Source organism: Phyllostomus discolor, chromosome 1 (genome assembly GCF_004126475.2).
Source record: "Phyllostomus discolor isolate MPI-MPIP mPhyDis1 chromosome 1, mPhyDis1.pri.v3, whole genome shotgun sequence".
NCBI lineage: Eukaryota > Metazoa > Chordata > Mammalia > Chiroptera > Phyllostomidae > Phyllostomus > Phyllostomus discolor.
Window position 1 is genome coordinate 26,920,846 of NC_040903.2, and position 144,179 is coordinate 27,065,024.

Here is a 144,179-nt window from a genome sequence, read left to right on the forward strand (position 1 = left end):
AAATTCTTTTCATCATTAGCCTTTCAAATTCAGATCCTCTTTATTCCAACCATATTAATGATTTATCTCAGACTCATGTTTTCCATAATAATTTTATTTTTATATTTTATATAGCTTACAGTAATTTTGACTGTTTTTCCTACTAGAATGCAACACATAAGAAGGCAAAAACTATCTGTTTACATGTATATCTCTTAAGTTAGCTTAGTGTATAGAAAGAAAGAAGCAGTTAATTTGTATTTGTATTTTATGGATAAAAATTTTTTCTCAAAAATTCTTGCTAATATAAAATTTTTGAGAATTTATGCTTGCTAGGTGTTAAACCATTAATAACAAAATAGAGTCTACTATATTTGACTAATTATTTATATTAACACCTGGATAGTTACATATCTTAGAACATTAAGGAGACCACAAAATAATGTGCTAAGAGTGACTCACATTTTCGGATAATAAAAAGTTGTGTAGATTTGATTCTCTATATATGAGGTGTGTCTGGAAAAACTACAGCCATTGTTATATAACAAGAATGGTTTGCCTAATATTGATAAAAACTGGCAGCCATGGAGAGTGTGCTGTAGTGCACATGTGTGAACAATGATGACTTCACTGTACTCATCAGTGGGGGTGGTAGATGCTGTTGAGTGAACACGTGTATTGTCTGGTCATCACATTCAAAATGACTGAGTGAGTAAAGCAATGAATCTACATCGAATTTTGAGTTAAGCTTGAACATTCCTCTGTGGAAACTATTCAGATGATTCAGAAGGCCACAGGTATGGGTAACCAGTGATTGGCAGCTTCAGCATGACCATGCGTCTGCTCATATTACTTCTTATGCAGAGATTTTTGGTGCAAGATCAAATCACTCAGCTGGCTCAGCCCTCCTATAGCCCAGACTGGGTGCCCTGCGACTTCTTGCTTTTCCCAAAACTAAAATCACCTTTGAAAAGGAAGAGATTTCAGACCATTGATGAGATTCAGAAAATATAGTGGGGCAGCTGATGGAGACTGGGAGGACTGTGTGATGTCCCAAGATGCCTACTTTGAAGGGGACTGGGGTGTCATTTTCCTATGTACAATGCTTCTTGTCTCTTGTATCTTCTTTAAATGTCTGTATTTTTCATATTATATGACCGGATACCTTCTGGACAGCCATCATAATATATAACAAATGGAAGATTGTACAAAGTTTTCTGTTCTAAAATAGTAGAGCCATGCTTTTGCTATGTCACTGGTGAGGACCCCTAAACAACAGTAGATCTCTTAGGTAGGGAGCCAGGATTCTCTTCTATATCATTTGCCATTATTTCATCCCAAGATGTCTATAGAGAGAGATACTGAGGAACTCATTAGTAACCATAGCAGGTCCATTATCATTGCCCTAGTCTTGTTAGTACTTAGTTTTTATACATTGATTGCTATGAAAGCCCTTTTTCTTTTTAATATCTGCTGCTTAAAACTAGCTGCTTGCTTTACATTTGAAAGGAAGTAGCTGTGTGATACTGAAGTTATTGTTTTCTCTACCTGAGAGGGGTGTGTGTGTATGGTCCCTACTGTAATCAGCAGCCTCCATCTTGGGGTGATAGGAGAGGCATTTTCAGTCTTTTTGATGAAATAAGCCATTTTCTGCTTGGTCTAAAGCTTAAAATGGGCTGCCCACTGTGCAGCAGCAAAAGCACCATTATGCACCTCACACTGTTACATTTCCCTCTAAGAAATGCAGGGGAAATGTTAGAGCGTTGTGTTTAATCACTACATGGCAAATAGTGCACTGCTCTCCCAGTATTTACTTACTTTAAGAAATACATTTTAAGTGAAAAAATATTCATACTCCAAGAGCAATTTAAGTGTTTCACAGTGCTAAGCTAAACATTTTTATTTGTAATTTTGCCTCTAATACCTGTGGTTTTAGGTATAAATGCTATTAAATAACTTCATAAACACATGACCAATTATCATATTTGGCTCACCAACATATAGTGAAGAAATGTGCAAAGCAAGAGAATGAAAAAACTCTACATAACCGTCCAAGTTAATTTTCTAAGATGAGAAGCAATTAGGTATTTAGTCAATAAAGAACAAGATACTGAAACCCTAGGGAAACGTGAAAAACAAGGACAGCTTTTGTCATAGCAACAATGTGGTTAAGGATGTGAACTTGATCAAATTTCAGAATTTGTTCCCGGTATTAAATAGGCTGCAGGATATTTCCTAGATTATTTCTGAAAGAACGAATGTTAATTAAGCAACTTCATTAATACTTATACGGTGACTGCTTCCTGGACAAACAGCAGGAACCACGTGTTCACAAAAACCAAGAAGGATGGGAATTAGGTAGCCAGGCTGGATGTGGATAGAGAAGGAGAGGAAATGGCAGGTTCTAGTCTAGTTCACATTCCAGATTTTATCAGAGTCCCCAGAAAAGATCTTTTCTTCCACCTGTGGGCTTCATCTGCAGAGTTTCTGATTTAGCGGGTCTGCGACAGGACACATGCCTTTGCCTCTCTAACAAATTCCCAGGTGATGGGTGCTGTTGTATCATTGGACGTTATTTCTTATATATGAAGACAGACTGACTGTAAACAAGCAAGTAGAATATACAGTACATGAGAGGTTAGGGAGGAAGCAGGGGGACCTGTTAGTACAGATTGAGAATCTGTATTAAGCTCAATACCCCCTTGTAATGACAATTATATGCAGCTAGTTTCATTAAATGATAATCAAATTAATATATAATACATCCATACCCATAAATATTTTTTAAAATTCAATAACGTCCAATTTTAATATATAGGAGATTAAGATGGAATTAATTTACAATAAAATAATATGAATTTTGGTATTTGATATTCAATTGCTTGGATATCATTGTGAATGAAGATATAATGCTGGTGCTAAATGCTTGGATCTATAAATAGAATCACCATGGATCATCATGAGGTGCTAAATAGCATATTATATGACCGTTGCATGTGTAATTTTATATTGCAAATACTGTTAACGAGAAATGATGTGGTTTTCAAAATAAGGAATTTCTTTTTTAAAAGATTTTATTTATTTTTACAGAGAGGGGAAGGGAGAGAAACATCAATGTGTGGTTGCCTCTTGTGTGCCCCCTACTGAGGACCTGGCAGGCAACCCAGGCATATGCCCTGACTGGGAATCAAACCAGTGACCCTTTGGTTCTCAGGCTGACACTTAATCCACTGAGCCATACCAGCCAGGGCAGAATTTATTTCTTTAAAAAATTTGAACAAAACAAGACTATAATCTTTTGTTAATTAATATGGTGGCTTTATTCTTATAATAGAAGAATAAAGTCACACAAAATTCTTTGTGACCACATGTAAAATGGACTCTGGTTTTAGATTATTATAAACAGAAGATTCAAGTTATACAGATAAAGGGAAATACTTTGTTGCACAAGATGATTTCATGGATTTCAGGATAACAAATATCGCTGCTTCCTTCTCAAAATTGCCCATCAAATCCCTGGGAAATAGAAAAATAACCTTAGACATTTGTTATAGTACTGTCTAGGGTATGGCTCTTTTCCATTTGAAGCCACTAATGTGAGGTGTTGCCGGAAATCACAAGGATATTGTCTTTTATTCTGAAGCAGGGAGCTGTTAGAGGATTTTGAGCAAAGGAGTCTTGCAAGCTGACATGTACTTGAAAATAATTACTCAATACCGAGATGAAAATAGACATTTGGTATCAAGGGTCAAAATAGAAGGACTGAGGATGATTCTGGTTTAAACCAGGGAATTAAGTGTAAATATTTTGAAGGAATAACTAATAGGATTTGGTGAACTTTGGACTGGGAGAAGAAGGATAAAGCTATCACTTATGGAGATAATGAAGATTATAGAAAAGCAAGTTTTTTAAAAATTAATTTATTTATTTTTAGAGAGGGAAGGAAGGGAGATAGAGAGAGAGAAACATCAATGTGCGGTTGCTGGGGGTCATGGCCTGCAACCCAGGCATGTGCCCTGACTGAGAATTGAACCTGCGACACTTTGGTTCGAAGCCTGCGCTCAATCCACTGTGCTATGCCAGCCAGGGCTTAGAAAAGCAAGTTTTATGTGGTGTGATAAGTCACTGAGCGTTTATTGAGCACTGTCTACTTTAAGATTGTGGTGTATAATACACCAAGCAAAAGTGTCTAGTACACAGTTTAGATATAGAAATCTAGGGTTTGTGGGAAGAAGTCTTGGTAGAATATTGCCAACAAGTCAATAGGAGAAACCGAACCTATCTAGCTGCTAAAGTGAGACCACAAGTGGGGATTTCATGGAGAGTTATGTGGAAATAGTGGCCTCTGTGTTACACTGTGTCTGTGGATCCACAGCCAAGTTCATGGTGGTGAGCCTAGGGGCACTGTTGATCAACATTTATGGGAAAGAGTTGGGCATGAAGAAAACACAACGATGATAAATGGAATTCATCACACACCTCGAATCTGTTAGTCATGATATTTGATACATGAACTTGACATGTATCTTCTAAGGACTATGGCTACTGCTACCATTATGAATTCAAATCTCCAATGAGTTTACCTTTCAGACATTTTTAAGTCAGAAACATCAGGAAGGGGTGTTCTTGAAGATTTAGTTCCCAGCATGACTAGGTCACAGAGAAGAGTCCACCACAATCTATACCTTGTCTGTTTGGTATCCATACACATCATTTTAGCTATACTTATTATGAATAAATATGATAGGTTTCACTGTAAAAGATGCACCATTCCTCATAAAATCGAAAACACACTAGCCCGCTCCCCCATAAAGGACACACAAAGTCTAACAGTCTAACTTTATTCATTTTGAGCTTATGTTCACTCTTCTGAGTCACACTTCCCTTGTGATATTCCCTAACTTTGATATCCTCTTCCTTAAATACTGAATTATAAGCTTGACCATTATTAACACATTAAAACATCTTCTGAGTGATAAAGGAATAGGAATGAAAATATAAAAAGAATAACAATTTGCATATATGCAGATATGTAAATGTTTTATCTATATAAATGTTTATTATTTACACACATACACATATACATACACAGAAACAAATAAGAAAGAAATAACCATACCTGCTAGTCCTGCCCACTGCAACTAGCCAATGTGTTTGCAGCTGGTACTGGTAATTTCCATTTTCCACTACCAATTTCATATGTCCTTTGGCCTCAGAAAGTACCTTGGATGATGATGGTTTCCTGACTTATATGGTGACCCCAAACTTCATTCCTTAAGGGTCTGTACCATTAAGAATGTCTGAGTTTTAGTTTCCATTAATTGTCATCACGATGCACAGGAATACAAAAACATGCCTCGGAAAGACTCCTGCATTTCAGTCAATCCTTCCTACTTGCATTGTGTATCAACAGCCCTTTCCACCTTAATAGTTGGAGAAGATATTGAAAAAGGAGATGATGAATGAAGAACAGATAATAAAATAAACAAACAAAGAGGCTTATAGTGACCAGTGATAATTAGGTACCATGAACTGAGAGGCATGCGACTATCTCCATTTTTTAATATTTGAAGCTAAAAAAGCTTGTAGGACAAACTTTAAGATAGAATAAATGCTCAATTAGGATAAATTTTCTAAAGTGGAGTCTCCATCAAGGGAAGGACTCTTGGCATGTTAAACAAGACAACAATAACAGATTGTAAGGTAGAACCTGACTTGATGTTACAACCTGCTTTATGGTAGTGCTGCTATATGTCTTGGTGTAGTCAGAATTAGCTCAGGAACTGGGTCAGTACCAGGCATTGAAGGGGTTGTACAAAAGAACAAATGTAAAAAGTTAAAACCAGAAGGGACAGAAGTAATAAAATACATAGGGACTGAGCAATTATCTTGTTTCTTCTTGATTTGAGTATTTGACTCTCACAGATCCTGGTGAAAATTAAAATGAGACATTCTTAAATGTAAAATATAGCTTGATTCTTCTGAAAGTCAAGTATAAGCTAAATAACTAATTTACAATCCATTTTTATAGTGTCAAGGCATTCTTAGCTTGAGGTACTGGCTATTTAATTTTTACACATTTTAATAATAAATGAAGTCCTACAATGTTTATGACACCTTTTTTTGGCTTGCAGAACTTACATCTTTGTCTTTTTTAATTAATGATACCTGTGCTGATGTCATCGGCCTACTTAAATTATGAACACCTGGAACATTCAGGTTGCCTTTTTCTCTTTGTAACACGGTACCTTCAGCACATATGATTATATATTAACCCCACATTTTGTATCTTCCAAATGCTTTACACACCATGTTTTATTAGTTGCTGCTAAAAACAAACCAGTAAATCATCTTAGGAATATTATCTTTTCATACTTGTAAATGAAATAAAGCAACATGAAAACAAAGCAGTCTGCAATTATGACAGTTATGTTAGGGGCAGAAATCTGTATTTCTCTGCAACAGGAAGGTACTCGATGACCCATCCTCATCTGACCTCAAAATTTGAGCTATTTTTAGGGGAGTGGAAAGTTGAACCCACTGTAAAAAATCAACTCAATATTATAGATAGAATTATTATTCTACATAGTTCAGTCACTCCCTTTGCTCCTTGTTTCCTGGAAAATTGTGGTTTCATTCTGTATTTTAATCATTTTCCAACTCTTTGGTTCTCTTTAACATTTTAAATACAGTTCTTGGTTGGAGAAAAACATAATCTGAGGTGTTACTTTTTTTTTCTCCAGCATATAAACCTGACAAAACTTGTGACTATTTTTAGGTGAATGTTTCTTTCAAAATCATGTTGACTGATTTATTTTATTCTCAGCCTGATCTCAACTTTTCTACATTCTTACTGCACAGGTCTACCAAATATACTTCTAATATTTTACTTTAGTATATTATTCTATTTTTCAGTGCTTAGCCATGCAACAAATTGTCCTATGTTTTAGCAGGATCTTTACCCGAACAGTAAACTACAAACAAGGTGGAAAAGCATAGATTTACAAAACTTCAAAACCAACTATAATTCAAATATTAACTCTTTTGCTGAACCACAGACTGCAATGTTGTTTTTTTCTTATAAAATAACCATTTAGAATGTCAGTTTTAAGTAGAAGTAAACCAATATATTTTTTACTCTGTTGAACTAGAGGACAAGAAAATTACTTTTTCTTGTCATTGAAATATTTCTTAAGCAAGTCTTTTCATTTCTGTCCTGTGCCCAATATCTTAATACAGACCCTAAAATCTCCATTTAATTGCTATTAGTGTTCTTTAGGCAAAATGGTGTTTAAATAAATGTACTAACCCTTCAATTCATGTCATTCCTTGGAACCAACACTTTGGAGGCCATTGTAACAGATTCTTTCGAGTACACATTCATTCTTACCTCCATTTGATCCCATTGTCAGTCCTGCCTGTGCTAATGCTTTATAAATAGGGTCTTTCTATTTTTCAAAGAGTCAACTCAGACTCAGGGAAAAGTTAAGTGCCTTGAAAATATCATTTATGCAGAAAATGGTGGAGCCACAATTTGATGCACTGTGTGTTTAGGTTTTATTTGTGTTTTTTTTCATTACCTTCCTCACATGCTGTTATCTGTAGTCATCAGTATGCTTTCAGTTATAATGGAAAATCCTGATCAAAGTGGATTAAAAGCAAATAAATGTATTATTTGTAGCAAACGTATAGTCTATATGCTGGACTTGTATAGAAACATAGTATGCCTGGAACATTGTCTCTTATTCTTCATTTCAAAGCTCTGCTTCTTCACTGTTGACTCCATCCTTGGCAGGACACTCTACATACAACCCCATGATGGCTTTTAGACTCATTGATTTGCATATATGATGTCTGTCCAGAAAAAGTCCGGACATAGTTAATATAACAAGAATGGTTTGCACAGTATCTATGTAACCTGGCAACCAAGGAGAGTGGACTGGAATGGGCATGCGTAAAAATAATAACTTCACTATACCAGTCAGTGGGGGTGGTAGACACTGCCGAGTGTGCATGTGTACTGTGAGGCCATTGCATTCAGAATGACTGAGTAGAGCAATAAATCTCCATCAAATTTTGCATTAAGCTTGATCATTCCTTCACAGAAACTACTTAGATGATTCAGAAACCCTCAGCAATTGGCAATTGATGATTGGTGGCTTCATCACAACAAGGTGACTGCTCATGTATCACATCTTATAAAGGGTGTTTGGTGAAACATGAAATCACCCAGGTGACTCAGTGCCCCTACCACCCACATTTGGCACCCTGGGACTTCTGGCTTTTCCCCAGCCTAAAATCACTTTGAAAGGGAAGAGATTTCAGACCATTGATGACATTCAGGAAAACACAACAAAGCAGCTGATTGCAATGAAGAGCAGTAAGAGAGATCCCAAGGTGCCTACTTTGAAGGGAACTGAGGTATTATTGTCCAATGTACAATGTTTCTTGAATCTTGTATCTTTTTCAGTAAATGTCTCTTTTTTTAATAGTACATGGCTGGATACCTTCTGGACAGAACTCGTATATATGAATGACAAAGTTTGAGAGAATTGTGATAGAACCAAAAGAGCTCAGATGACTGTAATTTAATAATGCAAGGTGGGCAATACTGATTTAGACTTGAACCATATTCCTTATACCTAATTCCCGCTGTGAAATCAAATTATGAAATATATGAGCTGAGCAAGGAGGTGTGGGCACCTGGGTGAACCGTGAGGTGACTGACCTGTAGCACCCAACACGTGTGTTCTCTGTGACTGTACATGAAATCTGCCTTTCCGGGTCAGTCTTCATCTGACTGCAAAAGCCTTGTATCATCATCCCATTTCTGTCACTTGGTTCATGTACCTTTGTACTACAAATCTTCATATTTTCTCATAATTTTCAATATCGACTTATATTTCCAGGCCTGAATTAAAAGAGCTTATGAGAACTCTCCTAATCACCACAGTCCTACTGACCCTGTGCCCACTGCACTGCTATGGAATTTATTATTTTCCTAGGTCTTTAAAACATAGTCTTTCAGGAAATATTTCATATTCATGACTTGTGTGGCCCTACTTAGACTATAAGAGCCTATTGAATTCAGCCTTTTTTGCTGTGTTATTTCAGGCAATTTACTTGACTTTGTCAGTGTTAATTTACTCATGTAAGATAAGCATAATAATAATAATAATAATCCCATAGTGGTGTTGTTGAGAAGAATAATTTTGATAATATCTGCAAAATTCTGAGAGCTATTTCAGCATAAATTAAATGCACAGAAAACATTGGCTATTTTATCTGTTTATTTCTTTATTACCATCGTGGTCCTTAGGAAGTGCTAGTTATATACACAGTGGAAGCTCAATGAATGTATCTTGTTTTCCCTAAGGTTAAACTAATGCTCAGTATGCTATAGGGGATATTATAAAGCACTAAAGAAAAAGCCAAAATTTCTATGTAGATTTTTAAATTTTTAATCTTTAAAAATGCAAGATTTTTGTCAAAAATTTTTTCAAAAATCATGTTGCATCAAGTGCTAAGTGTTGCTGTAAGATCACTTAACAATATTGACATGGTCCCTGTTCTCATAGAGCCAGCAGTTGAGAGCAGTAGTATCTCTGATATGTGAAAGTACATAGGAAATCACAGAATGTCACTTTATTGCTATAAAGAGAAACTAGGGTTCAGAAATCTGTGGTTTTACTAGTCATCTAGATAGTTTTCATGGATGTTAAACTTTGAGAACCACTGTACTTTTCTAAGATATAATTTCTGTGTCTTAAGGACAAATATGTATCACTATAGAAACATAGAATAGTACTTCAGGCCTACCTACCTATCTATTCATGAGCACTAATGAATTTTTATTTGTATGCTTGGTCTTCTGCATAGTAAGTGTTCCATAATTGTGTTTTGAATACACAGCTTGTTATTAACAAGGAGGATAATTAATCTTAGAAACAACATAAAACCTTTTAATTTCTTCAATGTAATTTAGTCTAATTTAGATGTTGGTTCTAGAATTGAAATGCTTTAAAAGTTATTTTATATTTTGGATATTAGTTTTCATCAGATGTGTCATTTACAAAGATTTTCTCCAAGTCTGTGGCTTGTCTTTTTATTTTCTTAGCATTGTATTTTGCAGAGCAGAAGACATTAATTTTTTTTTTAAGATTTTATTTATTTATTTTTAGAGAGGGAAGGGAGGGAGGGAGGGAGGGAGAGGGAGGGAGAGAGAGAGAGAGAGAAAGAGAAAGAGAGAGAGAGAGAGAGGGAGGGAGAAACATCAATGTGCGGTTGCTGGGGGTTATGGCCTGCAACCCAGGAATGTACCCTGGCTGGGAATCGAACCTGGGACACTTTGGTTCCCAGCCCGCGCTCAATCCACTGAGCTATGCCAGCCAGGGCTAGAAGACATTAATTTTAAGAAAGTCCAGATGATCAAATATTTCTCTCATAGATTGTGTCTTTGGTGTTATACCAGAAAAGTCATCATCATATCAAAGGTCATCTAAGTCTCTTTAATATCATCTTTTAGGAACTTTATAGTTCTGATTTTTTTTTACATTTAGGCCTGTGATCCATTTTAAGTTAATTTTTGTTAAAAGGGTAAGGTCTGTGTCCAGGTTTAATTTTTTTTTTTTTTGGATGTGGATGACGAGTTTTTCCATCATCATTGTTGAAAAGACTATCCTTGCTCCATTGTATTGCCTTTGCTCTTTGTCAAAGATTAGTTAACTCTATTTAGGTGGGCCTGCTTTTGGGTTCTCTTCTGTTTCATTGATTAATTTGTCTATTTTTTCTCCAATACTTTACTGTCTTGATTATAGTAACTTTATAATTGTCTTGAAGTCAGGTTAGGTTTGTTTGTTTGTTTATTTATTTATTTATCCTCACCTGAAGAAATACTTACTAACTTTAGAGAGAGAGGAAGGGAAGAAGAGAGAGAGGGAGAGAAACATTGATATGAGAGAGAAATATTGATCTGTTGTCTCTCACATGTGCCCTGCCCAGGGATCGAACCCACAAACTAAGCATGTGCCCTGAGTGGAAATTGAACCTGGTAGCTATGAAAAGTTTAATGGTATGGGAAGACCACCAAAATATGTAATGGCTATTTTATTGCATGATACCAGGTGATAATCATTCATATTATTTAAGTAGAGAAAAAAAGGTAGCCCAACCCATTATATGTGATAAAATCAAATTCATACAAATATTTTTGTACATTTAAATATAAAATGACAATTCTCATTTTTTAGACTAGCAAGCTCCTACATAGTAGCACTTCAGTGATTACCATAACTTTGAAGGTAAGAAGTTTATTTTGTTGTTAATTTGATATTTTTACATTTTCAGAAGCAGGGATGATAGTTGCCAACCAGAGACAATTTCAGCCAACTGTAGATACAGGTAGGTCAACACTAGATACTAACAAAAGGAATGAAATCAAGGCCTTTCTATTTTACCTGTAAGTAGATTTCACTCTAGGTCTTAATATATTTTGTCCATAGAGAGCTCTAATGTATTTTGGCTTACCAGCAGAGTGCATCGGAAATGTGCCCAACTTTTTTTTTCAGTAAGTAAACACTATTTGCCATTGTCAATTAAAATGATCTCGGGAGAAACTTGCAATGCATCAAGAGCAGAGAGATTCTTGTCTAGAAAAAAATTAGACTAATATAAATTCTTCATGCTATTTAAAATATTTGGATGAAGAAAATATGAGGAGACAGCTGTTAACAGTGACCATAGGAAACGATAAACACAATATTTAGAAAGTATTGTGGGTAAGGATGTTTTAATATATTTGTTTATGTGCTTCTTTGTTGCCAACTTTAGAAACATCAATGTGTGTTGGGAACCGCCCTGCCTGGTATCAGAAGCTGTAACCCCCACCAAGGCTAAGGCTGAGGGAGTGGCCTTGGATCAAAAGCCAGCAAGGAGACAAAAGCTTATCTCCCTGGCAGGAGCACTGCTTCTGCTGCTTCATTCATAACTGAACCCCAATGCTTGGTCGGTTAGCCAATGACAGATAAGATCCCCCAAGGGGGGAACAATCTGAGACAGGCACGATCATGTGGGAGGCCCCCAAGAAAGGACTTTGGGGGCTACAGCAAAAGGGGGTGGGGGACCCTCACTCCTCGGCTTTGACATAGCCTGAGTCCTCATTTGTGAGAAAATCTCCTTATCTCTACCTAAGCCTGAAACAATGACAGGGTGGTGCAGATCAGGCCTAAGAAAGAATATGTAAAATCTTGTGAAACCTGCTTTGTTTAGAAGGCTCTCAGTTGAATGATAAGGGTCCAAGGAGGAAGTTAGTTTGTTCCTCAAAGTTTTACAGCTCTTTGACCCTGACTCAAAATAGGCCCTCAGACTTCCTTGCTACCTATTGATCCTTACTTTCTAGCAACAAGTAATGAGCTTTACCTGAATTCTTATGCAAACAAAACCAATAAAAAGCCTCTCTGTAGGGGGAATGGGGCGCTCTCCCCATCAGAGAGAGTGGCCATTTTGTTACTACTTCCCCACAGGACCTGGTTGTCTGTGTGTGTGTTTTTCTCGTGTGTTGATTAGCCATCCGCAGCATTCCACAGTCACTGCCGCCCGGTGATCGCGTCAAATGTGTTTTTGGTTTTGACTTTAAGCTCTAGTTGAAGTGAGACAGAATATCCTCCCAAATGTCATTCACAGGTGCTATTAAATAACTCAAAAACAGAGTATGAACAAAGACTAAAACCTTGAGTTGGGAGAAAACATAATGACTAAATAATCATATGGCTCCTGACTTATGATGGCTTACAATTCGTTGACTTTATAGTGTTGTGACAGCAATGTGCATTCAGGAGAAAGCATACTTTGAATTTTGGATAGTGTTCTTTTGCTGGGTTAGTGATATGCCTTACACTATTTTCCCATGATGCCAGGCAGTCAGCAAGCCCAAGGTCCCAGTCAGGCATGCAGTCACCAGGATAAACAACACATAACTCTACAGTGCAGTACGTTACCATTGTTTTTTGGATATTGTGTTCTCAGCATGGTTGGGGTAAGCTAGGCTAAGCTATGGTGCTAGGTAGGTTAGGCATATTAAATGCATTTTTGGTTTATGATATTTTCAACTCACAATAGGTTAATGGGACATAACCCCACTGCAAGTTGAGAAGCATGTATATGTATATATTTGTGAAATGATTACCACAATAACTTTAGTGAACATCCATTATCTCACGTAATCACTGTTTATTTTCTTAGGATGAGAACTTCTAAGATATTCTCTCTTAAAAACTTTCAGATACATAATACAGGATTGTTAACTGTAGTCACCATGCTGGACAGCACATCCCCAGGCCGTATTTACCTTATAACTGGGAGTTTGCACCTGTTGAACACCTTTACTCATTTAGCCCACCCCTCACTGCCTGCCTGATAACCACCAATTTCTTTCTCGATTCTATGAGCTTGGTTTTTTTAGATTCCACATATAAATAAGAGCATATAGTATTTGACATTTTCTGTTTGACTTTTTAAACTTAATTCCCTCAAGATCTATTCATGTTGTCACAAATGGCAGGGTTTCCTTCTTTATTATTGCTAAATAATATTCCATTGCATATATATGCCATGTGTTTCTTTATCCATTCACTGGTTGGTGGACACTTAGGTTGCTTCCCTGTATTGCCTGTAATGCTGCAGTGAGCACGGGCATGCAGACATTGTTTGGATATTGATAATAATAACACTTCTAGAAGATAGATGTTGTACATACATTATTTTATTGAACGTCTTTTAAATATTATTTTAAAATATATATTTAAAATTAATTTTATTTGGAGAATAATTTCTTAAAGTTCTCCAGCAGTTTTCATGTTGACATTAAAAAGCATCAGGTTTATTTTTAAAAAAATCAAATATAATTACTATTTATTGTTATTATTGTATATAATTTGCTAAATGAAGTAAACTATAGCTAAGTCATCCATTAAATGTCAAGATAGCTAATTGATATAGTGAAGTTGCCATTAACTAAACTTTTCTTATTAACCTTTCTATTTTCCCGTGACCATAACACTGTCTTAATTCATACCTGTGCATCTGGTGACTTTTTCCAATTATTGTAGTGTTATTGCTCATGTACTAACCACTGACTTGTCTTTAATGTTCTTAAATGCCAGCTGGTGCCTTTTTCTAATTGTGTATCAAAGCACAGCATAGATGTATACTTTTGTGCATCTCTGAACATTTATCCCCTTGATTCAGATGGTTTTAAGACTTCATTTATTATGCATTATACATATTATTATCATATTTTAAAATTATAAAATTACTTCATTTTCAGAATAACTGATTTTGAGTAACTATTTGTTAGGAATTCATGACCTTTTTTGGTAAATTCTTATGCAATATTTGTGATTTTTATTTTAAAGATTTCATAGCTCTAGGCGTATTTCATTTTTAAAACTAAAAGAAACCACGTACTAGTATTATAAGGTGACAAGTATAATTCCGTGAAATACTGTGTCACTGCAGAGAGCAGCTGTGATAAAAATTGCTGTGCCGAATAGGTACAGATTAGGATATTAATATAACATCAGCTTTTAAAGTTAATAGTTTCACTTCATCTGTCCCAGGTTTTCTTTTACTTATCAATTTTGGAATGTTTACAAATCTGAGTACAAATACGACCGACATGTCATGAAATGCCCTGAACACAGTCAGATGACTCTCATTTTCATGGAAGAGAAGTTGATATAATCTATAGTGCTTAAGGAAATACATGTGTGGGATAGTGCTGAACTCTGTAGATACTATGTTATTTCCCATACATACATACCTATGACACAGTTTAATTTATAAATTAGGCACAGTGAAAGATTAACAAGAAAAACTAATAATAAGATTGAACAATTACGGCTATCTTCTGTAGTAAAAGTTATGTGAATGTGTTCTCTCTCCCTCAAAATATCTAATTACATGGCACTCACCTTTTCACTTAAAAAAAAAAAAAAAAACACTTTATGGCTTCTCTTTGTTAACATATCAGAATTGCCAGCATAACCACTCTTGAAATGTCTACTTTTGCACTTTGAGGCTATGATCAGTTATAATAAAGGTGACTTGAATACAAGCACTGTAATGCCGCGACAATCCATCTGATCACCAAGCAAAGACTAGAAGACTAATGGTCTGGCAATGCAGACAGCCTTGGAGTTTTATGCTCAGGAATGAGAAGTTAAATGCCACAGAGAAAAAATAGTACACCAAACAGGGCTTCTAATATTTAACAAATGCATTTTCCACTAAGTGAAAGGCACTTTGAAAAGTAGAGTCCAGAATCTACAGACATATTTTTAAAATTGGAAAATATGACAGTGTAGGAGGACTTTGTGACAATTCAAGGTGTTATAAAATCATACCATTAGGTCTTACACTATGTATCCAAGGAACTCAGAGTACCATTTTTAAAAAGATTTTATTTATTTATTTTTACAGAGGGGATAAGGGAAAGAGAAAGAGAGGGAGAGAATCATCAATATGTGGTTGCTTCTTGCACGCCTCATGCTGGGGACCTGGCCCAAAACCCAGACATGTGCCCTGCCTGGGAATTGAACCCACAACCCTTTGGTTCACAGTCTGGTGCTCAATCCACTAAGCCACACTAGCCAGGGTACAGAGTATGATTTTCACAAAATTCAAATCCTTCCAAATTTTCCCAATTCAACAGCACAAAAAAATGAAAACAAATATTAATAAAATTTCTCAATGTTACATTTCATTGCTCAGTATTTTTTAGTGTTTGACATCTAGAAAAAGCAAAAAATAACTAAAAACAAAATGCTAAATAATGTTAATGGGCATGTCATAAATATTATTACAGGTAAATCTTATGTACATTACTTTTCAGTTGTAGGAACGTATATTTACCCTTGTATTTTGTTAGTAAGGTTGCTGCTATTTAACAGGAAGGATCAATTCTCCTTGAATTCTTTAAACAGCACCTTGACTTCCAGACTTATGGCTTACCACCTAAGGAGTGTAAATTACAGCTGCAAAGATACAGTGAAGAAAGCAGGTCTGGACTGAAACGAATAAAGAAACAAAAATAAAACAGAGAAAGGCAGGGGAAGGCCTATACAAAAGGGAAATAACTTTATTTCTCACTTTCCCATTCTGTTCCAGTTTCTGTGTTAGGATTAATTCTTTATTATTGTATCTATTATCTTCAACTCCACTACAAGATGGCATAAACAATTTCAGTTATCAGTCTCATAGCAAACAAGTATCTGAGGTAATTGAGTCGGGTTTCAAAGTCTGGTTTGCTCTCCAGAAGCTAATGCTGTCTTGAAGACATAAGATTAGGAATGGTTAATCAGCTAAATTTAATAGTATATTAAATAGATTTCAGTTGATTTAAAAGCTTGAAAAACACGACTGATATTTTTATTCCTGGATCAGTGCTACTATTTTCACCACCTCATAGTTCAGACTCAGCTGGAGGAACTTATTTTGCTCAAAAATAAAGAAAAGAAATATTTAAAAATGTACCCTTTCAGTTGGAATGAAGTAAAAACATGATAGATTTCCAGAAAATCAAGAATAATTCAAATAAGATAAACCCAGATCTGGTGTCCTCATTTCAGTATGCTAGAATTAGAAATGCTCCTTGGATTTAGAATGCTCCTTGAGTGGTCATGCATTAAGTCAATTTAGGTCATTCATTAAAATCAGGACATTCTGATATATTTAGGTATAAAAGCAGTATTCTCAAGTTGGAGCTGAAAATGTGAGTCAGCTCATGAGAGAAAGAAAAGAAAAGAAAGAAAGAAAGAAAGAAAGAAAGAGAGAGAGAGAGAGAAAGGCCTTTGATTAAGTGACAGAATTACCTAGAATTAATTCTGAAAATTATGCCAGATATTTGCCTAACTGTGTATTATTTTTCTCTCCAGTTCTGATCTCAGCTTGTAACAGATTCTCAGAGTACTCTCTGTGATTGGATATTTAGCTCACTCTAGAAGTTGGAGGCCTAGTTTCTTTCCTTGCTGCCCATCTATCCAGATGCACTCAGTAGGACTGATAACACACTTCTGCCTTCTTTACAGTAACTCTGACCCCCCAAAACAAACAAACAAAAAACATGTTTCTATGTTGAACTCCAGTTGCTGTGGTGCACAGACATTGTGGCCAAAACATCTCAAATGTAACTTTCCAACATACGAGATGAAACTAGAAACAAACCTAAGATATTTAAATAAATCCATGAATGATAATCCTATGATTAATTTTAAGGGGCATTATGACAGTTTGACCAGGGCTATATTTATTTATATTCATATATTTTTACATATCCTTTTATACATATATATATTCATACAGACTTTTGCATATCACATAGTATCTATATAGAATGAATGATGAATAATCAGATGATTAGTTGAAAAGATACATAGATATCAGTTAAGGTTTTTAGAACTGTTTCTGGGTGCTTCAAGCAGCAAAGGATTAGGTTGAAAGATTTGCTGAAGAGGTGGAGACACAAGACTTGTGAAATGGTCAGGAACAAAGGAGGCTAGGTGGCAGTGAGGATCCCATGATTGCTCCAGAGGAGGAGTTTGCTGAAGACACCACAGCCATTTTGGTCCACAGAGACCACAGCTTGCCATGTCATCAGGACCCATGATGGACCCCTGACGCTGCCTCCAGCATTGCTGTCACTGTTGAGCCTAGAAGCTGGATGTGACTCCCATCATTTGGCCGCCTCCAGTATCAGGTGCTTTCCTGACCATGCCTCTGCTGTTCTGTTTACTTGGAATATGGTGTTCTGTTAGAGACCAACGTGGTTAAAAGAGGGCCGATTGAAATATCCAGCTTAAAAACATGGATGAAAGTGGTTTTAAGAATTTAAAGGACTTACAGTTGTACAAGTTTTCAGTTTTTCAAAGGATAGAACAAAGACTAATGAGTAAAAATTATGAGAAGGCAAGATTTCTCTTTCATGTACAATGACCCCGAGTTGGAAGATCCCTGCTAGAAGTAATTATGTAGGAAAAAGATGGTCACTTCCTATGGATATCATGGAACAGTTTATTCTTTGTGACACTGAGTTATACCACTGACAATATTGGAGTGACTCTCTCTGTCTCTGCTGTCTTTTAGCATGCCACTTTGAATTTTATGTAAAATATCTTAAATAGTATACATTGCTAGTTGGTCTTCAAATTGAAATAAATTTGACGTTTCTGCATAAGAACAAAATGTGCCTCCAGCTTCTTGAGCATAATTACTTATGTGTAATTTGGTACCATAATTATTTCTCAGTGTTTTTTGTTTTGTTTTGTTTTGTTTTGTTTTGTTTTGTTTTTACCAGTTGATGGTATTAACAGACATATCTCAATTTGGTGTGGCTATTGGATTATGTTAAATATGGCTATTGAAAACATGTATCATGAGTATGCTTTGGAATTGAGTATTTGGGTTTTGATTCAAAAATGTTGTTAGATATTTATTTATTTATTTATTTATTTATAGAGAAGGAGGGGAAGGGCGTGAGAAAGGAAGGAAGAGAAACATCAGTGTGTGGTTGCCTCTCGTGCGGCCCCTACTGGGGGCCTGGCCCACAACTCAGGCAGGTGCCCTGACTGGGAAACAAATCAGCGACCCTTAGGTTCACAGGCCAGCACTCAGTCCACTGAGGCACACCAGCCGGGGCCTAGATATTATAAAACATTTCATGTAAATGTTACATGATTGCTCAACTCTTCATTTTGAAAGAAACCAGGAGTACAGAGAGATTGCAATATAATACAAAGAATTCCCCTTTGCTCTTCAGTTAGATTCTCCCAAAGTTAATGTTACTATTTACTTAATCATTTTCTTCTCTGTGTGTCCATTCAAAGAAAAATTGCACCAACAGAGTTAAACACGCAAAGAAGCTCTCTATAAAACTACAGCAATAGAAGGAGACTGAACTCAATTCCTCTGAAACAAAAACTGGTGAAATTTTTAACCCCCGGAGTGGTACTGAAGAACATCACAGAGAAGACTAGTTAATGTGAATAGGCCATTCAGGTTTGCTAGCTGGTGCTGCTGGAAGTTAGTCTCCTACCATAACAGAGATGGGCAGATAATGACACTGTCTTTCTTTATGGTTGCCACCAGAAGGGATGACTCCCAGGACCTTGAGGAAGATATGTCTGGGTTATAAACCTGGCAAGATTTTGTGAGATTTGTATCTCTAAGGGGCAAGAAAGAATTTTACATTGCAATTTTTCTAAAATAAATGCTCCAAAAAAACTGAAATGGGGGGCCTAAAGTCAGGAAGAAATTGGTCTAAAGGTGAGGTGAGGGGAACAAGGGTAAGGCCGTGTTGGTTAGTGTGTGTGTGTGTGTGTGTGTGTGTAGGGGCACAAACTGTTGCATCAGTGGTTTAAAATAGTGGATGAGCACACACACACATACACATAAATACATATACACATGTGTATGTTTATGTGAATGTATGTATACTTATATTTTTCCTGAAATCTTTAGAGTAAGCTTCAGAAATGATACTACTTTATCTTTAAACATTTCAACAAGTACTCTTAAAACAATATCATTTCTTACATTCTTGTGCATAGGTGTAATTTCATTACATGAAATTAATACTATAATTATACCATACTATACTTATGTATAACTATAAACAGTATTTACCTATATAATATACATAGTATAAATCATGATGTTAATCTCATATTTTTTTCCCACAAAACTAGACAGTTATTGTTAAGCTACTTTTTACAAATGAGGGAACCATATGCGTTGGCCTTTTACCTCAATATTCAGGACCAGAGATAACCTACAGCTTTTATCAACTTTGGTAAAGATCAATTATTAATTTCAATGAGGGGATAATGAGGCGGGAAGGGAAAGGGTTTTCAGGAATGTGTATAAGGGACACATGGATAAAACCAAAGGGGGTTAGGATCAACGGTGGGAAGTGGGGATGGGTGGGGTGCGGGGAGTGGCTTGGGGAAAATGGAGACAACTGTACTCAAACAACAATAAAAAAGTTTAAAAAAATAAAACAGTTGCACTTTTGAAAGAAAGATGAATTTTTAAAGATTTACTCACTATCTTTTACTTCATTGATTAGGATGCTCAACACTAATTGGTAGTGCCTGGACATTTTTGTAATTAATGTGAGGATTTGTGTTTTAGTCGTCTCAGGAGAACATATTTCCCATCCAAGTTTCTAGAGCTGTGGAATTCCCTACTACTTCTGGCTGTGTCAGAAAACTGAGTAGGTCGAAGTTAAATACCTACGGTGAGACCCATATGTTTCTTATGCTCTTGCCAGGTTGATGTAGGAAGTTCAACAAAAGCAAGGGAGACCTTTGCATTATTAATGATTCTTAGGCCCTTAGCCACATTCTGTGAACCACAGAAATAAATAAATGAAATATTCATTAAAACATCTAAGCTATCAATATTGTATAAACGAAGGTGAAAGGAATGGCATGGTATGAATAGGCTCTCATTGGACTGAGTTACCATGTTAAATTTTCCCAAGAAAAATGGAGATTTTTAAAAGCCTCAGTAACTCAGAGGATATACTCCTATTATTATTTTCAAGTGCCCATGAGTCTTCTGATTAGCTAGATACAAAAATGTATAGAAGTCAGAGTGAGCATTCATACATGTTAAAAATGCCAGTAAGGAAGACATTCTCCATTTTACTATTTGTAATAAATTCACATTTATAAACTTCTAGATACAAACTATGTTTTCTAATTAAGGATTTTAATGGTATCCTATTAGCACTTAGATACATAAGATACCTGAATTATTGAGTAAGAATCTTAATTCAAAGTCTTCATTTGGAGTGGGCATGCTTTTTCTTTACAAACAATTTTTTAAATATTTTATTTATTTATTTTTAGAGAGGGAAGGGAGGGAGAGAGAGAGAGAGAGAGAGAGAGAGAGAGAGAGAGAGAGAGAGAGAAACATCAATGTGCGGTTGCTGGGGGTTCTGGCCTGCAACCCAGGAATGTACCCTGGCTGGGAATCAAACCTGGGACACTTTGCTTCCCAGCCTGCGCTCAATCCACTGAGCTACGCCAGCCAAGGCTGGCATGCTTTTTCTTTAAAGGGGCAGCTAGTAAATATTTAGGTTTTGTCAGCCATTTTTGTTCTCAGTCATATTAGAGTATCTTTCTTTAATTTTTTTACAACCTGATAGACACAGTAAAATGATTTGTTTGTGCAAAGGCCATTCCAAAGCATGCCAGGGATAACATTTGGCCCATAGGTTTAACCTGTTTGCATATAGTCTGGCTCGAAAAAGTCCAGCCATTGTTAGTATAATGAGAACAGTTTGTGCAATATCGATGTAACCTGGCAGCCAAGGAGAGTGGACTGGAATGTGCATGTGTGGACAAAGAAGACTTCACTGTACTAGTCAGTGGGGGAGGTGGATGACACTGAGTGAGCATATGTACTGAGTGGCCGTCACATTCAAAATGACTGAGTGAGTAGAGCAACAAATCTGCATCAAATTTTGCATTACACTTGAACTATTAAGCTCTGTGGAAACTATTCAGATGATTCAGAAGGCCACAGCTATGGGCAACTAGTGACTGGCAACTTCATCACAACAGTGCACCCCCCTATGCATCATGTTTCATGCAGAGTTTTGGGAGAAACATCAAATCACCCAGGTGACTCAGCCCCATTACAGCCCAGATTTGGAGCCCTGAGACTTCTGGCTTTTCCCAAAACTTAAATCACATTTGAAATAGAAGAGGTTTCAGATCTTCAATGAGATTCAGGAAAAGAGACAGAGTAGCTGATGTCACTGGGAGACCTGTGTGAGGGCCCATGGTGCCTACTTTGAAGGGGACTGAGGTGGCATTGTCTTAATGTATGATGTTTCTTGTATCTTGTGTCTTGTGTCTTTTTCAAAAAATGTCTCTATTTTTTATATTACACAGCTGGATACTTTATGGACAGTGTCTGTCTCTCTACACACATACTCATAGATAGAAATCTTCAGAATTCCCAGTTGGATTTAAGCATTTGGTACATTTTGTAGAAATTTAGGCTGGGATTATAGCCAAGTCTGAGTAGCCTCTTTGCCTCCTTTACTTCATATGGAAAGCAACAAGTCTAGAAGAGTGACTGGCATTTAACAAGAGGAAAACCCTGAAAGAAAATAAAGTCAGGATTCATTTCAAGATTAATTTATAATTGTTTCCCTGTTAACCCTTGGGCTCGTGTGAATATGACAAGGAATGAAGAAATAAAACAAATTAAAATTCCATTTACAAAATCCAGAAATACAGATATTTATATGACCATATCCATATGGGTATATTTGCATATATTCATGATAAAGATACCGGAGGTATTTTCCATCAAATACTGACAGTAGTTGTCTCTGGGTTCTGTTATGTTTGATAATTTTATCATCTTCCTTTTAATTTTAAATTTTATCATTTACAGTTCTTACCATTAGCATGCATCATTTTATTTTTTAGACAAAAACAAATGAAAAATAAGTAGAAATTCTAGAGACTCAGACATTTAAGTTTACAATTTCTTTAACATTGACAGGAAGAAGTTAGGCAGTTGTTAATTTCTTGAAAAAATATAGATTTAAAGCAACAAGCCATGTTTGTTCTCTTTTAAATGCAATAACATCTTTTGGCTTAAAAAACTAAGTAGGAAGCCATTCTATACAATAAATATATATAGTGATATTGTTAAAAAGTTAAAAGCATGAACTTTGAGTGCTGACAGATGTGGCTTCAAATCTCCACTACACGTCAACAATGGGATTTTGAGGCAGCTTCTTTAACCTTTCTCCTCCTTGTTTTTCTCAACCATAACAGTGAGATAATAAAATCTACCTTGTAGGAATTTCATGAAGATTAAATATAAAAATACGTCGAGCATGTAATTAGCAATCAATGAATAACAGCTTGAAATATCCCTAGAAGAGGAAACGTTATTTCGGAAATAATGTTGAAGCAGACTTAAATGGAACTCAGATATGCAGTGTTTTTGTTATTGATTACATTTTTTCAGATAGTCAATCTTGAAATTTTGTTCTAATGTCAGAGCAAATTATTTTCACATTAGAAAATTATAAATGTTCAGACCTTCAATATTCAGAATGACAGCCATGATACAAGTGTTAATTATAAACACAAGTAAATTATGCTGCCGGGATATTTGTATAATCTTTGGTGCCCTCATTTCTGTTTCTGTATTTTTTTCTATCCTCTGAACTGGTAGGGAGCGAAGTTGCACATGTTGTTCCAGCTGCTGTTGCTGCAGGCTTTGTACACTGGCATTAACTTGTGAATCTCTTGATATATGGCGCCAAGAATCTGTTTGATTTTTTTTACAAAAGGATTAAATGGCAAACTTCTGTTTACAATATATGAGTCTGGGTGTTGCTTAGAATTGTTTTAACTTGATGTTTTCTTCAAAGTGGCTAAAGTCCAATTCAATGTAATACATAAAGTCATCAAATATTTATTGAGACACTACTATGTGTTAGGTTTTATTCCTGGAACTAGGAATCAATGAACAAGGCAAATTTGCATATTTTATGAAGTTTATTATTTAGTTATGGAGGAGATAGTTATTATAAATAAGTAATTTTATGTGTATGTGTGTGTGTTAAGAGGTGAGAAAGACTTAGAAAAATAGTGCATGAGAAATTGTGCAAGTTGCAATCTGCATTTACTTCAAGTCCTTGCACAAATATCACCTCAACACGTACACTGACCACACTATATAAAATCGTACCTTTTTCTGCCCTGGCCAGTGTGGCTTGGTTGGAGCATCATCTTATGTATGGGAAGGTTGTGGATTTGATTCCTGGTCAGGGCACATGCCTACTTTGTGGGTTTGATCTCCAGCTGGGAAGCCAAGAGGCAACCAATTGATGCTTCTGTTACACTGATGTTTCTCTCTCTCTGTCTCTCTGTCTCTGTCTCTCTCTCTCTCTCTCTCAAAACAATGAAAAAAATATCCTTGGTAAGGATAAAAGAAATGTACCCTTTTCCGCAACCCAACTCTAATTACCCTAAACTTGCTCTATGTTCTCCACAGCAATTATTGCTATTATTAATGTTTTTATCTTTCATCTTCCATTTGAATGTAAACTACATGAGTGTAGGAATTTTTGTTTTATTCTCACTTTAGGCAAAATCCCCAGTAATTGGTTCCATGATGTGGTGGGAAATCTTGAAAATGGATCAAGAAGCAAATGACAAAAAAAAAAAAAATCAAGGAATGTCACATTTACCTTTGGGACATAGTGAGCTACAGAGCACATAACATAATCTCTTTTGCATTTTGCAATGATCATTTTGCTCCATGAACGTGTGAGGGATAGGTGGAAGAGGCGAGAGACAGGAACTTCTGGGAAATGATGGTTGCCTTCTCTGGGTAGTGGCAAGGGGGCTATACAAGAGGAGATGGAAATAAGAGATGGATAAGACTTGCCAATAGGAAATAGAGAGAAAAAGAGAAGTTAGGAGGACCTTAAAGCTTTGAGTTTTGATAACTAGATGAGTAATGATGTCTTTTAAGTGACAGTGAGATAAGAAAACAAGAGGAGGCACATATTTGAGGATATATGTTCAAATGAGACATTATGAGTTTGAGTGATTACCTGGGATAATCAGGTAGAGGAAGTAAACACTCTTCTAATCAGGACTGGAGCCTCAGAGGTGTCAAGGCTAAAGTCATAACTTTGGGAATCATTAAGCATATTGGTAATAATTGAAGTTAAATGTATAGCTGAAAAATAACAGTGTTTTATAAGTTAGAGAAAAAGCAAAGAAAAAAGAGGATTTTTTTAAAAAAAAGACAGGGTGAAATCCCATTGGTACAACAATTCAGAGCACAGATGAAATAACTACCTCTGAAGGATACTAGCAGGATGTAATGACGCTTACTTCTATTCCTGCTAAAGTAGCTATAGGAAACTTCCACTTGGTATAGGCACATGTCTTCTTAATAATTGTTCTTACAAACAAGCTAACTTTCCTTCTTTCATTCCCTTTTAATGTCTATTGAACTTACAAATTTAGATGGTGCTGCATTCTGCTGCAATTCAACTAAAGACCCAAAGGCACAGGTGATCTCAAAAGCAGGGAGTTCTGCCTTTCATCAACTGCCTAATACTTGAAACTCTGACTGAGTAGAGCTCAGATCACTGCTACTCTTTTCCAAAGACTCCTAATCTGGTGCCTTCTCAGTGGAAATTACTCCATAGCAGGTTGTAAATCAATGATTTGGATTCTCTCTTCTAAATTATAAATCCTTTTGGAATACAAAGCATGTATGACAAGAATCCCCCTTTTCCATTGTTTTTTTTAATCTATATTTTTTATTCATCTAGAAAATTCACTTGTGTAACCCATCCTGTTAGTTATTATACCTGAGCCACTGAGCACATGTAGAGATGTCACATGGATATGCTTGTAAAGAGTATCATATTTGTAGTGGTAAATTTTTTTACTGGAGCTTTACCACTGATGGGCAAGAATTTTATGTTATCCATCTGGTGTTTTTTTCACATTTTTACAATTGCTAGCTAACTTTAGTGATTTCTGGAAGTCTAAACTACAACACTACTTACTCCTTCTAATTCAACACAACTCAATCTTTTTACTTCACAGAGGAAATAGAAGCCATAAATTCCCTCAATTTTTTGCTCACCACTGACAAATATCTTTCATCCTGATCTAGACATAGATTTACAGTGGAAAAATATATCTTATTCCTGTATTAAGCATTTTTTGTACATGTGATCAGTAATTATAATGCTTTAATATTATTTCACAAAATTTCTACCTTATTCTCTTTTCTAATTAGTTGCCTTCACCATTATGCTCATCTTTTAAATACTGGAATTCATGGCACACAAGAATTGTTTCCTTGATTCCTTTCACCTTTTTTATTTTTTTCTCATTGTATGTGTCTGCACAACCAAGTTTCTTATAAAGATTGTCTTTCTTTGACTTTACTCCTAAACACCAAGTACTCCTCAACACACTGCATTGTGGTTTTTAATATTTAATAGAATTGTCTTTCATTGATAGACTCAATGGAAAAATGTCTATTATCTTATTTTATATTTCTTCTGTAGCATTTGATACCTTAATGTATGATATACACTCCCTTTTGTTTGTTTCTCCTCTGTCTATACTTAGTTTTTCTCAATATTCTTCTATTATGTGCTGAATATTTTTAAAGGTTCCATTTTAGGTCTCTTTTCATTTTTTGTGAATAATTATTTTTTGTCCTCTAAGCTTCAAATGACTGTCACCTATATATCCAATGATTGAAATGTAGAACTTTAGCCCAGATTATTGCCTTGAACTCTGTATTTGAATATTGAGCTTCTTATTTCTCCCATGAAATCTTCACTTGATTTTTCTAAGACATTTAAAGCAAATTATATTCTAAGCAAGGCTCTTCCTCTCTCTCAACCACACATAAGATACTTATGTCTTCTTTTTTATTCCTCACCTTAGAGAAAGACACCACAACTCCAAACTACAACATTGGAGGTTATTCTAAATCCTTCCAAGTTCTTGCCATTTTGTTACCACAACATCTTTTAGTCTTTGCTCAATCTAAATGTCTAAGGCTTTATCCTAGATGATCCTAAACAATTCTCCCCATTATGGCACTAGCCTTCTGATCTGTTCCCCGTTTTTCATTTTAGTTTTAAAGTTCTACTTGATTCTTCTAGAGCAAGTCTTTACAAATAATAATCATATCATGTCAGCTTGCTGTAGAATATGTTTTAATGTTTGTCTGTTTTCCTCCACACGTAAACTCTATTTCTTAATATACTATCGAAGTTTTACCAATTCATTCATGATCTGTCTTCAGATCCCCTATTTGGCTTAATCTTATCTTCCTATTTTGTTTCCAGTTTACAGATACACCATAACTCTTAATTTCATTCAACTTTTTCTTGTTTTTGTTTGTTTAAACATATTTCTTCATTGCTTTGGAAAATTCCTTTCTTCTTTACACATTTGAAAAATTATGTTTGTTCTTCTTAACATAGTTCATGTCTTTCTACTTCATGAAAAATCTCAAAATCTTAATAAGTATCCTCATGATACTATACTGTGTGGGTGATTTGATTGTTGCATGTATAAAATTTTACAGTGATAGCTTTAGTCTTTTATGTGTATCCTAAGTGACCTCTTTGAGTGAGGGATCTTCATCTTCTTTCTCTTTTCCTCAGTTCCTTTCATGGTGCCTGAAAGCTACTGGAAGTTTAAGAGCTGTTGATTCAACTGAATTAAATTATAAAGCTAATATTAAGAACTAAAGAATGATCATATCATATTTAAATATAATTCTTTATAATTTTACTCTTTAGAAAATTGAGAATAAATTATTTTCTTCATCTGATGAGAAGTACATTATCTACTAAAAAGTACAAAATGAGAAGTCTGCCTTCTTGGTATTTTTAATCATTTTAAAAATAATGTTTCCAATCTTTGTGTCCTTGCTTATTAAATTTGTGATGAATTTTTGTTAATTCTCTTCTTAGTTTGTATCTTCTGAAATTTTTTATCTCACTGACAGGGGGATTTAATATAGTAAATTAGTAGCTGGATATGTATTTCACTTTTATCTCATTTTCAAAAAAACACTTTTCCTATTGCTTCAGAATACAAAGAAAAGCACATTAGCACTGTGATCAAACTCTTTTGTTATTTGTTTTAACTAGTCACATTTATTCAATAACTGGCTTATTTTACTTTGGTACTAGCATGCTAGCTTATTTGTTCGAATTTACTAGTGTGTTACACCTTTGCTCACCAGTCTACCTCCTTTAAGAAATTATCAAATGACTTTTGCTTCTGTTTTACTTTTATCATTAATTATTCTTTATTCCCGTATTTTCTGTTTTACCTTTATAATTTAAATTTGCTATAGACTGAGAGAAAGAAGCAAGAAAATTATTCAAAGAAATAGTGTCTGAAGTTTTCCAAGTTTGATGAAAATCATTATTTTATACATCTTAAGAATTCAGAGAACTGTAAGTAAGGCAAAAGCAAAGAAATCCACACATAGACATATAATAGTCAAAATGTTAACCACTGCCATATTGTTCCAAAAAATTATTTGTTGTGCATTGTAGAAGTTTTTCAACATTGGTAAATTCATGTTAGTAGAAAATATCTGAAGTCATGACAAGCAAAAATGCCCTCAGATATTGTAAAATGTGCCCTGGATGGCAGAATCCCCTTAGTTAAGAATCACAGGTATAATCACACAGGGAAAATGTTCTTGAAGGATATACATTAAACATTTAACTATGGTCTCTCTAGAGAGAGAAAAGAGAGGGCAAGGTAAGAGGAGGAACTTTTTCATTTTGTTTATATACTCTGTATGGCTCCAGTGGCTTAAAAATTATAATGGGCTCATTTATTATCTGTTTCTAAGACAATAAAAATCAGTGAATTTTATGCTCCCTCCAAACAAACACACAAACTAAAACTAGTTTATTTTGACTGATATAAAATACCACTGTGGTAAGCCATTTAAAAGGTGATTATGGCTTATGAATATGGGGATGGTGACAAGTAACTTGAATTCTAATATATTTTTAATATATTGCCTACAAGACTTATTGAGAGGTTGGGAGAGAAGTTGTAAGGGACAGAAAAACTATTTTGTTTGGTTGGTTTAAGCAACTGACTGAACAATAGCACCATTATTGAGAATTGGGAATAAGCACATTGCAGGCTTTTGTGAAAAGTGGAATCAATAATTTAATTTTTGGTAGTTAATTTTGAGATCTATATTAGACTGCCACATGGTGATTTCTGTAGACAGTCTATAACTCAGTAACAAAGTCTGAAGCAGAATAACAGTTCCTACAATGGTCTATGACAAACAATGGTAAAGTCACATTTAATGCTTAAATGTGGAAAAGGAATAAATACATTTTACAACATAGATTATTATTTACATGTTTTATTGTTTTATGAGAAAAATTAATATCTAAACTGAGATACAACTGAATGGAAGAATGAATTTTACATGCATTTTCTACTTTTCCAATTCAAAAGATGAAAATGTCCACTGGAGAATATTAAAAAAAATATGCATATACTACAAAAAACTTTAAAAATTAAAAATACCACCAAACCATAAACAAAAAAATCAGTGCATTATAAAATATCAATAAAAGCATTGATTTTATACTTTGCTCAATAAAATTAGCTTTGTAGGAATAATTGGGGTACATCAGTTTTAAAACATCAACATTGAAAATAAGATTTTATTAGTTTCGTTTTCTTAACCCAAAACAAAGAGATTAATTCAAAAAAGAAGAAAGTTCTTTCTTGAACATGAGGAGTAATTACTATAATTCAGAGAAAAGATGTCTCATTGTTTCTGCAAATCTGTTTACATTTGATCCTTTACAATGAGATAGGCACTGTACTACACACTTGAAATAAAACATTTGACTTTCACAACATTATTATAGCATAATAACCTCACTTTGTAGACAAAGGAACTGAGACTCAGGACATGTTAAAAGAAGACTTGCTCATGGTCACACATAAAATGGTGGTCTCGCTTTAAATTTTGGCAGTTTGACTCTAAAACCTGTGTTTTCATCAAATGCAAAAAGATTACTGATTTTGTTTGAAGAGAGATAACTAAAAGAACAAAACTTATTACAACCATAGTCTGGACACAGAGATCGGGTACGAAGGTGTGAAGAAGCAGCAGCAGAAGAAGATGTGGTTGCTTCCACTCTCACCCACGTCCACTGCTGCCTCCAAGCAAGAGCTGTAGAGTGTGGGGACACAGGTCTCACATCCCTTATAAAGATTTCAAATGCTTGCTCTTTTCTAGAAAGAATAAAAATTGGTAAAAGGTTTAAATTCAACCTCAGAAACACAGTAAGTATATTTTCTTTTCAAATATATTTACATATTAGACTTACTGTCACTGTAGGTAGTTAACTAATTATCAATCAATAAAAAAGAGAACAAAGGGAATTAGACAGTGAGATTAATAAACTGGGGAGCATCAGCCTGTTTGCTTTACCAGGAATCTACAGCTTCAACAGGGGAGTACAGCATTTCTCCATCAAGAAGATTAGCACTCTCTCTGAAGTATTCCAAGTCATGAGAAGCAAGAACCTGCATCTGAGATTGCTCTATCCAGCAAAGCTCTCATTCAGAATGGAAGGGAAGATAAAGCGCTTCTCAGATAAGGTCAGGTTAAAGGAGTTCATCATCACCAAGCCCTTATTTTATGAAATGTTAAAGGGACTTATCTAAGAAAAAGAAGATAAAAAATATGAACAGTAAAATGACAGCAAAATCACAATGATGAAAAACCACACCTAAAACAAAAACAAAACAAAACTAAGCAAACAAGTAGAACAGAAATGGAGATCACATGGACGGTTATCAACAGGGGAGTGGGAACAAGGGAGAGAGAGAAAAGGTACAGAGAATAAGTAGCATAAATGGTAGGTAGAAACTAGACAGGGGGAGAGTAAGAATAGTATGGGAAATGTAGAAGCCAAAGAACTTATATAAGTATGACCCATGGACATAAACTAAAGAGGGGAATGTGGGTGGGAAGGGGTGTGCAGGGTGGAGGGGAATAAAGGGGGAAAAATGGGACAGCCGTAATAGCATAATCAATAAAATATATTTAAAAATTCTTAGAAATCAAAATTTATAAATGTAAATCACTAAAAATTAAAGTCATTAAAGCTTCTTGATAAAATCTAAAAAAATAATAAGAAGATTAGCACTCTTTCCTTACCACTTTGATACTGGATTGTTGGCCTGTACAGAGGTAGGTACTGGACCATAAAGGTCTGTCAGTCTAACTAGGGGGTATGGGCCTATCAAAAGCCTGTGAAAGCTTGGGAAGTTGATTGGTGTTTGTGTGTGTTGTTTTTTTTTTTTTTTTTTTTTTTTTTAGAAAAATCACCTGGTCTATCTGGAACCCAAGCTAATATAATCCCAGGGAAGCAAAAACCTCTTCCCCCAATCTCTCTCTCCCCGCTGGTAATGCATTTTCCCTGTGTATCTGAGTATTCTCTCTCACCTGGGAGCACATGATCATGTGAGTTTACTTGCTACCAGGGCCTGCAGCTGATGGCACGGGCTCCAAAAGGACTAAGCTTTAATATGAAGCAGAAACTGTAAACACTGGATTTTGTTTTGGCCTTGCTGAAGACACAGTTGGAGTTTTTCCATGGTGGGATGGAGGGAGATGGGAACTTGCAAACCCAGGGGCGGATTTCCACCCAAATAAACCATCTTGCCACGCCACAACCTCCTGTATGTGGGTCCTTCCTTTTGCAAACATAGGCATCCTAAAATTTTCTGTTCTATCTATACAAAATTTCCGTCTGACCATCAGGTTGTGAAGACCTTCGACTTTGGCTAGTTTTTAAAGCAAAGCTAGCTTCGAAATGCAAATCTTCTTCCCTTAACTGAAGGGATTTAAATTACATTGTGGGAAAGATATTGCAAGCTGACCAGCTAAAGCAGTGTTTTCTTTCTGAGGTAAATGGACTGAAACGGAAGGAACCGGGGAAGAGACAGCTTTCCTGGAGGCACCGTGTCTGCGTGTCACCAGCTGTTGCTGAGAGATAATGTGCAATGGCAAGGGATGTGTAGGAGAAAATCCAAATGACTCTGGTCCCGTACTTTAGTCTGTTAGGCGGGAAGGGCCTCTCCTTGAGTTCTATTAATTGAAGGTAGAGCCTGAAATTTGCAATGCCCACATAAAATGACACACCTCATTTCACTGAAACATAAAACGGGACCCCCAAAATTGCCTATTTTATGCCACAGTGGGATTTAGCTAAAGCTGAAATCATGGAAGCAGCCATGGGAGGAGGAGCTGGAAGGGAAAAGGTAAACATAAAAGCAGAATATAGTCTTAATTATGGTATAGATGTTTACTGGTAAACATTTTTGTTAATTCGAGTTTAAATTAAAATGTATTTTAAATGTTGCTATGGTATTTAAGTACACAGAAAAAATGTCATTTTAAGCCACAATTGCTTGAATTTTTTTAAGAGAAAGTCTAATTTCTACATTAACTGATTCTTTTAGTGTTAAGGGCAAAGCCTGAGGCGGGGTGTGGATGGCTGTGAACACAACAAATATGGCTGTCTTTACCTGGGAGTTATGTTTTTTCACAGAGGCTATTCAAAAAGGGGTCCATGAATAAGGAACAGTAAGGGAAGATATAATTAGGACATGAAGAAAGGGTTTCAGGTGACTAAAGAAAGCCAAAATAAATGAAGGAAGCTTGGGGAGAAAGTTAAAGACAGCAACTGGTTATATGTATATTTATGTGGCAGTGTCTACAGGCAGTGACTTAAGGTAACTTTTGAAGATGGGCAGATAAGCATGATGGAAACAGGTTGTGGAATAGTATGCAGCAATTAGAAACATTTATACATAACCACATGGATAGGTATTAACAAGTGAAAAAAAGTACGTTATGCATAATGAGATGTATAAACTATACCAGTTCTGTGAATTATAAGTATATGCCTGCAAAATTATAAGTTTACAATGATATAAAAGATACATTTAACACATAAACATAATTGCTCAGTAGGTGAGGGGATGGGGAATGGTTTAGGGAGACAAGGGCATGAGAAATGAATAACTGAACTTGAAATAAGTCCAAAATGTAAGATAGAGGCTGTGCTAGTTTGCTTGGCCTGCCCTAAGAAAATACCACAGACTGGGTGGCTTGACCACCGAACATTCATTTCCTCACAGTTCTGGAGGCTGAACGTCCATGACCAAGATGCCAGCAAATTCAGTTCCTGGTGAGAACTATCTTCTTGGCTTATACACAGCCACTTTCTCCTTATGTCCTCACATGGTCTTTCCTCTTCCCTCTTTTCATTCTTATTTGGCATGGCACCAATATGCTCAGATTAGGGATCTACCATTGTGACCTCATGTACCCTTACTGACTTTCCTAAAGGCTCCATCTTCAACCATAGTGACCTGGGGGGTTAAGTTTCAGCATATAGATTTCAGGGGGACACAATTTGGTCATTAGCAGGTGTCTTGCATAAACCAATGATGGCAGAATACAATTTGAATCAAAAAGTATGCTTAACTCAACCCTCTGCACTGGAGGAATGTTTTAGGAACAGGGACATGGTGTAATTCCAGTCTCCCACCAGGCCTTGATTGTCCCAAACCTTCAGTAAAATCTGCCGCAGGGAATAGTATGGAGTGCTGTAGGACAGACCAGGGTGAGACCCCTAGGGATCCTTAAATTCAGCAGCTCAGGTGCCTCACTCGAGTTTTGACCTTTGGATGCTGTGTCCTGACCAAGACAGTCTTAAAAATTCCCTCAACCTGACTACCCTTCAGACAGGTTTCTTCCTGACTGTAGGTGCCTCACCTCTCTTTTCTTAGACCACTTACTTTAGAACACTTGCACGTGAGAATTCTTCCTCTGTCCCCTTTGAGATATAAATGCTCTTCTTCATCGTGCCAGTTTACAACCCAAGAATGTCTTTCTCAAGGACCTGGAAGTTATCGCTTTGAAATGTAATCATTAAAAAAAAATACAGCCCCTATCTCCCAGTCTATGTGGAAGACTAAGTGCTTTTTTAGATGGAATATGAAGGAAATGATAGATCTGCAAAGACATTGTATCCATTCACCAAGACAGGATCACATCCTGATATTGATTGTGCAGCTAAACGGTACTCTGGATACATAATGAATTGAATTTTTATTATGTGTGACGAATATATGTATGAAAACTCATTGATTTTTCAGGGTGGAGTTTCAAATATGCATTGCTTCTTTTAACTACTATTCATCATTATCATATTCTGGCCTCAAAGAAAAAAACAGTAACATATGTCACCTAACCATTACTACATTATGGTTGTACATAGGCAAGAAGATGGAACGTTCCTTTCATGTTGTTACCTCTTGTTTCCTCTTGTACATCATTATATTGTAATGATACAATCTCAGAAAAAATCCAATAAAATTATTCAAAGTCTTGTTTTATATATTTATGATAATGAGGCACAATTTCCATTAAGTTAAATTACTAAGTCAATAAGTTTACTTTAATATCCTGTAAATACTGATTCAGAAAGACACAAGGAGCATGTTAATTTCCAGAAAATTCATACTTGATGTTGAGGTACAAAGAAAATTGAAGTTGAAATTATTATTATTATTACTGCCTATTTTCTTCGGTAACAGCTGTTTATTTTGAAAACCATTGTTGTGTAAACAGCTCATGTCCATAAATGAGCATTCTCTGGTGAGGACATGTGGATGTTTGCATTCTATTTTGTACACTACAGCTAATACATAGAAATTAGATGTTCTGTGGAAATGAGTTATGTATCTTATTGTCACATTTAGATGATGTTACTAAGAGTATCACTTCCTCAGAAGTATATATGATCATTTTTTGTCTGCTGATTTGATCTTTTTAATAAGAAAAGAATGCTATAATGAAAAGAAGATTGTTAAGAATTATGTAACAAAACACTTCATTCCGTGAATTTACAAGAATTTTTTTACAAGAAATCTTTATACAGTGGGTTTCATCAGACGGGCAAAAGTAACCAATGTACCTTGATACCTCTTTAGATATGTCAACTCTTTAAAATGAATGCTTGAATTTTGTTACAATTATAGATGTATATTATTATAATGTACCTTATCTGTTGGAACATTGTAGGATAATAAAATGGTACACCAAATTTTGAAAGAGCAATATTACACAAAATAACTACTATTCTTAAACTGATAAGAATAAAACTCTGAGACACAGGGTAAATTTAAGGCAATATGCTCCATTCCATCTCCTAAATGTTCATTGGGCTGTAGAAAACCTTTTCTTCATGACCACATAAATGAGCCCAGTCAGAAAAATGAACCGTTCTACTCAGTGCCGCCATCTCAAATGAAATAGAATCGAATATAATTTATCCAGCTGAGCTGCACAAATAATTTATTTTTCAAGTGTATGCCTCCAAATAGAAAGCCCAATAACCTCCTTAGCTGACTATTTTTAGTGCATGCTATCTGTAGCTTTCCTCATTTTATGTCTAGCCTCCCAAACTGGATTTAGAATCTCTCGGGCAGGTTGTACTTCTTTTGTTTATCCGGGGCACCTATGCAATGGAGTAGGTCTTCTATACATATATGCTGATCATGTGGGCAGTAATGAAAATATATTCCTGACTTTATCTGAATTGAATATTATACGATGATAAAAACAAGTATACAGTATTTGAAAAAAAATAAACAGTAAATTGTACATAAACATTAAGTGAGCCATTTTTTTCAAGATTCAAGTGTATTCTCTATGCCCTGTTTCATTCTCAAAGTTCATTATAAGATTCGACTAAGAAGTAACTACCCTGTTGTCCATATTTTGTTCCTATAGTGCTGTTTGACTCAAAGTCTATTTTCTTTAATTAGATGTTCAGCACGTACTACAATCCTGCAAATGATGAGTAGATTTTTTTGGCAAGCTTTCCTAGGTAGTTTCAAAAATGAATCCAGCCATCGACTGGTGTGTTTTAATTGCCATAATTTGAATAATTAATTCTATGTTTAGAAAATGAGCTCAAGGTGCTGTGTGATTAACCATGTTTAATGAAGTCATTACCTGATTAAAAAGCGTTTCATGCCCGTGACTGATTATATCCAAATGCTAATCAATTTGATTTAAATTGTCTAATACATTTAAAATTGGTTACAGGTTTGTGTTATACCTTCTATGATGAAAGCTGCATTGCTATTCTACTATGGATTATTATTTGTACTTTTGGACTTATTTTTTTCAAGAAGCACCATACAGGAAATCGTGTTTCAACTCCACTAAAACATTGGCAGGGACTGTTCTTGGCTTGGAAAATGATTTCATTTTGCAAAGTAGAGCTTTAAATAAAAGGGGTAGTTTGATTAATAAGCTAGCTCTTCAGTGAGAAATCAGATGGCTGAATTTCTGAGGGGCCTTGTACATATAAATTCTAGCTCTAATCTTCACAGACAGAGTATGTCAAACTTCCTACATGGCCTGAAGAAAGTCAGTGATTCTAAAGGAAAAGGAGTTTGAAGTCCCTTCATTGACTCATGACTCCTCCCTCACATCACTTCAACCTTGTTGACATTGTGACATCTTCTAACCTCTGTTTTTGATCCTTTTTACCTCGCTTTTTAAGGATCCTTGGGTTACATTTAGGGTTCACCCAGATAATCCAGGACAATCTTCCCATTGCAGTATCATTGATTTAGTCACATTTGCAAATTCCCTTTTGCCATAAGAGGTGTCATTCCTAGGTCCCAAGGATCAAGAAGGTAATATCTGTGGGGGACCCTTATTCAGACTGCCCCTCATGGTGTTGGCTAGAACTGTAACTAGGGCTGGAGGACCCCGACTGGCTTCACTCGTGTTTCCAGAGCCCAGCTGGACTGGCTAGTACGGCTGGGGACTGGCTAGGCTTCTCTGCTTCAGTGAATTCCATCATCATTCAAGAGTCTGAAGAGTGAAAGAAAAAACTAAGGGGCCCTCTTAAGTCCAACCCTATATATAAGGCACAGTATCCGTTTAAGTTCATTCCATTGGTGAAATCTCGTCACAAGACCAGCCCAGATTTAAGGAGAAAAGAAAAATTCCACCTTTTTTTTTGAGTGAAGTGGCATGAGAATGCAAAGGTGACAGGAATTGTTGGTATCCATCTTTGCGATCTGCTGCGCTTTGAACTAGGAGTTTAGGGGTTTGATCTTAACATTGTTTTTCCATTTATTGGGTTTAAAGTTCCGTTACAGAGAGTCCTGACCCCTCCAGCCTTAAATTCATCATACCCTTTGTTATGTCTAAGAGAACTGATGACTTACCAGACCTAAGCCTTTCCTTCAAATGGCTGCTTGATTCCAGGTGATTACAGATGAGACTTTAATTAGCTAAATCATCACTTGATGCCACGTGGTGTCAAATTTCCATCTGAGAGTTTCACTGTCTTCAGGCTCATCTAGGCATCATGCTAATCATATATTTATCCAATTTCCCTAATGATTTGTTATCTGGTATCTATTTCTAACACTAATTTCAATATTAGGTGAAGCCCTTGGTTATAAACAGCAGGACCTAACTCTGATTCACATAATCAGCAAAGGAATCTATTGGACATGTGTCAAACATTTTGAAGATTTAGCAAGAATCCTGGGAAAAAAGAAACTAATGGTGTCTTGGTGGCAGAGAGTGTAACTAGTGACTTTCAGGAACCCATTTGTTGAGGTTGATACCCTTCATCACAGGATGCAGGATGCATTCCCGCATCCGTAGCCAATGGACACTGAATTCTGCTACCATTTGCCATGAAAAGCTCTTACCCATACCTGTATCTTTGCATCTCTCCCTTTAGATGTAAGGAAATATTTGAATAGGCCCAGGTTATATTCCCATATGCTGGTTTCCAAGGGGGGAGAGAGGCAATGTCTCATCTACATTTGTGTGTGTAGTGGGAGGTGTGTATTGCCTTGCTCTATGGATTACACCACAAAGTGGATATGAAAAGGACCAAATCTTAGAAATATATATTGTATATTTCTACATGAAATTGAAAAAAAAAGAAATCCAACAACAGGATATAAAGAAAAAGACTTCAGAAGAAAGATGAGGAAAAATTGTCAAATTAAGGAAAGTAGTTCAAAAACTAAGAGAAAAGATATTAAGATACTCTAAGAATAAGTTGATTGACATTTGCACAATGAAGATAATAGTAACTAGCATTTATCTAGTAGCTACTATACACAGGCATATTTACATGTATACTTTAGTATGCATGTAAATGCATACTTTTATTTAGTATATTTTTATTTCTCATTTTAAGTCATCACATATCCCAAGTGTCCATTGTCACTACAAGTCTCAACTGTTAATTGTATTCTAAAGATGAGGGCACTGAGGAACAGGTAGACTGAGGCACAGATCGAGGCCCATTTCCACACAGCTAAACGGGATGGAGTTGGGATTCACATTCAGACAAGGTGTCTCAAAGTGTCTTCCTACTGGACCACCTGTTTTATACTACGCTGCCTTAAGAAAGGTTAAAGGGAAGCAAACAGTGGAGGTAAATTCACTATAAAAAATTGACTACCGTTCTGCAAGATGCATAGTAAGCTACAGTCAAGTGTTTTAACTCATTATAATGGTCACCGCCTCCCTCCTCTACACTCATTCTCACCCTCATCTTCTCTAAAGCGCACACACATACACCGTGCATGCACACTTTACTCAGCGTTTCCTCTCTGAGGTTTTTAAGATGTATTGCTTCTTGGTGGAATGCTGTCTTTTGTTTATGAGTCCCAGATAACAAAGACTCTCTTATAAAATTCAAAACATGGGTTTGTTTTAAAACATAAGGAAAAAAGGCATCTGTCTCATTATTCTTTATGATTCCAAAGACAACAAAAAGTTATAAGCTTTTTTCTCTATTTAATTGTAAGCTGCCAGTACACTATAAATAACCTTACAGTTCTAAAGATAGGTTCCTTGGGAAATATCAGTGATTTGTCTATTTCTGTGAATTAAAAAGAAAGATTATTTACTAAATACAAGCCACAATCAAACAAATATCACATCTGATGCATTATTATTGTAAACATTTTAAATTTACAAAAACATTTTATGGTTCACTTGGTAGAAAGTCTGATATTATGGTAATTGAGAGATGAGTTGTTTCTTGTTTTTTAAAAATTGTGTTTATTTATTTTTAGAGAGGGGAAAGGATGGAGACAGTGGGGGAAACATCAGTGTGTGGTTGCCTCTTGAGTGCCCCCTACTGGGGACCTGGCATGCAACCCAGCCATGTGCCCTGACTAGGAATCGAACTTTGACACTTTGGTTTGCAGTTTGGTGCTCAATCCACTGAGCCATACCAGCCAGGGCTAATTTAGTTTTTCTAATTCCCTTTGGATATACTTTTGGTTTTGTCCCAAGGAAATCAGTACTTTTATGAGTCCTTGGAATATATTCAAGTGAAGTTCTATTATCATATAAATGCTTTTAGAATACAAACCTTTATAATACTGCACATTACAGGTCTTTAAATAAATACTCATAATTTACTTCTGAAAAAAACAGCATCATAATATGGAGTTCTGTAAATGACAAAAAGTCATCACAGACCCTTAAGAAAAAATTAGAAGAGCAATATATGAAATATATACTTCAAGAAATTTAGTAAATTTATCTAAATCTGCACTAATATATTCAGATTTTCTTAAAGGTATTAAATTGCATTTGCATATAGATACAATTTAAGACTATACCTCAATACTTAATTTGATTTCTTTTTATCTTTAGTGAATTATAAAATAACAGAAATTGCTGAAAGATGTTTTACCTTTCTCTAATGTAGATTTGATTATGGAAGTCCACTTCATTGAACTGATTTTTATGGCATGTTATTCTGTAGAATGTGTGCATATGTTTTTAAATTTAGATAAAAGGTTCAGCTGACACAAATGCACTTAACTGTAAAAGATATTACAGAAACAGAGAAACTTTATTTACAAACTGTTGATCTAACAGTCATAATATCATTTACTCTTAAAGTTGAAAAAGACTTTGAAATCTATTTATTCCAGTCCATACTAAGTCATTCAATAATTGAAAAGCTCAATACTTGCATTTTTACTCATGGTTTGACAAGTATTTAATGACAATAGTGTCTAATTCCCTTGTTTTGTTTTTCAGGCTACTCATTTTCAGTTCCTTCAACTATTATATGGTATTTTATAATTAATTAATAGTATAGGTATAATTAATATCACATCTTTCTCAGCTGTTACGGCTGCCTGCATTCCTTGGCTAGTTACCCCTTTGCATAATTCCAGCCTCTTGGTTCATCATCATTTCCCCTCCTGTTCACTCTGATCCTCCTGCCACCCTTGTCATTACATTGGATCCACCCAGATAATCCAGCATAAGCTCCCATCTCAAAAATCCTTAACATACATTTGCAAGCAAAGTCTCTTTTTGTCCATGTCAGGTAACATATCCACTGGGCTCAGGGGTTTAGGATTTTAACATCTTTGCAGGGGGAGGAAGGACATTGTTCAGTTTACCACAGTGTCTAATATGCACCTGCAGTAGTCAGGAAACTAGAGCTATAGTGTTAAAATAAACATTGCCAGTGTTCATGGGTCTTAAGTCCTAAAGAATAGAAAGGATTAAGTATAACTCACAGCATTAGGAGTGGGTTTAGAACTCTACAGTATTCTGTTTGGTGAAGAAAGTAGCTACGGTGGATGATGACAGCTGGATTTTTTAAAAACAAGTAAGTTTCTCACTGATGGCAACCAAATGGTGTTTGTAGCATTTTTATCATACAGTAGATTTCATCCATTCATTCCACTTTTCTGAGTTGTCCCACATGCAAGTATGTTTTTAATGTTGTCTGTCTTCTCTGCTGTTCCTGAGATAAGTTTGTTAGTAAAATACATTAAACTATAAAAATTAAAACACTCATTAAATTAAAACAATAATCCACAATATGTGTGTATACAATGAAATGAAAAAAAAATAGTGTCTTATAATAGCAAATCACTTGGAAACATGAATTAAATATAAAGATTAGGGAAAGTCTCTCTGTGGATATTCTTTTTAAGGACCTAAAGGTAAAGAAGAAACAATCACAGCAAAGATCAGAAAGAGTATTCTTGACAGAATAAATGATCATGCATGAATGCCTAGAAATAGGAATGAGCATGATCCTCAGTTATTAAAAGAAAGTTATAACAAAACAAAAATGATTTTCATTTGTATCTGAACATGAATGGTAATGGATAAGTAGTAGAAGATGAAAGTGAAGAAGGAGAATTTATCCAAATGCATGGATTGGAACATTATGATATCATGATAGAAAATGAATTTTAAATTCAGTACAATGGGAATGTCAGAAGAGAATAATCCTAATTTCATTTTGAGGACCTTGATGGATGTGACGGCCAAGTTTATATATCAATTTGACTGGGACACTGGGTGCTAAGATATTTGACCAAACATTATTCTGGGTGTCAGGATGTTTCTGGATGTGATTAACATTGATATCAGCAGATAAAGTAAAGAAGACTGCTCTTCCCAATGTTGGCGGGCCTCACTTCACTGAAGACCTGAACAGGCTGAGGGAGGGAGAATTTGCTATCTCTGTCTGGCTGTCTTGGAGCTGGGGCATGGGTCTTCTCCCTTCCTGAGACTTGGACTTGGACTGGAATTCACAGCGTCAGCTCTCTTCTTTTACTGGGGCCACCAGACTTGGATTCGTTCCAGACTTGGAACTCGACCATCTTTTCTCCTGGGTCTCCAGCTTGCCAGCTGCTGATCTTGGGATGTCTCAGCCTCCACAATCATGAGTCAATTTCTTATAATCTCCTATACATTCTATTGATCCTGTTTCTCTGGAGAGCCCTAACACTGAATACTGTCCCATTTATTTAAAGATGATAAATGAAGAGAAACAAGTTGTAAAGCAGGGGTAAAATTAAGAGTTCAGCTTTGATCATAGTATATTTGATTTGAAACATCCAATAACAGAAGTCAAGGAGGGATTCTGTTATCAGAGATCAAGTTCTTTTATCATTAATTATTTAACAAATACTCATCTTGTGCCAAAGATGTGGCAGCTCATCGAGTTCTAAGAAGTGTAGATTAAAAACTCAACAGCAGGTAGATGTTGTATCAGTGAGATATGCTATTTCTGTACATTACAAAATGGCTGACAAATAGTGACTTAAACAGTAGGAGCTAATTTTTCTCATACAGCAAGAATTCCGAGGGTAAAGTCTTATTATGGATCAAGGTAAAGGCAAAACATTAGTTCAGGGATGCAACAATGTTAGGAATCTCTGCATGTGTGTGTTGAGTGTTCTACTCATAGTTGCAAGTTTACTACAGCTTTTCCAACCACCATGCCATGTTCTAACCTGGGAAAACAGGATGCAATGTGGGGCAGAGTCCCCTTTAATGTACACCCCCTTCTTATAAGAGACACACAGTCATTCCCACAAGTCCTTCTGAAAATTTCCTCTTTCTTCTCATTGGCAAAACATCAACCATAGTTTCACCTGTAGACATAGGGCTGAATCTACTTTCCTATAGATCTAAAAGTTTTAATTTGATACATGAGAAGAAAAAAAAGTTCTGTTTGTAAAAATACAAGAGGGAAATGACCTCAGAATAGGCAGCTAATACAACTCAAATTTATGTAGGAACTGAGTCAAGGCCAGGGAATACATTCTTTTGATTTTAGCCAAATTATTGCAAACTTTTACACATTGACAACAACTGGTGTATAAATGAACATTTGACCCAATTTTGACCAATGAAATGGGAAATATTTCTGAAAGCTTCCGTCAATGTTATTTTTCCTGTTACATTAGAGATCAGAAAAAACTTTTATTTCAACCTTTCCTTTTGCTTTCAGCTCAGGATGCTACTGTATAAAGAACAGAATGCTTTGAGATGTGGCATCTCTTTTGTCACCATGAGGTAAAAACAAAATGATGTCAGTTTCAACATGGCTTTCTGACTTCATTGATTCCCTCAGCTAATTTTTTATTGCTTAAACTAATACAACTTGGAGACTTTGTTATTTGTAGCTAGAAAGACCATACATGAAAAGATGTCATTTAAATTCATAGAAATGCAAAGAAACAAACTGCAGAGAAAGGAGAGAAAAAGACACGTTATGAGGGCTGTTGACATTTGGAAAGGGATAGATAAGAAACCTATGGAGGAGACAGAGGAGTCTCCAGTATGTTCTGGAAACTGACAGGATATTTCACAAAGAACAACATTGTGAACTGGGTGGAATACTACTAAAAGTTTGGCCATTTGAAAACAGTAATTTAAAAATAAACGTGACCATATGGAAGTCTTTGGAAACATTGAAAAGAGTTTTCTTTGCGTTTGGGGAGAAAGAAGCTGTGGAGCACAAGGGGTTTGAGCAGGTGTGACTATAACGCTTAGAAGAAAGTCCCTCAGAGTATCTGCCTTTGAAGTACAGTTGATAAAAGCACCTGGAGTTATTTTGGTTGCTAGCCAGTGGAAGGCACTAAAGGAAATTTGTAGAGTGATGAGATTATAAGCAATGGAAAAAAGACATTAATGGTGCTGGAAAAACAAGAAACCACAGGAATATAGACAATCTCTAGATCACCAGAGAAAAGATGAGCCTTTGAGGAAGGGTCATTTTCTCTATTGTGATGATGAGCCAATGACATTTCTTAGTTGGGGAGGCAATTATTAACTTCTGATCCATTTTTCTCTGAGAAAAATCAGTTTACTTTAGTCAGTCTACCAATTCCAAAGTTAATCTCATTTAGAAACACCTTCACAAACAAACCCCGAAATAATGTTTAGCCAAATATCTGGGCAAATCATGGCTAGGTCAATTGGATAGGCAAAATTCATGACCACAGTCACAGTGGTGGAGTGATGTAAGGTATCACAGTGGTGGAGGGGTCTGTGCAGGTATCAGGCTTTGCTTAGGTCAGCAACGTGGGGTTTTTTTTGTGTTTTTTTTCTTTTTGTGAACAAACTTTATGACAGAAATCCCTAATCTTATACTGCACAATTAATTCTTTGAAATTTGAGGCAAACTTTTTCAACTTACTCTCATTAAATTACGTTATCTGTTCTACCCAGTTTTAATCGTGTTTTTTAATTGTTGACATTATTTCTCTTTATAATTTCTTAGGTCTGCAATTCCCATGAAAATTCTTTCCCATGGGCTTGGCAGACATTTCTAAAATGTTTAAAACTTATTCTCACTGTAGACTTAGAATTTGAATAAGATTTGTGATTTCAGAAAAATGTAAGTATTAATAATTTTTGCAAGGCCTGATTTTGAAGATGAGGATCTCTTAAAATTTTATTTAAATATTATTCAAATATAGAAATTCCATCATTTATAGGCAGCATGAATCTGGTTTTGGTTTTTCAAGTGGTTATCTGCTCACATTCAGTGCTTTTTACTTATTTTGGTTTCTTTTCCTATACTACATTGGTTTCGTAGTTTGTTTTAGGAAAAATACATATATATTTCAAAATCAGTGATAATTTCTCACTGGGTTTCTAGAGGTGACATAGAAACAAAAAATATGAACTCTGGAGTAAATATACTGGGATTCTAATTCTGGTTCTGACAATTATTAACTGTGATCTTTAAAGACTTATTTGTCTTCACTATATGAAAAATAGTGTTTGTGTTCAAGATGCTATAAGAAAGTAAGACAGACTGCATAGCTTATGAATAATAGAAATTTACTTCTCCCACTTCTGGAGGCTGGAAGTCTGAGATCAGGGTACCAGCCCAGTCAGGCTCTGGCGAGAGTCCTCTTCCGAGGTGCAAACTGCTGACATCTTGTTGTACCCTCAAATGGTTGAGGGGGCAAGTGAGCTCTCTTGTCCCTCTTTACAGGGGCTTTAATCCAATTAATAGGGCTCCGCTCTTACGATCTAATTACTCCCTAAAGGCCCTCTCTTCAAACACCATCACGTTGGGGATTAAATTTCAATACATTATTTTGAGGGGACATAGCATTCATTCCAAACAGACAGTCTCCATATTAAGTTAATACAAATGCGTATCACACACTATTATTAATAATAGATAAAATTTATTTTAGGCTTGTGTTCTACAAAGTGTTTTTCTAAGTACTTTAGATGCACTATTACATGTTATCATCGTAATAATTCATGGGATAGTTATATTAATATCTCCATATAATAGCTGAGAAAATTCTAAATAACTTATTCCTAGTCACATGATTTTCAAGTGGTATAGCTGGGATTAGACCTGAAGCAAAATTATTCATAAAGTTTGGACACTGTAATTATACCTAGATATGCAATAGACAAGCAATCACTTCGTGATCTTTGTGAATTGAAGCATGTTTTCAATAGCCACTAAAAACAACAATCAAACACATAAATAAAAAGCAGGTATACTGAAAGGTTTACTTTCTATTTCATATCATAGTATATTTAATGTATGACATTATAATATTAGGAAATAAATACAAATATATTCAATTGTCAGCTTATGAATCTTAAAATTCATTTTGATCCTGATATTGTTATTAATACATAAAAAAGTTGCTGAGCAGTCTGAATATAGTATACCCATGACATAATTATCCACCCCTATTAGGATAACTTGTGCTGTTGAGTACCATCCGTAGTCTGTTTTATTACACCAAATACTTCTTGAGAGAGGCTCATTCATCAAGGCATCCCTAAGACCACTACCTGATAAATAATAAATGCTCAGTGAATGTTTGTTAAACCAACCTATATTTTCTGTACAGATGTGTCCTCTAAACTCTGGATTGGTATTTACAAGAGTATATACAGATATCTGTAAATAGCCTCAAAATACCTCATACAAATAAATAGAAGGATAACATTATTTTCTTCCAAATATTTATCATTGTTCACTCAGTGAATGATCTCTCAAATTCTATTTCAGGGACAATAATTTGGATAGCTACCTTGCCCTTAAACCCACAGGCAGTCAATCACCAAGTCCTGTAAATTCTCCTCCATTACACATGTCATATCTAAGTCCTCCTCTCTACCTGGATGACTGCCATTATAGCCTCTGCATTCATCACCTCCTACCAGGACTGTGGGTGCACCTGGCCCTCCGTCAATAGCAGCCCCTTTTCCAATTCGTATTCTACATTGCAGACAAAGGCTCTATCAGAAAACAAATGCAACATTTTCCTCTCGTGAATAAAAACATTTGCTGATATCCATTATTCAGCAGCACAAAATTCACTTTTTGGTGAGGTGTATATGACCCTCCAGGATTTGTGATCTGCTTAGAGCTAGCTTCTTCAGCTTTTGCTGTTTTTCAATTTTCTCCTGTTCCTTTACAGCCTGTGCTTCAGCCCAACCAACTAATTTACATTTCTTAAAAAACAATAAGATACCCTGGTTGGTGTGGCTCAGTGGATTAAGCGCCAGCCTGGGAACCAAAGGGTTGATGGTTTGATTCCCAGTCAGGGCACATGCCTGGGTTGCTTGCCAGGTCCCCATTAAGGGTTCATGAGAGGCAACCACACATTGATGTTTCTCTCTCTCTCTCTTTCACCTTCCCTTTCCCCTCTATCTAAAAATAAAAAATAAAAATAAAATCTTAAAAAGCCAATAAGACAATTTTATTAATCAGAGATTTTTTTAAAAGTCAAGAAATATACCCTAGATGTCATGTTCTTCTTCTACTACCAATCTTACCAATCCAGATAACTTATTTACAAAACACAGTTCAAGTAGCTTCTTCTTTGGGAAGAATTTCTGAGGCCCTGCCCCACAGATAGAACTGTACACTTGTGCTTTACCTGTGTCAATCTTACTTTACTCAATTGTTCATGCATTTGTTTGTCATCTTATCACTGGCTGTCAAATCTTTGAGAGTATTCTTACTTCATTAGAAACTTTCATAGTGTCCAGCTCAAAAGTAGAGGCTTCACAGAGATGGTGAGTTTCAGAAAATTTCCAAATGGGGCTTGGATTTTAATATCCATCTTAGCTTTCTCTGTGCAGACAAACAGGTCAGAGCGAAGACCTTAGTGGACCACACAATACACTGCAGGTAAAATAGTTTCCTTAGTTTAAGCACAGACTCAGGTTACACATTAATTTTGACATTTTTTTTCTAAACTTTAACTTGTATTCAATGTATTGGGCTCTTTTAGAAAGATTGTTTTTGCCTTGGTCAGTGTCTATGCCCCAGCAATAACTTTGTAATTTGTGATGGGAAAGAGATGCTCATTTTATGAAGGAGGAAGAATTAAGAATGCGTTGAGACTGAAGGTTCATCTCATATACAGGACAAAGGCAAGGCGGCCTGAATTTCAGACAAAATCAGGTCAGGACAGCAGCACCCGGCATAATTTCTAATGGGATAATAAAAGCATGCATATGCATACACACACACACCCACGGCAAGTTAAAAAGTTCACCGAAAATTTGGACAAACAGAAACTAAGAATCTAAATTAAAATTCTATTTCTGGAGGAACTTCAGGGAATGGTCATGAGAAGTCAGGTTAATTACATTATCCTTCTGGTGAGCCAAAAGGAAATGTGATTAATTCTGAAGACTACTCATAACAGATAATAAAAGCTTACCAATAAATGCTATTTTATGTTAATTTCAGATAATGAAACATTAGACAATATTAAAGACTTGTTTATTAGAACAGCTTTTGCAATTATCATCAAAGAGTTGCCTAGACGATTATAAGGCTAGAGGGTCAAAGATATTGGTGCAGATTTTTTCAAAATTAATAATCTTCCTGTCATAAATCTGGTTGTATTTGTAACTTGTAAAGTTAGGACAACAGGCAAAATTATTATCTTATTATCTTCTTTTTTTCTGCAGTATAGCTCAATGCCTGTTGTAAGGTGTATTTTTAGAGTATTTTTAGAGAGATAAATTATGATTAAAAGATCATTCTTAATAGTAAAGAACAATTAAACTAGCTAAATCAGGGAATGAGTAAAAGAACTATAAGTTACTAAAATTTATTTATTATTGTGTCCAAGTACAGTTGTCTCCATTCCCCCTCCCCTCCTTCCCAGCCCAGCCATCCCCACAGCCCACCCTGGATCCTACCCCTCTTTGGCTTTGTCCATGTGTCCTTTATACATGTCCCTGAAAACCCTTCCCCCTTTTCCCCCATTATCCCTTCCCACCTCCCCTCTGGTTACCATTAGTTTGTTCTTAATTTCAATGTCTCTGATTATGTTTTTGCTTGCTTGTTTATGTTGTTGCTTAGGTTCCACTTAAAGGTGAGCTCATGTGGTATTTGACTTGCACCACCTGGCTTATTTCACTTAGCTTAATGCTCAACCTAAGTGCCCATCAGTAAATGAATGGATCAAAAAGCAAGTTTCTAAAATTTAAATATTATTGAAATGATTAGAAAAAAGTAAATATCAATTAACCCTTGGTAATTTGGGAACTAGTTATATCTTGTGGAAAAATTTACTTCTGTTTCAAAACAGAAAATGATGTATTTTATTTTGTTTAATGCATAGTTCTCTATTCTTCAAAGTACATTAATGAAATTCAAAGACTGAAGTAATTTAATAGAAAATCAGAATATTTATTGCTGACTGGAAACATAAAATAGAAAATTCTTTTTCAGTGTTTCAGATCACAAAATCGTTCAGGTAGAAATCTGTTATGGGGTATTTTTATATTAGCATGTTTGTGTTAGTTTGCATATTCTAAATTTTTATTTTTATTTCTTTTATGTCAGAAGGGGCTAATAATCTCTCAATGCCTGTTCTATTTTTGTTATCTCAACAAGAGAAGAGAAAAGAATTCCAAAGTACACATTTTCTTTGTTTCTGTGTCATACTTCAGTGGAATCCTCTCTCAGAGCTGTTTTCAACTCCTCTCTCCCCCTCCCACCTCCCTCCCTCTCACCTCCCTCTCTCAGATCTCCTTCCTCTGTCTTCCCAGAATGCAAGTGTGTGTTCTCTCAATTGCTGATTCACTCTAAGGATGACCCCAGGCAAGAGGTTTCCTCAGGTCAGCAAATCTGTGGAGCCATTTCTATGCTGTCATTTTCCAACTCTCAGAGATCAGTTGTTTCTCTCTGTTAGCTTGCCCCATATGGCCAATAAAGTTCCATTTCTTTATAAATAAATCCAATTTAGCATCAGTGTGATCTTGTATCTAATGTAGTTCTTTTCCTGGGAAGGGGAGGCAGTCACTGTTACCACTGAGAACATCAACAGTTTTCTTTACAGTGTCTTCCCTGACAACTAAGATTCTCTCGCCTCTCTCTCTTTTATATGGTTCTTTTTTTTTTTTTTTTTTTTTAAAGATTTTATTTATTTATTTTTAGAGAGGGAAGGGAGGGAGGGGGAGAGAAAGAGAGAGAGAGAGAGAGAGAGAGAGAGAGAGAGAGAGAGGGACACATCAATGTGCGGTTGCTGGGGATTATGGCCTGCAACCCAGGAATGTACGCTGGCTGGGAATCGAACCTGGGACACTTTGGTTCCCAGCCTGCGCTCAATCCACTGAGCTATGCCAGCCAGGCTTTTTATATGGTTCTTAACAAGCTCTTGCTACTCACCCACATTTCCAGAGTATTAATATTCCTTTTCCAGGCTTTTCAACTTGGCAGGTATTCAGCACTCGCATTTGTGATGTTGTTATATTTTATGTTCTTTCTTTTCGTTTCCTAGCAGATTAAAATAATAAAACAAAAATATTCTGAATATAGGCCTCTAATGCACCTATTTAGGTCTCCGTTGCTCAGTGTAATGGCCCATGTGAAAAAATATGACTAGGTATATTTCAGAAACAAGCCCTAGCTCCTTGATTTAAAGCCACGATTTATTATCCTTAGTGGATTTTAGTTACATCCAGGGATGTGTAACAAAAATTACCTGAATAATTAAGTTCACCTGAATGGTATTTATTCAGTTTCAAGTTCTGCGTATGGTGTATTTGTGTACTATTTTGGATAAGCCTCAAAACACCATTGTGTTAGTATGTGTAATTTGAAGTGGAAATGGTCTCATAAACACAAGCTTTGAACCATTACAGAAAAGGGTGAAAAAAACAAATGACCAGGCTAATGTTCGTACACCAGCGGAGGAGGGATGTGCTGCCCATTGGCGCCTGCAGCGGTCCAGGAGGCGGGAGAGAGCAACCCTGCTTGTGCTGTGCACTTCCCAGCAGGGTGAAGAGGAGAGTACTTGCGTTTCACACCAGAGATGCCTAAGAGAGCCTTTCCTTCTCTCCTCTGAGACATATCACAAAGATATATGTCATCGTTGAAGTACTTCTTTTCACTCTAAAATAATTTACCTTCTTATGGATGGGAAGGAAAATTAAGCTGAATACTAGGCAATATTTTGAGGTTCCACAAGTTAAGATGTAGTATAATAATCACTTGTGAGTAAAAAAAAAAAGACATGTGTCGAGAACCCGAACCATTTAGTAATGGCAATAGGGTTTTTAAATTTGGTGTGTTGATCAAATATTTAATTGTTCCTTTGGCTTTGATTATCCAGTTTTGTTTTGTGAAAAGCTGGGTAAAGTTTGAGGCATTTTTTTAAAAAAAGTTTTTGTACGCTATTATTTAGGGGGTCAGAAAATAAAGATTTGTCTAAATATTTTTATACCATCAGATATATTATCACTCAAGATATTTGATTGCAAAAAATTGTATCAGTTAATCAATAATCAGTAATTTTTAAAGATATTTCCTCCTACTTATGTCAAAAGTCAATATATTTTACTATTGAAAAAATTTTGAATATAGATAAGGGAAAATAATACATAATTATCACTATTAGCTCCCATTGGAAATTATTTGATTGCTTCCAAGTGTAGATGCAAAAATAACATGAATGAACAATGTCATTTTAAAAATTAGTGACAGAGCTGCTCTGAGGGAAAGAACTGTCTTTATTCAGAAAAATAAGTTGGTGATAGGTCTTGGTCACATGGCATGGGTGCAAATCCCAGCTCAGTTTCTCATTGCCTTTGTGACTTTGAACATGTTAAAAAATCATTTGGCATCGTCTGTAATGTGGACAAATGATTAATCTCTACCCCTTAGAGTTGACTTTGAAATTGGCGATATGCTGGTGATGGAAGATGGTTTGATTTTTGGGTGGTGGGCACACAGAGCAATATACAGATCATGTATCACAGAAATGTGCCCTTGAAATCTACATGGTGTTATTAACCAATTATCACCTCAATAAATTTAATTTAAAAATTAGTTTAAAAAATTGAGTGATAAGAGTGGCTCAAAATTCCAACACATGTTAGTCATCATCATTGTCCTCATCTTCATCATTGTCATCCTCATCAGCACTAGCAACACCAGTCATTGATGGCCCTTTGAGCTGTTAAAGAAGATCCCAAGCCAAGAACAAGATGGTGCCAGGATAAGACAAAAAGTATAAAGTAAGACAGGCTTTGAGTCCTGTACAAGGAAAAGGAGAAACAGAAGCTCAGTGTTAAGAAGAAAAGGTGGAAAAGGAAACGAGTAACAGAATGGTGGGAATTGCTCAGGCTGTGGAGAAAACATGGCAGATTAGACATTTGACTTAGTGAGATGGCCGAATTCGCATGTGGCCTCCTGATACAACCAGTATTTGTAACCTAATTTCTCAACATATTATATCAGAATTATCCTTCTATATCACTAAAGTTTTACAGTATTATTTTAAGAGTCTTTAAAGGATAGTTTTTAAAAGGTAAAATTATGACATTATGATCTTGAACATTTTGCATTATAGGTAAAGGCAATAATGGGTAAACTAAGAAAACAAGAACCTCAAAACTGATCAACCTTGAGAAAAATTTTCCACATTTCCTGACTTCTTTTCAGACTCAGGTGTTGTGGACAGAGACAAAGTTCCACTTACAAGTGTTTTTCTTAATTGCTCTCTTCCACATTCTAGAACTGACAGTGTAGGACAGTGATACTTGCTCAGTTTGTTAATGAAGTTAAAATTGTCTGGATAATAATAATGTTTTATGTCACATATGTACAATGAGTCAGTTACTACTTTCTAATGAATCAATCCACAGGTATATTAAACTTTTCTCAGTTTTAATTTTAATATAATAAATATCAATACTTACAATTCTCATTGTAAAAAACAACTTTGAGGGATCTTCACTATGTTTTAGAGCATAAGGAGTTCTGAGGGACCAAGGTATGAGAACACTCTGACTAAAGACAAAATATAGCTGTGGCTGGTGTAGCTTAGTAGATTGAGTGCAAACTAAAGTGTCACTGGTTCGATTCCCAGTCAGGACACGTGCTTGGGTTGTGGGCCAGGTTCCCAGTAGGTACTGTACAAGAAACAACCAAACACTGATGCTTCTCTCCCTCTCTTTCTCCTTCCCTTCCCCTCTCTTTAAAAATAAAAAAAAAAAAATTTAAAAGGACAAAATGCACATGGTTGTGTTTCTCTGTTATTATTTTTCCTAGTATAGTCTCTATCACTTAGATTAACTATAAGTTCAATTACAAAAACTGACTTCTACTTTACTGAGATAGTAGAAGTAGAAGAATTAAGAACTGAAAAATTAAGAACTGTCTGTCATACCCAAACAGTTTTGCAGGGGAGCAGAGCTCACAGATACAGACTACATGCATGTCGCTATTCACTCCCATTTTACACCTACTCGCAAATAGCAAAGACCAGCACTTCCATGAACGAGACCCCAGAACATCTCTGTAGCATATGAAAACAAGGAACAAAAATATGTAAACTCAAAAATATACTCAGTAGTGAATGTTCCAATATTATGTCTTACATGGAAATTAACTAAGAATCTAACAATTGTTGTTTCATTTACTACACCTCAGTCTTATATTTTAAGTCCCTTAAAGATATTGAAAATCATCTTCAAGTTTACATACTACAAAATGACAAAACATACTACAAAAACATAACTTCTGTTGAAATCAGACATTTTCCAGAACAATAATTTAATTGAGTTGAACAAAAATTATATTTTTCCTTAAGCTCAAGAAGTACAGGAAAAATACAAGTAGAAGAAGATGTACACTTTAACTTTTGTACTTGTGATAAATCAAAGAAAAGACTGAGTTACTATATCTCCCTAGCTTTCCCCAATCCTTGCTGTTTTGCTCAGTTAGAATTTAACATTTTAACTTATGTCATGTGTTTGGTGTGTGATATCTTTTAGAAACACAATTAAAACATTTCCCAAATGTTTAGCAGTTGTTGGATATCATTTATTTAATAATATTTCTCAACTGGCTGCAAATGTTAATTTGATTATGCATTCTAATTTTAATAATACTTTTATTGCAAATTCTTAATTCTGTTGAATTCTTAGTTCTGACTCAACTTCGGTTAATTTTTCTTCTAGGATTCCTTCCATTTTATTAACCCTTTATTATCTAACAGAAATAAAATATAGGGATAAAAAAAGAAAGATAAGATCATGATTGAGGAGAAAATTTCCCAAGATGTGTAGCTCTCTCTTCCAGGCTAGCTTTCACCCAGCCATCTCGTTCAGGCATCCATCTTCCTTGGGCCTCCATGTCATCCGGGACTTTTTTTCTAAGATAGCATTTTAAGTGTGTCTCTAAATTCACTGATGGGCTTTTTGTCTTCTCCCTTAATTGTAGCTCTTTGAGGAGAGAGACTCATTTGTTTCTAAGGGCTCAGGGCTTTGCATTATGCCAGGGAAGTAACCCTAGCTGAATAAATGTTTGATGAATGAGTCAGTGATTGAGAACTGGTTCTGAAATCGACTTTTTTTCTTTGTTCAAGTTGAACTTAAATGTTATCTAAAGGTAACAGAAAGAGAGAATTTTCTTTTTTCTTATTGATTTTGGAAACTTTCTGCCATCTCAAATTCCTATTTAAAAAATTAGTTTAATTTTGTTTATTGTTTTCGTCTTGGTCGGTTATACTCCCCAAACAAATCAAAGATAAAAATTCCTGATCTTGTTTGATATCTACACTTACGGGTGAAGTAAGACCTTGCAGCAGCGATAACAAATACTCTTTCTGATCTAACGGAGCACTATTTCATTGCTTTTTCATTTGCTGAACCACTCAATAATTTTCACTATGAAAGTCCATTACATATTCATTCTTTCCTCAGTGCCTTTTTTTCAATCACTATATTTATTCTTTATAAGTTTACACTGTTCTTGATTATGGCAGTTATTCTATGGATTGAATGGCACAATACTACTCCTTGAGAAATCACCATTAAACCTCTGTTAATAAAAGTGAAAAAGAAATTTCTTATACCTGTAATTTTTTCCATTGCAGAGTGAAATGTGATAGGACAGTAATAGTTATTAAAAGTGGTCATTGGTTGTCACTTGGTTCATCAACTGGTCTTCCTTTCTGGTGCTAAAAAAGTTGAAATGCTTGTGCTTTTTATTTTAATACTTTAAAATGTTATTTTATTGTTCAAAGTTTCAATAGGTATTTGTAGTTGCAAACAATAGAATAAGTCCCTGTCTTGTTAGGGAAATGGGATTATAGTAAAGAGTATCAGGTAGACTGCAGAGCACCTGGATGGGTCAGAGGGTCAGGCTCCTAAGCAGTTATGCAGCCAGACTCCCCAAATTCATTTTGTGGATGTTCTGGGAATAAAACCAGCTACCGATGAGCAGCCACACAGTGACTTGCTCAGACTGTCCATCCTGCACACTTGATTCTGGGCGGCAGCTGTAGTGCTCACAGGCAGAGCTGGGTACCTCACCGACATCTGCCTGTCGGAGCTCCTTGCCTGTGTTGTTACGCTCACTGAAACGGGGTTTCCTCACATGTGCACTTACTTCCTCATATCACATTACAGTTTGTGCGGGTGTTTACTTGTGCTGATGCTTTCCAGGGAGGCAAAGAGCACATTTTCCAATTTCCAGCATGGAAAGATGGAACACAGAGTGAGGAGTGATAAAAATAGGGAAGGCGTTCAAAGATTTTAAGTGGCCCCACAAGTTCATGACAGCCACTCCTGATCTTCCTAACATCATCACACACCCTCCACCATTCTTAAACTTCCCAGTGATGATCCCATTCATGGTAACTATCCTTAATGCAAAAATAAATATACATATCCTTTCCCCCAAACTTTGCATGTCAGCGTCTAATCACCATAATTAGTTCTAGTTCTGGTTCTGCTAGTTTTGAAACAATCTTCTCCTGATATCTATAATCTCTGAATTATTAACCATCACTACTACACCATATGTTTGAAGCAGTAGAAAACAATAGGGGAAAAAGAAAATTGGGTCAAATATATAAATACAAATATATAAATAACCCAACTGGAAAGGGCCTTGAGGAGGTGCTACACTTTCTGTTTCTGCAATCTGACATGCAATCCATATATAGATTTTGTAACTTCACTAACTATTCAATATTTCTCTATGTCTTTGTTGAACACTTTAGCTTGTCATGATACTTTACCTGCAGGGGGTGGGGTGGGGACTGAGTTTTCAGAAGAGTTTTCAGAAGACTGAACTTCTCCAGGTTTCTGAGCCCTCATGGCTCTTCCTAAATGAAGTTGTCAAAGCAATCCAGGTGCTTTACACCTTGGATGTGGCAGTACTAACAGGTGCCTAAGAGGAGTTTCTATCTTTCTGATGTATTTCTACTTGTGCCTAGGGTGTAACATCAAAGTCCATAGTTACAAATAAGTCACAAAAGGTTCTGCAAGTAAGAGGAATAATTGTGAGAGGGACCAGTTTCACTCCCACCCCTTGGATTCTGAAATCATGAATTCAAAGTATGGGAGGAGAGCTTCATTATACATTGGCTGTTATCTCAGAACACGTTAACAGATGCTCTTCTTAGCATCACATCTTCGCAAGGCTCTCACTAGCTGATGGTTGGCAGTGAATCTTTCCATTCTTCTACAGTGATTGGCCCTATAGAAGGGTGACAAAATCACTGAAGGGTGCATCAGCCAGTGGACACCTGTGAAAAATTGCTTCTTGATGATGGGGTGTGTGAGAAGAGAAGTGAACCCCATTGAAAAGCAGCTCATTACCTTTCTTCTTTGTGTGCAAATGGGCAGGTTACTCAGCCAGACTGGGGTACACAGACTGTGACCACGGCAGCCTGTTTTTTTTTTGTTTAAATTTTAGAAACTAATATTCTGCTTCATGTGGATGTTATGAGAATTAAATGAAATAAAGAAAATTCAAAAACATTTAAAATACACATATATTTTTATTGATGTTGTAGGAGGCAGGGAGGGAGGGAGAAAGAGACAGAAGGAGAAGGGAGAAGGGAAGGAAAAGGAAAAGAACACTAAAGCAGAACAATAAAGGAAAGGGAAAGGGAAGTTTGGACCTTCAGCAAACAAACAGTTTAAAGGTTTTGAAATCTTCAACAGCTCAGTCCAACTGAATTTTCAGACTCTTTAAACATCAAAGGGTTATTCATTAAATTTCACATACACTCGAAAACAAAGGATAAGAAAAGCTATACTACTAAAACAGACTGCCAGCTGCTGGGAAGGAGGGGCAGAGCACCGGATAAAAGATAGTGACGGGAGGAACCAAAGAACTTTTATGCTGAACCCATGGACGCAGGCAGCAGTAAGGGGATTGGCTTGGGGCGGGGAGAAGGTGGGGCTGGGTGGAGGTGGGGAAAGGGAGAAAAAGGGGGAACAACCGTAACCGCATCAACAATAAAAATAAAACAAAAAGCTGTATTATTCTATAAATTGGTGCGATACCATTGCAGACATAGCTGATGATTAAAGTTTTAAATGTTTTTTTCTAACTGGAGAAAGTCTAGGTGCATGAAAATATCTGTAGGCCTAAGTGCTGGACAAGGATGTGGGGGTACTGATGAGATCTGTGGGACGTCCTTGGGGGTGGTGTCATTGCTGTGTCTGCTGTAGACTGACAGCAGGCACTCTCTCTCCTTCAGGGGCCTTTTAGCCGAGTGAGGTACAGCTAAATGCCTTAGACCATTAGAAATACTCATGCGAATGCTTAGAGCAGCTTGTCCTCTGTGAATCAGCACTACAGATCCTCCCAAATCCAGGTCTACTTTTCACACACAGACATAAGAGATTTCACGTTAACCAGTCCTTCAAGTTTGTCATTCAAACCAAGAGGTGTCATTTAACAATCAGCCTAGTAGGCTGTGTTTGTATTAATTACTATTTAATTTATACATCTATTTTGAGTGCAATGTATGTGTATAAAAGTATATTACCAATATACTTTAAGTGTAATTTCAACCTTTCTGTCGAACCATGCTATATGTCTTGTGAGAAAAATAAATTGAAATGATATTCTAAGTGAAGTTGAGAAATTCAAAAACAGTACTTATGCTTAACTTAAAGGAGTAAGTTACTTGTTAACAGTTTTCTTATTTCATTTATTCTTTTTTTTCTGAGAAATCTGAAGCCCTGAAATATCCATCTAAAACATCAGCTGAAATAGTATATCTTTGATTGTGAATGGGTTGGTCACTGCCAGCCCTTTTTGAAGGAAAATGTGAGAAAACGGGGGCGAGAGCACAGCTAACTTCTGGCATCAAGTAGCATCTGCTCAATGTACATGAACGTGTTGTTTGAGGATTAAATCAATCTGTATGTATAAAATACCTTCATACACTATTTATTTATTTTTATTATTAACACAAATACTTTTGTAACAGAACCTCTGGGCTCTACAGTCTGCTGCCGACGAGGACCATGGCGCCCAGTGCAGAGTCTCATGAAAAGAAAAGGAACCACGGTGTTTATTCTAAAGTCACACAGGTTTAGAAGAATGGCAGAATTCTGCCTTTACATCTCACTCCCTTTAAAAACAAAGAAACAACACCCACAAACACACAGTCCTGCCTCCTCTTGTCAAACCAGGCCAGAGTGGGACATCAAAGGAAAAGATGGTACAAGAAAAGGAAACAGAAGTCTGTAGCTTAGCTCATCAGATTCCCACCGTATTCAGGCTTCCTCTGGGTGTCCATGCTCGGCTACCTAGGCTCCTGCTCTTAATCCCAAACTGCATCCTCATGGTGGGCCAGGGAGTCCTTCTGGATCCTTTCAAACCACGTGGCCAAGACAGTACCGCTGCTACATGCTCAAGAGGCTTCTCCTTCTCCGGCTTCATGGCCAAGGGGGAGAGAGAGAGAGCCGCACAGAGCTCTCCTTCCCACGTGGTCCAGAGCTCCAGCATGGCTGAGAGAGAGCGTAGCTAAGAGAGAAAGAGAGAGAGAGCTCCCTCTCCATGCCCAAACCACATGCTTAAGCCTTAGCATGGCTGCTGCACCTGGGTTTAAATCCCACTGTGGATCTTTCTCTGTAACCCCACTTCCAACTCCTCCCACACTGGATTACATCTACCAGCACTCCAGTTTCTTCTGCCTTTCTTGGCTGCCACCGTTAGTTTTGGTAACTGTGGCCTCATGATGTAGGAGCCTCCTCCAAGCTGCTCGTGCAGGTGCAGGAAGCCCCCTCCGGCTATGTTGTGTCACGGGTTAGAGTCATGTCCCTTGTCCATCTCTGTGCCCCTGAGCTGGACAGTTTTTAACATCATGAAAACACTGGCGAAGTTCCTTAGATGTGCAGACTAATTCTCAATGGCCCTACTCTGCTTCTTCCATCCTCCCAGTGATAGCTATGGGGGTTTTCTCCATTTGGGGGGACCTCTAGCACAGCAACTCCTTACATTTTGTCCATTTAAGAAGATTCCAAAATTATAAATGCCCTACAAAGCAAATTGACTTAAATATCAGTAAGTGAGGTGAAGACAGAGTTTAGGGCAGTCTGGGACAGGAGAAAGTGAGAAGAAATACATGCCCTGACCAGTGTTGGTTGGTGTGTCAGCCTGTGCACCAAAAGATTGCAGGTTCAAACCTGGTCAGGGCACATACTTAGGTTGCGGGTTTGGTCCTTGGTCAGGGCACATTCTGGAGGCAACTGATCAATGTTTCTCTCACACATTGATCTCTCTCTCTCTCTCTCTCTCAAATCAGTAAGTGTACCTTCAGTTGACAATTAAAAGAAAAGATACAGTAGATGAACAGAAATGTAAGGTTTAGTATACGTTACTAAGGTAAAAAAAAAAAAAAAAAGAAGAAGAGGGCTTTGATGGAGGAGCACACGGAAAAGCACTTAGACATGAACCTGAGTGAAAGCCCTTTTTATTACTTCATTACATGTTGGTATTCATGTTATGAGCTGCAGGCACTTTGCCAATGGCACCCAACCTCTGAATCATTCTATTACGAGATGGCTATAGTAGCAAAGCTTCTCCTGCTGAACCTACAATTTTATGAGAGCTTTTCTCTGCCCTCTACAGCACACTGTTAATGGGGTCAATTCTTCATGCCAGGCAATACTTATAAGTCTTTATAGAAGGATGTCAGTTCATCCAATTTTATACCCATGGAAGTCTGAAAAATTTATAATTGTATTTTTTCCTCACACTCTACAACTTCATAGCTACTCTACAACTTCATAGCTACTCCACAAATAAATTAAATGAAAGAGACTGTCAAATATGGAAAAACAGGAGGATAAGGTCCAGTCTGCAAATATTAGTGCCAATATTTAATGTATAGTTCATCATTCTGACACACAATGTTTTAGAGCACTATTTTATCAAACAATTTTACTTTTTAAAATGTAGTTTTCACTGAATTTAGTCCCATTGACCAAAGAATGCCAAACAACATTGCTGCAACAAATACAATACAAAAAAGGCTGAGATGCTCATCTATTTTTTCTCTTCCATATTTCCATGATTTCAGCCATTATCCTTTTGTGAAACTGGGGCAAATTTAACTGAATAAACTGTCCACTATTCACCTGTTTCTCATCGATTCTGATGTTAACGTCTTATTTCCCTAGATGTTGTCCTAGAGAAAGTAAGAGATTACATTTAAAAACAAACAAACAAACAAACAAACAAACAAAAGCCTAATTTGAAAAGTCTTCCAGTTACAGTGTCTGGGAGGCACAATATAGAGACAGACAATAGCACTGCTACTACTACTACTAATAATAATATTACCACTACTACTAGCTAACATTTACAGATGCTTGCTATGTACCGATACAGTCCTAAATGATGTACATGTAGTAACTCATTTAATCATCATGAGTGTCTAATGAGGTAGGTAGGTAGGTACTGGTATTAATGCTTGTTTGTAGATAAGGAAACAGAAGCACCAACAGGTTAAATAAGTTACCTGAGGACATGTAGCTAATTAGTACCAAAGAATTAAAACCTGTTCCTTGAGCCATAAAACCCTTGCTGTTAGCCCCACGTTTTACTGCCTCCAGGAATTCTGCCCTAATCCCGTTAGCTCGCCACCAGCACCTTGCGGATCCTGGTGACTTTATTGAGGGTGGATCCAGATCCTACACCTTTGCTTTAATTATTTCTCATACTACTTGGCATAACGTAAGACATTGCCTCAAGCTTATAGGGTGTATGAATTGATGTTCCTTCTGTAACAGAATAGTCTTCCTGTTACTGGGGAGACCTGATTCAGGGGGCTGCCTTTCCTCGGTTCTCATCTTGCTCACAAGAGTTCAGGCAAGAGACAAACAAGTAGAGTGGAATGTGATAGCATGTTTATTTATGAAACACATTTGAGCACCGAGCTGCTAACAGGCACCCGACAAGTCTGGTTGCCTCTCGTATGGAGGAAATGAAGTTGTTGCGAAGTTTGCTAGTAAGTTTGTTTCATACACTTGAGCCCCTGGCTACAAGTGTGCACTCAGCTAGTCTGCGTGTGCCGACTGTTGGGGTTTGGTAGTTAGACACTTAGTCAGTTTCTAGGTTCCCCCTGCTCCTCCCTCTCTCCAGACCTTGGGATCAGTACACAGTTCCAAACCTTTCTTTCCCAGCTAGTGAAGAGGATACACACAGGATTTCAAGGGCTTCCCTCCTCCAGTGTGGTCATAGTTTTGCTTGTGATCCTCAGAATGCCTGGCCATTGTATCCAACTGGGCTCAGGATTGCTGGGTCAACAGGTAAGACAGGTCTCCCTTTTGTTTCTAGCCTCCTGTTTTAAGTTCTTTATTCAATTGTAGTGGGCAGGGGCCCTGCTTATTTCCCCTCCAGCCACCCGTTCCCAGCTGCTACCTAACATTCCTTTAAGGTTAATGGAGAGAACTTTATTCAGGTGCATGCTCATATGCCACCTCCTCAGAGAGCCTTGGAGAACACTCAGCGTCTCATTTAAAATCAGCCCCCCAACACATTCTGTCCTCTTAACTTGTTATGTATTTTCTTCATCATATTTTTTACTGGCATTCATTTTTATTGGTTTAATTGGTTAACTCTGTGCCTCACTGTCTGCAGTATGAAAGTCATGACATATTTTGTTTTATTTACTCCTGTATGCTCAGTGGTTAGAAAAGAATCAAGTATGTATTAATTCTCAATATATACTTATTTAATCAATAACGAATGAATGCATGGATGGGTGGAATGAATATCTGAAGGAATCGCAGAGAACTCTGTTCTGTGTTAATTTTAGGGAGGAGAATCGTGTAGATTAAAAATAGAAGACAAATGAAACTTCCGTTCTCCTCTTTTAAATTTCATATTACTAGGATTTTGCAAAGGTACATATGGAAAATTTTGTGGGACCTATGGAAATAAAATGTTTCTACTGATATACAGTAATATCATAAATATTAAACTAAAATGTTTATTCACAAACCTATTTATAAATTTTGTTTTTTTTAAATAGTGATGCCTCTCATAGGCTGAAGTTACAATAGATAAACTTTATAACTTCAAGAATATTAATTACTTTGGTACTAACATCAGCAAAGATGTTACTTTTTATATATACTCAGAAAATACATTTTAAAATGTTGAACAAATTTTCTTCAAAAAATTTTTATTGAGCACATTTGATATATACCATTGTGTGAGCTTAAGGTGTACAGTTTGTTGATTTGGTACATTTGTGTATTATAATGCAGGTTGTCATTGTCCTGCTAGTTAGCACCTTTATCTCGTCACTAAATTTATCATTTCTTTTTTATGGTGAAAATAATTAAGATGTATCGTGTTAGCCAGTTTGATGATTGGAATGCAATATTGCTGTCCGTGTTCACTAGACCACGCGCTGGCCCTCCAGGACTGATTTACCTACTAGTTGCAATGGCGTACGTACCCTTAAACCACGTCTCTGCTGGTCTACCACCCCCATCCCCTGGTCACTACCATTTTACTCTCTGTTTCCACAAGTTTGGCCTTTTAGATCCCACATGTCAGTGATATCATGCAGTATTTGTCACTCTCTGTTTGATTTATCTCGCTTAGCGTACCGTCCCCAAGATCCATCCATGTTGTTGCAATGAAAAAACTATTTAGTGGTCCAGATATAGCAATTTTATGAAAATTTAATCTTTAATGAGATTAAATGGAGCTATTTTAATTATGAAATGTAAAATTAAAATATTGTTTTTTGAATTAACTTTTTATCATCCTAAAAGGAAGTTATTTTATTATTTCAAACCTCACACTTACATTAAACATTCACAAGAAACTAAATTTGTTCATAAGTAGGAAATTTCTATCATTTTTCATAAGAAAAATAAATAAATGTAATTACCAAACGTAATTATACTTATGAAGAAAATGAATACACAAAAGATTACAAAAATAAAAACAGCAGCAGTCTTTTGTGTAAGTGGAAATTCATCATTTTGCAATAAAATATTTAATTAACTTTGCTTATTTATTCAAGATAATGTTAAATCAATCTTTATACAAACAAATGACATAAAAGCAATCTAATTAGGCCATCCTAAGGAATTGTTTTTAAAAATGAAATATAATAGGTAGAAATTAACACCATTAAAGATGAGAAGCTTTATTCTCTTTTGTATTTTAAAAGTTTTAATATGTAGTTTATTGTGTGATGTGCATTGAAATAAACTACAATTTCATACAAAATGTTATATGCGCATAATTGTATATTCTACACAATGCACCTTAGAACTAATGTGAGCTGAGAGCTATTATTTTAATCACAACTAGCAACTAAAGTTACCCGTACTCCTCAGAAAATCGAGGTTTTATTCCTGTGCTTTAATTTTCTCCACTGATTGTTTTTTCACTTCAGTGACAAATTCATCTTCCAGTTTCCTCAGGGTGTAATATTCACTCAATTTTTCTTTCACATAAAAAAAATAGAGGGCTTGTATGTGTACACAAATTAAATAATGTCACTGTGTTCATTCCAAAGAGTCTTATTTGCATAATACACTTTCATCACCATGCCTGGATTGCATACATTCATCCATTCATTCATTCATCTTTCTTTATCATCTTCATTTAATCACCTACCCATTGATTTATTCAATCAACATACATTTAATAACTTTTTTCTGAGAAGATGAAATGGTAATAGAAATCAAAATTATGGAGAAAAGGAGGATCAGAAAAATGTCTGGGAAAGCAGCATTTTAGGTAGACCATGTTGTAAGTATATGCAGGCACTGAGGGAGGAGTCAGGAAGCGTGTTTGAGGAGGAGGAAGAAACCCAGCTTGTTAGAGTGAAGCGTGAAAGGGGGAGTGGTCTGTGATGAACACTGACACGGAGTGGGAGCCACATTACCAAGGATCTAACGGGGCCAGGGGGAACTGTGGACACCTCACTGAGTTATAGAAGACATTCAACATTTTTGCTCAGAAGGTAATTATGGTCTGGCCTCTGTTTTGAAAGGACAGCTGTGAGTGCTATGTGGAGAATATACTGTAGGATGGAAGAATAACAGTGGGAGTAGGTAGAGAATGGAATGTTACATCAAGAATACCTAATCTCAGGAGGCCAAAGCATCACAGAAATGGGAAAAGTGCAATGATTTTAATTAATACATAATGAAATTCAAGTATAAATGATTTATTTTAAACTAGGCAAAAGAGGACATGGACCTGAAAATAATAATGACACAAAAATAATGGTAATAGCTAATGGTTAAACAGTACTTACTACATAGTGAAAAATTTACATATATTAACTTACTTTTACATATTATTTAATACATAACAAATGAATGATAATGAATTAGCCAAAGAGTTCACGAAATTCAAGGTTAAGGGAATAGCTCTTCACATGACCAACTCTTCCCAAAACTTCAGACATCTGCCACAAGTTCAGAGATCTCAGGGGCCATCCTCACTTCTGACCAGCTGTCTCCAAAGTAAGGGGCTCCTGTAACCACATTCAATTTCCATAATTTTCTAGAATGATTTACAGAACTTAGGAAAGCACTGTATTTGTGATTTCACTTCTGTTGTAGCCAAAAGATACCAATCAAAACCAGACAAGGGGAAAAAATACATAGGGTGGAATCTGGAACTGCTAGGACCATGACTGCTATGTCCTCAGCGATGCATGACCATTCTGTCCCTGATGTGTGGCAGCACACCAATGGAGTATTGCAAACTCAGAAAACGTATGCAAACTTCAGTGTCCAGAGATTCTACTGATATTTTACTACATCCGCATAATTAACTGAATCATGATCCACAATGTTGAACTTAATCTCCACCCTTTTCCCTCCCCAGAGGTCTGCCCTGTATCACGGGCATCGACATCCCAACCCTAATCACATGGTCTCTCTGCACGGCCCAGGCCTCACTCTAAGACTGTTAGTTAAGGCTGGCCCTGTCTTTCGTTATGTCATCAACATAAATCATCAGATGTGGTTTGATGGACCCACAATGAATAAGATAAACACTCCTCTAACTCTAAAAATTCTGAAGATGAACAAGTTAGCTATCAGAAGCTGGGACAAAACCCAGATCTCTCTTTGGGCATAATGAATTTTAACAATATGGTGATAATAATACCGGTAACCACAAAAATAATAATCATAACAAATGATTTAAAAACACTACATCTTAGGGGAATGTGCATGTAGTAACTTGTTAATTTTTCATAACAACTTTATAACGCTATTATCTTCACATTACAGATGAAAAAACTGAGGCATGCATCAATTTACTTGCCCAAGGCCAAAGGTCAATAAGGGGATTGGGGTACTGGGAGAAACAGGTGAAGGGCTTAAGCAAAAAATAAAACTCAGAGACACAGACAGCAATATGGTACTTACCAAGGAGAAGTGGGTAGAAGGGGTGGAAGAGGTTGAGGGGGATAAATGGTGACAGACAACGTGGGTGGCGAACACAATACGGTATATCACATACAGACGATGTGTTATAGAATTGAACACTTGCAACCTCTATACTTTTATTAACCAGTGTCTCCCCAATAAATCAATAAAAATTAAAAATAAAGAAGGATATAGGTACAGAAGTGGAACCTTCAGGAATGATTTCTGACTCTGTGGTTTAAGCAGCAATACTGTGCTGCTCATCTGTGTGGGTACCTGACATTAAACCTGGAAACAGAGCATCAGCAGGAGGCAGGACTGGATGGGAAATGAGGGCCAAAGGTGCTTCCGTCTAAGGCCCCACACTTATAGCCTATAAGGAATGGCCATACCATGGAAGAGGCTTTACACTGAGTGACGCCAAATGCATGATTAATGTCACTTAGACCCTTAACAGTATCTTGAAGTTCCACTGTATTCCTCCAGTCAGCTTTCTCTCATCCCCCTTACAACCATTTTCAAAAAATGTTATCCCTGTTCCTTTTAGTGTTCTCAGAAATAGCAATCAAAAGCCTCTTCTTCTGCTATAAATGTTGAGAGAAGTGGATTCTGTGATCTTTAGCTTTTTTTAAACAATGTAACTGCTTTTAAAGAGAGCTTGAGAGGTCACCACACTGTCTCCTGTGGAGTCCCCTGGCTTCATGTCAATGAAATTTCTCAATTTACTGGAGGTGAAACTTGATTGACATTGTCTAGACTACCCCAGGACCTAAAGATGATTTTAGGGGTTGGGGAAGGGGATAATTGGAAAAGGAGGAGAGATAAAGATTTTAAAACACTGATCATATAATTCAGGGTCTACTTTATATCCTTTTCTCCTTGCAGTCTGTTCACTAGGAGATCTGTACCTAGGAGATCTCTGGTGTAGAAGACCATTCTGCATGGTGTGGGCCCAGCTCTCACTGGGAGATGCACAGGACCCATGCCCACAGATAGGTTCTCCTGTGGGGAATCAGGCCTGCAATGTGCCTGGGCTGCTGTGAGTCTTGCTCTTGCTAAAGAACTCCCTCACTCTGAATTGAGGACATTTACTGCAAAGTAACTTCCTAAAATCCATGCTAAACCTTCCAAGGATAAGTGTAACTGGTTCAACCACTTTTGCCTTTTCATTTGCAAATATCCCTCTTCTGTGATGTGATTAGCGGCACTGGCTCCTTTGTTTTCTGTAAAAGGTAACACCTAAAGCGAACCTGTGTATAGTAAATGAGGACCATCACATAAAGTTTGGAGAAACCCAAAAAAGGCCTGTCATGGCAGAGGCTGTGGCTTTTGCTCCCCTTGAGAGAAAAGCCATGCTGTCCCTTTTCCTCCACCAGACTTGGTAGTCTGTGTGAGTGTCTCATTTCATCCATAGTGATGCAGACACTGCGGGCCAGCGTCTGCATCACTCTGGGATGCTCAGTTTTAAATAGCAGCTTTACTTTTGAGAAAGAAAAGAGGAACTCCTGACAGCTATCTGCTGGTATTGTTCCTTGGCCATACAAGTTAGGCCACAGTGTTCCCTATTTAACATAAACAATTTGGTAGAATACCAACATAAAATGAGGTCACTGGGTGACTGATGGAATGTGACAGAAACAATGCCGTTTTGTAATCTTGTTCGAGTGCTAACAAAAGCTACTTACTGTGCAACCCCAAAAAGGACTGAACATTCCCCTCTCTGGGCTAAAAAAAGTAACTACTGCTTCTTTCCTGATTAACTCTAGCCCTACTCCATTCATTCTTCCCACCTCCCAAATAAGAATTACTAGGTACTCCATCATAGAATCGCCTTGCCTTGTAAAAGCACTCAACTCAGAACATATTTCTTATATCCTGTCCAAAAGCACTCCACATGAAAACTTAAAATATAAATCAGAATAAAGCTTTAAATCTTTAATAATGCTAATTTTCAACTGCTAACTTATGCCCTACCTAATACTCTATCAATGGCATATTTCACAGTTTCTCTGTAGTACGTGATATTTTCACTGTAAAAAGTCAAGGGAACCAACTGTATCTGATGACAGGTGAGTTTCTCGTGGTCTTTGGTAGGTGGACACTGACAGTCTGTTAATGCCCCAGCATGTGCTCCTAGTTTAGTATTTCTTTATGCAATCCAGAACCATATATCAACTGTCTACTGCTCAGTCCCAAAACTTACTCCTCAGGTAGTTGATAATTTGTGAATTCTAAACGGAAACTGAAATATATATGTCTCCCTCACTTGCATTTCTTTTATATTTATTTCAATTAATGACACTACTTTCCACCAAGTTTTTTTTATTAAGGCTTTATATTCACAGTTTTAGATTCACAGAATAATTGAGAGGAAGGTACAGAGATTTACCATATACCCTTTGCCCCTGCACAGGCATAGACTCCCCCTGCACCCACCACAGCGGTGCATTTGTTACCATTGATTGAACCCCAACTGCATAGTCTGCATTAGGATTCACTCTTGGTGCTGTACATTCTACAGGTCTGGACAAATGTATAATGACCTGTACTCATTACTATGGCCCATCAAGGTTTTTAAACCAGAAATATTGCAGTAATTTGTTATTCTACACATTAGCATTGAAAGTCTTGTGTCCTGAAAAATCCCCTAGTCCCAGGAAAACTGAGACATTTGATCATTATGTATCGATTTATACTTCCTAAATATGTTTTGAATTTGGATGGATCCCTTGTAGAAAATGCCATTACCTGAGTCCATATGCTTTATAATATCTTTCTTCTAGAAAGATTTTTTAAAAATTGTACTATGCAAAGTGAACAAGGTAAGTGTCAAATCAAATTATAGGTTTTTTTTTTTATTTTACTGTCTTTCATTCTCACATTGGCTTTAGGATAACATCCAAAAGCCTCTTCATTTTCTAAAACAATAATAAGTGTAGCAAACTACAGCAAAATCCAGACAGGCTGATTGTGTAAATAAAGTTTTATCAGTACACAACCACATCTATTCATTTACATACACCAATGGCTGCTTTCGAACTACAGTGAAAGAGTTAGGTAACAGTAAAAAAAAAAAAAAAAAAAGAAGACTTTATAGCACTGTGCCTTTTCACAGAAAATGTTTGCTAACCTCTGATACTTAAAGTGTGATCCACAGACTCCTGGCAGCTCATAAAGTATGGTAAGATAAACATAGAAATCGAGAGGAAAGATCTAGAGATTTTACATGTGTAGAGGGAGGAGGATGCCCCTTCATAGCCGGTAGTCTGGGAAGCATTGGTCTGCCTGGTTCTGCTATGTCAGCCTTGGCATGGATTGTTTCCCCTTAACTTCCACATTTCACCACTTCTGGAGTCTCTCCATTTCAATGGGTTACCCTTTCCTTTCCTTGACTGTCGAAGTGTCATTCTTTCTCCCTGCATCTCCTACTTTTCCTTCTGCCAAACTTTGCAACGAACCAAGTACACCTCAACAGCAACTAAAATATCCATTCCTCATCAATGCATTTTTAAATCTCTCCAATCAACTAATATAAATGAGGGAATATTATCTTCTATTGCATTTATTAGTATTTCACATATATTCTTTAGTAACGGAGGCAGAGGGAGGGCAAGTCAAAATAGCAGGAGCATAACTGTCTGAGTCAACTATCTGGTCAGATATCTAGTGACTTTAGATGATGGAAGTAATTAAATACACATTTTAATCTTCCCTAAATAGACTTCTACTGGGACTTTTTTTTCTAAGAAAGTTTCAAACTTATGATTCAATTCTCTTCTGTCCACAAACGGCTTCCAGCTTTTTGTTCAAAATAATGTGTATACTTTCTGCTTTCTGGCACCTTTTACTCAGCCAGCCAGCTCACAGAAATTCATATTGCTGCTGTCCTTAAAAGCCTCCAGGAGTCATTCATGCCTGTCCGTGGGATGCTCTGAAGGCCAAGGAGGACAAGTTGCCTCTTGTATAATGACTTTACAAACTTGTAATTCTCAATAATTTGAAAAGCTTTTAGGACTGCATTTATTGCTCTATAGATGCATAAATTACTCAATTTATTAAGCTTTATGTGCTCTTAAGTCAATAATCTTCATCATAATTTGATTCAGATATGCAAACTAAGATATCAGTGATGAAAGCTTAAGTAATTGATATATTTTTCCCCTAAATGAATAATTTTTAAATTATATAGCACCAGATAAAACAGCAGCATCTGATATTTCTCTGCAAATCTATCAGTATTATAGTGATTTCTACTAAGTTAACTGAATTGTTATATTGTTCAAATGCTGTTATATGTAGACACATACATATCTGTATGTGTATGTGTATATGTATAGATATATATTACAAACCAGTCAGTAATTTTGTTTTAACATTTCCTAATTGAATAAATGTGATTTCACTTACATCTTGGTTGTTAAATTATTTTATTTTTATTATAGAAATGGTATAGAAAAGTTATGTTACAAAGGAAAAATACTCAAGAAATAAATAAGAAAAAGGAAAATACTCAAAGATAAAATTTAAAGAAAAAAATAAAATACTCAAGAGGTATTTTATGATATTTAGAATATTCTGTATCTCCCAGGTGACAATTAATTTCTGACACACTAAAGGAAAAGTTCATCTTCAAATCTTAGGAAATATCCTTGACGATAATTTATTTTCAGATGCGACTCTCCCACATCTTCCTATGAGCATCAACCATGGGGTCAGCGGGTCCTCCTATGTGCTTTTCCTATAACTGCCTCATGTGAGCATTTATACATGTGCAAATATTGATGAGATAGAGGTATTCAAAAGGAATATTAAATAAACACTCTTATGAATAGATGAATCTTGATCCTAATAACAGCTATCTTTCTGCAACAGGACCTATGGGGAAAATGGCAAACAAAAGACAAAATAATGGTTTATAGGTAGCTGGTCCTGAGCCAGCAGAATAGTATACTGAGATGAACTGAGCCCAGAAAATAATTCATAGGCTTCTTAATTCCCATCATCTGCTGGAAAGATGAAAATAAAGAGATTTGTGGCATGGCCTGAGCAAACTTCAGATGAATAAGAATATTGAAAATAAGGAGACACTGCCCTAAATGCATTCATTCGTTCCACTTACAATGAGCTGATACGTTGCGAGATTTCACTATGGTGGATTTCAATAATTTAGCAGTGAGAGACAGACACCGTCCCTGGCCCCATGGAACTTTCAGTCTCTTGGTATTGCTACAGCACATTTGTCTCCTGTCATTTGATTGCGAATTATCTGAAAGGATAGATCACGTCTCCTGCATTCACCAGGCTGCCTCAGCATGTGGCTTAGTGCTTCCAACACAGCAGGTACTCAGTGCACGTTTGCCAATGTAATGTGCAAAATATACTGAGCACTTAGATTGTGTGTTTATTGTTATTAAAATATTTATGGCTGTTGGGCTAGACTGAATCTATAAAGTCTGTTGCGCACTTCCAGATGTAGCAAAAACTCACTGGCCCACCTTTTCCACTCTAGTGCTTCCTGTGGAGAATTCTGCTTTCAGGTTTGTGAGTCCAGCTTCATAGACAAGCCCACGGTGCACACACAACCGCATTGTCTTGAGGCTGTGCTGTGGCCAGTAAATATATACACTCAAACCATTATAAGTAAGGGGCTTAGTTTTACTGGGAAACTTAGCAGTTACTTAAATAGAGCCAACAAAATGAGACTTACCACTCTTATTAATAGAATTTCAGCTCAGAAGAAGAAAACTGAAAAAAATGGAAAAAAAAAAATTCTCACTTCTGTTGAATTCAGGATAGATTGTTGCAGCAAAAAAACGGTATTTGATAGGGCATTGTTAAAATAGTTGAAATGCAATCAATCACTCAGAACATGCATTTAAAGACATTTTTGCTCAGCTTCACCCTGAAGTGAACTAGAACTGCACAAGTCAGTCCTTCCATCCCAACTTTGCTTTGTCCCGTCTTAGGGGAAGGTGGTGTTATTCTTGCATAGTAAGTTTTAAAGAAATGCCATTTGACCCGACAATTCCACTGCTGGGACTATATCCTAAGAACAGTGAAACACCAATACAAAAGAACATTTGCACCCCGATGTTCATAGCAGCACAATTTACAATAGCTAGGTGCTGGAAGCATCCTAGATGCCCATCAGGAAATGAATGGATCAAAAAACTATGGTACATTTACACAATGGAATTCTATGCAGCAGAAAGAAAGAAGGAGCTCCTACCCTTTGCAACAGCATGGATGGAGCTGGAAAGCATTATGAAGCCAGGCAGTGAAAGACAAATACCACATGATATCACCTTTAACAGGAATCTAAACAACAAAACAAAAAAACTAGCAAAATATAATCAAAGACACTGAAATAGGGGATAGTCTGACAGTGACCAGAGGGGAGAGAAGAGGGAATTTCAGGGGGGAATGGGTAGGGTTTACAGGAACAAATTTGGAGGACACATGGACAAAAACTAGGGGTGGGGGGTAGTAGGGGGAAGGGGGGAGGGTTGGGTGGGTGAGCTGGAATGGGAGTAAGGGGGAGAAAACTGTACTTGAACAATGATTAAAATAAAATTTAAAAAAAAATGTTAAGGACCTAGTATCACAAATTGAAGTTGTACAAGTATCACTTGAAAATGATACTCTAGCCTTTTCCCCCTATGCATCTGTAAATCCTTCTGAGCAACTCAAATAGAAATTGGAAAAATAAGCACTTTCAGGAAAAAAAGAATAAAAACAATAATTTATCTTTATAGAAACCAAGTACCTATGGTCTAGGAAACATGGGAAACATAGAACTATTTTTAGTCTGTTCCTTATATAACATACGAGTGCAGAAAAGATGAAACAATCCCGTGTCTGTTAATATCATCTAATGAAAACAAACTGAATCCAAGGGCTAAATATTTTAAAAGCAACTTGCTGAAATTCAATAAAGAAAAATAATGAAAGCTTTTCAAAAGGGTAATAAAACAGAATAAGGATGTTAGCAAACTTTTTGACAAATATTTTACTTTTTCTCATATCAAACATTTAAGTAATAATAAATAACTATATGCAATAAATATCAACCACGTAAACATTAAAAATACTTAAGAGACTAAATTTATTCTAGAACCTTTCATTGTAAAAACCATTTATCTTCCTCTGTGTTTATACTTTGTCACTCTTGAGTATGTATGGTTTAGTTCAGAAAACATTAGAAAAATAAAAATTCAAATAGAATATGGTGAGTGTAATAAAATTGATTATTTTAGTAGTATCATTGCCACAAGAACTGAATGATAATACTTCATATTATTAGCATTGATTACTTCACAAAGTACTTCACACTCACAGACTCAGCATAATTTTATGAAGAAGGTCATAAGATAAGTATACAGAGGACCAGAGAAGAGAGTGACCTTCATGTAGGGCACTAAACGATAGAGAGAAGACAAAAACAAAGTGGTTTCTCACTGCTAGTTCACTTACTCTTTTGTGAAATATTCCAATAAGTAATTAGCAGGGTGTTGAATACTCACTCCATAGTTGCCATAATATAAAAACACAGCAAACTATCTAACCTAAAGATGTCAAAATTCCAGTCCATCATCTTCTGATCTAAGGAAATAAGAACTTGAGGTTTTTAATCTTTCCTCTCTCCACAAGGTGCTACAAAATAAACCTCAGATCTGTTGAGTCTAGAGAAGATTCTTAAACTCTCAGAAATAAGTCCTACTGGTTCAGTCCTACTGGTTCCCAAACTTTGCTGTGCATTAGAGTAATATACAAAGTTTTGAAATACCTCAATGCCCCAGTGATACATTATACCAATTAAATCAGAATATGTATGGATTAGGGAAATCAGTATTTTTTGAAGATCCACACTGAAGACAAGCTAGGGAACTACTGAACTGTCTCAAGGAAGCAGTTAGTCATATGTGGACCCCACATCACCCGCTCTGTATCTCGGTGCTCTTCAAGTTTCCCTGACAATTAGAATCACTTAGTACTTTATTCAGCAACTGATTACCTTTAACTTCTCTCTTGGAGGTTCTGATTTAGAGGGTCTAGGGCATGTCTAAGAATATGTATTTTTAACAAGTACCTCTTGGTTATTTTTAGCTCGGTGAAGTTTAGCAAACATTAAGAAGTGAGGAGGAAGAGAATTTATTGGAAAACAATGCTCCAGAGCAGAAATCCCAGGTGATATATATATTTTTTTAATTTTTCCATCAGGAGAAGAGACCCTGCTGTGGAGAGAAATTCTTTATCTCTCCTTATTTTCAAAATGGTTCTAAAACAACACAAAAACCAAGAGTATCTGATTTCCTTGCTGTTTATCAGGAAAATAATCCCCTTCATCACTTAAGAATTTTGAACCACACTACAAAGGAAGTCAAGACACTGGATTTGCTAATATGTACATTTGATATTTTTGTGTATTAAAAATGAGTATTTTTCTTATTCAAAATGTAGATACAAATCCTTATAAGGATTTGATTTTAATTTGCTATGTGGCAAAGTGGTTGAAAAAGTATATAACTCATAAGATCCTATAACACTCCTGTATAAAATAGTCATATAACTTCTCAAATCTTATGCAAAAGGTATTGTGATGGCTGATGTTTAACATTTTGAAGAGACTATCAGAGAGCTGAACAGAATAAATTAAAACAGTAATTCTCAAAATCTGGTCTCAGTATTAGCAATATATTTCTTACTTGAGACCTTGTTAAAAATGAAAATTGTTGGACCTTATACTAAGTTACTGAATCTGAAATTCTGGGGCCCAGAAATCTGTGGTTGAACAAGCACTCCAGTTAATTCTAATAAATGCCAAAATTGAGGACCATTTATTTTGAATAAATCCTTGGTAATCTGGGCCATAATGGATGTTAGAGTTTACTTTTCCAAGACGTAGATTCATGGCTTCCATATACATTTAACCCTTAAACACTGCAAGGGGTAGAGGCTCTAATCCTTCACGCAGTTAAAAATTTGCAGATAACTTTTGACTCCTCCTGAAACCTTAGATATCTGTATCTTAGATGTCCTTCAGTATGTGAAGGGGATTGGTTCTTGGACATCTCTGCAGATGGCAAACCCCACAGATGCTCAAGTCCCGTTACATAAAATGGCATAGATCAAAGCATATAGTCAGCCCTTGGTAACCACAGCTTCTCAACCACAGGTTTTGAAAAAATCCACATATAAGTGAAACCATACAGTTCAAATCCATGCTCCTCAAGGGTCAACTATAAATACAATGAACAAGTGTCAAAGATTTTAATAAGTACATTAATTAAAAGACTGTCCAAAAAACATTTGTGAAATTATTTATAAGCAAGTTAGGATAAAATTGCTGGGTTACTTAAAAAAATTAGTCAATGTCTAACATAACCATGATGTTTAATCTTTGGGGCTATCTGTTCTGCTATGAATAAACTATTTGCATTTCTTCCAGAAAATTTTTTTAAAGATTTATTTATTTATTTATTTATTTATTTATTTTTAGTGAGAAGGAAAGGGAAGGAGAAAGAGAGGGAGAGAAACATCAATGTGTGGTTGCCTCTCATGTGCCCCCCAGTGGGGACCTGGCCTGCAACCCAGGCATGTGCTGTAGACTGGGAATTGAACCAGCAATCCTTTGGTAAACAGGTCTGCACTCAATCTACTGAGCTACACCAGCCATGGATCTACCAGAAAATATTTAACAGTTAACACCCACCTTTCATTGTTTGCTCCTTCCTTCTTTTAGCAAATAAGAAGACCCTCTGAGCCTTGAGATAGGGAGGATTACATGCTTTTGACAGCATGGAGCAGTTACAGAAGAATGACCTTCCCCCATTTACCCTTGTAAGATTACAAAGGCTCCTGTTCTTCAGGGAAATGCTACTACCTGCATTTAACTAGATGTTGATAAGGGAAAGAGAACAAAAGGAATTAGACATTGAGCTTAATAAAATGGGAAGCATGAGCCTGTTCGCTTCACTAGGAAGCTACAGCTTTTCACACACCAGAGGATCATAGCTTTGTTCTACCAAGGAAATTAACACGCCTCCCTTCTCCCCCCTAGTACCAGATTGTTGGGAGTAGTATGAGGGAAGTTCTAGACCATAGAGGCCTGTCAGTCTGACTGGGGAATGGACCCTCTAAAGCATACAGAAACTTGGGAAGTTGTTTGGTCATTTTGAGAAAGCACCTGTTCCATCCCAAACCCAGAGGAACAAAGAAGATCTCTCTTGCTAGTGACCTGCACTTGCACAGTGCACTTACCTGTTCTCTCCATGGCCACGTGGCTTTATCAGAGACATGACTCATGGCCATGCAACTCTCTACACTCAGACTCCTGAAGAGAGTCTGAAAGGGACTGCAGCTGGAAACAAATGCTGAGCTAGCTGGATGCTAGACTGTACTGAACTTTAATATGGAGCATAAACTCTGAGCAATAGCCTTCATCTTGGCCCTACTGAAGACAAGATTGGACTTTTTCCATGGTGAGATGGGTGGAGATGGGACATTGGAATTCTGGAGGGGAAACTCCCTTAACTATACATCATCAATAAGCCATACCACGGATTAATATCTCCCTATGAGGGTCTCAGGAAATTATTTTCCTTTAGATACTGCAAGAACCCCACTTCTGCTGATGACAGTGGCTCTTATGAAATCTTGCATTCCAGTCATTTTTGAGTACTTGGGGATCATGACTGGATGACATTGTTTAGAAAAATGGAGGCATTGGCAATCATTGTACTCAGCTGACCAGAAAAGGATAATTCACAGAAAGGACCTCCAATGCTAAGAAAAAGTTCATGTATATGATGGCAGTCAAAGATTAACCACACACACACACACACACACACACACACACACAGTATTTTTCAGACTATAAGATACACTTTTTTAACCACATTTTTTCCTTCAAAAATTTTTTTTCCCTATTTTCCTCCTCTAAAACCTAGGTGAGTCTTATGGTGTGGACTCCAGACACACCTAGGTTTTAGAGGAGGAAAATAAGGGAAAGTTTTTTGAAGCAAAAAGTGTGCTAAAAAAAACTGTACTTGAACAACAATTAAAATAAAAAAAATTAATTTAAAAATGTGGTAAAAATGGCATCTTATAGTCCAAAAATATGGTATATATATATTTATATATATATGCCTATATATTAACCATATATGTGTGTGTGTATATATACAGAGAGAAAAGAAAAACATTCAGGCAATTGCTAAGGTTCAATAAAGGGTCAAATTGAAAGAAGAGATCAGCTATGATGCTCTTCAAAGGCAGGGAATACAGTAGATTCCCTCATGAAAGCAACTCTAAAAATATGCTCACAATGCTTTTCTCTTCATCACCAGAAATCATCTCTATTCCCACCAAAACTACCTTCCTAGTCATTGGTTACAGGCTCCTTTTCATCCTGCCAGGCTTCTCCCATTTCAACCCATCTCATGTCCTTGTTGCCCCACACATGGTGAGACTTGAGCAAACATTTGATTAGTGAATAAATAAGAATGACACTTTGCCAATGGCAAAAATATTGTTTTTCCTCTGACTCATATTGTGTTATAGCATATTATTCAAATGCACTCTGAATTCTTCATTAGAAAAAATGAGAAAACAACTAAAATCTCACAAATAGGAAATCCTTTTTCAAGGGAAGACAATTAAAGTATTTTTGTGCGTTGGATTAACTTTGCTACTGGCTTTTACATCCATGAAAAAATTGGCTACAATTCTCGTTGTCTTTGAACAGTGTGGCTTCACATTTGTAAAGCTGAAGTTGCATTGTTGTCAAAGCTGTAACTCAGCAACATGCTGTGCCTGGTGATTCCGCAGTGAGTGCAATCTGCATGTAATGATTTATTTGAGTACAAAAACCTTAATTCTCTGTAATTTTCCAGTTCAGTTTCATTAATTTCAAAATTTAATTTTAATAGTCTATGAATGTGCTAAAATTCCCAAGTATTTTAGAAACTTAAAATATAATAATTTCAATAAGATGTTACAGAATTAACATATTTAATCATTGTTTTTCCTATATAATCTCCAGCCTAATAACTCACAAGAATACATATACATATATTTATGTTTATGTTATATATATAATATATATGGTATTCATTCTGATTTGTCCTTTTTCTTTCTTATTATACCTTGTAATATATTTACCCATAACTAAAAGCAAAAATAGTTAAACAAGTATTTCTAGAGAATCTTGTTCTCATGGTTTTTCATGAAGAAGGCAGAGAATTTCATGCCCTTTGTTTCCATGGTTCATGAAAACAAGGACAATGGACACCAAACTTCAGCTGATGCTCCTGCCAGACTGTTTTAAACATGTTGCAAAGTACACCACTGCAGAGGGTATAAAGCAATTTCAACAAGGATGATTGAGAGAAGGTTTATGGGGTTTATTTCACCAAGAATCTCAGCTCTTCTGTAAGTCTCACATGCATAATCAAGGAAAACTGGTGGTGGGTGCTTCTCACCTCAGACCTCCTGAGAGCATCTTCAAGGAGGCTACCAGGAATTTGGGGGAAAAGGAATGCATATCCTTCTTCTGTGTGCCAGACATGAATCATGAGGAAAGACCTGGGGTGATTTGATTCTTGCCTACAAAAACGATCTGATTGGGCAATGGGTTAAAAGTGAACCTCAATGAGGTTGACTACTGGCAAAAAAAAAAAAAAAAAAAAAAAAAAAAAAAAAAAAAAAAAAAAAAAGAAGGAGTGGCAAGTTGCTGGAAAAGAAGCACCACCTTCTTCTTAGAGGCTGCAGTCTGTGAGGCCAGCAAGGAAGAGTTTTGGAACAGGAATGCCAGCATCTTATGAAACAAATGGCCAGCTTTTACCCTCAGTCAGGTTCTGAGAACAAGAAGCCAGCTTCTTACCACTCCAGCCATCTGCAAGCTTTGTGCTGCGGGATTGTTTTCTCACTTTCTACACGGCATCCTGCAAATGGCCAGTAACTTTTGCTGATGAGTGGGAAAAGGGAAAAGTAAGATAGAGGGAAGAAATCAACACAGTCCTGTCCCTAAAAGCACCATCTATCTTCTCTAGGCCATATCTGGGCCCAGGGAAGGATATTTCATTCTTAAATTGAGATTGAAATATCAATTAATACACTGGACTGGGTATTCTAATATCTTAGTATAGAATATGCTTTAAAATTGAGAGTGACCATAGGCTTTTTCCCCCTCTAAGCATCACCAGCAAATTAATGGAGCCTACTGAGACACATCTGATGTTAGGGGAAAAATGTTCCCCATCATATAATTTTTAGAAGGAGCATTGGACAGTAATATAGTTTCATTCTCCTCATCTCACAAACAATCTACATTTTGAAAAAAGAAAAGCTGGAAAAATGGGCTCCATGCGGTAGAGCTTATGGGAGTAGCATTAAGGAAAACTTTAGCTTTCTACATGATTATTACAATTTCTAATTATTTTTTTATTTTAGGATGACTTTGTTACAAAATGCACAAAGACTTTTAAAAATGAAGACTAGGTGAGTAGCAAGAAGAATAAAGAGAAGGGGTTGGGTGTAAGAAATATTTGTTTCATGGCTCCTTTTTCTTAACTCTATTCCAGTTGATAGGAATACCAATCGACTATCTCCAATAAACAAGAAACATCTTTGACTATCACCTCTGCCTCACCCTACCCCCTCTAAATTCCATCAGTCACCCGGTCCTGTTGGTTTTTATCACCTAGTTCTTCAAATTTCTCCTCCCATATTTTTGGTACCTCAGTCCCAGCTCAGGATTAGACCATCACATCTCATATTCAGATTTTGAAATACGTTCATAGTGGTCTCCATGTCAGGAATTTTGTCTTGTCCCTCTCCCACATAATCTTTTCAAATGTATTACAAATTTCATAAAATAAGAATCTGACCATGCCATTCTCTAGCTTGGGGTCCCTTAATGACTCAATCTAAAAAATAAAATCCCAAATTCCTTATAATGACTTATGATAATCTGTTCCTCTGTATCTGTTTGCCCAATAAGTGAAGAAATCAATCAATAAATGAATTAATGTGTCATTCTCTGAGTTATTTGATATGTATAAAGAAAAAATGTTTCTCTTTAAGTATGATGTGGATTTTTGGCAGGGCAAACTTTCTGTGCCCTAATATAAAAACCCTTCTCATAATATGCTTATGTATGACTTTTTCATACTAAATGAAAACAAGCTGAGAGCTTTCTGAATTTTATATACACAAAATATTCATTATCTTGCATGTAATTAAGAGTCATAAATATCAAGATTGGCAATAATTCCACCATGTTTTAATTTATATAAAATATGTACTGTGAATATTGTTTTCTGATAAGCTAATGCTTCAGAGCTATTTTTAAAATTCAAAGAGAATTCTTTCTGGTTAAAGTCACTTATTATTGCAATTTAATAATCCTAAGCAGTGATCTCTAGGATAACTCTAGGGGGAGTTTCACCTACATCTTTTTTAAAAAAGGGCAGCTTTAGTGATTATGTCTTAATTTGCCTACCAAAACTTATCTTCATTCTTGCAACATAGGATGGATGAGTATTCATCAGAGCTCTGTAAAACTTAACACTCATCTTAAGAATCATGCTTTCTGAATCAAAGTGGCTACACAAATAATTGAAACAACTTAATAATTTAAGTTTGAATAATTTAAAAGGGAATTTCTCAAAAAAGTTACGATGGTGTGAGGTGCTACTTAATATTGAGTAACTTTTAAGGGATAATTAAATTACACTTTCCCCTCACACTGATTTGTGGGGAATGTTTTCCCTCTAAGTATATATATGCATAATAGATTTCATTAACCTAGATAGGAACTGATTTTAAATACAATCAAGCTGCTCCAGAGACTGAAAGCTCCACACCCTCCCCAATCTGGTAATGATCATAGAGACCAGCTCATCTTTGAGTGTGATAGGTGACATGGGCTGTGAACGAATTCACAAAGAGAAGAAAAGGGAGAAAGCAAAGTTTTCTTTTTTACTTTCCCAGGAGAGGGAAAGGACTAGGTGCACAGAAATGCACCAGCCCTGAGGGGTTGGGTCTGGGAATTTTTTTATTGGATCAAAACAGGGGGAGGGAATTGTAGCTGGGTAGTCATGGCAATTAGTTGTAAATCAGATGGTTTCAGGCTGATAGTGCAGGCTTCAGTTTGTTTTGCCATTATTTTTGGGTTGGTGGTCCCAGTGCTCCAGCCCGGTCTTGTGTAAGTTTTACAACACCTGCTTGGGGGATGCCTTTAGTGATCTTCCCAGCCCTGAGAATAGCGGCTCAGGGAAACAGCAGTTCATTATGCCTGACAGATTTAAGGAAAGAGAGACAGCTAGCTCTGGTCAAGAGGACCAGCAAGGGGCTTTTTTGTCCTTTCTTATTTTTTTTTTTTTTGCAATATTTTCAGACATTTCTTTGAATGTTTTTTTAAAGATTTTATTTATTTATTTTTAGAGAGGGAAGGGAGGGAGAAAGAGAGAGAAACATCAATGTGCGGTTGCTGGGGGCTGTGGCCTGCAACCCAGGCGTGTGCCCTGACTGGGAATGGAACCTGCGATGCTTTGGTTCGCAGCCTGAGATCAATCCACTGAGCTACGCCAGCCAGAGCTTTTGTCCTTTCTTGATCCTGTTCCCATCTTAACCTGCCCAGGATCCTTTCCCCAGGGGAGTGCAGGGGCAAAATCATTTCAGAAAGTCACAAGCCTTCCCAGCAGCTTTGCGTATCTCAGAAGTGACCTCTTCAGAGCTCGTGTCCTCTGTTCTTCCATCTCACCCTTACACTTCACTGACCACATCTCCTATTCACACTTTCCCTTTGAAGCCTTTCCACTCAATTTGCTGGATATCATTCTGGGATAAACTATTCGGGCATTTTTTTTTCTGGCTTAGGAGCACTGTGAAAAAATGTTACTGAGACACTAAGGCCTCTGTGACTCAAAAATTGAGAAATCCCTGAAGAAGTACTTAATGTCCCAATCTGGATGCCGAAGGGAAAGAGCAGAATATTATTAAGGGATTGAAGATAAGACAGATAGGAAGAGAATGATCTGTAAAAATGTTATATATGCAAGAAAATAATTTGTAGGGGTTGCTCAGGCCTAGGACAGATGCACCCTTCTCCAGGGGGGTGATACATTGTCTTTGGTCCCGCATCTGTGTTTTCTCTCCACTCCCTCCCCTTTTCTTGACTCTTTCAAATGTTCTTTTTTAATTTTTTTCTTTATGGGTTTCCAACATTTGTATTTTTTATCATTTATACTCAGTATTTTAAGGTGTATTTTCAAATTAAACTTTAAAGTCAGTTAATATACGTGCCCTTTTCTGAAACAATAAAAATACTTAAAACACTTCCCTCAAATCGCTTCTTCCTCGTCAGTGTCAGGCATCCATGGTTTAATTCCATCTCTATTTTTATACCCTCCACAAATTAGGCATTATGATTATTTTCATATCATCAAAAATTTTATATTTACTAGTATGCTTAATACTTTGAAGAACATTATTCACTTGATGTGATGATTATTTTTTCTTTTGTGGTTAGGTTTCTTCTTGTATATACTTTAGACTTTTCTTCACACTGGAATCCATCGGTAGAAAAATTTCTCATTTTTTTGTTCACCCGTAGCTGTTCAAGTTGACCCTCGTTGTATAATAAAATTTACTATATTCTAGAATTCCAGGTTGTTGGTAGATATTTTCATGTAGCACTTCAAATAAATCCCACTAAAGTCTGGCTTTTAAATCTGTTGTTCAGAAGTCAACTACAATCTAATAATAATCCCTGTGTAGGTAATCTGTCATTGTTTCAGCTCCTCCTAGAACAGGGTCTTCGGTAGTTCTCCATTCACTAACGTGTGTCCAGGTGAGCCTGTCTTTACATCTTTCTTGCCTGGGATTCCTGATCTTCCTGGTTCAGATGACTGGTACCTCTCACTAATTTTGGGAAAATTATCAGCCATTTTAATTTTGTCATAGCCCCTCCTCTACTTCTATCTTCCATGTTTTTAAACTATTTTCTCAATGTTTTTATTTTATATGTTGTTTGTGCTGCCTTCTGTGTAATTTTTTTAAAAAATTCTGTTATCCAGTTTGTCTTTCCCATTTCATTTTATCAGCTGTGCCCTGCCTGTTTTTCATTTTAGAACACTCTTTGATTTACCTTAATGCTGCCTTGTCGTTTTGACCAGCTTTTAGTGCATGTTTATGTTCCCTACGTTTATTTCTATAAAACATATTGAACGAGCTTAAAGTTGTTTTTGGTCATTATACAGGTTGGGCAAAAGGAGATTTACAGTTGTTCATGTGGAAAATAATACAAAAAAACCACAAATAATTATAGAAGAATAAACTGTATTTCACATACTCACTACTTTAAAATTATGACCCCATTACTTGTAACATTATTATGAGAATTCTTTAAGAACTGGGTTTAAAATCATACCCTGTAGAGAGGATGTCTTGGTGGTTGTTCCCAGGCTACTGAGAGTGACAGCAACATCTAATTATCAGATTTCCTTCTGGCCCCTCTTTTTTTTTTTTCAGTTCTGACTCCAAGTCTTTGTAAGTATAGGCTCATCATTAGAGAAGTTACTTTCATTGTTTTACTTCACTAGAGACAGGGTAATATAATCATTTATTGCAAATCTCCCTCTCAATGAGGAACTGTTTTTACTCAAGAAGGTCAATTTATGATGAACCAGGCTTTATACAAAGATTTTTAATCCAATATCTTATCAAGGTTGGGCCCAGATTTTGTTATTTTTTTTAACATATGGTCAGTTAAACCTAGGTGTTCCATAAATCCTCCAGTCAGTGCTAACTTATTTGTCTACATTAATATTTTATTGTTTTGCTTCCCAAGGAATATTAAATTCTCTAGGAGGATGAGAATGTGTTTAGCTTTGGACTTACTATTGGGTAGTGCCCCAATAATACAAAGGTACATTGCAAGTTATAGATTTCTGACAGATAAGAGCAGGTAACTTCAAAGATGATGGTTTTTCTTGCCCTGTAAAAACACTAATCAGTTTTGTTTCTAACATAGCAATCTTATTCTAATTTTTTAAACATGCTTATAAGAACTCAATTTCACTAGTTCTTTTATTAATGATATAAATATATTTTTACATATACTCATTTGAATTTTTATGGCAATCATGTTTTCACCTGTTCTGTTTGAAAATGATATTTTGATAAGAGCATTCTTGCCATTTCATAATTTGGGAATTTGTGTGTTTGTTTTGAAAGCATCAACATTAACATTTTGTTCTTTTTTAAAGGATCTTTTTAGAAGAAATATATAACACAACAGATACCAAAAATATTGATATATCATGACTCACATTGCTTTTTTATTTTAATAGCAGCATTCTTTGATAGTACAGGATTTGGCACAAATAACGCCCCTGTTTTATTACATAAAAATCTTTCATTACAAAATCATAGCATGTAATTTTGTAACACAACAATATCACACTCAAGCACACCATGTGACATTTTAGGTGAAATGCTCAAATTGCTGCCCATCTTGTGTGAGACTTTCAGGTACCCCACCAACCACCCTTAAGGATGTTACTTTTGCCAGACCCTATATTTGCTAATCTTACAATAGTTTATTGACTAACATTTAAGATTTTCCTGTCAGAAAGGATTTTAACAGTTGGCTTCCTATTTGTACAGGAATGCACTGAAGAATAACCCAGCTCACTACTTTTGCTAGTTTTAAAGTGCGATATTTAAGATCAACCAGGTAAGTAGTGCCGGAGTTATGAGCAGAGTCATGCCTTTCTGATTTTCATTCAACCATACATTCATTATAAGTTTTTAAACAGTGATTCTAGATTTATCTGAAAGTGCAAGACTATTACATTTTGAATTACCTTTCATTACAATTATTCTCTAATGTGATGTTCTATAACACCACTATATATTGAATCCCTATCTGTAGAGCATAGTGTCTAATTTTATTTGTGCAATGCTTACGTCTTTAGTAGAAAATATTTTCCACTGTGCCCACAGTAACTGCTATATATTGAAAGATGTTTATTGGTTGCCACTTTTGCTACATTAAAAAATATTCCTGTGAGTCAGCTTTCTAGTCTACTAAATGCCAATGCTTTTAGATATTGAAAGGTTTATGCCACTAAATGGGGTATTTTACTGCAACTGATTAGATCAATGCATCTGCTGCAGGTTTTAGATCATCTTCTTTATGGCAGATTTATTGAGCAGGTCAGGAAACTTGGCACGGAGAACCCTGAATGCATCCATGCAAATGGGAAGTTAAATATGGATGCTGTGAGCCTTACTTTTAATGACATTTTATGTAGAAGAACATAAAACTCTTAAAAATATGTAAAAAAAATAAAATTTTAAAGCTTCTGTAAGCTACCAGATGAAGATTGTTTAGGCAAATGTAGCAGCAATTTAGTGACTCACAGAGATTTTATTACTTATATGGTTACACTTGAGTTTCATTTGAATTTATTTTCTATACTCTTCAAGTTTTTGCCACATGAACTTTGTATTTTTTATGTCTGTGCTATTTCTATGCTTTTCACATAAGTATTTGCTCATATTTTATTATCCTAATTTGTTTTACCCTTCAGGTTCAGTTTCCATATTTTATAAATATTTTTGTTTAGGGTGATAATTACCCTTTTCTGATTTAAGCCACTGTAGTTTTCTTAAATATGTGATTCAGAGGCAAAATAGAAAGGAAATCAAATAAGTATCAGGGCCTCTGAAGATCTTTTGTTTGAGATAAAGACATCTACTATACAGGAATAAAAGCTCTTCTTCATGATTAGATAAAAGAGTACAAATGGCGATTACTTGCAAAAGCGTGATTCCCAAGTAAGCAGCACTCAACACTCACTTTTGATTCATTAACAAACATAAGGAAGCACAACACATCAACTGAACATTTTGCAAGCCAATGTAGTAGGGTTAAGGTCAAAGAGATTTCTCAAGATTACTTCTTGGAACAGTTATAAAATGAGATTAGGAAACTAATGAATAAAAAGAAGCATGTCTGCAACAGTAACATGATCGCACTTTGTTTTTAGTCTTATAAAATTTCCGGACTCTTTCCTCCATCTTTCTCTCCCCTGTGTCAGGTACCACGGGGTAATGCTTTAGAACACTATAGTGGGACTGGCTGTGTTTATGTCCTTGCCCCACAACTTACTACCTGTGTGACATTAAGTGGGTTATTTAACCTGTCTCTGCTTAGTGTCTTCATCTTTAACAGAGTGAAACTAATACCTGCCTCATGGGGTTTGTGAGAGCTAAGTCAGATCATACACGTTTGATAGTTACTGGTGCTGTTGACCAAATACTTCTCTGACCTTCTAGACCCATGGTTGGGCTATTTCTTAGCCCGTATGACTATGTAGGTCATTGGCTCTTTTTATTAAGCTCTGAGCATTGAAACTTCTCTTTCCAGCACAGAAACTTCACGATGTTTGAAATTGTGTCTGTCCCTTTATCTTGAGCCCTTGAAGTAGTGAAAAGCATCTCTCAGTTGACCTGTAAAGGATATGTAGCATGAGTGATGAATGAGTCATTCTTGAGGTAAGCCACCAAGATCTCGGAGATGTTCCTTTGTGATGTAACATAGCCTGTCCTAACACAGTCAATACCCGAAGTACTACAGTTTTGCTTTACATAAAGAAGAAAAACCCTAAATGAACGTTATAATTCTTGTATCCATGATCACTCTGGCAGAAATCTAGATCTTCTGAGGTAATTTCAAAGGTCAGCTCCAAATTAAAGCAGACTCTGGACATCCACAGACAGATTGTGGAGTTATACGACATGTAAAGAAACCACAGATTTGAAAGCAGCCCAAGCACCCACCAGAAGAGGAATGGGTAAAAAAGCTGTGGTACATTTGTATAATGGAATACTAGTTGGCTGTAAAAAAAAAAAAAAAAAGAAATCTTACCTTTTGTGACAGCATGGATGGCCCTGGAGAGTATTATGCTTAGTGAAATAAGACAGTGAAAGAAAGACAAATTCCATATAGTTTCATTTATATGTGGAATCTAATGAACAGTAAAAAGATAGAAACAGACTGATAGGTACAGAAGACAGACTGACAGCTGTCAGAAGGGAGGGGGTTGGGGGCTAAGTGAGAAAGGTAAAGGGATTAACCAAATAAAAAACCTCATAGACACAAAAATATGATGATTTCTGGAGGGAAAGGTGGAGGACAAGTAGATGGGGAGAAGTAGAAGAGGGTAAAGGGGGCATAAATGGTGATAGAAGGAGATGACTTTGAGTAGTTAACACACAGTAAATATATAGGTGCTGTATTGTCAAATTGTACACCTAAAACCAACATAACTTTATTAACCAATGTACCCCCAATAATTTCAATAAAAATTAAAGCAAACTACAGATTTTTTCTTTATGTTTCCTGCTCAGTAACATAATAATCTATACTTGAAATTAAATAATATTTGGAAAAATGTATACTAAATCATTCTAAATGGAAATATAAAACTGTACAACTTCTTTGAAGAAATTGAACAATTTGATAAAGTAAAAAATGATTATCCCAAAAGACTCAAGCAATCCTGCTTCTAAATAGGTAACTGTAGTCTGTTTCTATTTGTAAATACAGTTGGTTCTTGACAAATTTTCTATGAAGTAAATCTTCTAAATCACAAGGCCAAAGGCTGTTTTCTTTAATATTTAACATAGCATTCATATAATACACAATTTTGGACATTTAACAAAAAAAATTCAACTCAAACACAAAAATCCAACAAGTAATGAAAATGTTGCAGACAATAATTAATAGACACTAACAACAATAATATAAGTGGCATAATGCCACATGTGCTAACAAACAATTACTTAGATAACCAAATGATTAGTCTAAATTGCTCTACTCAGCTTCATTATGAGTGAGTAGAATAAAAAATTATTTTTAAAACTTTTAGGAAATAACCCATACTTTAGAGTTACATTATTTTACGACACTCTTTATGAAGTAAAAATCTTATAAAAGAAACAAAAAAAATTCTATCTCATGTTTTGTGGATCTCTTATAAATATTTCTTTTGTTTTTTATTTCAACCTGTCTTTATATACAGCCTTCGATTTTCTTTAGGTATAATTTGTTTCTATTTAAAATTTTTTTTCATTTTAATGTTTTAGACCCTTGCTTTTTAAATGCATTTGAAGTAATAAATTTTTCTATTTGCTGATTTAGCTACACTCAACAAGTTTTGTTAGGTAATAATTTCGTTACATTTCATTTCAAATATTTTTCATTTCTTGTAGTTATATCCCCACAACCCAAAGTTATTTTTAAATGTATTTTTCATTATAACAAAATATTTAAGTAGATTTAATGTTTATGTCAAATATAATTTAAAATATATTTTTATTCTGGCTTTTGATTTAATTGCATTATAATCAGAGAACAGAGAAATCAGAGAACTTATTACTTGAAAGTTATTGAATTTTAACCTATATTTTAAAGAATCTATTTATACTTAAACATCATATATAGTTTCTATGTATTGGTAAGGTATGTATGTATTTATACATACAGACATATATCCCCATATACATACTTTATAGTTTTGCTAGCGTTTGCTACATGCTATATATATTTCTGATAGAAATATGTTAAAACATCTCATTATATGGTATTCTTATTTGCATTTATCATTCTGTCACTTCATGATTTTAACCTTCTTTTTATTTGCCTATTAGTTTCTCCCTTTTCCACTTCTAGTTGCATTAAAAAAGTTTTCTGCACTACAAACTTGTTGGGAACTGCCCTGACTGGTATCAGAAGCTGAAACCCCCGCCTAGGCTAAGGCTAAGGGGACGCCCTTGGAACCGTAAGCCAGCAAGGAGACAAAAGCTTATCTCCCTGGCAGAAATGCTGCTTCTGCTGCTTTATTCATAACTGAACCCCAAAAAGCTTAGTCGGTTAGCCAAAGGTGGGTAAGATTCCCCAAGGGGGGAATGACCTAAGACAGGCACCATCACTTTGGGAGGCCCCCCAAAAGAAGGACTTGGGGGGCCTCAGCAAAAGGGGGTGATGGACCCTCGCTCCTCGGCTTTGATATAGCTTGAGTTCTCATCGTCTGGGAGAAAATCTCCTTATTGCCTTAGTTCCCTTGCTCCACCTAAGCCTGAAACAATGACAGGGTGGTGTAGCTCTGTGCTGAAAAGGGCGGATTCCCCGGGTGATCAGGCCTAAGAAAGGACATGTAAATTACTGTGAAACCATCTTTGTTTAGAATGCTCTCAGTTGAATGAGAAGGGTCCTAGGAGAAAGTTAGTTTGTTCCTCAAAGTCTTACAGCTCTTTGACCCCAACTCAAAATAGACGGGCAGAGTTCCTTGTTTTCTATAGTTCCTTACTTCCACCTAATAAGTACTGTACTTTACCTGAATTATTATGCAAAATGAGCCCAATAAAAGCAGGTATGGACGGTAAATCAGGGCGCTCCCCACTAGGGGGTTGGCCATTTCATCCCTACTTCCCCACAGAAACTAGTTTGTCTCTGTGCATGTGTATTTTTCTCCCGTGTTTTTTGGCGAGCCATCCACAGCGTTCCGTGGTCACTGCTGGCCGGAGACCCACGCGCAACACAAACTTATTTTTTTCCTTGTATTTGGAAACTATCACAAGGACTACTAGTCCCCCCACCCCACAGTAATATCTGTTATTTCATTCTTCTATAGTTTTGTAGACCCTAATTTTCACATGGCTAGCTGTAAAAGGACAATAAAAAATGTCAGTCTTACCTAAGAAGCACAGGTATTCATCTAAAGGTGAAGTCACAACCACTCAGAACAATAACAAAAATAATGCTAAAGAATCTACACAAATATTTTGAACTAAAATATGCATATTTAGATAAGAAGGGTTTTCCCACTTTAAAATTATTAATTAATTCAATATCTATGGATTTTTCTATAGTTACTTTTGCATTTAAAGTAGAGAAGTAAAACAGTCTTCAAGATAAACATCATGTGGCATAAAATTTCCTTAAAATACTCAGTCTTTTAAGATGATGAAGAAGCCACAGCATCATTATGAAAGAACAGGAAGATTTGACTCAAAGATTACATGTTATAATCCTTGATAATTATATATTATATCTAGCCAGATTATATTTCAGTGCAAAGCACATTTCCAGAATAATCAGATATGGTGCAGCTCACATCTATATAAACTTGCTGGAAGAAGTAAGTAATGATGCAATCCAAAATGCTAGGAAAAGAAAGTTTACTTAAGGTCCTAATGAGTGAACAAATGATCAGAAATCCAAGGTAATTAATTCTGAACATGCGTTCACATCCAAAAATATTTTATAGTTACAAAGTTTATTGTATCAAAGCCCAGACAGTAGAAGTAGGAGAAAATGCAGGTTTTCTGGTATGAATCCTTGCTAATTTTCGAAAAAACATTGTTTGAAAAATACCTTCAGAAATCTTAAAGATAATCTGTAACCAAATTGATAAAATAGTCTATTAACCTATTTAATTAGCCAATATTAATGCATATTTATTCCATTTTTATTAAATGTCGAATACTGTCCAGTTGTTACAAAGACTAACACAAATAATATCCATTCTATGCACTTGAGAATATCCAGTGCAGTGAAGAAAATCGACATAAGCACTTAGTTATAAAGCAGGGCATGTAAGTAAGTGCAGAGTGCTTGGGAACACTCCTGAAGAGCACAGAGCCCTGTCTGAGGATGGATGATCAGGGAATTGAGATTGCAATAAAATGGAATTTAAGAAACATTTACAAAATAAACATTAGTCAAGTCAATATCAAAAGGGAGCAGAGTAAGGGGATTTCTTTACCATGAAAACTGCAATAAAAATACAGAAAGGCAAGAAAGTGCATGGCAGAGAACACAAAATCAGATTGGCGGTTCTAGATGGTGAAGGGCAGAGTAACTACAAATTAAAATAAGGAAGCTAATTGGTAAAAAGTCTTGTGTTCTTGAGCTTCATCATATCCATTATCACAACTGTGTGCAGTTCCAATGGAATAAAATAGTTCCTAAATTATGGCAAGAAAACTGTAAGCATAATAGAAGATGGCATAAGTAAGCTTGAATACATAAACTTAGGGAAAAACCACGCAAATACTCTAAAATGTCAAAATGGGTTAGCAAATAATATATAACTTTATGCTGTACACAAGGCATACACAACAAAATATTGTAGAACTGTAAATAATGAACAAAAAACAGGAACTTATCTGTCAAGTAAATGGTCACACAAGCAAGGGTGACAGCATCATTTTTAGATACAATTAGTAATAGATACAAATAAGACATGAGAGAAAACAAAATGTATTTTAAAGTGACAGAAAATGACAGGTGAAAATTAAAAGCAGATATTAATAAGTTATAGATAATAATAGATAACTCTAAGGACTATTAGCATTATTATAGACTCATATACTATAATCATTTTCCATGAAAGTTTGGACAGGAAGAAGAGCAGAAAAACACAAATAACTTGAAAGTGTAGAATAAACACACACATATATTCATTCATGAGTGTTATTTATAATTTTATATTAAGAAATTTCAAAATCAAACTGAATTGACTAAATGAATGAAAATTTGAGTCAGAAATCTTGAACTTCCAAATCTGTATCTGATATCTCACTTTAGGAACAACAGACTCAGTTGTCTACTAAGTGATTCCAGTTGTATTCCCAGAGGCAATTCCAATCCCCTTTGTTCAAGATGAATTTATAATTTTTAATCCCTATAAACCCTCCTCTCCCAAGACCACTCCATACCCAACACACTTATCATAAAACTGGTTCTCCTCCTAGTTTTACTTACCCTTGAAAATATCACTGCCAGCCGCCCAGCACACTTGGTTCACAGGCAGTGATTGGTCTCGCAAACTATTTTATCAACAGTGGCTGGTATAACTAACCAGTATATTCTAAAACAATTCATTAAGTGTTTGCACACACAAAAAAATAGGTTAACTACTAAAAGAAATTTACACTGGTATACATGTTGTTTTCAAAGGCAAATTGGAAATAAATAAGTGTAAAATTGTTTATATTTTCCTTTTCATATGTATTTTACTCCTAATAGTGTAAAGATAGAGGTAAGGAAATCATACATATGGAAAGATACAATTTTGATATTGTTAAAAAGGAGACAACAGGCCTAAAATGGAGTCTCTTGAGCTAAGCCCCGCATCAAGAAACCAAGGCTTAATCTCTAACCCAGCTTCCATTTCAGCCTCTGCTTGTTATGTAGCCTTTAATCAGTCAGCCTGGAATTATTTGGTGAATACGAGTGAGGTAACCCTCCTGATAGATACCTTTGTTCTCTTAGCAGGGCACCTTTCCTGAAACTACGCATTCTTTGCTAAAAATTTCCTTTTTTCTGCCCTGCTTTCCATCTATAAAACCCTTTTTTTCCCCTATAGCTCAGAGGAGCTACTTTCTTTCTGCTAAATTTGATGAGCCAATATGACATTTACATGCACTCAGCTTGATTTTGTTTTTGACAATATTTTACTAATGAAAATTATGTAAATTACTTATGAGAATTACATAACTTTCATAATTACATAATTTTATATTATGGTATATTTACACCATAATATGAAATACACCACAATATGAAAATAGCTGTAGTAAATTAAATATGATGTATCATTATGTGAAATAATATGTTGTTATAAAGATCATATATAATGACATGATAAAAATATTCACCATGTGTTGCCTAGTTTTTTAAAAAAGATATATATATATATAGCACCATTTTAATTTTAAAATCCGGTTGCTGGTATGCATATAAAACTATTTTCATGAGTGTATTCAACAAAATCTGAGCTTCTGAGCACAGAATTTACCTCTATTAGTGCTAGAGACACATGAACGCATGAGACCCAGGACCTGTGCTTGCAAACTATATATCACTGCTTAGTTTTGCAATTATTTTTTAGGGAAATGAGCAACATTTATATAAGTCCATTTTATGCATGCATAACTAAAATTTTCATGCTCTTTAAATAGTTCATACTATTTAACATGTGGGAAAATGATACAGACTGGTTCTGTGCCCTCAGTGAATATTGACACATTAATAAAATTTTTTGTCATTACCATTTGAATAACATTGGCTAAGATTGAATTGGGGCACACAACTGCCTTGCTTTGTGACTTGCAGAAGTTTCTTAACCTCTCTGAGCTCTTCACGTCTGAAAAATAATAACAAAAACAGAAACAAAAAGGAAAATAAATTAATATTGCTTGAACCATATGATTTTAAACAAACTAATAAGTAAGCAGCATACTGCCAATTAAATCACAAGTTCTAACATGTTACTATTCTTCAAATTAACTGTCCTTTACATTTATTTTTAATCCCTAGAGGAAAAAGTGAGGAGAAAAGAACAGACTGTGAGGAGAGATAGTTTAGAGTGTCAATGGAGGAACTTTGGAACTAGCTTTGACAGAAGGGGGAACATTAGAACCTGCTAAGTTTGGGGACAGAGGATGTTGTTACTGAAGGTCCCTTAGAGCAGATGGTATTTGATTTTGGCTTTGAAGGCAGGATTTTGCTGTGTGAAAAAGTGGAAAAGGGACATTTCACGCACAGGTATCATTTGTGTAGCTACAGCTGTTACTAGAAAATATGCCACTTTGTGGAAAATATGCCATTTTATTTAAAAAGAGATTTATGGCATCCCTTTGGTTTTCAAAAGACAATGTATGTATATTGTTAGTGGAGGTTGAGCTTTTTCTTTTCTTTCATTTTAAAGCTTTTTTTTTCTCCTCCTTGTCTCCCTTTTTTCTCCTCCTTTGCTCAGACTTCCTTTCATTAACCTAAATCTAAACCTAAATAGCTGAGAATATGGATATTTCTTTAGAACCAAGAATTGTAGGTAATGAGAGTCAGCTGAAACTTGGGAAAAGAACTGGGTAATTTACAAATTCTTTATGTCATGAAACCCACTTTAAAATCCACAACAAATAAAAATTCATAGAGGTAATAAGAAAAATACTGGTAGTATTTTTCCCCATGAAATTTTTTCCCACGAAATTCCCCCACAGGGGAATCTCGTCTCACCTTTCATGTCTGGGACTTTCTGAGTGGAATATGTATTTCATTGATAAGGCTGTCCTCTAACTTAAGTGAAACCTGGATGCCTCAAGTTAAAAACAGATTGATTCACCTAGTGTTTAAATTTAGGCACTAAAGCTTTTCTGGAAATAGTATGATCAGCTTTTAGCAATGTAACTTAAAAGGTTGGGGGATTATTTCTGCTTGGGTCTCACAACCCTTGAATGTCTGGTCACTCCAAATTAAGAGTCATGATAAAAACTTTGATAGCCTATGAAAAATGAGACCTCCAGGGCTCCTGCTGGCTGGTACAGTCTGAGAAAGGTTGCTATTGTTCTGAAACAAAGGCATTTGCACAAAGGCCATTTCTTCCTTGTCGGAGGAGTCATGCCTTTTTCTTAGGGAATTTTGACCTTCCACACAATGCTACTCCTCTCATCTCCACTCTCTGCTCCATTTTGAGCTTGCCTTTCCCAAATGGAGGAAATGGACCTGCAGTCCTATGCTTGTCTGGGCTGGGGATGCAGTAGACAACCTTTAACATGGTCTTCATGTCCCGTCAGAAGGTATTTATACCCATATAAAATATCCTCCCCTTGAGTGTGGGTTGGACTTAATGACTGCCTTCTATCAAATAGAATACAGAAGTTATGGACTCTCTTCTCTGTGATTAAAATAGTGAAAGATCAAGGCTGCCACCTGTATGAATATCTAGCAGAACCCAAAAGGAACGGAGCTCAGAAGAGGCCAGACCTCACAGGTGCAGCCCCATTCCTGCAGGAGTAGGTTTAAATCTGAGCATCTGAATGTGGAAGATGATGAGTAAATGCATTTTAATTTATAAATTTTTAAAAGATTTTATTTATTTATTTTTAGAGAAGGAAGGGAGGGAGGGAGGGAGGGAGAGAGAGAGAGAGAGAGAAGGAGAGAAAAACATCAATGTGTGGTTGCTGGGGTCATGGCCTGCAACCCAGGCATGTACCCTGACTGGGAATCAAACCTGTGACACTTTGGTTCGCAGCCCATGCTCAATACACTGAGCTACACCAGTCAGGGATTAATTTATATTTTTGTCAATGGAAGAAACACTTAAACCTGTACAGAGTCTTTATGAGTTTATCTGAGCCAAATTGATGACAATTGCGAGGAAGCAAAATCTTAACGGATTAAGAGAATGCTCCAGAGAATGACAGTTTTGCACCTAATTTTATACATTAAAATCAAAGGAGGAGGCATAAGGGGTTACCTGAAATTCATTGGTGATAGATTAGGAAGGCAGGTGAGGAAAAAGCAAAGCAGGGAAACCTGTGGTATTGAATGAAAAGTAAAGGAACAGACACATGCTTCTTGTACACTTGTGGGTACAGGACACTTGGCAGTTGACAATTAACATGATAAAAGTAACAGTGGGGGTCTTGTGGTCTCAGCTCTGGTATGGTGAGGGGTCTGAAAAAAAGCAAATTAGCCTGATAGCATTAAGACAATAGATAGACTCAATTAAGGTAACACTGACCTTTATCGGAAGATACCGTTGTCAGACATGACTACCCACTATGACTTGCTTTTAAGATTTTAATTCCAGACCATCCTATGTGGTTACTTCAGGTCTTTTCATTTGTAAGGCTGGCAGACGGGCCCCCCCTGCGCCTCTCAGGTTTAGTATGTGTCCCCTTTTCATCTGTGTTTTGTATGCTTGTCTGTTCCATATGCCACATAACTTCTTGCCATTAAAAAGTCAATATATGAACTTTTGTAAATGTTAGTTCTCTCATCCATAAAATGGGGATCATACTAGTTAAAATCATCTTAAGATTTTTGTGAAGATCAAGTAAAGCAATGTGTGAGGATGCATGGGTCACACTCAATATTGATGTGGAAGTTCATCTAGAATCAATAATAAACAAGACAGTGTGCTAAGTAATGTTCGTTGGATTATTTCCAAGTCTGCTTACCTCAATTTCCGTATGAACCAATTTAAAATACCCTGTTCCAACTTTGCCCTCTTTATGTTTTTGTAAGTAAAATTGAATATAATCCCATATACTTCTTCTCTGTTACAAGTACAACCTTATCTTTAACCTTGATTGGGGCTTCATATTAATATGCAAAGCCTGGTAGTTCAAACCTCACAGCTATATAAAAGACTGGAAATCTTTAATTTTGTCCTAGACCTTGATGTTACATTGATGCCAAAACTGTATGTGAGCCAACTGTGACAATTATTTCTGTTTAATTTTCTAATTTCAGTCAGGACTACTTAGCTTGCCAATGAAGTCCATCAGTTTCAGAAGCCAAGGCAGTTACTTATAAGCAGTAACAGCTTGTAATAGTTGCTTTAATACCCCGGGAAAAGTAGAAGCCTCTATGGGCTCTTTAATAATTAAGAGATTTATTTAAATATTTATTAAGGCAAAATAACAAGTGCCTGGCACATGGTAGGCATTAAACTGTTTGTTGACAGCTTCTAGGAATAAATAACTAAAAGTGCATCTACATGAATTATTTTCCAAACGGCGGTAGTGTTGGGAGTCAAAGTGAGGCAGAAAAGTTAGAGAACAAGACCACAAGCTCTATCCCTCCCCTTCTTTGTCTTGGTTGGAACATCACAGACTTGACCTCACTGACCCCTTGTCATGTTCTAGGAGAAGGGCCTAGACTGGGTAGTGGTCTATCTTGGTTTCCCCAGGTGCTGCAGAAGGGGTCTATCACTAAAACCGTCATAAAAGGGCCTGTCCCGAAGAATAACAGGACATGAATTCACAAAATTAAATAAATAAATAGTGTTTATGTGTATACTTATATGTTTTTTGTGTGATCCACATCTTTTGGTTATCAAACTGTTATGTTATAGAACCTAAATAATGAAATGATATGGAATTTTCACTTTATAGCTCATGATTACTTTGAGAACCAAAAATCTAACATAAGGTTGATTTAGGTGTTCAAAGGCAGCTCTAAACTTACTTATCTTGAATGACATGGTGATTACTATAACTGAGCATCACTGAGCATTTGTAGAATACAGGACAAAAAAGTTTCTAGAAAGCTCAACTTCCAACCTTCAGGCTGTGTGCGCTCATGGTGTGAGTTCAGTATAAATCTGCAAACCCAAAAAGTTACTGTTTATTTCCCTTGCTAGTTAAAGCAATTTCAATGTAGGATCCCAATGTTACAGAACAACAGAGGGGCCAAGGGCAATATACTATCACCTAAAAGAAACCCCCCAGGTTTGTTATGCCCACCACCAGAGGAAAGACATCTCTCAATGCCAGAGATTTGTGGAAAGGAAAGGAAATGTTTACTTAATGCTATACAGACTTAAAGCAGTGACCTAATGTCTTCATCAAAATCCCAAAGTCCCTTAAAATACCCACAAACACACAGTCCTTCGTTCCCCCTTTGCCCAGTCTGGGGTACCGTATCTCAGGAAAAGAAATAGAAGTCCGTGACTCAGGCAGCCCCCAGTTCTTCCCAGTAATCCGTCTCAGCTGGTAGGCCTCCCTCAGTTCCCAGCACAAACAGCTGTGTCAGTGGAATCTCTGCTAAAGCTGGGTGGTGGTTCCCCCTTCTAAAGCTGTGGGGGTCCCCACTCTGCCAAAACCACGTGGTTCTCCCTGCCAGGGCCCCAGCCACGTGACCCTCTCCCTCTAATGGCTGCTACATCTAGGTTTAAATCTCCAAGCCAGTCCTCCTCTGCAGCCCCATTTCTGACTCCTCCCACAATTGGCCACACTTGCCAGCACTCCCATATCCTTCCAGCTTCACTGGGCTACCATTGTGGGTCTGGGCTACCATTGTGGGTCTGGGCAAACATGGCCCCATGTCATGGAGCCAATCTTCTCCAAGCTCCCACACAGGTGCTGTAACTTGGGGGACCTGATCCCCAATTACATCTTGGTGAGGAAGTTACTTCCATTCCCCTGTCTCAGAGCACAACCACAGCTATTTAACATATCTCTGTAATCAGCTAAAGGTTATAGCAGTGTTAAATGACCATGCCAGAGGTTAGCTGCAAAGCTGTTGTTATGCAAAACAGCTCTCAATAGCCCTGCTCCTTGTGTCCCTTCCCCCAACTCACACCTGTGGGGGAAGGGGTGAGGACATCCTAATATTTCCTGAACACCTTGAGTTCTGGACCCCATTCCAAATCCCTATTTGGGGTCCCCTCTCTTGGCTGCACCCTGTTACTCCAAGGGTTATCTAACCAAATTATTCAGAGAAATAATTGTTTCAGATGAAAAGAAAATGTAATATTAAAATTTGAGATGTTTCTTTTGGGGTTTTTATTGGCCAATAAATTTCTTGTCCAAGGAAAATGATGCTGCTAGTCAGTGCTTATTCTTACTTTCTTGTTAAATTACTGTTCTGATGTATAAGTTGTCTTGTCAAGACAACTTATACATCAGATGGGTAGTTTTGCAAGTAAAACCTGGAGGGTTGTGTTGGTTTAGAATTGAATCATTTGAGAACTGAACAGTTATTTCATGGCTCTTTTGGTCAAGGGCAGCCTGGTTATTACCTGAGTGAGGAGCAATCTGTATCTCTCCTTCCTGAAGAAAAAATATGGCACCCTAGTCCTTACACTCTTGAAACTTTCCAACTGAAATATTACTAGTGCCATTGAAACAAGCATTTGAAATTTTACCATCTGCCATTTTATGGTTGCAATTTCAAGTTCAATACATTGAAATTGAAAGTGGATTTTATATTTTGATTGGGAAAGGCAGATACAGTAGAATTATCAGTGACATTAAAAGCTTATTTTGTATACTCAGTTGTGATCACAGTTTGAAGATACGTCTCTCTCTTAAATATCACTTTTTCCTCTCTTAATTCTATCTTAATTCAGCTGGTAAAATTGTCCATTGTTGCCCACCCTACTCTTGCACTTTAAAATTATTTCTTTAATACAAAAGTGCCTCAAAATTCTTTACAGAGCAACTCATTTTACTCATCCCGTTTTAATTATGAATTTCTTCTGTTTTATAATGAGTAGGTTATACGGCTCACTCTTATTCCAATAGAAGTATCTCCGCACTATTATATCCTTACTAGTATCATCTATTGCAGAGGAGTTCAATACTCTGAGTCATTTGCATGTCTTAAAAATTTCTTTCTGGATTCATTATGACTCAGCTGAGTTACCAATATTGAGGATATTTTGATAAATTCAAAATGCTCCCTTTATTGTTATGTAGTGTCCTTCTTTGTCTCTTACAATGGCCTTGGTTTTAAAGTCTATTTGTCAGATATAAGTACTGCTACCCCAACTTTTTTCTTTTCCATTTGCATTAAATATCTTTTTCCATCCCTTTACTTTTAGTCTGTGCACATCTTTCAAAATTAGATGAGTCTCTTAGAGGCAGCATGTGTATGGGTCTTGTTTTCTTATCCAATCAGCTACCACGGGTCTTTTGGTTGGAGCATTTAAGCCATTTACACCTAAGATGATTATTGATAGATACGTGTGTGAGTGTGTTTTATTGTTAGTGTTTTCCTCTGTTTTCTTTTTTCTTTCTCTTCTTCTTCCTAAAGCAAGCCCTTAAACATTTGTTGCAGTGCTGGTTTGGTGATAACAAACTCTTTTAGTTTTTTCTTGCCTGGGAATCTCCTCATTTCCCATTCGATTTTAAATGCTTCCTTGTTGGGTAAAGAAGCCTTGGTGGTAAGAGCCCAGAAATAAATACACACCTTTATAATCAATTAATATTTGAGAAGGAAGCAAGTATATACAATAGCCTAAACATAGTTTATTCAATAAATGATGTTGGGAAAATTGGACAGATAAATACAAAAACATATGATACTAGACTACCTCTTTTCCACACACAAGAATAAATTCAAAATGGATCAAAGACTTAGATGTTTGACCTGAAACTATAAAAATTGTAGAAGAAAATGTAGGCAGCAAAAGTACCTAAATGATAATGGAAGAAAAATACAATAAAGATTAAATTTCAAAAAATACCCCCTTCATTTTAAACAGAAACCAACAACAAAATCCATAGTGTAACTTGCATAGTTAACATTTATTTGGTAATTATTCTGAGTTAAGGATTATACGAGTGCTTTATGTATTAAATCAGGGGCTGGCAAACTATATTTCATGGCCCAATTCCAGCCCCACTGTTTATTTGTAAATAAAGTTCATTTGGAACACAGCCACATCCATTAATTTCCCTGTGTCTATTGCCACTTTCACACAACAATGACAGAGTTGACTGGTTGCCACAGAAACCATACGGCTGACAAAGCCTAACATATTTACTTTTCTCGTCCTTTACAGGAAAAGCTTGCCTTCTTCCATTAAAACTTTCGATCTCCCTGACAACCCGTTAGAGTATCACCGTCGATTTTAAAGATGAAGAAAACGGGAGGAGAGGTTAAGGAATTGGCCCAGGGTCACACTTACACTCCTGGTAACTGGGAGAACGAGGATGACACCGAGGTAGCTGGCTCCACAGGCCCCAGTCTCAACTGTGCTAAATTGCATCTCATATGGAGAATGATATCTGCTGCCTATCAAGACATAATTATTCCATCAAACTTTTATTAACAAAACAGACTGGGCATTGATAGTTTTCTCCCAAAGCATAAAGTAACTTGCAATTGTAGACTGATGTGGACTTTAAGACTAAACCTCTGTCTACTTCCTGTTATTTGTATTGATTTCGTATAATAAAATACATCACACTATAAATATTCAAAACATTATATTCAATAAATCAGAACTTTTATATGGTTGCCTGGAAATACTAGTAGATTCAAAAGAATGTGATATGAATTGGATATAAATGTATATATGATATAAGTGTTATACATATATGAATATATGTATGATATGATATAGAATGTTTAGTTGACCTAAGAAAAATGACAGTGAATAAAGGGATTTTAAAGGGATTCTGTGTCCTCAAACATTCTCTTGTCTCTGCAGCAGTTACAAGAGGCATTTTAGAAAATGACACTAATTAGAAAAAATAATAAATAATATTGACATTAGTATCAGAGTTTTAGATAATTACTATAACTTTTGGTGGGATGCCTTATCACTACTTAACCCATTCATCCACACTCAAACCCTTTGGAAAATTAAAATTTCGCAGTAATCAGAGCAGGTCTTTTGCAGCTGCCAACACATGACAGCCTTCCCAGTAACAGGCAGGACAAATGTTCTTTTTCACACATGAAGTAGGGTTGCCATGACAACACTCCCTGTATGCATTCAAATGAAACTCCTTTTTTACCCTTCAAGATGATTTCCCTTTTCTTCTCCCTACCTAACCTTTTTCATTTAAAATATGTACCTTGATCTTTAAGAGGCTAAAACCTACCAGGGGGCTCTCTGTGCTCCTATTTTCCCTGTATGGTGTTTAGAAGGGAAACACACACACATAATTTCACTGGATGTTGACTTTCATGTTTAGTCTGTCACCGAAAATAGTCAGAACGAGCTTTGGACCAGAACAATGAGCGCAAGGGCTCCAACTTAATTCTGAGTCAGAAACCTGAGTCAGAAGCTAGGTCATGCAATTTTCGCAAAGGTGCAACAATATTCTGCGAGTTCCTGTTCTACTGCCTGAAGATAAAGTAGTGCAATGTGGGACCTGTGCTGAGAGCCGACTGTGCTGTGCCTGTTGGCAGCCTTCTTGATTTATGATCAGGTGATGTGGACATTGATAAGGCACAGATTCTGCCAGCATTTGATAAAGGCACAAATCATTTCTGGTAAGTAACTTAGGAGAAATCTGAGCTTGGGTAAATTTTTCAGGAGAGTTTTACTACAAAATAACCAAGGGTGAAAAATGAAGAAATAAAGACAGAAAGAGAAAAAAAAAAAAAGAGGGAGAAAAGAGGTTGACAAGAAAATAAAAATTCTGAGGTGTCCTGAATTAAAGTATAGCAAGTTGGAAAGCAGAGGGGACAAGAGAAGTTAATCAGTTAACAACTGCCGGAACAAAAAGGAAAAAAAAGTCTGATTACAGTCCTGAGTGTACATTGAAGCTTTGAATTAACTTCCAGGTGGCTATTTCCAAGTTTGCCTAGAGAGAATAGCTGAATAGCCAATTACTAGGAACCACTGCATCTTGCTTATGCATAAATTGCCAGACTGCTGACCACAACCAATCCAAAGAATAAATACTTCTTGATGTACTATAAAACTAACCCAGAATGAACCCTGCTTCATCTTCTCCCACCTATTTTATCTATAGCCATTGTAATTCTTTCAAAAGTATTTGACTCTGATCAGATCAGTGGAGAGGAGCCGGGAAGGGCCATAGGAGGAGGTTGCCTAAGGCAATGGTAAACAACCTAGGACTAGCACGAGATTGGGTGAGAAGCTGAATGCCCCCAGGGTTCATGGAATTATGGGCCAGAAGATTTAAAAAAAATGTTCCTCCAAGTTGCCTGGGTCATCCTGCTGCAGATGCCGGTGTGTCCCTAAGGACAGTAGTTTGAACAACAGAAGGAATTCCCAGTGCAGCCTAGGGTCGGGCTGGCCTTGCAGAGGGTGGTGTGGTTGTTCCTCTTTGGGTGTCCTAGAGGGGCCAGGCTCTGAGGGAGAAACCTGCCATTCCCCCAAATTGTGTAGCTTTTGTATCTTATATTGTTTAAGTTTGTAAACTAATCCTATGGAAATAAGGAGAAAGACTACCATTATATGATCTCATCACTAAGTGGAACTTAACAAAACAAACAAATGAGCAAAACAGAACCAGAGACACTGAAATAAGGAACACACAGACAGGGACCAGAAGCGAGAGGGGAGGAGGGTAACAGGGAAAGAACAGGGAGGGTCTAGTCAAGGAGCATGCATACAAGACCCATGGTAAAGAAAAAAAAGACCCCTGGTAGTGGACAACGGGGTGGGGCCCAGTCAGTCTGGTGGAGACTGACAGAAGGAGCAGGGGGCTGGGCTGGGGGTAAGGGCAGATGACAGCAACCAGGGAAAATTGGGATAACTGTAATTGAACAACAGTAAGAAGAGAGATAAAATAATTAAAAACTAACTGGGGGAATGATAGAGGAACTAAGGAATTAAAGATTTTAACCTTAATTGATAGGCTTGAGTGATTAAAGCTATAATTAAAGAGCTAAAGATTTTTACCTTTAATTGATAGGCTTAAGTGATAGGTTTAAAACCTGTGTAAAAAGCTCTTATTCCAAAATTGTGTAGCTTTTGAACAAAGACTCCTTTCCTTTATCACCAAATCTTCACTTCCAGAATTTTGCCTAGAGGGTGGCAGCTGGTAGCAGGACCCCACTGGCTGCCAGGTAATGTATTTACAGCTGTCTTTCCCAAGGCCTGATGTAAAGGAGCCTGCCATCTCCAGTGCTGGATATGCCACCTTCTCCACCCAGCCCTGCTAGTAGTGGTTTAGCCCACACGCCCCAGGGCCAGGTCCTTTTTCTGGCCACCATATAGCTCAATAAATTCTTTCCTTTGGAAAAGGTTTTGACCATGGAAGTCTTTGTTTAACACAGCTAAGGTGCAAAGATATCTTGAACCAGAAAGAGATATGAGCACAGTAAAATGTTTCAATAGTGTTATTAACTCAGTGGGTTATGGAATGGTGCTGGTCTGCTAGCTATTGGTTCCCATAGGGATGAGAGCTGGTTCTCATACAGAGGAGTTCAGTCTCTGTCAGTTGCTGTTAGACTTCATGCACTTAAACTCCATTTCTTTAACAGGACCCTGTCTCCTTCTCTTTCTCCAGCCCTTTCCTAATCATTAAGCCCTTAGGATATCAGATTCCGGTCAGCATTAAACTGTCTGCAGAACCAAGCCTCAGGTATGTTGACACCAGAAACAGAGTTTGGGGCAGGTTAAAGATAACACCTGGACTTCAGTTGTGTCAGCCCCAGGCCATGAAAGTGGAAGACCCTGTGGCCTATAGCCTCACATAACCACACGAAACAAAGTCAGTGCTGACATCAGGACCTGATACAATGATCAATGACCTCCTGCCCTGGCCCAACCAACGCCTAGAGCCAAGGAGCCCAGCTCGTTTACCAACCATGATTAATGCCTTTCCCCTGTAGAACCAGCCCCTGGAAGCCACGGGGGAGCCAGGTCTTTGAGAATTACCTTGCCCGTGACTCCAGGCGTGGTGCTATTCCCTCAAATAGTAAACTCTTAACTTTTTTGGCAACAAACTCCTGCTCCTGTTTGATTGGACTTTGATGAATGCAGGCAAACAGACCCTGTTGTTAGTGTGATAACATTGCCAGAGTATAAGATTTCCATGAGTTTGGGTTTATGAAAAAATTTCCCCAGTATGTTACGATAAATATCATTTGGAGGGATTTTTTGTTTATGATATTTGTCTTGAACATTTCTTTAAGAATTTGGTCCAGGTTGGTGTGGCTCAGTGGATTGAATGCCATCCTGCAAACCAAAGTGTCACCGGTTCAACTCCTAGTCAGGACACATGCCTGGGTTGCAGGCCAGATTCCTAGCAGGGAGCACACTAGATGCAACCACACATTGAAGTATCTCTCCCTCTCTCTCTCCCTCCCTCTCCCTCTCTTAAAAGAAATTTTTTAAAAAATTTAAAAAGTTTGTTCTCTGTATTCCCAAAATATACAATATGTTGTACTTTCTTTACTCAATATAAATAAACAATTACTTTCCTACCTAATTTTATAGATATAATTCTGTATTTTTTTTTCCTACAAGGGGGTATGCAAAGTTTCAGGACCCAGAGAACATTACCTGCCTCTGCTTCTGAAGGCGTCCACCGTTAACTGCCTGAACACAAACAGAAACCAGATTCACTCCCCAGTGAGTCTATCGGAGGGAGTCCTGGAGAAAGTGAGTGCAGATCAAAGGTGAGAGGCAAGTTCACGCAGCTGTGGACGAGTAAGGTCAAGAGTCAACTCCAAATCTGATTCTAAAGCACATGCTCTTTCTTTATATCTCTCAGTGGTTACATACAAAAGGATTGGGTATGGCGGGTGGAAAAAAATTAGGTCATTTTGCCTTCAGTTTACCTACAGCCTCAAAACATGACATCATTATCCTTAGAGCATGTTAAAAGTAGTGAGATTTGTAGAATTAGGAATCAAAATAAAATTATTGGCGTTTTTAGAACAATTAAATCTCATTCATTATGTGATCCACATGGCTAACAGCTTGTTTTTGAAATAATTGTTTAATTGTAAACATGCCACACTTAAGGATATTACTTATTAATTAGATGGGGTGGTTATTTTCAAAGACATTCTTTGACAGAGCTTGGGTTAAAAAGAAACAAGGTTAAGAAACTTTAGAACAAAACACAACAGAGTAAAAATAAATTACTAATTAAGATTTATTTTTTTCTTCCGTTCTTTCAAAGAACAAAATTATGACAAAAAATTCTGAGGCAGGATACTTGTGATTTAAATATCTTAAATTCAAGTAATACCATGAAACCTTGCCCCCAGCCATGTGTTCCAAAATTTGCACATTATACCTCTAATATCACTACAAAAAAATGCATACATTTTACTGATGCATTTCTGTGAATCTGGTTTCCATATTTGTAGTGTATTCTTGGAGACAATGATCTTCAGGCATTGTTAAAAAAATTAGGATGAGGAGGATCAAGGAGAGCCGTCAATCTTGCAGCCAAAAGAACATCTGCTAATAGCTAATGTGCCTGAATCAGCTGGCTTATGCCTATGATAAGGTTCATTACTTTCTGAGGGGTGAGAGCTCCTATTTCACCTGAATGGATTTAGCTACATTACTAACCCAGGATGTGTACATTGCATTTAAAGGGGGAATAGCAACCACGGCAAAATAATTACAGTATCCAAAACAGTATAATTAGAGATTGCCACGGTGCTGAAGGTCATTCGGAAAAAGAAAGGCAGGAATTAGGCTATTAGTGTGCATCTGGATCATCTTCCAGAGGACAGCATCCGCTTTCACCTCTCATGAACCCCCACCTGATCTGCCTGCCCATGAGCAAAAGGAAGGCATCACTGATTAACTCATCTGGCAAAGACTTTTGTCCTTCATATTCACTCTCCTTTTCTTAATAAGAGGAGCCTTGTATTTTAGCTGAACACCACTGTCCCAGGATAAAGCCTGTATATCTCAGACTACTTTGCCACCAAAGAAATATCCATATAAATTCATTTTCACCAATGAGATGGGAGTGAAGCCAATTTATGCACCTTCTCTATCTTGCCTTATTTTTGCTCTTTACTTGACTCTTTGTAGTATCTCTGTTCTAGATTTGGTAGTAAGCCATCGTAGACCATGTCAATAGGGGCAATATTTTAAAAATGGCAGAAAATAGAATGCAGTCGGGACCCCATCAAATAAGCCCTGAATTGCATAAACGGAGGGTCTCAGACACAAAAAAAAACTTTCTTCTTATGCATGTGTCTATTATTTGTTGTCTTCAATGTAGCATCAGAATCTATATTCTACCTTTAATTTTTTTTTCATGATTCTGTTTAAACACTTTCCTAAAATACGTATTGCCCAACTTCTTAGAAAGGGGCTTTTCTTGAAATCACCATCCCTGCTAACCAGTGATTGCAAACCTCTTGTAATTAAAACAGGGCATCTCTACTGTGTATGATTTCGAGATGTCTCCCTAATTACAATATTAAAGTCAAGTAAATTAATTAACAGATATAGATTGCTTACTATGTGTTAGGTACTGTGCTACATACTCAAGTACATAAACACATTCAGTCCCCACGGCAATGCTGTGTTAGAAAAGCAACATATATCCTCATTACAAACCCTTTTGCAAAGATCACATAGTCCTAAATATTTGAACCCATGCTTAAATCAAGGCAGTGGAAGTGTGGAGATATTTTGTGTAGCTTTAATAGTACTATACTGCCTCTGAATGTTTTCTTAACTTCTGCTTATTCAGACTTTTCTGAAGTGTATCTTTCCTTGGGATTTAAGTTCATTAGTAAACTAAACAGAGCTCAGTACATGCAGCTTGGGTGCTTATTGAATAAATGATATATGCAAGGCATGATGCTTAGCACATGCGAAGCACTCAATATGATCCAGAACTTGACAAATCCTGTAAATCAGAGTTTGCTTCCTTTGCAGAAGAAATGCTAGCATACCACTAATTAGGGCAGTCAAGACAAATTGCACCAACTTTTCATAGTTAACGATAATCTCATAGCTTGTGGTGCAGCCATACTTATAACAGGATACTATAGAAATATTAAAATTATAGGTACAAAAGTTAGAAAGCAATTAATTTATGCCAGAAGTCAGAAAAACAAAACCCTGACACATGACATCTGAGCTACCCTAATATAAATTGGGGTGAAGAGTTTATATTAATTTTTTGTTTATTTGTGATAAAATGAGTGAAAGCTTCCATTCTGTTTGTTCTTGTTTATACAAGGTCTGTCCAGAAAGCATCCAGCCATGTGCTCTGAGACATTTATTTAAGATACAAGAGACAAGAAACATTGTACATAGGACAATGACGTTTCAGTACCTTTCAAAGTAGGCACCTTGGGACCTCACACAGTTCTCTCAGTGTCTTGTCCACTATTCAAAACACTCTGCAAAATCTTTTGTTGAAATAGCCATCAGATATCCCTGTGCATTTTCCTGGATCTTATTGATGCTCTGAAATCTCTTTCCTTTCAAAAGTGATTTTAGTTTTGCAAAAAGCCAGAAGTCACAGGGCACCAAATCTGGATTGTAATGGGGCTAAGTCACCTGGGTGATTTGATGTTTCACCCAAAGTCTCTGCACTAGATGTGATGCATGAGCGGAGGCATTGCTATGCTGAAGCTGCCAATCACCAGTTGCCCAGTAGTATCATTCCCAAATCCTTCTAAATCATCCCAACAGTTTCCAAGAGGGAGGTTCAAACCTAAGGCAAATTTGATACTGATTCATTGCTCTACTCACTCAGTCATTTTGAATGCGACAGCCACACAGGACACAGGTTCACTCAATGCATCTACCACCCCCACTGACTAGTACAGTGAAGTCATCCTTGCTCATGCGTGTGCATTCCAGTCCACTTTCCTTGGCTGCCAGATTATATCAATGTCCTACAAATGGTTCTCATTATATTAACAATAGCTGGACCTTTTCCAGACAGACCTCATATATTGATATGTGATAATCTTAACTTTACACATAGGATAATAAGATGGTTATCTATGCTACATACTTATTGGGTCCTTGATAAGATTTCATGCCCATAAATATCTTCATCACTTCCTTATATTTCTAACTTTAAGATTAATTTCCTATAGTACTGAATATTCTCTTAATAAAATGCAAATATATTTTCTTGTAACAGCTCATTGGTTATTGGTTTTGAAGCTCTGGCTGCTTGGTAGTCCACATAACTGGCCTCCTTGACCCAGAAATAAAAATTCAAGATAATCAGCACTCTGGAAGTAATCATGCCCTTGGATTAATGTGGAAAGCAAAAACTTCAATCAATATTTCAAGTGTCACACCAGGTAGTTAACCTTCTAGATTATGTCTCCTTGTGTCACATTTCTAATCGCTAATATCAAATACTCTAGCAGGTCTAGCGACATTTGCCCCTGTCAAGCTTTATACAGCAGAGTTTACCCATTCAATAATGCAGTAAATTCCGTAGCAACAGTATGTATTCCACACTATGTATTCTGTGTTTACTGGATGAAAGAGTTGGTTTTCAGTGATGATATTCAATCCTAATATTTCTGAATATTTACAGGCCCAGTTGATTTTTGTCTTGCTTTATTTCAGCCAGTCTTACTCTAAGATTCCCCTGTTTCCTTATTCCTCAACTCCACGGGGCTGAAATTCTCTACTGATCTGTAGCTTTATGACTTGGACCCTGTTTCTCAGACCTTTTTAAAAATTGACTGCTAGCTTGCTGAGCTGGGGCCCGTGTACATCCCCTACTCCTGAATTTGCCATTACTATGGTCTTTCAACTCATGGTGCATACTCATTTTTTTTGGCTGGACTATCCGGGACCTAATGATCCACCCTGTGACCACCTATTAGAAGTCATCAATCTAGCTAGACCCACTCACCATTACATCTTGAATTCCTCCTGGAACCTACATATAGTCATGTGCCTTGGGACCTGTACTTAAGTAGAAGTATCAACTAATTTACTGCAAGCCCTCCTACTTGACTTACTGAGGCCTAAAGTTTTTTGTTTTTTTTTTTAAATTTTAAGTGCGATGCATCAAAGACACCAAATAAGGAGAATAAACAGGGCAAGTGAATGGATGGGAGGTGTTGTTAGCATCTGAATGTAGGAAGAGGGGGAAAACCTGAAAGAAGAGATCATTTCCTACTTCACAATTTTGTTTGGTCCTATACCATACTGGAGTTATCTTGGAATAATATATGGCATACTGCATTCTATGTGTTGGATAGCTTTCTCTGGCTAGTATGACATGGCAGAGGGATGAAGTATTGAACAGATAGAGACAAACGTTTTTTTTTACAATGAAGTTGTGCAAGTGTGAAATTGGCCACCTTGTATACGCAAGTTTCACTGCTATATACAGCTTCTTGATCACTGAACCTGCACAGTCTACGGGATACATAACTTGGGGGTTTTGGTCCAGTGGATAACATAAATGCATTTGAGAAAAGCCACTTAAATATTTTGTATTTCAGGTAAATTTATTGCAGTATCCAAATTCACCTTTTATATAGGACTAAAATGAATGAACATGTGCTGTTTCTAAATTTCTCTTGGTACAGCAGATCAGTCATCAAAATGGGTCCACTGCCTATGAAATAATTTTTAGATTCAATCAAAAAGTACATTTCATAGCAATGTCATATGTTATACCTTTGGAAATTTTTATTTTGGTGAATCTGGATATTGAACTTCAAAATATTGAAAGGCATTTGCTCCACTGAAAGGAAAAAAAGCATTTTTATTAATTTCAATATACCTGTCCTTTATAACATTAAACAACATTTGAAAAGCCAAACAGTATTTTCAGCTTCAATATTTGGAAAACAATACTAAAAAAGGTAAATTGTTAAATCTGGATTCTTGTTTCATATTTGACTGTTTCACATAGTTTCCCCTACATCTACTCAATGTACCAATTTTATTCATCCACTTGTCTGTTGCTAGATACCTAGATGGTTTTGAATCTCAACTACTGACATGTCATGAAGGTGGTAGCCACACATGAGCTCTCTTCTAAACCTGGGCAAAATTCCCTCTGATACCCGTTCCCAGGAGCAGGCTCGGTGAATGGTAGTATTTACACTTACGGAATTTCCCTAAATATTGCTAGGTTTCATTATAAAATGTCTTCACTCCATTATAGTCACACCAGCACTGTGTAAGAATTCTTATTATCCCACAGCCTCACCAACAATTGATATTATCATCCTTTTTATAAATTTTTATGTACTTGCCAGTCTGATAGGTAAGAAGTCCTACCTGGTTGTTTTAGTTTTACTTTTTCTGATTACTAATTAGGCTAATCATGTATATTTCCCCTAAAAGTTCTGTTGCCTTTTTTTAATGTTCTATTTCTCCTTTTATACTGGCTTTTCTGTCATTTTTGTTCTTTTTTAAAAAATTTCTCGTTTACAATAAAATATCATCAATGAAGATAACCAAAACCTGTCTCTTTTCTTTATATTTTGAAGTAGGTTAAATACAAAACTGCACATTCCAGAACTATGTCTCCACCACCACACATCAGGGGTGTTCTATGTGACATGAAAATTTGTAATTAATGGAACTTTTAATAGAATTCAAGACCAAAAGAAATTGACTTTGGTTCAAGGGGATGCATTAGCCAATAAGACTACATTGCTATGTCTCTCAGAATTTAATTTTATATCAACTGTGTAATACCAGACCCATTTAAAACAGCATATTTTTTCCTTCTCTGTAGAAATTTGCATAGGAGTTTTGGCAACCAACATGAAAGTTCTCTTTTTATATTCAAGGACTGTGACAATCATCATAATAGCAAATGTAAAAGTGCAGCTACAGGTAGAGTCCATTATGTGTCATGGCCTCTCTTAGAATAATTGTTCATTAAAACATTTGGCAGATGGGAGGCAATAAAACAGCATTGCATTATTTTCTAATCCAGGACATCCCACTTATATTCAAACCTAATGAACTCTTTACAAAGAATGAGTTTGTACCACTAGAAACTATGTCATAAGGATGGCATCACTACAATAGATTATAAAAAGTTGTTTCAGACTTCCCAAGATATGTTCAGAGACATCAATAGTCATATATTCAATGTAAATAGAATTTAGTTGTTGAACCAAAACAATTGTAGGCAGAAAATAAACCTTGAAAAGAGTTTATGAATCAAAGTAAAAATATATTCTTTTAAATTAATCATGAAAAGTCAATTGGTTATACCCATGTTTTTGGCACAAAACATCTAATATTTATGAAAACTACTAGAACACCAAGATTAAGGGCTTACAGTTACTTACCTCCTTAATGTCTTAGTGAAGGGGGAAAAGGCCTTTGTACAGTTGTTTTAGTCAGTTCGGCCTGCTATATACTGGTGGCTTAAACAGAAACATTTTTTTCATAATTCTGAACACTAGTAAGTCCAAGATCAAGGTGCTAGCAGATCCAGTGCCTGGTGAGGGCACTTTCTGAGTGGCATTCCCGTATGATGGAAAGAGGGAGGTCCTCGTGCTACATACTTCATAGACAGTGACTGTAATGGTCTCTCAGTCTGCATAAAAATTAGCTTAGGAAGTTGTTGTTCTAGGGAGATTAAACAAGCACATTGCCTTTTTCCTTTTAGAAAAAAGAAATTTATTTTTGTCTCCCTCCATCTCTTTAGGGTCCAGTTACAAAATGACCGAGAGTTAGAGTGAAGCTAGTCAGTAAGTTTTATCAATTAGAAATGACTTACTGTAGGATTTATATTCTGCCCATTTACTAATGCCACAAATACCACAACATATCTGTTATCAAAGTTGGCATGCGTGTCATTGTTTATAGTATATTTATTGAGTACCCATATAGACTACCCGTAATAGAAATGCCACATTGACCAAAACCCTATTCTATTTCTGTCCTTGTATAATTTAAAAGGTAGTGAGACAGTATGCTGGGTCTAATATTGTTTTTCCAGATTTATGTCCACCCAAGTGAGTTATTTGGAAAAATAATCTTTGCAAATATAATTGCCATATTTTGCTGTGTACAGTGCACTCCCATGTGTAATGCACACCCATGTTTTCGGTCCCAACTTTCAGGGGAAAAATCTTTTCTTTTAATTTTTCAATTCAATTTTTTATTTATTTGTATTTAGAAACAAAATCAATGATCATCTTCCAGGGTATTATTTTGTATACAGATGTTGTTATTGCTTCTTACAGTTACATTTTTAATGCATAAGAATAAATAAACAATTTTAAAAAGGTTTATACAGATACAGAATTTGTACTACCCATGTATAATTTGCATTCTTATTTTTCCCTCAAAAATTTGGGCAAAAAGTACGCATTATACACAGTGAAATACAGTAGTTCACGTGAGGTCATACTGGTTTAGGGTGGGCCTTAAATCACTGACTAGTGTTCTCATAAGAAGGCTAAAGAAAACGTTGGTAAAATGGAAAGGGGACCAACCATATGGGAAAATGTATTTGCTGATGATACCTCGAACAAGGGTTTGATCTCAAAATATATATAAAGAATTCACACCACTTTAACCCAAGAAGACAAACAACCCAATTAAAAAAGGATAAAAGACCTGAACAGACACTTCTCTAAAGAGGACATACGGATGGCTCAGAGACATATGAAAGGATGTTCAACATTACTAGTCATTAGATAGATGCAAATAAAAACCACAGTGAGATACCACTTCACACCTGTCATTATGGCCATCATTTATAAATCAACAAACAAGTGCTGGCGAGGTTGTGGAGAAAAGGGAACCCTAGTGTGCTTTGGTGGGATTGCAGACTGGTGCAGCCACTGTGGAAAACAGTACGGAATTTCCTCAGAAAACTAAAGATGGAACTGCTTTTTGATCCAGAGATCCCACTGCTGGGACTATTCCCTAAGAATCCTGACTCACCAATTCAGAAGAACCTATGCACCCCAATGTTCATAGCAGTGATATTTACAATAGCCAAGTGCTGGAAACAGCTTAAGTGCCCATTAGTAAATGAGTGGATCAAAAAACTGTGATACATTTACACAATGGAATACTAGGCAGCAGAAAGAAAGAAGGAACTCCTACCCTTCATGACAGCATGGATGGAGCTGGAGAGTACTATGCTAAATGAAATAAGCCAGGCAGTGACAGACAAATGCCATATGATCTCATCTGTAAGTGGAACCTAATCAACCAAACAAACAAATGAGCGCAATAAAACCAGAGACTTAGAAATAAAGAACAAACTGACAGTAATCAGAGGGGTGGGTGGAGGGGTATAACGGGGGAAAGAAAAGGAAGGGGTAAGTAAAGTAACATGAATAAAGGACTCACGGGCACAGACAATGGGGAATTGACTGTAAGAGTCGGGGGTGGGGACGGGGTAGGGATGAGCAATGGGGGAAAATGTGAGGCAACTGTAACTGAACAATGATAAAAGAAAAAAGGCCATGTGAGAATGGAGATGATGATTGAAATTCCCATAGTCTGTGAAGTTTATGCAGCTAATAAGTGACAGAAAACAATTCTCAAGAGGCAATAAAAATAAAATCGTCCTCTATTAATTTTTTTAAAAAAATGAAGACTGGGGATTAAAGTGGATAATGATGAAAACATAAAGCTCCCTGGGGAAATTTCTGCATTGTCATCTGAAATGTCATACATATCTGCAATAGAATAACTTTTTCTAAATGCTTTTTAAATCTCTTTTAGGCAATTGCATTTTAACCTATTGATTTTATTTTGTGCTCAGTATATTTCCAATATTTAAAGCAATGATTAGCATTTATGAGGCGGCCATCAAATACTTCTTCACTGATGAGCCGCTCTGGGTGAAAAGTCCTCCAGTGCTCACGCGCTGGCAGCCTGCCTTCCCAGCCCTTTCTCCCTTAATGCCTCGAACTCTCCAAGTACATTTTATTGGCCTCCACTCAGAGAAAAAGCAGTCTGCTGATAAAACACTCAGTGTCATTTACCATCTGGATATTCTTTCATGGCTTACAAAGTGTACAGATTTTTTTCCCTCATCAAACACTTTTTTTTTTCACTGTCAAAGAAGATCTTCTAGTAATAGGGGAAAATGTTGTCATTCATACAGAACCTAAAGTGTCAAACAGAGAATATACGCTCCAGGTTATTTACCAAAATTACATAGTTTTAAGATTCCAGAAAGCTCTCTCTTTGTGGACAGGTGGCTAACCCATGGGTGGTGCAGAATAGAAAGAAAAAGGCAGGTTCCACCAGCTTGAACTTACCACAGGATTTTCAGACTCTTTGGAGAGTTAATAGAATCTAATAAATCACCTTTAAGTTTATGAAAAGTCTTTATTAGGTAAAACTCTTCTTCTTTTTAATGTTATTTATGTTTAAAAAAGAACGAGCATTGTAAAAGATCTATTTCAAATGCAGTAAGCTTCATACTAATTTTGATGTGTTTTTAAGTTGAAAATAAGGACCATGTTGAAATTTGAAATTTGTTGTTTTTGTGGTATCAGCAAACATGGGAACCGATGAGGCAGAAAGGCACGTGAATGTCAAGATTGAGAAGAAAGTTTTTTACATGAGATCTTGAAAGGACGAATCTGTGTAAACGTGGGGAAAGCAAGGCGGAAAGAAGTGTAGAAACCTTGAAGATTATCTGCTTGAAAAGGAATGCACTCAGAATTTCACTTGAGGGGATGAGCAATTGAGTTGAATCAAAACTTACTTGCATAATAGCATAAATAATATTTGAAATATGTAGCTATTCTAAGAAGTGACTTACTCTCAGATATGGATTAATGAAAATGCAGCCATTTAGTTTAGATCCAGTGTTGATGGTTAAGCCGCACTCTAGTTTGTGGCTGCACAAGCTCCAGTGCAGCCCTTCTCTCAGAAACGTCCTCTCTCTTCCAACGCAGGATTCTTCTAAAGAGACCTTGGGGACTACGGGTTAGTTGCAAACCCAGATTCTTTATCTGAAGATTCTTGGCTTTTGTGCTTCTTGTTTTATTGCTGTTATTTGTGTTTATTTTGCTGCTTTCACAGCTGACCCATTCTTACCTGCCAGGATTTAATTATCTTGGGCATTAGCATTACTCCCCTATATTATTTGCTTTGGCTGCTGTGTCCAAGTTATTCTCATTTCTAAAGGATGCTCTTCATGTACACAACTGGCAACAGCTATCAAGTCCACAAGTAGTATTAAATATGCAAGACACTGAATTTTAACATTACCCATTAACATTAATTATCTGGATAACAATATTTTTTTTGAAAAATGATCAGAACTAATACAGTTTTTGTTTCTCCTCGGTTGCTTCCATTGAGTAGCAGTGATCCACTCTGCAGAGTGAGCAGCTATCTTGAGCAGTTAATAGTGCTTGACCGGGCTCCAGCTCTGGCTTCCGAAGAAGCAGCAGCTGCCTTCCTAAGGCATCCTGTGTACCCTCCTCCTGCGTCGCTGCACAGCGCTCTTGCTTCACGTTATCACCTCTGCCCAGTGCTCCTCTTCACCTCTCCCAGGAGAACAGCATTTCACCAGCGAGGCCACTTACATGATGGAACATTATTATATCCATGAAGGATATAATGTAGAAATGTGAACTAACTTCCCAAAAGAAAAACTGTTTACTGCCTTCAACATTCAATCTTCATATAAAATATTTGATTAAATTTATGATTTTATAAATTATAGGGAAAATAATCATATTTTTTAAGAATCCAGAGACATATCTTCCTTGCTTTTGTTTTCTATTTCTCCTTATTTCCTTATGTCTGACTTTTGAAGAAGTTATGTTTTCCTTGGATAACATGGATATTCCCATTAGAACTTATAATTAAATATCTATCTGACTTTGTAAATAAAGTAGCTTGAAGCAACATAGCAATGCACCCAATTTCTATTAAGTTGTCTTGCTCACAGCTTTTAACATAAACAGAGTAACAAATTTTCCTCAAGTAATGAATTAGTTTTCTTCAATTTACTACTTCAAAAGGCTGAATATGAAATTCATACATGACCTGCTGGCTAGTTGACTGTAAATCCAGAGTTTTCTAAGCAGTTTAGATTTTATTTTATTTGATGACTAAATTTTATTTTAATTTTAAAAGGTGTTTATAAGATGGAATATTCAAAAAATTTTATGCATGTAAACATGTTATCATTATCTACGTTAGGGAAATAAGTTCAACAAAATGTTAGTCTTATATCCAGTTAAATTAAAAAATATATTTTATTCTGTCATTTGTTTTATAAAAGACAATGCTTAGAAAATACAATTTGAGGGGTAGCATATATGGAGGATAAAAATACATCCATAAATTGTGTTAAAGCTGTATGTGAAGATGTGAAGTTTTTCTAGTTTATGTAAACTTCAATGTTGGCTTAACTACTTTTTAAAAATCACTTACACGTGTTTATTGAATGCCTACTACTTAAAAAAATGAAACTCTCAATTCTTATAAGTGCAAGTTTTTCTGTTAATTATTAATAAACTGGATTATTTTATGTTTATTTGTTGATTTCAATGTATAATGTCCTTAAATACGAAAACTGAAATTCATTTTGTAATGCATTACTTATATAAGCAATTTATTAGACACCCATCTTTCAATATTGAATTATATTATAATATACTTAATTCAAAATATTTTATAAATACATAAGTAAACATTCATTGTAAAACATTTAGGTAATAAGAAATATAAATAAATTGTATTTGGACGAACTGCCGGTAAATGCTTCATTAGGCCAAAGGTTGGATGACTCCCCGTGTATCTGCTACCGAACCCCAGCCTGTGCAGTCCCGAAACAGATGTGTGGGCCCACTGCCTGCCGCCAGGAATGCCAGAGTTTGGTAAAAAGGAAAGAAACTATTTATTTAAAAGTTATACAGATTGAGAAAAATGGCAGAATTCTGCCATCAAGTCCCACTCCCTTTAAAATACATGCACAAACTCCTCCCTCCCTTTTTGACAAACCAGGCCAGTTTCAGAATACGCCAGTCAGAGGTGCCATCTTTCAGGAAAAAAAGAACAGAAGTCCACACCTTAACATTCCCCTAGTCTCAGTTCAGCATTCCCAGCTTCTCCCAGTAATCTGCTTGCTAGGCAGACTCCCGGCATCATCATCGTCCATGTCACCACGTTCTCCAGCTCTTAATCCAAAACGCACCTTTTCAACCTGCACGGCCAAGAGAGAGAATAGCTGCTGTGCCTAGTTTAAATTCCTCACCTGGGGCCTCCTCCATAACCCCATTTCCCACTCCCCCCACAACTGGCTACATTTTGCCAGTACTCGGGTATCTTATATTCATTCTGCTGTCATTCCCAGGCTGGGCAGGTGTGTCTCTGAGACACACCAGAGAAAACCTCCTCCAAAATCTCCCTCAAGAGCTGTAAGCCCCTGGCTACATCATGGGTTAAAGGCACACCTATCTCCCTGGGTCCCCAGCAGCAGGCACAGCTGTTTAATGTAACTATGAAGCTCGCCAAGTTGCTGCAGTAATGCAAAGTCATTCTCCATTTTACACTTTCCCCATCCCCCAAGGGGGGCAAGAGGGAAAGAGGCATTTCCTAGATTCTTGGGTACCCTGAGTTCTGAATCCCCTTTCATATCTTTCTATCATTTTACTCAGTAAATCAGCTGGCAGTTCCACCTTAAGATTGAGCAAAACGTCTCCCAGAAGCCCTGATTTTTGAGTTTTATTAGTCTTATTTTTACAGATATCTGAAAAAAAAAAAAAGAGATGGACTCTCTTCTTCCTACACTTGCTGATATGTAAGGCTATCTTTGAAATGTTTGCTGCTGTTAGTTACCTTTTCCAGCCAGGTAAGTACAACACCTTTGTCAAAATAACACACTTCAAGGCCTTGGACTGTTTAAGAATTCTATGAAAATTAGACACACTTAAGAGTATTTCTCTAGGCTTGGCCTAGAGTATAAAGATATTTAATAAAGCTTAGCATCTTCCTTTTTATGGTTGGGTCCTTTTTATTTTTTAAAGATTGTATTTATTTATTTTTAGAGAGAGGGTAAGTGAAGGAGAGAGAGAAATACCAATGTGTGGTTGACTCTCACATAACCCTTATTGGGAACCTGGCCTGCAAGCAAGGTATGTGCCCTGACTGGGAATTGAACTGACAATACTTTGGTTTGCAGCCCACTGTCGATCCAAGGAGCTACATCAGCCAAGGCTATGGCTGGGTTCTTAAAAGTGCAAAATAACAAAAGCTATGAGGTTGAAATAGATTCTGAGATAAGGCTGAACAAAGGGTAGAGAGGGGCACAACAATCTGACCCTCTAGGGTAAGTTTTCCTCTGTTATGATCCAAATAGTTTTGTATTATTTAACTTTTGATGTTGTGCAAGGATGTAAAAGGGACTGATAAAATATGGACTTGTCTGGGCCCAGGGCAAACTGCCAAAAGATATTCCACAATGGCATGTTGAATTAGGGTTACTTAAGAAACAGCCAACACAAAAAGAAAACTCGGACTTCTTTGTCCCCCTTAAGGCAGAAGATATATTTTCTGTGTGTGAGGTGCCCTCCCTGCCCCTGAGGGCTGAGGGTCTGACTCTTCACAAGAGTTTAAAGAATTCAGAGTCCAGATTCTTACATAAACAAACCTCGTGACACCTTTACTAAGTTAATACACAAGTCTAAATTAAAATGCCCCAATTTTGCTTAGATTATTTTCTAATGAGCACTAACTTTCTTCGCCCTATCAATTTCTCACAGACATTGTTTCTTGGTCTAAAAAATAGAAAAAGTTACCTTGTTTGATCATTCCTTTGAGTCTCTCTTTCGTTTTGATCTGAGCATCAATCATATTGCGGTTCTCCTAGGCACACATATTAAATTGTTCTTTCTCCTCTTAATCTGGCCTTGTGTCTATTTATTTTCTTACAAGCCAAACCATAAAACTAAGGAAGGGGAGAGGGAGGGAATTCTTTCCATCTCTGACAAAACATTATAACATTGTGTAAGTTCTGAGTAGGCGTTGGTGTGTGTCAATGGTATCGAATTTCTCATGTAGACAATCAGGCTTCCATAAACTCTGAGGACTGATCACACCCATCACTGCCAATGTTAATCCCTAATAGAATATATTTTTTCACAAGGGTAATAGAAAAGATTCAGACCAGCCTATAAAGTTCATAATTTACAGTGGTATCACAATGAACTTAATCTCTTAAGGGACTGTGATAATTTTAGAAGGCTACTAGGCTAGAAAGAGTAATATTGTCAGAAAAAGAGTGAGGATGATGCTTATAGCATAAAGTATCTTATAGTATGAGAATAAAACAAAATAAAGAAAGAAGTGTATAAGAAAATATCTCTTATATTTAAACATAAAAGCTATTCTCAAATATTGTCTTTCAGTTTGACCTTCTCAATCCCAGGCTGAGGTTAGTTGCCACACACAAAAAATATTTCTTTAATGTTTGCTCTAAAATTTAAATTTAACGCAAAGTTTGTAATGATTAGAGGTGTGAACAAGAGAATGGAAAAACCCAAGGAGTCAAAGAATTGAAAAAATATATTTTATCAAGTATGCGTTTTAATAATCACCATCCCATCCAACCTAGGATGTTTTGTCATGTTTTTGGCAAAAACAGCCATGTTTTTGCCACTGGAAGAACAAGGTATGACAGGGGATTAAATAAGTATTTGTTAGTCAGATTTTCTTTTAATCCCCACCCTGGGATCTTATTAAAACTTGTAGTACTTTTACAAATTACTGTTGCAGTGGAATTGGGAATACTAAAGGGGGAATAGAGGGAAACATAATTGGCAGAACTTAAGATCTGAGATATTGGAGGAGAAAATCATTCAATCACCTCTTCTAGGGACAGAGAATACATAAAGTGAAATTAAACTTTTAAGTCCAAGATTAAGACAATATTGAGAGTTTTTATAGGCTAAAACAAAATTCCAAGATATAGTTTAAAGTCTCTTTTTGGAGATTCCTTAGAAGTGAAAATATTGTCATGCAGTTGTTTTAGAAATAATTTTGCCTAAGATACAGGAGATAAGCTAAGTAAACTCTCAAGATCCTTATGTTCCAATCTTTAAATAATTATTTAAATAAAGTCAAGGTTTAAATGCCTACTCTCACTTGACATATCTTAGTGCACTGACCTGGGCTTTGTAATTTAATATCTATGAGTAGTAATCTATTTCAACTAGATGAAAACAGAAAAAAATGAATCATGAAATATGTTAATTGGAGCAAAGATCTCAACATATCTTGCATGGTTTCAGGACCCGGAGATGAAAATTCGGAAGGAGGAAGAAGGACACGGCGGAGAGAGAGAAAGGAGCCCCGTCAGAGCTGAGCTTCTGGAAGAGGATGCTGTGGGTCTGGTGTATGTGATGAGCATAGGCCTCAGTTGGAAAATCGGTCTATGGGTCATTGTAACTGAACAAATTTGCATTTCATCTGAATAAACATTTCCCTTTCTTATTACGACCTAAAAGTAGCTTTTCCAATGATACAAATTGTCTTCTGAATACCAGTGATAATTGATTAGAACAGTAAACCTTTCAAATGAATAGGTAGCACAGACTTTGATTCATTCCTTCAAATAAATTATCAAGTGCATTTTTTAAAAAGTGCAATATTTCCAGATTCTTCTTTAGCCATCTTATGTGCCAGAAGCTGATGTTAAAAGAAGGTAACTTCAAGTTTTGAAGATGTATCTTCAATAGATACAATGAATCTAGAATTTCACATTAAAAATAACATTGTAAATACTCTACAATTAGTTTAGATTAATTAATTAATACTTTCATTATTGTTTAATTATAGTTGCCTCAGTTTTTCCCCCATTGCTTCCCCCCACTCCCAGCGTCAATCCTCACCTCACTGTCCTAACTTGATTTTACTGTTTTTACTATGTGGGTAGTTACAGTGATAAACTATGACTTAACAAATAAACAATAAGTAGAATTTGAGAAGGACATTGTAGGAAGTAAGAGGTACCTGAGAAAGCTGTGAGGGTAGTGAGAACATCAAACAGATTCACCCTAAATTCAGTTTGGTGAGTTGTATGTGGTATGTGTGTGTGCATGCACATGCACTGTGTACATTTTATTATTAAGAATTCCCTCTTCCCTGGCTGGCATAGCTCAGTGGATTGAGCGTGGGTTATGAACCAAAGTGTAGCAGGTTTGATTCCTAGTCAGGGTACATGCCTGGGTTGCAGGCCACACCCCCAGCAACTGCACATTAATGTTTCTCTCTCCTTCTCTTCCCTCTCTAAAAATAAATAAATAAAATCTTAAAAAAAAGAAATGCTGGTTCATATTATAACTTTCATGTATAACTTTCATACTATAACTTTCATGTAAAAAAAAAAGAATTCCCTCCATAAAATGATCTCTAAAAGGACAGGGAAGATACCTATTTCTTAAATTAGTTTTTAACTTTCTATATGCCTACTGGGCAAGAATTCTACATTCCAGATTTCTTATTTCTCTGCCACTAAAAGTCCCAGTATCAAGCTATCACCTCATTCATTCGTTCCTATCATTGTCTACACCTTGTGCAATCCACATCTGCATTTCTTTTGCTTATTTTCTTTAGTTCAAACAAATCACTACACCCTTAAAACTGGAATACGCTAGCTGCCCTAACTGCTCTTGTTGATTGCACTGTGCCAGACATTGTTCTTAGCCTTTACACGTATCATCTTAATGTTCATAGCAATTTTATTAGGTGGGTATGATTATTATTTTTCATTCATAATTGAGAAAACTGAGACGCAATATCATTTAATTAAGTAACTGGGCCAAGTTTACTCAGCTATTAAGTAGAGGAGGCAGGACTGTTTAATCTCTTGCTCCTGCCTGTTCCAATGCTCGCTGTTCTCATACTGTTGCCTTCGAGGACGCTGAAGTCACACTTTCAACAGAAGGATCAAAGGCTCAGCCTTGGCCAATAATTGGTCGTGAGTTGCAGCTGTGGACCTGGACATGAGTGAAGTTCCCTGCTAAAGATCACATCATCATTATCGTTTCCACCATTTTCACTATTTCCAATGCTTCTCTCATTGCTCATCCATTAATGCCTCATTCCACTTTCTACACTGGTTAGTCTAACAAATTTTCTTACTTAAACTACCGGAAAAGGTAAGGTTACTTTATCTTACCATTTGAAATTATTTTTATTATTATTTGGAGAAGTCAGTTTGGTCTGGAGTTAGAACATTGGATTTGGATGAAACATCTATAAACTTTAAAGTTCTGCTTGGGTGAGAGATCCATCTAGTGAACAATACTTAGCCCATCTCATGTGACTATTGTAATTTTCAAATTCAACAGAGCACACACAAAGCAATTAAAATTCTCGTAAAATTTTAGTTATCCATTGGTCCCGCTATAGATTGTCTTGATTATGTGATTCTCTTGATATTAGTCTGTTTACCCTTTACCAAAAAAATCTACCACCTGGATATATGAGTTTTTAGGTACTGCTGCATCAGAGTATCAAAAGCAATAAAAGAAAATATATAAGCATACAGCAATCTCTCACTGCTATTCCTTATAATGAAGGTCATAATAAGATGACCCAGCTAATTGGCTTTCTGTATGTAGCTTTAATTTGCCTAGATGTGGGTTGCCTTCTTTCATTTGTTTACTAGAGAGTTGTGGAAGAATTGTGTTAGTTCTGGAACTTGGTTTGGTTTGGTTTGCAGAAATACGATCTGAAGTTGCAAAAAGCCAATGTTAAGTGAGTTAGGAGACAAACGGTGCTATCAGAACACTTTCTACTATTGTGTGCTATTCCAGGTGGAACAATTAAGTATTGCTTTGAACAGTTTTACAGGTATGCTTTATTTATGTGTTATACTCAATTGCACTTTAGTCACATTACCTTGCTATTCAAGACCAATTATCCTCAGATACACTGAACTCTGTAGACCAAATTGAACCATCTGTTATATACATAAACTGAATTCTTTGAAATGTTTTCAACTCAGAAAAAAATGAATGTTTACATTTACTGAAAAATTTTGTTGATTTGCAACAGTCATTTAAAATCTGTTTCTATAAAGTTGTAGTATATGTAGAACAAATGGATTTCGGAGAATGCTAACTATGTTTCCAAGTTATTTCTCTTCTCTAGTGTAAGAGTGCTAGAAAATTCCCCAAACAAGTTTCCAAGGACCAAGATGCCAGTAACAGTTTGGCTGTTGGTTAAAACCATTGCTATAACCCTGGCTGGTGTGGCTCAGTGGATTGAGCTCTGGCCAGCAAACCGAAAGGTTGCCAGTTTGATTCCCAGTCAGGGCACATGCCTGGGTTGCATGCCAGGACCCTGGTTGGGGGTGTGCAAGAGGCAACAGATTGATGTATCTCTCACACATTGATGCTTCTCTCCCTCTCTTTCTGCCTCCCTCCCCCTCTCTCTGAAAATAAATAAATAAAAATCTTTAAAAAACCATTGCTTATATAAGAGAAGCTCATTATGAAAACTCTATTAAGATCAACATATACAGAAATAAATATGACACACAATGAGATTTGGCAAAATTAAGGCAGATATGAAGAGCCACTGTGTACAGTGGGGGATAGAGTTAGGTTTTAGTCATAGGGTTGAGATGGGAAATGACTTTAGGGTGAACCCTGAAGAAGGCAATGCAGCAATTATGCAAAAGAACATAATTGATGGGAAAGGAAAATTAATTTAGGATTGAGGACATCAAATAAGACATTGGCAGAGAAGCCAGTCTCGTACTTTTGCCAGGGTTCACTCTCAGTTAAGAAATTTAACTTTTGGCTTGTCTTTATGATGTCCTTATTCTTTCAGTCCTGTCTGTATGTATAGAGCACTGGTGAAAATAAAGATTCTGAAACTATTTTAATGACATTCTAATAATCTATTACAATTTTTAAAAATACTTCATTTATTTTTAGAGAGAGGGGATGGGAGGGAGAAAGAGAGGGAGAGAAACATTGATCAGCTGCATCTTACACACTCCCAACTGGGGACCTGGCCTGAAGCCCAGGCATGTGCCCCGACTGGGTATCCAACCTGACACCTTTTTCTCTGCAGGACGACACTCAACCCACTGCACCACACTATCAGGACTAATATTCTATTACAATTTAAAAATATTGGCCTCAATTGCTCCTCTCATGAGATGAATATAATTTCCTCCACCCAATCCCACTCTGGCAACAGTTATTAGCTATATTACCAACGGTTACCAACTTGAGGTGCCTTATATTCACTGTTTTCCATCGGCCCTTCCTCACTCATTGTCCTTATAGCACTAAGCTGATCAGGGCAGCAAAAGCTCAAACAACATTCACTTTTCTCCAGTTTATTAACATGATGGACCCGTGACTTCTCTGAGGATATTGGATTCCTCCAGGGATCACAGTGGGGTTGAGATGACAATGCTCTCTGCTCTAGAGTTTACCCAAAGTTGTTCCATGTGCGACAAATACAGAGACCGTTCTCAGAGTCACCTGGTCATGCCTAACTGTGCCGCTCATATCTTTGTTTCAGAGAGGACAATTCCCTCTTTTGAAGGAAAAAATCATTTTTGCTTTCCCTTCTCATTGTTATCAATAAAAATAAATACATAAAAATCTTATTAACGTTCTTTTTCCAATTCCAATATAATTTCTAATGAAAAATCTTGTGATAAGATGTTTGCTCCTTCTGGCCTCTCAGTAGCTTAAGTTTTCTTGTTCAAGCCCAAACTCTTGGATTCAGGTTATACTACTTTCCATTTTCCACCTCTTTTACCCAGTCCATCCATAAGCTTTTTCTGCCTTTTCCAACTGTGTAAGGCTCTGACCCACTTGTCAACTCTCCCCCCTGCATTCTAATCCACCCTCTTCCTGGACCACTGTAATATTTTATAAACTGCTTCCGCCTTGCCCCGTACTTAATTAGCTTTCTACCCTGCAGTCCCAGTCATTCCTTTGAGACAAGTGATCTTCTGGCTCAGACTCCTTCCCTGGCCTCAGGTTTTCCCAAGTATAATATTGAAAACCTTTACATCAGAATTTAAGGAGGGATCACGATTTTCCCATATAAGCAAAAGCTAAAGGAGTTCATCACCATTAAACTGGCATTACAAGAACTATCAAAGGGAATTAATATTTAAACCCTTAGATTAGTATTTAAGTGGAAAAGAAAAGGTCAAAACTAGAAATAAGAAAAATATATGAAGGACAGAAATCTCACTAGTAAAGGCAAACATATGGTAAAGATAGTAGACCGAACACTAATAAATCTAGTATGAAAATAATTAAAATGGCAATAAGTGCATACCTATCAATGATTAATTTAAATGTATCTCAACGAAGTGCTCCACTGAAAAAACATAGGATGACTGGATGGATGTCAGACGAGACTCTTACATACGTTGCATACGTGAGACCCCAGGTTAAAGACACACAGACAGAAAGTCAAGGGATGGAAAGAATATTTCATGAAAATGGAAATAAAAAGAGAGAAGCTGGGGTAGCTATACTTAGATCAGACAAAATAGAATTTGAAGCAAAGGCTATAATGAGAGACAAAGAAAGACCCAGCTATTCCATTTCTGGGTACTTATCTGAAAAAAATAAAATGCTAATTTGAAAAGATATATGTACCCTTCTGCTCACTGAAACATTATTTGCAATAACCAAAATAGGCAAACAACCTCGGTGTTCATCAATAGATGAATAGATAAAGAAGTATGTGTGTGTGTATATATGCATATATAAATAAAGTGTGTATATATATACGCACTTTATATAAGAAATATGTGTATATATATATAAAGATGAATAAAGAAAAAGTGTGTGTATATATTATATATTATATATTATATAAATAATGCATATACACCATATATACTTTATATATACATTATATATAAATATAATAGTGAATTTTATATTTATAGTACATTATATATAAATAAATATAAATATAAATATATATATTTACTCAGTCATGAGGAAGAATGAAACCTTGCCATTTGTGACAACATGGATACACTTAAGGGTATTATGCTAAGTGAAATAAGTTGGAGAAAAGCAAACACTCTATCATTTTACTTACGTGTGGGATCTAAAAACTGGATAAAGAAACAAACGAACAAACATGATGAAACCCTCACACCATCGACGTTCTCATCCCGGTGACTCCACACCCTCTCCCCTGTGTTACCTTAGGCCCTGACCCTTGTGTCACTTCCTAAACATGCCCAGCAGGCCAGCGCCACCAGGTTCTGCACTTGTTGTGGAGATTTACTCTCCCAAATATCTCCAAGTTTCCCCTACACTTCCCTGAGGTCTCACTTAAATATCTGTTTGTCAAAAAGACTATTCTTCATTTTCTTTGTGAAATAGCACCTTCTTTCTGTTTGCTTCATCCACTTACCTGGCTTCATTTTTCTTCATAGTGCATATTACCTCAAGACGTGACATCCTGTACATGCTCTTATTTGTCGTTGCATTCCCTCCACTGTGAAAGTTCCCACGGAAGAGGATTTGTGTATGTTTGCTGACTTGTTAATGCCTCCCCGTGCTCTAGAGCAGAGTAGAGCAACGCACCCTGGGTTCTTAACTATATTTGTTGAGAGGATTACACATCCCTTGATGCCCTTGCGTCTTGCTTTTCAAAATCATATTTTTCCCAAACTGTAACCATCAAAATATCTTTTTCTTATTAAAAAAATGTTGACTGAGTTCTTGCGAATCAAAACATCTTAATTTTCAAGACACACATGAGTTTAAAGAAATCTGGTTTAGAAGTTCCTGTTACTATTATCTTTCACATTTAATGAAAGCCCCCACTGGGTTTGGCACGGTCTAAGCGTTCAGCATAGGTCTAACTCATTAACAGCATATGTTCTTTTAATGTATGCATTCCTAGGGCAAATAAATGCCCTTGAACAAATGAATATCTCCAGAGTGTTGCAGGAAGGTGTAAAAGGCAGTGTAAAAAATGCAAGAAATAAAGTCTCTGCATGCTGAGAAGACTACAGAAAACTGAGACGGCCCCTCCAGTGTTTATTAGAGGAGAATCCACTTCTTAAGGTCAGCTTTCTAGTAAAGAAAATTACAGCTGCCAAGGTTCCAAGCTCTTGAAATTAACTATGAGTTTTCAGCTGCAGCAGACTTCTGAGATTTAAAAAAAAAAACATTTCTTTGCTTATATTCTGCCTGAGTGCTTTCACTCCGCTATAATTTTATGCAGTGCGTAATATGTTCAAGGATAAAGGCATATGTTTATTCATGTGGAAGATTGATCACGATTGGCTGAAAAATCAGCATATAGTAAAACATCAAAGTCCACCACTGAAATATCTAATCAGGAGAAATATTGGCATTGCCACTTAACTCCCTAATTAACTATTGGGCATTTGAGTCCAAAATCAATACAGAAAGTGGTGACAATTAGCCTGGATGAAAATTGACTGGTGCTCTATTTCATTAATATATCTCATCTTTTGCTTTAGCCAACTTGGTTTTGTTTTTTCTCTTCTTTGTTAATAAAGTGTGATTGTGTCTTGTAATGGATAAACTCACAAACCATCTGGCAGCTGTCTCACGGTTCATTACGTGCTACGGGCCACTCTGAGAAGCTGCCTCAGGTGACATTCAAGCTGGGGCACGCAGAGAAAACCACTTTTCACTGCTGAGATCAAATGTAGGAAAAAGGAGAGCTCTCTTTCTTCTCGACATCAATGCCTAAAATGAAGGTGTGGTCATCCCAGTAATAATTTTTGTTTTTGGGGTGATACATGAAAATTATCTGCGCATACATATCTATGTAATTTTGTGTGAGCTAAGGAGATAATGTTTACACTCTAGGGCTGTTGTGATTGCTAGCGCATGCTTTATTTCTTAATTATTAATTTTGTATTTCCATATTACCACATTGTTTTGTAAAGTCCTGTAAATATTTCATGAGGACTACAAACTGGAAGTCTAAAATGGCACTGTGACATTCTTCCTGGGATGAAGTTGTGCCCCGGGAGACCTCATCATGGACATGTGAGTTTCCTTCCAGACGTGCCCGCACGTATTTCATTTCTGGTTCAAGTACCTTTGGCTTTGGGGTATTCTTTGCTGTTCTTCATATTCTTCACTTTTAATACTGGGCTGTGTCCTGTGCATATTATTTCCTCTTGGCAAAAAATTACAATTAATGCTCTAAATGGCAATCCGTATTCAGTTAATAATAAGGTTACTGTGGCTGGAAAACCATGTGGAAACTATATTGTTAAAGAATAATGCTTTGAAAGAAGAGGGTTCACAATGCACAACTAAGATATCTTAAATTTATAATTCCATTCAGGGGGATTATGTCATAATTCTGCTACATAACAATGAGATATATCTATAATCCAGGTAAAGAAAGACAGCAGCCTGCAAATAAATATAAGTGATGTTTTAATGTATTTTCCAATGGAAATAAAGTTTTTAAAGTATTGTATAATTATCACAGAGAGAGTATAACTGCTTGATTGATGAAAGCCAGAGGACAGAGTATTTGAAGAAATGTCTCTGTTGTAATGAGATTTTAAAAGCAATTTTGAAATTCAAGGAAGAAGATCTTTGCAAAAAAATTTATCTTAAACTTCTCCTAGATGCTTAGAGACATCAACTTGATAAGCTCCTCAAAATACTGAAATACTTGCCCATACACTTTAATTGATTTTATGGAATGAAACCTGAAATTACTATAGTTACAAGAAACATTGGTCACCGCAGTGTGGAACTGATTTGCAAATGGTTGTTGAAATGCACACACACACACACACACACACACACATACACACACAGAGAACATGCATATATGATAAGAAAAATTTGAGGTAATAGATAAATACTGGCAAATAAGGTTCTTGAAGGACTAAATTATGATGAAAAGACTGGATAATTTTCTTTTAGAGTCAATGACACATTTGTACTTTTGTAGATATTTATTGGGTTAGCCAATGCAGTAGACAGTGTTCCTCTGGACTGAGAATCGTTAGACTTTAGACCCTGCTCTGTCTCTTCCTTTTTTACCTTAGACAAGTCATTTGTCCCCAGAACTCCAGGTCCTTCTCTGCCAGACGAAGATAGGACTGTAACTACAACAGAGGTAGCCACTTTGTAAATTTCTGGTGGTGTTAATTAAAATAGTTAAAAACATTTTGGGAATTAAAATCATGTTTGAAAAGACAAAGTGAGAAGATAGATGCATTAGTGTTAATCCCGTTCTGTCACTTCTTAATCACTTCAGCCTAATTATGCAATGGGTGTTTGTGTTTGCATGTATGACTATGAGTATATCTTTTTCACGTTGTCAACTTAACATATCTTTCCAAAATGCAAATCTAAACATGTGACTTCCACAGTTCCCCTGTAAGCTAAACCTCGTTAATTAGGATAGCTCTTATTTTGAATCTTGTCTACTTCTGTAGCCTCTTCTCTTGACAAATCTTTCCACTTGACTACTTGGTATTCATCAAAATGATGGGGTTCTTTGTCTCTGGGTATTTGCTAAGCTATAGCCTTCCATAGAGTATCTATCCCTCTTCTTCATATATTTATCTGCAACCCATCCTATAGAATTCAATGTATTAATGTTTGTGACACTCCTGAATCCCCAAAGTGACCTAACTGTTCCCACCCTACAAGATGCTTAGCCTTACTGTAGCACTATCTCTAACTGGAATGTGATTACCTGTTGTGTCTGTACCAGACTCTAAGTTTCTTGAAGGTAAAATACATTTACATTTGTATTTTTATTTAGATAAAATGCTAAAAAAAGACACACAATAATGCTAGAAGTGTTTGATTATTTTATATTCTGTAGTCTCCAAAAATATTTCATATCATTTCTGAAATCTAATGATAAGTTTGAACAGAAACTCCAGAAGTGTGGGATTGCACTGAAGGTTTTTTGTTTGTTTATTTTTGATGTTGCATAATTCATCCTAGTGCATCAAAGTAAAGATTAAAAGCTGAATGCAATGCAGAATGTGTAAAAATAGTGCATGCAAGAACAGTACAATCTTTAGTGAATGCTTTATGTGTATTCTAAAGAGCTTTCTCCTCCACTTGAGGTCATACCTCTTATTGGTGGGGATTAGTCACAGATGGAGATTCTACCTGCACACAACTACTGCCAAAGAAGTCTTGCAGAGATTCCATTCCAAATCTGTGACTCAGCAGAGATCACCTAGGACCAGAGAACACAATTTGGAATACTTGGCTACAGGGGCATATCTGTGAATTACAAAGGTGCATGAGAGGAGGGTGGCTTGTTTTCTTTGACACTATCGAGCAAATACATGTGATTATTAGCACCTACTGATCTTGAGAAGTCAAATAGAAGAAAACCAAACCTGAGATAAAATCAGAACATTTAAATTATATTTCATGATTAAGTTTCCAAATAAGATGTAGAATAACCATATGTAAAAGGCATTTCTGAAAAAAGATGTATGTACTGAATTTCTAAGAAATGGTGAAAAAATACTGTTACTTTAGGAAGGTGTGATGAGATTTTTCAAGTGACTTATAATAATAGTATTAGAAGCCCTGGCTGGCATAGCTCAGTGGATTGAGCATGGGCTGCGAATCAAAGCATTACAGGTTCAATTCCCAGTCAGGGTACATGTCTGAGTTGCAGGCCATGACCCCCAGCAACCTCACACTGATGTTTCTCTCTCTCTATCTATCTCCCTCCCTTCTCTCTCTAAAAATAAATAAATAAAATCTTTTAAAAAAGATACAGAACATTTAAAAAAAATAATAGTATTAGAGAAATCATATATCCAATAATTGGAGAATCATTATGAAACAATGCATTTTATAAGTATACTCAATTATTATATAACGAACAGATTTCAATACAAGGTACCCTTGAGCATACTCATATAAAGAAAATCCTCAAAACCTTCAATTGGGAGATCTATATTTTCTTTTTCTTTTTAAAGGTACAAATTCTTCATAAGTAAGTACACATACATAGAAGAAAGAGATATAGGCAAAAATAACCCATTTCACACACTCACATTGTATATACACAGAATTGTGTTTCTGATTGGCACTGGGCAAACCTCCAGTACAGTAGATGATCTAAGGATTCTTTCCCACTGGCTTGAAACAGCTATTAGGAGCTAATATAAATCCTTATTCTCAGACATAAAAGCTAATTACCATCATAGGTTAAGAATCAATTTTTCTCTTCCCTCTGTGCCACAGTGGGTTATTATACAATTAGCTTCATAAAGGAGATGTCATGTTTTATCTCAAAGCATTCATTCTTGTCCACGGTGAGAAACAGCCATTATTATTGTTGGTCACTTGTGCTGCGGTGATTTTCTTATTCACAACTGTGCACAGGATCTACGCATTGATTCAATAAATGTGATTGGAAGAAAGAAGATCCTGAAAGATAGAATGAATAGGATATATGAACATATCAAACATCACAAAAGGATGCTGCAAAGAGCACATGGCTCGTGCTTGAAAGAGTTTTAAAATGAGCCTCTATCTGCAGCTTCTGGACTCCGTGACTCAATGCCTTATGTCAGTGTTGAAAACACAGTGTCTCTTTAAATGTTCCTTCTCCCTATTCTTGTTCTCTGCCTTTTCTTGGGCTTCAGAACAAAATTTCTTAATCTTTCATTAAGTTGCATATAACTATTGCACTCCATTTTTCCCCCTCCTTTTAAAATTTCCATGCTTCAGTCTAGATATTTTCTATGGCCTTATCTTTCAGTTCAATAATCTTCTCTTCTGCTCTGTTTAATCTGCAAAGTCATCTATTAATTTCTTTATGTTAATCACGGTACTTTTTAGTTCTAGAATGTCCATTTGAATCTCATATGGATTCCATTACTCTGGTGAGACAATTTTTCATCTTTCTTTTTGATGCAGTCTTCAGGCAAGCCTTGGTTATTTTAGATCATTGTATAGAAAAGCACTGTAGAAACTCTAAATGATGAAATCAATCCTCAGAGAGGATTTTCTCTTGGAAAGTCAATCAGGTAGGACCAGATGATTCTGCAACCATCTGCGAGTAAATGGTTCGAGGTGGAGTTACAAATTACTGAGGTCTGACCTAGTTGCAATTTGCTTTCGCTCCTAGAGCAGCCATTTTCAACTGCTGTGCCACAGAAATTTTTCAAACCTGCAACAACTGACCCTCTAGTCAGGGGCACTGACCTCTTTCTCTTAGGCTGTCAAATAAAACAATGGCAGCAGCCAACACAACAATAGCCATCCAGTGTGAATGAATCAAAACAATATCTATACTTTTGAACGTACTTTTTGGAGTGCTACAGAATTTTAGTAGTTTGTGTGCCATGAGATGAGACAAATTGAAAATTGCTCTGTCTTAGAGTGTGTTTTCAAGGCTCTCAGTTGCAAGCCTGGGGTATTTGTTACAGCCTTTTCTCCTTGGTGGGGTCTGAACTCACAATTTTATCTCCTTGGCCAAACAAGGTGACCAAGAGGTCTCCTCAGCTTCTGACCTCTCTAGTTTCCCTCTTATTTGGCTTCTTAACCTCTCTTTTCTTTTATCTTCAACTGTTCAAGTGCTAGGAAGTGAAAGCAGGATGAATTCATGGGTTTTCTTATTCCTCGTGGCCTTGGTAACACAGAACTCTATTTTTTGTCTCCTCTTCTTGGGAGACTGACAAAATTCTGAGCCACTGTTCAGCTTCTGGGTTCTGCCTCACTAAAGAATCAGCAAATGCTTTGTCCACCTCATTTTGAGACATTTCTGTTATTTTGAAATTTGGCCTCTCAAGTCTTGACTATATAGGTTATTCTCAGAGAGGTTCAAGAAACAATTTTATTGTTTTTGTATTTCATACATCATTTATGTTGCTGCTTTCAAAGGGAGACTGTCTGATAAAACACATTTTGTCATAGTCAGAAATGGATGCTGTATAAGCCTCTTTTTAAAAGATTCTAAATACGATTTTCGATTAAGAAGTATAAACAGAAACTCAAAATAGAGGGGGTATGAGAAGTGGAAAGAAGGGCAAGGATTCCTGGGGGAACAAAAGAAGTAAATGAGGGAAAATGACTTTAAAATATTTACAAACAAATCAAATTGAGATTTTAAATGTTTTCTTTGAAAAAATAATCATCTAAAAACATAAATACTTATAAGGTGTTTTGCAATTCTGTCAAGTAAAACAGATTGATTTTGATCTGTAAATTGTTATTGACTGTGAAAATCAGCTGGCTTCTGTTGTTAGAAATCAGAACAGAGTGCATTAGACTGAATAAATGTGTTGCCTAGTAAACCTGCATGGTGTTAAATTGCATTCAACTGGTGAATAGTTTAATGATTTTTTTCCTTTGAGATGTGAACATGTGAGTGTGTCTCAAACGGCCCGTTTCACTCAGTTGCACTTGGAGGCAGAGCGCTCACGTGGCTCACAGAAAGATAAGAGAAGCCATAAAAGTGATGAGGCAAAACAGATATCCAAATGGGAAAAGTGATCTAATTTCCCTGTAAACATTGAACTGAAATTAATTCTTAAGTGATTGATCACATGTTGGGACAGCCACTGTAACCGTCTCTGTGCATGAGTTGGAGCCATTCATTGTGGTGATGATAAAGGCGATCAATGATGTGGCTTCCTGACGAGAGAAATTACAAAGGTATTAAAATCCCTTGTGCCATTCATGACATAACTGCCCATGAACACATCAAGCATCCAGCATTTTCAGGAATCATTTACATATTGGTTTTAGTATAAGTCTCTGAAGCGCTGTCAACCAATCCTTATTAGATGCCCTCAAACTATGTGACAGATTAGCAGCGTGAACATGTGGAAAATGCACAGATATGTCTGGAAAACTATCTTCCGCTGTTGGAAGAAAAGGTAGTGATACACATAAAATTACTTGCTGTACAAAACTGACTAAACATGTGAAATGCCTCTGGTATTTGGCAGGTGCTGAGAGCACAGAAACATCAATAAAGCATTCAGTGTTTCTCTCAAGAAGACTATAATACAGTGAAACAGCAGTTAAATAAACCAACATAAAGGGTAGGATGTGATAACTGCCATTTATTTATTTCCTCAGTGAATCATTCTTGAACAATTTTATGTACTAGTTTTAGGGGAGTGACATTTAAAGTAGTAACATTAGATAATTTATAAGTACGAGATATATAGGTTCTGGCACAAATAATGTATCTTTTTTATTACAAAATCATAAGCATGTAATTCAGTAACATTACAGTATCACACACAAGCACACCATATGACATTTTAGGTGAAATGTTCAAATAAAAACTACAAATTATTACACCTATAGTATTACCCTACCAACCACAGTTGCGCAGGCCTTACTTCTGCTTGACCCTGTAGTAAATATTATGATAGACATTTGCAAAGTTTTTTACCAGGTTTATTTGGAAAGGCATTTAAAACACCTTGTAGATTTAGAAAAGGATTCTCTATGAGGAAGGAGGTGAACCGAGGTGACAAAATTCTCCAGGCAGAGAAAGGAGCAAACATAGTGTGGTTAAACAGGAACCATATGCTTTAGAATCACTGTCCCTGTATGGTTAGGGCTGGACACGAGAGAGTAAAATGAGATTTGAGTCATACAAATGAAGCAGTAGCTGTTACCTACAGGAGATGAGAATAAGGCTCCATGCACCACCAGAGCTTGGCGAGTTTAGGCTGATCCACTGGCTTCTCCCATTGGTGTGCTTTTAGAAGCACCCGTCCTCTGCCTGTTACTGTGTCTCTTCCTTCAGCTTCTCCAAGACTCACGCCAGATGTAGGTACAACTCCAGGGTGTAGAACACTTGCTTCTCCTGCAGATTAGATTATCTGTACCATTAGAATTAGAAATGGGTTCTGATTTGTTCATGAAGATACCAGTTTATTCTCAAGGTTTCTGTTATAGCTTGTTTCTGATTCCTTTTTCTATTTCATTTGAAGCCTTTCTCCTGTCTAATTACTGACGAAGGTAACTTCAGACCTACCACAAGGTACATAATCTATTTCATAGATTTCTCACCAGTTTTCCTTCCTGGTCTCAGATTAGTGACTTGTTTAAGCATCTCCCTCTAGAGCTTTACTTCACAAACTTTCCCTGCAGTTGTATAGAGCCTAATCCCTTAAAAATGCTTTATTTTATGTCACTCATTGTTGTTCTGGTTCCTCAACTGAATCCTAACCAATGCTTACAGTAAGAATTGTTTTATTTTATTTTATTTTTTAAATTACTTTGTTGTTGTTCAAGTACAATTGTCCCTGTTACCTCCCCACTACTCCCCCCTAGAAAAATTATTTTAAAGTAGTCTTACCTAGAAACTATAAATAGATCATGGGGTTGGAAGAAAAAATGAATAAGGTTGTAGCAAGGATTGAAGCTATAAAAGAACTCCATTAGGATCTATTTTAGAATAGGATGCACGTCTAGTTATCTGTTTCCTAAAAATCTCATTTGTTGCTTCTGAATATGGATTAGAACTGGGGTAAGAAAAACTAAATGGACTAGACTATTTTATATCTAAGGAGATAATGTTAAAAATCTCTACATAGATAGCAGGGAGTGGAGAGAAAGCCAGGGAACCAGCGATAAATGCAAATGAATCTTTATTTATAACAAATTAATCAAATGTTTTAAAGGCTATTTGTGATTTCTATCATCAGCCTTTGTACCAACAAAGTTCATCTGAACCAAGGTCCTTAGCCCTGTTTTTCAAAATGCCTGTTAAACATAAAGCTTAAGAATTTGTAATAAAATAATGAAGAACAGAAAATTCATAGTGTAAGTACTGAAAATAAAACTTGTTGACTGTAAGTGTGGGTGTATATGAATGAAAATATGTTTCTTAATGCATTGGTCAAGAGCATTTGAAGTCCTTTCATTATGAGGACCCAAATATGGAGGCTTCCTCATGAAAGAACCCTAAAATTTCAAAGTGGGCATTTGAGAAGGTGGGTAAAGAAGAAAATAGAAAAAAGAGCTAAAGTGAAATAAATATTGCTACTTTTATATTCAAATGAAAATAGAGGATAACAACAGTTAGTTTTCTAGTCTTAAGAATTATTTAAATTGCTGTTTCTTTTTTAAAATATATTTTATTGATTATGCTATTACAGCTGTCCCATTTCTCCCCCTTCACTCCCCTCCACCCTGCACACCCCCTCCCATCATTATCCCCCCTTCAGTTCATGTCCATGTGTCATAAGTTCTTTAGCTTTGACATTTCCCATACTATTCTTGCCCCCCTATTTTCTACCTACCATTTATGCTACTTATTCTCTGTACCTTTTCCCCCTCTCTCCTCCTCCCACTCCCCTGTTGATAACCCTCCATGTGATCTCCATTTCCGTGGTTCTGTTCCTGTTCTAGTTGTTTGCTTAATTTGTTTTTGTTTTAGGTGTGGTTGTTAATAATTGTGAGTTTGCTGTCATTTTACTGTATATGTTTTTTATCTTCTTTTTCTTAGATAAGTCCTTTTAACATTTCATATAATAAGCGCTTGGTGATGATGAACTTTTTAAACTTGACCTTATTTGAGAAGCACTTTATCTGCCCTTCCATTCTAAATGAGAGCTGTGCTGGATAGAGCAATCTGGGATGTAGGTCCTTGCTTTTCATGACTTGGAATACTTCTTTCTAGCCCCTTCTTGCCTGCAAGGTCTCTTTTGAGAAATCAGCTGACAGTCTGATGGGAACTCCTTTGTAGTAACTGTCTCCTTATCTCTTGCTGCTTCTAGGATTCTCTTTTTCATTTTTATCTTGGGTAATGTAATTATGATGTGACTTGGTGTGTTCCTCCTTGGGTCCAACCTCTTTGGGACTCTCTGAGCTTCCTGGACTTTCTGGAAGTCTATTTCCTTTGCCAGCTTGGGGAAGTTCTCCTTTATTATTTGTTCAAATAAACTTTTCCACTTGTTGCTCTTTCTCATCTCCTTCTGGTACCCCTATAATTTGGATGTTGGAACATTTAAAGATGTCCTAGAGGTCCCTAAGTCTCTTCTCATTTTTTTGAATTCTTGTTTCTTCATTCTTTTCTGTTTGGTTGTTTCTTTCTTCCTTTTGGTCCACTCTATTGATTTGAGTCCCAATTTTCTTCCCATCACTGTTGGTTCACTGTACATTTTCCTTTATTTCACTTAGCATAGCCTTCATTTTTTCATCTAAGTTGTGACCAAATTCAAGCAATTCTGTGAGCATCCTGATTACCAGTGTTTTGAACTGTGCATCTGATAGGTTGGCTATCTCTTAATTGCTTAGTTGTATTTTTTCTAGAGCTTTTATCTGTTCTTCCATTTGGGCCATTTTTGTTTTGTCTTGTTACACCTGTTACGTATGAGGGGTGGAGTCTCAGGCATTCACCAGGTCGTGTCAACCCAGTTGCTAGGCTGTGATGGTGTATGTGGGGAAGGGGTCCAAGAGGGGTCCGGATTTCAATCCAGCAGAGACTGAAAGTACGGCATTCTTCTGCTGCTTCCCACAAGCAAAGTGAGCCCTTCTGGTGCTGCTTCCCGGGTGGGTGGGTTTGTGTACATTCTAGGACCCTGTGGGTCTCTCCAATAAACACTCCTGTGAGACTGGGAGTCTCTTCTGGAACTCAACCTCCACAGGTGTTTTCAATCGGTGTTTTGAGTCTTTATTTCCCTGCACTGGATCCTGGGTTGCGTGGTCTGTCTCACTCCCCAGTTTCACCTGGTTTATCTGTATGTGAATGTGGAACCACCAGTCAGTCAGCTGCCTTGTGCACCATGCCCCTCCACATTCCACCGCCTTGCTGGGTCTGCTCACTTCCACCCTGTGCCTGGGGTCTGCCAGCCACCACCTGCACACCCAGGGTCCGCCTGCTGCTGTTTTCTGCACTCAGGGTCTGCAAGCCACCTCATTTTTTTGCCGCAACCCCTCTCCATTCGGCCGCCAAACTCTGCCCCTCCTACGAGTCTGGATGAAAGTGTCTATTTTAACTCCTTGGTTGTAGGACTTCCGTACAGTTCAATTTTCTGTCAGTTCTGGTTGTTTTTTTGTTTCTAATATTCTGTTGTCCTTATTTTGATTATGCGAGGAGGCACAGTGTACCTACCTACGCCTCCATCTTGGCTAGAAGTCTCTAAATTGCTGTTTCTGTATTTGGAAATTTGTTAACCATGTTAGTTTTTCTTATATTAAAAAGGAAAAATAAAGACTTTTAAAAATTAAAAGGGTAATAATATGCTTGCTTTCAAGCCAAATATATATTTCAAAACTCTTCCAAATTTGTTATATTTTTGCTTTTGGATTCACAGATCAAATAATCAATGAACTCAGATTTTATATTCTCATGAGAATTTTTGTCTATTTCCTTCACTTAGATGAGTTGAAAAACAACTATTTTCAATATAGCTAATGATTATTATAGTATCTTCACAAATTATTGTAGTATAATATATGCTGAAATAGCTATCAATCAAAAATAATTTAAATGATAATAATGAACTACTCGGGTAAATATCCCTGAAGTAATCAATGTTAATTTATAATCTTTAATAGTAAATACCTGTGAATCTATCCATAATGATAGATGATATCTTTAATGAGAGGTAATATTTGTGCTGAACATCTTTCATTTGTCCTTATGCTTTCATACCATCTTCTCCTGTTCTGTGCCCTGAGGAAGATGAAGCTTATGGCATGAGTGTATATTGAATTAGCAAGTCTTCCTTGTTATCTGACTTCCAGTTGTGTTTGATCAAAGGGTGCACATACAGGAAATTTGATGGTGGAAGAAAAGTAAAGTATGGTAAGTTTTCCCCCAGACTCTGCCTTGTGAATTGGCTTTATTCTTCCACCAAAGGTAACGACTTCTGTAGAGCTGATTTCTCCATAAAAAGGTTGGGGTGACTATCCTAGATGCCCATGGGAAAGGAGTGGTGGGGCATACAAGGTAAAGAATAGCTGTTGTTGGTGATATGGTATAAAGACTGGGGAACAGTTAACATCAACACATCACATCCTAAGAATGTAGTAATTGTAGCCTAAAGAGTTCAAGAGAAAATGTGATTGAGCAATGTAGTGTAGTCCTATATTTACAGTATTACATTCCAAATACTAAATTTAACGTGGCCAGAAAAGGAATTATTTACATTTTCCTGCACAATATAAGTATGGTTTGGATCTGACAGTGTTAGATGCCAATAGTCATGGATGGCATCAGGGATGATGGATAATGCAGTGTCATGAGAAAGGGTAATCAGTATTAAATAAATGGCATTAAGAAATTGCAAAGGCAAGAAGACCCAATTGTTTCCACACAAATAGCTTCTGACAGGTGACAGCTTTGTGACTTATCACACCACTGCTTTATTTTCTCTCATGGTTGGGAATATAAAATTAGCCAGGAATGTTTCACTTGAAAAACATAAATAGATAGTCCTTGGCCATGAATAGGAAGTGATGGTGCCTTAACAATGTGAAGGCTCTTTATGTGTATTAATTAGAAAGTAAACAAGTACATAAATACACCTTTACCACCTGTTAATCTAAATCTTCACAGACATGGGCCATGATGTTGTAAAATATCTTAATGCCTGGACAGCCACATGCAAAAAAATGAAACTCGAGCACCAACTTACACCTTATACAAAAATAAATTCAAGGTGGATAAAAGACTTAAATATAAAATGTGACACCATTAAAGTCCTAGAGGAGGACATAGGTAGGAAAATCTTAGATATTTCACACAGAAACTTTTTTACTGACATGTCCCCTAGAGCAAGGGACATAAAGGAAAGAATAAACAAATGGGACCTCATCAAAATTAAAAGCTTCTGCACAGCTAAAGAAAACAGTATCAAAATTAAAAGAGAACCAACTGTATTGGGAAAACATATTTGCCAATGATACCTCAGACAAGGGTTTAATCTCCAAAATATATAAAGAACTTACACGACTGCACTCTAAGAAGACAAGGAATCCAATTAAAAAATGGGCAAAGGACTTGAACAGACACTTCTCCAAGGAGGACATACAGAAAATCCAAAGACACATGAAATAATGTTCAATATCCCTAGCTATCAGAGAGATGCAAATTAAAACCACAATGAGATACCACTTCACACCGGTCAGAATGGCCATCATAAACAAAGCAACAAACAACAAGTGTTGGAGAGGTTGTGGAGAAAAGGGTCCCTAATGCACTGTTGGTGGGACTGCAGACTGGTACAACTGCTATGGAAAGCAGTATGGAACTTCCTCAGAAAACTAAAAATGGATTTGCCTTTTGACCCAGCAATTGCACTGCTGGGACTTTATCCTAAGAACACTAAAACACCAATCCAAAAGAACCTATGCATCCCAATGTTCATAGCAGCACAATTTACAATAGCCGGATGCTGGAAGCAACCAAGATGCCCATCAGTAAATGAGTGGATCAAAAAACTATGGTACATTTACACAATGGAATTCTATGCAGCAGAAAGAAAGAAGGAGCTCCTACCCTTTGCAACAGCTTGGATGGAGCTGGAAAGCATTATGCTAAGCGAAACAAGCCAGGCAGTGAAAGACAAATACCATATGATCTCACCTTTAACAGGAACCTAAACAGCGAAACAAAGAAACAAGCAAAATATAATGAAAGACACTGAAATAGAGGACAGGCTGACAGTGACCACAGGGGAGAGAAGAGGGAATTTCAGGGGACAATGGGAAGGGTTTACAGGAACAAATTTAAAGGACACATGGACAAAAACTAGGGGGAGGGTGGTAATGGGAGGGAAGTGGGGAGGGTTGGGTGGGTGGGCTGGATTGAGAGTAAAAGGGAGAAAACTGTACTTGAACAATGATTAAAATAAAATTTAAAAAATATTTTAATGCCAAATTGTTTAGACATAGAGGGTTTCAGAAATATACTCCCCTGGTGCCTGCATAGCCCATGGGAGACCTTGGTCAGGAAAGGGGTGAACTCACCACTGCAGAGCAGTAAAAGCAGAGGCAAAGATGGGGGATCCAGAACTTTCCCTGCTCCAGTCCCTCCAATATTCCTTGTGCCCTTCTCCTTGGGCGATCACTAGGGACTCACTCAGGCTCCAATCAGCATTGCTGAAAAACTGCTCACAATTTAAATAATTACTTCTATTTTATTAAACAATTGCAAAGTTACTATTTAGTTTTAATATTTCTTTATTTTGATTTTAAAGCTAGTACATGATCTTTGAAAGTTATAAAAATATGAAAAATAGAAGAAAAATGTCACCTCAATCTTATCTGCCAAATATTGTTATGAATAATTGATTACTGCATTTTATTTGACAGTTTATTCCATGTGCTATCAGGATATCTTTTAAAAACTTTTAAATAAGAATAAAAGAGCAGATTAAATGTACCAAATGATGCAACTGGATTTTATTTAATAGCATACATAGTAAATGTTGGTGTCCTGATATAACAAAGCACAAACATCCAATAAATGTTCAGTCTTTCAAATAAATTCTCACTGGATCTCCAAATTTTCAGGCAAATGTTATTTTTAATTTAAATATTACTAATTTTATGTAAATATGACACTTCAGCAAAAACGTATGTTTTATCTATTTGATAATGTATGCATATGAAATCAAAATGTAGTCATATTCCAAATGATTTAAACAAATCAACCAAATTCACCTCTCAAATTTTCCTAAAATATTTTATTTATTTATTTTTAGAGAGAAGGGAAGGGAGGGAGAAAGAGAGGAAGGGAAGCATCAATGTGTGGTTGCCTCTTGTATGCCCCCTACTAGGGACCAGGCCTGCAACCCAGGCATGTGCCCTGACTGGGAATTGAACCAGAGACCCTTTGGTTCACAGGCCTGCACTCAGTCCATTGAGCTACACCAGCCAGGACCACCTCTAAATTTTACATTAGACACCTTAGTGCAAAAACATGAACACCACAAAAATTAAAATAAAAATTTTATAACTTATTCAAAAATTATTATTTACTGTATTTATCTAAAATTGCCAGCATTTTCTCATATGTATAATTGAGTGAGCGCATCTAATGCTAATTTATCAAGCTGCTCCAAAGAAGTTCATAATTTTTAGTTACATTTTCTTCACTATTCATACATTATCCATTGCCACAAAATATAAGAGAAATAATTGTATGTAAATCTATTCTTTCTACCAATAGGTGGCACTGAAAATTTGTATATTTCAGTCCATTCATAACTATGTTGAAGCAGTTTCAGCTGTGGCTTGAGTCAAGAGCACCTGTCGACCAGAAAATTACTTGAGGTGAACAAGAGGAGGTTTGTTATGCAAATAGAATGTTAAGTGTTTATAATGATGAGCCATTACATCAAGAATTGCTGATACTATAAAATTTATGTTGTGCTCAACTAAAATTGGATTTTATTTAGCAAATTGGACATGGTATTTTTCTGTTTTATCATTGTCTGGTTATATTGCCATTTCCACTTTAGTATTAATGTCGATGTTTATATTAGTAAACAATTCATAATTTTACAGAATTCAGAAACATTTAGGCTTTGCTTGGATTATTTATAACTACATCCTCTGTTTTATAATGCTGAGTAAAACTAGAAACAGATATATGAGTGTTTGTATTTATATTAATTTTATTAGTAGTGTTCTTCATTTTATTCATGTGTATATTAAAATTCTCCACCTCCCAGCATAATAAAATTCTGACATCTCAGCCATTTAGTTCATTTAAGAGGTGCACTTCAATAGCTCATAGGGACCCAAACCCAAACACCTTACTCATTCTGCAGTTTTAACAGCAATTTTATTAAAATGATTTATTACCATAAGACAAATCCTAATGATATTCCTTTTTTATAACTGTATTTTATTCTGGGCCTGCTTGGTGTGATTTATTCAGTTTCTCTAAGAAAATCTAAACCACTGTGTAGCTGTGGCTATTATGCAGCAAGTGTCTTTTACACCATGATAATAAACATAGATTTTTCATCCCTGAATTTTCTGATAATCAGATATTCTTCAGTAGCTGCGGTGTTTTTACTGGATCCCAGTGAAGCCTCATTATCCTGTACAATTTGTCTGAACTTATGCGTCTCCAGATGCCGACCATTTTCTGCTCTTAAACCTCGTGTAGAAAAAGAAAGTTAACCTGGCATGGGCTTCACTTCATTCTGTTTCCATTGTCTCATCTATGATCAGAGATAGCTCCACATGAAGCCTCTATCTTTCTCCTCTTTGCTAGGAGAAATTCAGTTTAGCTTTTTTTTTTTTTCCTTTTTGAACTGCCAGCACTTTATTTCTGGGTAAAAACTCATTGCCTCCCACTTTCCATTGTCCCTTCTTGAATCACCCTCTTCTTTTCACACATTTTTGGGGTTTATAGAATGACAAAAGCAAAAACTTTAGTAACTATTGAGGACAAAAAAAAAAAACTAAAAGGAAAGGTATATTTGTTACTTTAATTTGTAAGTGCAGTAAAAGATTTAGACATTGTCAAATGCGGCCACATTTAGGACCATGTGGTAGCCCGTCCCCATGATGGCCCCCTTATAATTCTTGCTTATTGGCATTCACACCCTTGGGTGTAGTTCCTGCCCACATTTTACCAGAGTTGGTCTGTGTGACTAACAGCATACAGCAGAAGTGATGGCATATCACTTTTGAAATTAGGTTACTCTCTTTCTTATTCACTGGACCTCTGCTACTTGCTCTGGGGAAAACCATTAACCATGTTATAGAAATGCCACTTGGGAAAAAAAATGAGATTTCCAGTCAGTAGGTCATGGGGAATCTAAACCTACCAAAAAACAGAATGGGTGAGCTCCAAGCAGACCTTCCAGCTCCAGTTGGGCCCCATGAGATACTGAGACTAAAACATTAGCTAAGCCACTCTAGATTCTTGACCCACAGAAATGAAAAATTAATAACCGTGTTGTTTCCAGTTACTAAGTTTCAGAGTAATTTGTTATGCAGCAATAGATAAGTAATGCAGATCTCAAATAATATTATCAGGCCTCCGTTAGAGTCTGTCTATATCTGCCTCTGATTATATCAAATAATGCAGTAATGAGTTGCATTTTTAGTACATGGATTCTATGTCAGATATCTGCATACTACAACCTAATGGTCAGGTGAGGTCCGCCACATGTTTTTTGTAAGTAAAGTTTTATTGGAATACAACTACTTTAGTTTGTTTATATTTTGTCTATTACTGTTCCCCTGCTACAGTTGTAGAGTTGAATCATTAACTAAGAGGTCACGTGGCTCATAAAGCCTAAAGCCTTGTTCTACATGGTTGGCAGTACACACCTTGGCTTACGTGCTCCCAGATTAGTAGCAACTACGGAAAGAAAAATTACAAGTCTATAACTGGATGGAAAAAATTTAAGAGAGAACTTTAATTTAACCTTGTGTTATGAGACTTAATGCCAGTTAGGCAGGCCATTTGTAAATGTGAGTCTTATTGGCTGAATCTAAGTCATGTGACCATTCCCACTTTTATAGGAGTAGAATGAGACCTACTCCAGCCAGATGAAATTGGTTCCCCACAGGAAAGAAAGATTGTATTACTAGAAGAAATGTATTAGCTTGGTAGGAGGTGGGAAAGTTAAATGAAATGCTCACATAAAAAACTATAGAAATATACTACAGAAAAATAGCCACTAGAATAAAAATGACAGTCATAGGAATTTCAGAAATGCTTCAAAGAATCATGATCCAAAGGGCTATATAAAATTCACTGTCTTGATAGAGTAAGGCCTCCTGTTCTCTCTTTCTCTTTTTATTCCTGAGGATAGAAGTCATACATTTCTCATCTTGTTCTTATCCTTTTCAATTCCCAGAGACCTCTTCCTGAGCTGCATTAGGAGAGGGAACACCTGGCGTTAACTGTAGGCTATGCGAGTTCATATGCAGGTTTGGTAAACTTCACTCATAGCTCCACCATATTAATATTAAATCTTTAAATTATTACAGAGACTTTGAATCCTTAAACATTTTTGGCAATTTCTCATGCAATTTTCAGGTAAAAACTATGAGACAGTATTCTACTGACATAGATCTCTGGTCCCCCTAGAAAGTACTAATTGAGGAGTAATGTATCAGGAAAATCCATTAATTCATGTACCCAACTCCTGGCACATAATTTAGGCATATGATATGGGCTCATTATTTCTTAAGAATATAAACACTCACCTGCATAAATTAGGTGAAACAGAAAAAAACATAATCTTTGGAATTAGACTTAATTCTTTAATATTTACTGCTTTGTGATGTCTTGGACAAGTTAATGAATATTCCGAACTTAATTTTTCTCCTTTATGGATCAGGCAATGGTTACTTTGCAGAAAGATCA